The 144,179-nt window shown below is 53.9% G+C and overlaps 1 protein-coding gene across 1 annotated transcript; it reads right to left on the minus strand.

Moving 5' to 3' along the window:
- Positions 1-1,393: 1,393 nt before the first annotated feature.
- Positions 1,394-109,405, minus strand: rnf8 (ring finger protein 8, E3 ubiquitin protein ligase; the record flags this gene model as incomplete). The annotated part of the gene is made up of 6 exons (XM_068027205.1): positions 1,394-1,590; positions 21,273-21,477; positions 26,888-26,980; positions 77,263-77,352; positions 98,650-99,846; positions 109,277-109,405. Coding segments are annotated over 6 exons (1,887 nt in total), but the record flags the coding sequence as incomplete, so codon positions are not given.
- Between the last annotated feature and the right edge of the window lie 34,774 nt (positions 109,406-144,179).

Genomic DNA, 144,179 nt, shown 5'->3' on the forward strand with positions numbered 1-144,179 from the left:
ATCTTCCAAAATTCTATAGATTCTGGAACAGTTCCTGCAGATTGGAAAGTAGCAAATGTCATCCCACTATTTAAAAAGGGAGGGAGAGAGAAAACAGGGAATTACAGACCTGTTAGTCTTACATCAGTCATTGGGAAAATACTAGAATTTATTCTGAAGGATGTGATAAATGGACACTTGGATAATAATGATCTGATTGGGAATAGTCAACATGGATTTATGAATGGGAAATCATGTTTGGGGAAAGTTATTTTTTATTCATTCATGGGATATGGGTGTCATTGGCCAGGCCAACATTTATTACCCAACCCAAATTGCCCTTGAGAAGGGGCAGCACAGTGACACAGTGGTTAGCACCGCAGCCTCACAGCTCCAGCGACCCGGGTTCGATTCCGGGTACTGCCTGTGTGGAGTTTGCAAGTTCTCCCTGTGTCTGCGTGGGTTTTCTCCGGGTGCTCCGGTTTCCTCCCACATGCCAAAGACTTGCAGGTTGATAGGTAAATTGGCTATTATAAATTGTCACTAGTATAGATAGGTGGTAGGGAAATATAGGGACAGGTGGGGATGTGGTAGGAATATGGAATTAGTGTAGGATTAGTATAAATGGGTGGTTGATGGTCGGCACAGACTCGGTGGGCCAAAGGGCCTGTTTCAGTGCTGTATCTCTAAACTAAACTAAACTAAAGAGAGACAGTGGAATTAGTTTGGGAATTGATACAGGGCCGATGAGGAGAGAGAGAGACAGTGGGATTAGTTTGGGAATTGATACAGGGCCGATGAGGAGAGAGAGAGACAGTGGGATTAGTTTGGGAATTGATACAGGGCCGATGGGGAGAGAGACAGTGGGATTAGTTTGGGAATTGATACAGGGCTATGAGGAGTCAGTGGGATTAGTTTGGGAATTGATACAGGACTATGGGGAGAGAGTGAGACAGTGGGATTAGATACAGGGCTATAGGGAGTGTGTGTGGCAGTGGGATTAGCCAGATCCTGACAGTCAGCAATACATGAGGCAATACAAGAAACAGCTTTTATTGTCGAGACTTTAGTTAAGCCCAGTTGCTTTGTCTCCAGCCAGGGACCAGCACAATGTAATTCCTGAAATTAGGAAAGTACACTGCTATAATCTCCAAAACATGTTTAACTCTCACTGAACAGAATGTCACTACAGCGAACCCCCCAACCCTTTCATCCTGTCCCCCCTCTCCATGGAACCCCAGCACATTCCCCCCTCCCAAAACACAGGACCCCAGTTCATCCCCCTGCCCCGCAGAACCCCAGCTCATTGCCCCCTCCCCACAGAACCCCAGCTCATTGCCCCCTCCTCGCAGAACCCCAGCTCATTGCACCCTCCCCACAGAACCCCAGTACATCCCCCACCCCCCCATCCCCGTACACAGAGAGCATCAACACCATCTCAGATAATATAATAAATCGGGTTCTCCTCCATCTCGGCCTCTTCGCTCCGCTCCTCCATTTCAGAATTCTCAATGTCCAAACTGCCCACCGTGCTAATGGACTGGATAGATGCCAGATCATCACAGCTACTGCTTTCACTGTCAAACACAGACAGAGTCTCGGTCTTCATTGCTGGGGGGCACGAGAGAAGAGAGTTCTGATGAAAGGTCACAAACCTGAAACATTAACTCCATTTATCTCTCCACAAATGTTGCCGATCACAAGAGTATTTCCAACCGTTTTTTAATTCAGATTTTCAGCATTTAAAGTATTTGGCTTTGGTAAGACAGAGAGACGTCACAATGTGACTGAGAGAGAGAAAGAGAGAGCGAGAGAGAGAGGTCACACTATGACAGACAGAAAGAGACAAGTCACACTGTGACAGAGAGAGAGAGAGGTCACACGATGACAGACAGGGCGGCACAGTGGCGCAGTGGTTAGCACCGCAGCCTCACAGCTCCAGCGACCCGGGTTCGATTCCGGGTACTGCCTGTGTGGAGTTTGCAAGTTCTCCCTGTGTCTGCGTGGGTTTTCTCCGGGTGCTCCGGTTTCCTCCCACAAGCCAAAAGACTTGCAGGTTGGTAGGTAAATTGGCTATTACAAATTGACACTAGTATAGGTAGGTGGTAGGGAAATATAGGGACAGGTGAGGATGTTTGGTAGGAATATGGGATTAGTGTAGGATTAGTATAAATGGGTGGTTGATGGTCGGCACATACTCGGTGGGCCGAAGGGCCTGTTTCAGTGCTGTATCTCTAAACTAAACTAAACAAGAAAGAGACACGTCACACTGTGTGAGAGAGAGAGGGAGAGACATCACACTGTGATTCAGAGAAAGAGAGAAAGAGATGTCACACAGTGACAGAGCGAGACGTCACACTGTGACAGAGAGAGAGACGTCACACTGTGACAGAGAGAGAGACGTCACACTGTGACAGAGAGAGAGACGTCACACTGTGACAGAGAGAGAGACGTCACACAGTGACTGGGAGAGAAGTCACACAGTGACAGAGTGAGAGACGTCACACAGTGACAGAGAGAGACGTCACACTGTGACAGAGAGAGACGTCACACTGTGACAGAGTGAGAGACGTCACACAGTGACTGAGAGACAGACGTCACACAGTGACAGAGTGACGTCACACAGTGACTGAGAGAGAGACGTCACACAGTGACAGAGAGACAGACGTCACACAGTGACTGAGAGAGAGACGTCACACAGTGACAGAGACAGATGTCACACAGTGACAGAGTGAGAGACGTCACACAGTGACTGAGAGAGAGACGTCACACAGTGACAGAGAGACAGATGTCACACAGTGACAGAGAGAGAGACGTCACACAGTGACAGAGTGACGTCACACAGTGACTGAGAGAGAGATGTCACACAGTGACAGAGAGACAGACGTCACACAGTGACAGAGTGAGAGACGTCACACAGTGACTGAGAGAGAGACGTCACACAGTGACAGAGAGACAGACGTCACACAGTGACAGAGAGACAGACGTCACACAGTGACAGAGAGACAGACGTCACACAGTGACAGAGTGAGAGACGTCACACAGTGACTGAGAGAGAGACGTCACACAGTGACAGAGAGACAGATGTCACACAGTGACAGAGAGAGAGACGTCACACAGTGACAGAGAGAGAGACGTCACACAGTGACAGAGAGAGAGACGTCACACAGTGACAGAGACATCATACAGTGACTGAGAGAGACGTCACACAGTGACAGAGAGAGAGACGTCACACAGTGACAGAGAGACAGACGTCACACAGTGACAGAGAGAGAGACGTCACACAGTGACTGAGAGAGAGACGTCACACAGTGACTGAGAGAGAGACGTCACACAGTGACAGAGAGAGAGACGTCACACAGTGACAGAGTGAGAGACGTCACACAGTGACAGAGTGAGAGACGTCACACAGTGACTGAGAGAGAGACATCACACAGTGACAGAGTGACGTCACACAGTGACTGAGAGAGAGACGTCACACAGTGACTGAGAGAGAGACGTCACACAGTGACTGAGAGAGACGTCACACTGTGACAGAGAGAGACGTCACACAGTGACAGAGAGAGAGAGGTCACACAGTGACTGAGAGAGAGAGGTCACACAGTGACTGAGAGAGAGAGACGTCACACAGTGACTGAGAGAGAGAGAGACGTCACACTGTGACAGAGAGAGAGAGACGTCACACTGTGACAGAGAGAGAGAGAGACGTCACGCAGTGACTGAGAGAGAGAGAGACGTCACGCAGTGACTGAGAGAGAGAGAGACGTCACACTGTGACAGAGAGAGACGTCACACTGTGACAGAGAGAGATGTCACACAGTGACTGAGAGAGAGAGAGACGTCACACTGTGACAGAGAGAGAGAGACGTCACACTGTGACAGAGAGAGAGAGAGACGTCACGCAGTGACTGAGAGAGAGAGAGACGTCACACTGTGACAGAGAGAGATGTCACACTGTGACAGAGAGAGAGACTTCACACAGTGACAGAGAGGCGTCACACTGTGACTGAGAGACATCATACAGTGACTGAGAGAGAGAGAGACGTCACACAGTGACTGAGAGAGACGTCACACTGTGACAGAGAGAGAGACTTCACACAGTGACAGAGAGGCGTCACACAGTGACTGAGAGAGAGACGTCATACAGTGACTGAGAGAGAGAGAGACGTCATACAGTGACAGAGAGAGACGTCACACTGTGACAGAGAGAGAGACGTCACACAGTGACTGAGAGAGAGACGTCACAGTGACTGAGAGAGAGACGTCACAGTGACTGAGAGAGAGACGTCACAGTGACTGAGAGAGAGACGTCACAGTGACTGAGAGAGAGACGTCACAGTGACTGAGAGAGAGACGTCACACAGTGACTGAGAGAGAGACGTCACACAGTGACAGAGAGAGACGTCACACAGTGACTGAGAGAGAGACGTCACACAGTGACTGAGAGAGAGACGTCACACAGTGACTGAGAGAGAGACGTCACACAGTGACAGAGAGAGACGTCACACAGTGACTGAGAGAGAGACGTCACACAGTGACTGAGAGAGAGACGTCACACAGTGACTGAGAGAGAGACGTCACACAGTGACTGAGAGAGAGACGTCACACAGTGACTGAGAGAGAGACGTCACACAGTGACAGAGAGACAGACGTCACACAGAGAGAGACAAACGTCACACAGTGACGGAGAGACGTCAGTGTGACAGAGAGACAGACGTCACACAGTGACAGAGTGAGAGACGTCACACAGTGACTGAGAGAGAGACGTCACAGTGACTGAGAGAGAGACGTCACAGTGACTGAGAGAGAGACGTCACACAGTGACTGAGAGAGAGACGTCACACAGTGACAGAGAGAGAGACGTCACACAGTGACAGAGAGAGAGACGTCACACAGTGACTGAGAGAGACGTCACACAGTGACTGAGAGAGAGACGTCACACAGTGACAGAGAGAGAGACGTCACACAGTGACAGAGAGAGAGACGTCACACAGAGAGAGACAGACGTCACACAGAGAGAGACTGACGTCACACAGAGAGAGACTGACGTCACACAGAGAGAGACTGACGTCACACAGTGACAGAGTGACGTCACACAGTGACTGAGAGACAGACGTCACACAGTGACTGAGACGTCACACAGAGAGAGACAGACGTCACACAGAGAGAGACTGACGTCACAGTGACAGAGAGAGACGTCACACAGTGACTGAGAGAGAGACGTCACACAGTGACTGAGAGAGAGACGTCACACAGTGACTGAGAGAGACGTCACACAGTGACTGAGAGAGAGACGTCACACAGTGACAGAGAGAGACGTCACACAGTGACTGAGAGAGAGACGTCACACAGTGACTGAGAGACAGACGTCACACAGTGACAGAGTGACGTCACACAGTGACTGAGAGAGAGACGTCACACAGTGACTGAGAGACAGACGTCACACAGTGACAGAGTGACGTCACACAGTGACTGAGAGTGAGACGTCACACAGTGACTGAGAGAGAGACGTCACACAGTGACAGAGAGACAGACGTCACACAGTGACTGAGAGAGAGACGTCACACAGTGACTGAGAGAGAGACGTCACACAGTGACTGAGAGAGAGACGTCACACAGTGACTGAGAGAGAGACGTCACACAGTGACAGAGTGAGAGACGTCACACAGTGACAGAGTGACGTCACACAGCGACAGAGAGACAGACGTCACACAGCGACAGAGTGAGAGACGTCACACAGTGACTGAGAGAGAGACGTCACACAGTGACTGAGAGAGAGACGTCACACAGTGACTGAGAGAGAGACGTCACACAGTGACAGAGAGAGAGACGTCACACAGTGACAGAGACATCACACAGTGACTGAGAGAGAGACGTCACACAGTGACAGAGTGACGTCACACAGTGACTGAGAGAGAGACGTCACACAGTGACTGAGAGAGAGACGTCACACAGTGACAGAGTGACGTCACACAGTGACTGAGAGAGAGACGTCACACAGTGACAGAGAGACAGATGTCACACAGTGACAGAGTGAGAGACGTCACACAGTGACTGAGAGAGAGACGTCACACAGTGACTGAGAGACAGATGTCACACAGTGACAGAGTGAGAGACGTCACACAGTGACAGAGTGACGTCACACAGCGACAGAGAGACAGATGTCACACAGCGACAGAGTGAGAGACGTCACACAGTGACTGAGAGAGAGACGTCACACAGTGACTGAGAGAGAGACGTCACACAGTGACTGAGAGAGAGACGTCACACAGTGACTGAGAGAGAGACGTCACACAGTGACTGAGAGAGAGACGTCACACAGTGACAGAGACATCACACAGTGACTGAGAGAGAGACGTCACATAGTGACTGAGAGAGAGACGTCACACAGCGACAGAGAGACAGATGTCACACAGCGACAGAGTGAGAGACGTCACACAGTGACTGAGAGACAGACGTCACACAGTGACTGAGTGACGTCACACAGTGACAGAGAGAGAGACATCACACAGTGACTGAGAGAGAGACGTCACACAGTGACAGAGTGACGTCACACAGTGACAGAGAGAGACGTCACACAGTGACTGAGAGAGAGACGTCACACAGTGACAGAGTGACGTCACACAGTGACAGAGAGAGAGACATCACACAGTGACTGAGAGAGAGACGTCACACAGTGACAGAGTGACGTCACACAGTGACTGAGAGAGAGACGTCACACAGTGACTGAGAGAGAGACGTCACACAGTGACTGAGAGAGAGACGTCACACAGTGACAGAGAGACAGATGTCACACAGTGACAGAGTGAGAGACGTCACACAGTGACTGAGAGAGAGACGTCACACAGTGACTGAGAGAGAGACGTCACACAGTGACTGAGAGACAGATGTCACACAGTGACAGAGTGAGAGACGTCACACAGTGACAGAGTGACGTCACACAGCGACAGAGAGACAGATGTCACACAGTGACAGAGTGAGACGTCACACAGTGACTGAGAGAGAGACGTCACACAGTGACTGAGAGACAGATGTCACACAGTGACAGAGTGAGAGACGTCACACAGAGACTGAGAGAGAGACGTCACACAGTGACTGAGAGAGAGACGTCACACAGTGACTGAGAGAGAGACGTCACACAGTGACTGAGAGAGAGACGTCACACAGTGACTGAGAGAGAGACGTCACACAGTGACTGAGAGATGTCACACAGTGACAGAGAGACAGATGTCACACAGTGACAGAGAGAGAGACGTCACACAGTGACAGAGAGAGAGACGTCACAGTGACAGAGACATCATACAGTGACTGAGAGAGAGACGTCACACAGTGACAGAGAGAGACGTCACACAGTGAGAGAGAGAGAGACGTCACACAGTGACAGAGAGAGAGACGTCACACAGTGACAGAGTGACGTCACACAGTGACTGAGAGAGAGACGTCACACAGTGACTGAGAGAGAGACGTCACACAGTGACAGAGTGACGTCACACAGTGACTGAGAGAGAGACGTCACACAGTGACAGAGTGACGTCACACAGCGACAGAGAGACAGATGTCACACAGCGACAGAGTGAGAGACGTCACACAGTGACTGAGAGAGAGACGTCACACAGTGACTGAGAGACAGATGTCACACAGTGACAGAGTGAGAGACGTCACACAGTGACAGAGAGACAGATGTCACACAGTGACAGAGTGAGAGACGTCACACAGTGACTGAGAGAGAGACGTCACACAGTGACTGAGAGACAGATGTCACACAGGGACAGAGTGAGAGACGTCACACAGTGACAGAGTGACGTCACACAGCGACAGAGAGACAGATGTCACACAGCGACAGAGTGAGAGACGTCACACAGTGACTGAGAGAGAGACGTCACACAGTGACTGAGAGAGAGACGTCACACAGTGACTGAGAGAGAGACGTCACACAGTGACAGAGACATCACACAGTGACTGAGAGAGAGACGTCACACAGTGACAGAGAGAGAGACGTCACACAGTGACTGAGAGAGAGACGTCACATAGTGACTGAGAGAGAGACGTCACACAGCGACAGAGAGACAGATGTCACACAGCGACAGAGTGAGAGACGTCACACAGTGACTGAGAGACAGACGTCACACAGTGACTGAGAGACAGACGTCACACAGTGACTGAGTGACGTCACACAGTGACAGAGAGAGAGACATCACACAGTGACTGAGAGAGAGACGTCACACAGTGACAGAGTGACGTCACACAGTGACAGAGAGAGACGTCACACAGTGACTGAGAGAGAGACGTCACACAGTGACAGAGTGACGTCACACAGTGACAGAGAGAGAGACATCACACAGTGACTGAGAGAGAGACGTCACACAGTGACAGAGTGACGTCACACAGTGACTGAGAGAGAGACGTCACACAGTGACTGAGAGAGAGACGTCACACAGTGACAGAGAGAGACGTCACACAGTGACTGAGAGAGAGACGTCACACAGTGACTGAGAGAGAGACGTCACACAGTGACTGAGAGAGACGTCACACAGTGACTGAGAGAGAGACGTCACACAGTGACAGAGAGAGACGTCACACAGTGACTGAGAGAGAGACGTCACACAGTGACTGAGAGACAGACGTCACACAGTGACAGAGTGACGTCACACAGTGACTGAGAGAGAGACGTCACACAGTGACTGAGAGACAGACGTCACACAGTGACAGAGTGACGTCACACAGTGACTGAGAGTGAGACGTCACACAGTGACTGAGAGAGAGACGTCACACAGTGACAGAGAGACAGATGTCACACAGTGACAGAGTGAGAGACGTCACACAGTGACTGAGAGAGAGACGTCACACAGTGACTGAGAGAGAGACGTCACACAGTGACTGAGAGAGAGACGTCACACAGTGACTGAGAGACAGATGTCACACAGTGACAGAGTGAGAGACGTCACACAGTGACAGAGTGACGTCACACAGCGACAGAGAGACAGACGTCACACAGCGACAGAGTGAGAGACGTCATACAGTGACTGAGAGAGAGACGTCACACAGTGACAGAGAGAGAGACGTCACACAGTGACAGAGACATCACACAGTGACTGAGAGAGAGACGTCACACAGTGACAGAGTGACGTCACACAGTGACTGAGAGAGAGACGTCACACAGTGACTGAGAGAGAGACGTCACACAGTGACAGAGTGACGTCACACAGTGACTGAGAGAGAGACGTCACACAGTGACAGAGAGACAGATGTCACACAGTGACAGAGTGAGAGACGTCACACAGTGACTGAGAGAGAGACGTCACACAGTGACTGAGAGACAGATGTCACACAGTGACAGAGTGAGAGACGTCACACAGTGACAGAGTGACGTCACACAGCGACAGAGAGACAGATGTCACACAGCGACAGAGTGAGAGACGTCACACAGTGACTGAGAGAGAGACGTCACACAGTGACTGAGAGAGAGACGTCACACAGTGACTGAGAGAGAGACGTCACACAGTGACTGAGAGACAGATGTCACACAGTGACAGAGACATCACACAGTGACTGAGAGAGAGACGTCACACAGTGACAGAGACATCACACAGTGACTGAGAGAGAGACGTCACATAGTGACTGAGAGAGAGACGTCACACAGCGACAGAGAGACAGATGTCACACAGCGACAGAGTGAGAGACGTCACACAGTGACTGAGAGACAGACGTCACACAGTGACTGAGAGACAGACGTCACACAGTGACTGAGTGACGTCACACAGTGACAGAGAGAGAGACATCACACAGTGACTGAGAGAGAGACGTCACACAGTGACAGAGTGACGTCACACAGTGACAGAGAGAGACGTCACACAGTGACTGAGAGAGAGACGTCACACAGTGACAGAGTGACGTCACACAGTGACAGAGAGAGAGACATCACACAGTGACTGAGAGAGAGACGTCACACAGTGACAGAGTGACGTCACACAGTGACAGAGAGAGACGTCACACAGTGACTGAGAGAGAGACGTCACACAGTGACAGAGTGACGTCACACAGTGACTGAGAGAGAGACGTCACACAGCGACAGAGAGACAGATGTCACACAGCGACAGAGTGAGAGACGTCACACAGTGACTGAGAGACAGACGTCACACAGTGACTGAGAGACAGACGTCACACAGTGACTGAGTGACGTCACACAGTGACAGAGAGAGAGACATCACACAGTGACTGAGAGAGAGACGTCACACAGTGACAGAGTGACGTCACACAGTGACAGAGAGAGACATCACACAGTGACTGAGAGAGAGACGTCACACAGTGACAGAGTGACGTCACACAGTGACTGAGAGAGAGACGTCACACAGTGACTGAGAGAGAGACGTCACACAGTGACAGAGTGACGTCACACAGTGACAGAGAGAGACGTCACACAGTGACTGAGAGACAGACGTCACACAGTGACTGAGAGAGAGACGTCACACAGTGACAGAGAGACAGATGTCACACAGTGACAGAGTGACGTCACACAGTGACTGAGAGAGAGACGTCACACAGCGACAGAGAGACAGATGTCACACAGCGACAGAGTGAGAGACGTCACACAGTGACTGAGAGACAGACGTCACACAGTGACTGAGAGACAGACGTCACACAGTGACTGAGTGACGTCACACAGTGACAGAGAGAGAGACATCACACAGTGACTGAGAGAGAGACGTCACACAGTGACAGAGTGACGTCACACAGTGACAGAGAGAGACATCACACAGTGACTGAGAGAGAGACGTCACACAGTGACAGAGTGACGTCACACAGTGACTGAGAGAGAGACGTCACACAGTGACTGAGAGAGAGACGTCACACAGTGACAGAGTGACGTCACACAGTGACAGAGAGAGACGTCACACAGTGACTGAGAGACAGACGTCACACAGTGACTGAGAGAGAGACGTCACACAGTGACAGAGAGACAGATGTCACACAGTGACAGAGTGAGAGACGTCACACAGTGACTGAGAGAGAGACGTCACACAGTGACTGAGAGAGAGACGTCACACAGTGACTGAGAGAGAGACGTCACACAGTGACTGAGAGACAGAAGTCACACAGTGACAGAGTGAGAGACGTCACACAGTGACAGAGTGACGTCACACAGCGACAGAGAGACGTCACACAGTGACAGAGAGACAGATGTCACACAGTGACAGAGTGAGACGTCACACAGTGACTGAGAGAGAGACGTCACACAGTGACTGAGAGACAGATGTCACACAGTGACAGAGTGAGAGACGTCACACAGTGACTGAGAGAGAGACGTCACACAGTGACTGAGAGAGAGACGTCACACAGTGACTGAGAGAGAGACGTCACACAGTGACTGAGAGAGAGACGTCACACAGTGACTGAGAGAGAGACGTCACACAGTGACTGAGAGATGTCACACAGTGACAGAGAGAGAGACGTCACAGTGACAGAGACATCATACAGTGACTGAGAGAGAGACGTCACACAGTGACTGAGAGAGAGACGTCACACAGTGACAGAGAGAGAGACGTCACACAGTGACAGAGAGAGAGACGTCACACAGTGACAGAGTGACGTCACACAGTGACTGAGAGAGAGACGTCACACAGTGACTGAGAGAGAGACGTCACACAGTGACTGAGAGAGAGACGTCACACAGTGACTGAGAGAGAGACGTCACACAGTGACTGAGAGAGAGACGTCACACAGTGACAGAGAGACAGATGTCACACAGTGACAGAGACGTCACACAGTGACAGAGAGACAGATGTCACACAGTGACAGAGAGACAGATGTCACACAGTGACAGAGACAGATGTCACACAGTGACAGAGACGTCACACAGTGACAGAGACGTCACACAGTGACAGAGAGAGAGACGTCACACAGTGACAGAGAGAGAGACGTCACACAGTGACAGAGAGAGAGACGTCACACAGTGACAGAGAGAGAGACGTCACACAGTGACAGAGAGACGTCACACAGTGACAGAGACGTCACACAGTGACAGAGACGTCACACAGTGACAGAGAGACAGATGTCACACAGTGACAGAGACGTCACACAGTGACAGAGAGAGAGACGTCACACAGTGACAGAGACGTCACACAGTGACAGAGAGAGAGACATCACACAGTGACAGAGACGTCACACAGTGACTGAGAGACAGACGTCACACAGTGACAGAGACGTCACACAGTGACAGAGAGAGAGACGTCACACAGTGACAGAGAGAGAGACGTCACACAGTGACAGAGAGAGAGACGTCACACAGTGACAGAGAGAGAGACGTCACACAGTGACAGAGACGTCACACAGTGACTGAGAGACAGACGTCACACAGTGACAGAGTGAGAGACGTCACACAGTGACTGAGAGAGAGATGTCACACAGTGACAGAGAGACAGACGTCACACAGTGACAGAGAGACAGACGTCACACAGTGACAGAGTGAGAGACGTCACACAGTGACTGAGAGAGACGTCACACAGTGACAGAGAGACAGATGTCACACAGTGACAGAGAGAGAGACGTCACACAGTGACAGAGAGAGAGACGTCACACAGTGACAGAGACATCATACAGTGACTGAGAGAGAGACGTCACACAGTGACAGAAAGTGAGACGTCACACAGTGACAGAGAGACAGACGTCACACAGTGACAGAGAGAGAGACGTCACACAGTGACTGAGAGAGAGACGTCACACAGTGACAGAGAGAGAGACGTCACACAGTGACAGAGTGAGAGACGTCACACAGTGACAGAGTGAGAGACGTCACACAGTGACTGAGAGAGAGACGTCACACAGTGACAGAGTGACGTCACACAGTGACTGAGAGAGAGACGTCACACAGTGACTGAGAGAGAGACGTCACACAGTGACTGAGAGAGAGACGTCACACAGTGACTGAGAGAGACGTCACACTGTGACAGAGAGAGACGTCACACAGTGACAGAGAGAGAGAGGTCACACAGTGACTGAGAGAGAGAGGTCACACAGTGACTGAGAGAGAGAGACGTCACACAGTGACTGAGAGAGAGAGAGAGACGTCACACAGTGACTGAGAGAGAGAGAGACGTCACACTGTGACAGAGAGAGAGAGACGTCACACTGTGACAGAGAGAGAGAGACGTCACACTGTGACAGAGAGAGAGAGAGACGTCACGCAGTGACTGAGAGAGAGAGAGACGTCACGCAGTGACTGAGAGAGAGAGAGACGTCACACTGTGACAGAGAGAGACGTCACACTGTGACAGAGAGAGAGGTCACACAGTGACTGAGAGAGAGAGAGACGTCACACTGTGACAGAGAGAGAGAGACGTCACACTGTGACAGAGAGAGAGAGAGACGTCACGCAGTGACTGAGAGAGAGAGAGACGTCACACTGTGACAGAGAGAGATGTCACACTGTGACAGAGAGAGAGACGTCACACTGTGACAGAGAGAGAGACTTCACACAGTGACAGAGAGGCGTCACACTGTGACTGAGAGACATCATACAGTGACTGAGAGAGAGAGAGACGTCACACAGTGACTGAGAGAGACGTCACACTGTGACAGAGAGAGAGACTTCACACAGTGACAGAGAGACGTCACCCAGTGACTGAGAGAGAGACGTCACAGTGACTGAGAGAGAGACGTCACAGTGACTGAGAGAGAGACGTCACAGTGACTGAGAGAGAGACGTCACAGTGACTGAGAGAGAGACGTCACAGTGACTGAGAGAGAGACGTCACAGTGACTGAGAGAGAGACGTCACACAGTGACTGAGACAGACGTCACACAGTGACTGAGAGAGAGACGTCACACAGTGACTGAGAGAGAGACGTCACACAGTGACTGAGAGAGAGACGTCACACAGTGACAGAGAGAGACGTCACACAGTGACTGAGAGAGAGACGTCACACAGTGACTGAGAGAGAGACGTCACACAGTGACTGAGAGAGAGACGTCACACAGTGACTGAGAGAGAGACGTCACACAGTGACAGAGAGACAGACGTCACACAGAGAGAGACAAACGTCACACAGTGACGGAGAGACGTCAGTGTGACAGAGAGACAGACGTCACACAGTGACAGAGTGAGAGACGTCACACAGTGACTGAGAGAGAGACGTCAGTGTGACAGAGAGACAGATGTCACACAGTGACAGAGTGAGAGACGTCACACAGTGACTGAGAGAGAGACGTCACACAGTGACTGAGAGAGAGACGTCACACAGTGACAGAGAGACAGACGTCACACAGAGAGAGACAAACGTCACACAGTGACGGAGAGACGTCAGTGTGACAGAGAGACAGACGTCACACAGTGACAGAGTGAGAGACGTCACACAGTGACTGAGAGAGAGACGTCACAGTGACTGAGAGAGAGACGTCACAGTGACTGAGAGAGAGACGTCACACAGTGACTGAGAGAGAGACGTCACACAGTGACAGAGAGAGAGACGTCACACAGTGACAGAGAGAGAGACGTCACACAGTGACTGAGAGAGAGACGTCACACAGTGACTGAGAGAGAGACGTCACACAGTGACAGAGAGAGAGACGTCACACAGTGACAGAGAGAGAGACGTCACACAGAGAGAGACAGACGTCACACAGAGAGAGACTGACGTCACACAGAGAGAGACTGACGTCACACAGTGACAGAGTGACGTCACACAGTGACTGAGAGACAGACGTCACACAGTGACTGAGACGTCACACAGAGAGAGACAGACGTCACACAGAGAGAGACTGACGTCACAGTGACAGAGAGACAGACGTCACACAGTGACAGAGAGACGTCACACAGTGACTGAGAGAGAGACGTCACACAGTGACTGAGACCACACACAGAGAGAGACAGACGTCACACAGAGAGAGACTGACGTCACACAGTGACAGAGTGACGTCACACAGTGACTGAGAGACAGACGTCACACAGTGACTGAGACGTCACACAGAGAGAGACAGACGTCACACAGAGAGAGACTGACGTCACAGTGACAGAGAGACAGACGTCACACAGTGACAGAGAGACGTCACACAGTGACAGAGAGAGAGACATCACACAGTGACTGAGAGAGAGACGTCACACAGTGACAGAGTGACGTCACACAGTGACAGAGAGAGATGTCACACAGTGACTGAGAGAGAGACGTCACACAGTGACAGAGTGACGTCACACAGTGACAGAGAGAGAGACATCACACAGTGACTGAGAGAGAGACGTCACACAGTGACTGAGAGAGAGACGTCACACAGTGACAGAGTGACGTCACACAGTGACAGAGAGAGAGACGTCACACAGTGACTGAGAGAGAGACGTCACACAGTGACAGAGTGACGTCACACAGTGACTGAGAGAGAGACGTCACACAGTGACAGAGAGACAGATGTCACACAGTGACAGAGTGAGAGACGTCACTCAGTGACTGAGAGAGAGACGTCACACAGTGACTGAGAGACAGATGTCACACAGTGACAGAGTGAGAGACGTCACACAGTGACAGAGTGACGTCACACAGCGACAGAGAGACAGATGTCACACAGCGACAGAGTGAGAGACGTCACACAGTGACTGAGAGAGAGACGTCACACAGTGACTGAGAGAGAGACGTCACACAGTGACTGAGAGAGAGACGTCACAGTGACTGAGAGAGAGACGTCACACAGTGACTGAGAGAGAGACGTCACACAGTGACAGAGACATCACACAGTGACTGAGAGAGAGACGTCACATAGTGACTGAGAGAGAGACGTCACACAGCGACAGAGAGACAGATGTCACACAGCGACAGAGAGAGAGACGTCACACAGTGACTGAGAGACAGATGTCACACAGTGACAGAGTGAGAGACGTCACACAGTGACAGAGTGACGTCACACAGTGACAGAGAGAGAGACATCACACAGTGACTGAGAGAGAGACGTCACACAGTGACAGAGTGACGTCACACAGTGACTGAGAGAGAGACGTCACACAGCGACAGAGAGACAGATGTCACACAGCGACAGAGTGAGAGACGTCACACAGTGACTGAGAGACAGACGTCACACAGTGACTGAGTGACGTCACACAGTGACAGAGAGAGAGACGTCACACAGTGACAGAGTGACGTCACACAGTGACAGAGAGAGACGTCACACAGTGACTGAGAGAGAGACGTCACACAGTGACAGAGTGACGTCACACAGTGACAGAGAGAGAGACATCACACAGTGACAGAGAGAGAGACATCACACAGTGACTGAGAGAGAGACGTCACACAGTGACAGAGTGACGTCACACAGTGACTGAGAGAGAGACGTCACACAGTGACTGAGAGAGAGACGTCACACAGTGACTGAGAGAGAGACGTCACACAGTGACTGAGAGAGAGACGTCACACAGTGACAGAGTGACGTCACACAGTGACAGAGTGACGTCACACAGTGACTGAGAGAGAGACGTCACACAGTGACAGAGAGACAGATGTCACACAGTGACAGAGTGAGAGACGTCACACAGTGACTGAGAGAGAGACGTCACACAGTGACTGAGAGAGAGACGTCACACAGTGACTGAGAGACAGATGTCACACAGTGACAGAGTGAGAGACGTCACACAGTGACAGAGTGACGTCACACAGCGACAGAGAGACAGACGTCACACAGCGACAGAGAGACAGACGTCACACAGCGACAGAGTGAGAGACGTCACACAGTGACTGAGAGAGAGACGTCACACAGTGACTGAGAGAGAGACGTCACACAGTGACTGAGAGAGAGACGTCACACAGTGACTGAGAGAGAGACGTCACACAGTGACAGAGTGACGTCACACAGTGACAGAGAGAGACGTCACACAGTGACTGAGAGAGAGACGTCACACAGTGACAGAGTGACGTCACACAGTGACAGAGAGAGAGACATCACACAGTGACTGAGAGAGAGACGTCACACAGTGACAGAGTGACGTCACACAGTGACTGAGAGAGAGACGTCACACAGTGACTGAGAGAGAGACGTCACACAGTGACAGAGTGACGTCACACAGTGACTGAGAGAGAGACGTCACACAGTGACTGAGAGAGAGACGTCACACAGTGACTGAGAGAGAGACGTCACACAGTGACTGAGAGAGAGACGTCACACAGTGACTGAGAGACAGATGTCACACAGTGACAGAGTGAGAGACGTCACACAGTGACAGAGTGACGTCACACAGCGACAGAGAGACAGACGTCACACAGCGACAGAGTGAGAGACGTCACACAGTGACTGTGAGAGAGACGTCACACAGTGACTGAGAGAGAGACGTCACACAGTGACAGAGAGAGAGACGTCACACAGTGACAGAGTGACGTCACACAGTGACTGAGAGACAGATGTCACACAGCGACAGAGTGAGAGACGTCACACAGTGACTGAGAGAGAGACGTCACACTGTGACAGAGTGACGTCACACAGTGACTGAGAGAGAGACGTCACACAGTGACTGAGAGAGAGACGTCACACAGTGACAGAGACATCACACAGTGACTGAGAGAGAGACGTCACACAGTGACTGAGAGAGAGACGTCACACAGCGACAGAGAGACAGATGTCACACAGCGACAGAGTGAGAGACGTCACACAGTGACTGAGAGACAGACGTCACACAGTGACTGAGAGACGTCACACAGTGACAGAGAGACAGATGTCACACAGTGACAGAGTGAGACATCACACAGTGACTGAGAGAGAGACGTCACACAGTGACTGAGAGAGAGACGTCACACAGTGACTGAGAGATGTCACACAGTGACAGAGAGACAGATGTCACACAGTGACAGAGAGAGAGACGTCACAGTGACAGAGAGAGAGACGTCACACAGTGACTGAGAGAGAGACGTCACACAGTGACAGAGAGAGAGACGTCACACAGTGACAGAGAGAGAGACGTCACACTGTGACAGAGTGACGTCACACAGTGACTGAGAGAGAGACGTCACACAGTGACTGAGAGAGAGACGTCACACAGTGACTGAGAGAGAGACGTCACACAGTGACAGAGAGAGAGACGTCACACAGTGACAGAGAGAGAGACGTCACACTGTGACAGAGTGACGTCACACAGTGACTGAGAGAGAGACGTCACACAGTGACAGAGTGAGAGACGTCACACAGTGACAGAGAGAGAGACATCACACAGTGACTGAGAGAGAGACGTCACACAGTGACAGAGTGACGTCACACAGTGACTGAGAGAGAGACGTCACACAGTGACTGAGAGAGAGACGTCACACAGTGACTGAGAGAGAGACGTCACACAGTGACTGAGAGAGAGACGTCACACAGTGACAGAGTGACGTCACACAGTGACTGAGAGAGAGACGTCACACAGTGACAGAGAGACAGATGTCACACAGTGACAGAGTGAGAGACGTCACACAGTGACTGAGAGAGAGACGTCACACAGTGACTGAGAGAGAGACGTCACACAGTGACTGAGAGACAGATGTCACACAGTGACAGAGTGAGAGACGTCACACAGTGACAGAGTGACGTCACACAGCGACAGAGAGACAGACGACACAGCGACAGAGAGACAGACGTCACACAGCGACAGAGTGAGAGACGTCACACAGTGACTGAGAGAGAGACGTCACACAGTGACTGAGAGAGAGACGTCACACAGTGACTGAGAGAGAGACGTCACACAGTGACTGAGAGAGAGACGTCACACAGTGACAGAGTGACGTCACACAGTGACAGAGAGAGACGTCACACAGTGACTGAGAGAGAGACGTCACACAGTGACAGAGTGACGTCACACAGTGACAGAGAGAGAGACATCACACAGTGACTGAGAGAGAGACGTCACACAGTGACTGAGAGAGAGACGTCACACAGTGACAGAGTGACGTCACACAGTGACTGAGAGAGAGACGTCACACAGTGACTGAGAGAGAGACGTCACACAGTGACAGAGTGACGTCACACAGTGACTGAGAGAGAGACGTCACACAGTGACTGAGAGAGAGACGTCACACAGTGACTGAGAGAGAGACGTCACACAGTGACAGAGTGAGAGACGTCACACAGTGACAGAGTGACGTCACACAGCGACAGAGAGACAGACGTCACACAGCGACAGAGTGAGAGACGTCACACAGTGACAGAGAGAGAGACGTCACACAGTGACTGAGAGAGAGACGTCACACAGTGACAGAGAGAGAGACGTCACACAGTGACAGAGTGACGTCACACAGTGACTGAGAGACAGATGTCACACAGCGACAGAGTGAGAGACGTCACACAGTGACTGAGAGAGAGACGTCACACTGTGACAGAGTGACGTCACACAGTGACTGAGAGAGAGACGTCACACAGTGACTGAGAGAGAGACGTCACACAGTGACTGAGAGAGAGACGTCACACAGTGACAGAGACATCACACAGTGACTGAGAGAGAGACGTCACACAGTGACTGAGAGAGAGACGTCACACAGCGACAGAGAGACAGATGTCACACAGCGACAGAGTGAGAGACGTCACACAGTGACTGAGAGACAGACGTCACACAGTGACTGAGAGACGTCACACAGTGACAGAGAGACAGATGTCACACAGTGACAGAGTGAGACGTCACACAGTGACTGAGAGAGAGACGTCACACAGTGACTGAGAGAGAGACGTCACACAGTGACTGAGAGATGTCACACAGTGACAGAGAGACAGATGTCACACAGTGACAGAGAGAGAGACGTCACAGTGACAGAGAGAGAGACGTCACACAGTGACTGAGAGAGAGACGTCACACAGTGACAGAGAGAGAGACGTCACACAGTGACAGAGAGAGAGACGTCACACTGTGACAGAGTGACGTCACACAGTGACTGAGAGAGAGACGTCACACAGTGACAGAGTGAGAGACGTCACACAGTGACTGAGAGAGAGACGTCACACAGTGACTGAGAGAGAGACGTCACACAGTGACAGAGAGAGAGACGTCACACAGTGACAGAGACGTCACACAGTGACAGAGAGACAGATGTCACACAGTGACAGAGAGAGAGACGTCACACAGTGACAGAGAGAGAGACGTCACACAGTGACAGAGAGAGAGACGTCACACAGTGACAGAGAGAGAGACGTCACACAGTGACAGAGACGTCACACAGTGACAGAGACGTCACACAGTGACTGAGAGAGAGACGTCACACAGTGACAGAGACGTCACACAGTGACAGAGAGAGAGACGTCACACAGTGACAGAGAGAGAGACGTCACACAGTGACAGATAGAGAGACGTCACACAGTGACAGAGAGACAGATGTCACACAGTGACTGAGAGAGAGACGTCACACAGTGACTGAGAGAGAGACGTCACACAGTGACAGAGAGAGAGACGTCACACAGTGACTGAGAGAGAGACGTCACACAGTGACAGAGAGAGAGACGTCACACAGTGACAGAGACGTCACACAGTGACAGAGACGTCACACAGTGACAGAGAGAGAGACGTCACACAGTGACTGAGAGAGAGACGTCACACAGTGACTGAGAGAGAGACGTCACACAGTGACAGAGAGACAGATGTCACACAGTGACTGAGAGAGAGACGTCACACAGTGACAGAGAGAGAGACGTCACACAGTGACAGAGAGACAGATGTCACACAGTGACTGAGAGAGAGACGTCACACAGTGACTGAGAGAGAGACGTCACACAGTGACTGAGAGAGAGACGTCACACAGTGACAGAGAGACAGATGTCACACAGTGACTGAGAGAGAGACGTCACACAGTGACTGAGAGAGAGACGTCACACAGTGACAGAGAGACAGATGTCACACAGTGACTGAGAGAGAGACGTCACACAGTGACTGAGAGAGAGACGTCACACAGTGACAGAGAGAGAGACGTCACACAGTGACTGAGAGACAGATGTCACACAGTGACAGAGAGAGAGACGTCACACAGTGACAGAGACGTCACACAGTGACAGAGAGAGAGACGTCACACAGTGACTGAGAGAGAGACGTCACACAGTGACAGATAGAGAGACGTCACACAGTGACAGAGAGACAGATGTCACACAGTGACAGAGAGAGAGACGTCACACAGTGACAGAGAGAGAGACGTCACACAGTGACTGAGAGACAGATGTCACACAGTGACAGAGAGAGAGACGTCACACAGTGACAGAGAGAGAGACGTCACACAGTGACAGAGAGAGAGACGTCACACAGTGACAGAGAGACAGATGTCACACAGTGACAGAGACGTCACACAGTGACTGCAAAGTGAATATTCTTCTCTGCTCACCTTTCCGTTCCTTGATCAGCTGCATTCTGCGCATTCTCACGGTCTCACTCAGACTCTCCAGCATGCGTTCAATGCAGTTATCCAAAACCACAGAACGGGTCTGTGTCTGGATGGTCTGTCGACAGATCGGACATTCCTCTTTCCTCTTCCTCCATTCCAGAATACAGTGACAGCAAAAACTGTGCGAACAGTTCAGGGTGACTGCCTGGGGCGGGGGGAAAGAGAGAGAGATTCAGGGTGACTGTCTGGGGCGGGGGGAGAGAGAGAGATTCAGGGTGACTGCCTGGGGCGGGGGGAAAGAGAGAGAGATTCAGGGTGACTGCCTGGGGCGGGAGAGAGAGAGATTCAGGGTGACTGTCTGGGGCGGGGGGAGAGAGAGAGATTCAGGGTGACTGTCTGGGGCGGGGGGAGAGAGAGAGATTCAGGGTGACTGCCTGGGGCGGGGGGAAAGAGAGAGAGATTCAGGGTGACTGTCTGGGGCGGGGGGAGAGAGACAGATTCAGGGTGACTGTCTGGGGCAGGAGAGACAGAGATTCAGGGTGACTGTCTGGGGCAGGAGAGAGAGAGATTCAGGGTGACTGTCTGGGGCAGGAGAGAGAGAGATTCAGGGTGACTGTCTGGGGCAGGAGAGAGAGAGATTCAGGGTGACTGTCTGGGGCGGGAGAGAGAGAGATTCAGGGTGACTGCCTGGGGCGGGAGAGAGAGAGATTCAGGGTGACTGTCTGGGGCAGGAGAGAGAGAGATTCAGGGTGACTGTCTGGGGCAGGAGAGAGAGAGATTCAGGGTGACTGTCTGGGGCAGGAGAGAGAGAGATTCAGGGTGACTGTCTGGGGCAGGAGAGAGAGAGATTCAGGGTGACTGTCTGGGGCAGGAGAGAGAGAGATTCAAGGTGACTGTCTGGGGCAGGAGAGAGAGAGATTCAGGGTGACTGTCTGGGGCAGGAGAGAGAGAGATTCAGGGTGACTGTCTGGGGCAGGAGAGAGAGAGATTCAGGGTGACTGTCTGGGGCAGGAGAGAGAGAGATTCAGGGTGACTGTCTGGGGCGGGAGAGAGAGAGAGAGATTCAGGGTGACTGCCTGGGGCAGGAGAGAGAGAGAGAGATTCAGGGTGACTGCCTGGGGCGGGAGAGAGAGAGAGAGATTCAGGGTGACTGTCTGGGGCAGGAGAGAGAGAGATTCAGGGTGACTGTCTGGGGCAGGAGAGAGAGAGATTCAGGGTGACTGTCTGGGGCAGGAGAGAGAGAGATTCAGGGTGACTGCCTGGGGCAGGAGAGAGAGAGAGAGATTCAGGGTGACTGTCTGGGGCGGGAGAGAGAGAGAGAGATTCAGGGTGACTGCCTGGGGCAGGAGAGAGAGAGAGAGATTCAGGGTGACTGTCTGGGGCGGGAGAGAGAGAGAGAGATTCAGGGTGACTGCCTGGGGCAGGAGAGAGAGAGAGAGATTCAGGGTGACTGCCTGGGGCGGGAGAGAGAGAGATTCAGGGTGACTGCCTGGGGCAGGAGAGAGAGAGAGAGATTCAGGGTGACTGCCTGGGGCGGGAGAGAGAGAGAGAGATTCAGGGTGACTGTCTGGGGCGGGAGAGAGAGAGAGAGATTCAGGGTGACTGTCTGGGGCAGGAGAGAGAGAGAGAGATTCAGGGTGACTGTCTGGGGCGGGAGAGAGAGAGAGAGATTCAGGGTGACTGTCTGGGGCAGGAGAGAGAGAGAGAGATTCAGGGTGACTGTCTGGGGCAGGAGAGAGAGAGATTCAGGGTGACTGTCTGGGGCGGGAGAGAGAGAGAGAGATTCAGGGTGACTGTCTGGGGCAGGGGAGAGAGAGAGAGATTCAGGGTGACTGCCTGGGGCAGGAGAGAGAGAGATTCAGGGTGACTGCCTGGGGCACGAGAGAGAGAGAGAGAGATTCAGGGTGACTGGCTGGGGCAGGAGAGAGAGAGAGATTCAGGGTGACTGCCTGGGGCACGAGAGAGAGAGAGAGAGATTCAGGGTGACTGTCTGGGGCAGGAGAGAGAGAGATTCAGGGTGACTGCCTGGGGCGGGAGAGAGAGAGAGAGATTCAGGGTGACTGGCTGGGGCAGGAGAGAGAGAGATTCAGGGTGACTGTCTGGGGCAGGAGAGAGATTCAGGGTGACTGTCTGGGGCAGGAGAGAGAGAGATTCAGGGTGACTGCCTGGGGCGGGAGAGAGAGAGATTCAGGGTGACTGTCTGGGGCAGGAGAGAGAGAGATTCAGGGTGACTGGCTGGGGCGGGAGAGAGAGAGATTCAAGGTGACTGGCTGGGGCAGGAGAGAGAGAGATTCAGGGTGACTGTCTGGGGCAGGAGAGAGAGAAATTCAGGGTGACTGTCTGGGGCAGGAGAGAGAGAGATTCAGGGTGACTGTCTGGGGCAGGAGAGAGAGAGATTCAGGGTGACTGCCTGGGGCGGGAGAGAGAGAGAGAGATTCAAGGTGACTGGCTGGGGCAGGAGAGAGAGAGAGAGATTCAAGGTGACTGGCTGGGGCAGGAGAGAGTGAGATTCAGGGTGACTGCCTGGGGCGGGAGAGAGAGAGAGAGATTCAAGGTGACTGGCTGGGGCAGGAGAGAGAGAGATTCAGGGTGACTGTCTGGGGTGGGAGAGAGAGAGATTCAGGGTGACTGTCTGGGGCAGGAGAGAGAGAGATTCAGGGTGACTGCCTGGGGCGGGAGAGAGAGAGAGAGATTCAAGGTGACTGGCTGGGGCAGGAGAGAGAGAGATTCAGGGTGACTGTCTGGGGCAGGAGAGAGAGAGATTCAGGGTGACTGTCTGGGGCAGGAGAGAGATTCAGGGTGACTGTCTGGGGCAGGAGAGAGAGAGATTCAGGGTGACTGTCTGGGGCAGGAGAGAGAGAGATTCAGGGTGACTGCCTGGGGCGGGAGAGAGAGAGATTCAGGGTGACTGTCTGGGGCAGGAGAGAGAGAGATTCAGGGTGACTGTCTGGGGTGGGAGAGAGAGAGATTCAGGGTGACTGTCTGGGGCAGGAGAGAGAGAGATTCAGAGTGACTGTCTGGGGCAGGAGAGAGAGAGATTCAGGGTGACTGCCTGGGGCAGGAGAGAGAGATATTCAGGGAGACTGCCTGGGGCGGGAGAGGGAGAGAGATTCAGGGTGACTGCCTGGGGCAGGGGGAGAGAGAGAGATTCAGGGTGACTGCCTGGGGCAGGGGGAGAGAGAGAGATTCAGGGTGACTGCCTTGGGCAGGAGAGAGAGAGATTCAGGGTGACTGTCTGGGGAAGGAGAGAGAGAGATTCAGGGTGACTGTCTGGGGCAGGGGGAGAGAGAGATTCAGGGTGACTGTCTGGGGCAGGGGGAGAGAGAGATTCAGGGTGACTGTCTGGGGCAGGGGGAGAGAGAGATTCAGGGTGACTGTCTGGGGCAGGAGAGAGAGAGATTCAGGGTGACTGCCTGGGGCAGGAGAGAGAGATATTCAGGGAGACTGCCTGGGGCGGGAGAGGGAGAGAGATTCAGGGTGACTGCCTGGGGCAGGGGGAGAGAGAGAGATTCAGGGTGACTGTCTGGGGAAGGAGAGAGCTGGAGAGACGCAGGGTGACCGCCTGGGGCAGGAGAGAGAGAGATTCAGGGTGACTGCCTGGGGCGAGGGGAGAGAGAGAGAAATTCAGGGTGACTGCCTGGGGCGGGAGAGAGCGAGAGAGACTCAGGATGACTGCCTGGGGCGGGAGAGAGAGAGAGATTCAGGATGACTGCCTGGGGCGGGAGAGAGAGAGAGATTCAGGGTGACTGCCTGGGGCGAGGGGAGAGAGAGAGAGATTCAGGGTGACTGCCTGGGGCGAGGGGAGAGAGAGAGAGATTCAGGGTGACTGCCTGGGGCGAGGGGAGAGAGAGAGAGATTCAGGATGACTGCGTGGGGCGAGGGGAGAGAGAGAGAGATTCAGGATGACTGCCTGGGGCGGGAGAGAGAGAGAGAGATTCAGGGTGACTGCCTGGGGCAGGGGGAGAGAGAGATTCAGGGTGACTGCCTTGGGCAGGAGAGAGAGAGATTCAGGGTGACTGTCTGGGGAAGGAGAGAGCAGGAGAGACGCAGGGTGACTGTCTGGGGCAGGGGGAGAGAGAGAGATTCAGGGTGACTGCCTGGGGCAGGGGGAGAGAGAGAGATTCAGGGTGACTGTCTGGGGAAGGAGAGAGCTGGAGAGACGCAGGGTGACCGCCTGGGGCAGGAGAGAGAGAGATTCAGGGTGACTGCCTGGGGCGAGGGGAGAGAGAGAGAAATTCAGGGTGACTGCCTGGGGCGGGAGAGAGCGAGAGAGACTCAGGGTGACTGCCTGGGGCAGGGGGAGAGAGAGAGAGATTCATGGAGACTGCCTGGGGCGAGGGGAGAGAGAGATTCAGGATGACTGCCTGGGGCGGGAGAGAGAGAGAGATTCAGGGTGACTGCCTGGGGCGAGGGGAGAGAGAGAGAGATTCAGGATGACTGCGTGGGGCGAGGGGAGAGAGAGAGAGATTCAGGATGACTGCCTGGGGCGGGAGAGAGAGAGAGATTCATGGAGACTGCCTGGGGCGGGAGAGAGAGAGAGAGATTCAGGGTGACTGCCTGGGGCGAGGGGAGAGACAGAGATTCATGGAGACTGCCTGGGGCGGGAGAGAGAGAGAGATTCATGGTGACTGCCTGGGGTGAGGGGAGAGAGAGAGAAATTCAGGGTGACTGCCTGGGGCGGGAGAGAGAGAGAGAGATTCAGGGTGACTGCCTGTTTGGGGGGGGTGGGGGGAGAGAAAGAGATTCAGGGTGACTGCCTGGGGCGGGAGAGAGAGACAGAGATTCAGGGTGACTGCCTGGCGTGGGGGGGGGGGGGGGGGGAATCAGAGGAACTGTGGGCTTGGAGATGGGGGGGGGGGGTCACTTGGAGGGGGATGGGAGGGTGTGTGGGGTTTGGACTTTGGGAGGGTGATGGGATGGGGTGTGGGGTTTGGACTTTGGGAGGGTGATGGGATGGGATGGGGTGTGGGGTTTGGACTTTGGGAAGGGGATGGGATGGGGTGTGGGGTTTGGACTTTGGGAGGGGGATGGGATGGGGTGTGGGGTTTGGACTTTGGGAGGGTGATGGGATGGGGTGTGGGGTTTGGACTTTGGGAGGGTGATGGGATGGGGTGTGGGGTTTGGACTTTGGGAGGGTGATGGGATGGGGTGTGGGGTTTGGACTTTGGGAGGGTGATGGGATGGGGTGTGGGGTTTGGACTTTGGGAGGGTGATGGGATGGGGTGTGGGGTTTGGACTTTGGGAGGGTGATGGGATGGGGTGTGGGGTTTGGACTTTGGGAGGGTGATGGGATGGTGTGTGGGGTTTGGACTTTGGGAGGGGGATGGGATGGGGTGTGGGGTTTGGACTTTGGGAGGGTGATGGGATGGGGTGTGGGGTTTGGACTTTGGGAGGGTGATGGGATGGGGTGTGGGGTTTGGACTTTGGGAGGGGGATGGGATGGGGTGTGGGGTTTGGACTTTGGGAGGGGGATGGGATGGGGTGTGGGGTTTGGACTTTGGGAGGGTGATGGGATGGGGTGTGGGGTTTGGACTTTGGGAGGGGGATGGGATGGGGTGTGGGGTTTGGACTTTGGGAGGGGGATGGGATGGGGTGTGGGGTTCACTGTGCTTTACCTCAATGAAGTATTCGGAGCAGATGATACACTGAAGCTCATTCTCCAATACATCAGTTAGCTGTGCGGCTGCTTCATCTTTCATTACATTCATCTGCTGAGCAAAACAGAGAGACTTTCATCAGTATTACCAACAGTCAGTCAGTGACCAGTCCCTCCCGTCCAACGGTCAGTCACTGACAGGTCCCGCCCGTCCAACGCTCAGTTACTGACCGGTCCTGCCCGTCCAACACTCAGTTACTGAACGGTCCTGCCCGTCCAACGCTCAGTTACTGAACGGTCCTGCCCGTCCAACACTCAGTTACTGACCAGACCTGCGTGTCCAACGCTCAGTTACTGACCGGATCTGCCCGTCCAACACTCAGTTACTGACCGGACCTGCGTGTCCAACGCTCAGTTACTGACCGGATCTGCCCGTCCAACACTCAGTTACTGACCGGACCTGCGTGTCCAACGCTCAGTTACTGACCGGATCTGCCCGTCCAACGCTCAGTTACTGACCGGACCTGCGTGTCCAACGCTCAGTTACTGACCGGTCCTGCCCGTCCAACGCTCAGTTACTGACCGGACCTGCGTGTCCAACGCTCAGTTACTGACCGGTCCTGCCCGTCCAACGCTCAGTTACTGACCGGACCCGCCCGTCCAAAGCTCAGTTACTGACCGGTCCTGCCCGTCCAACGCTCAGTTACTGACCGGACCTGCGTGTCCAACGCTCAGTTACTGACCGGATCTGCCCGTCCAACGCTCAGTTACTGACCGGACCTGCGTGTCCAACGCTCAGTTACTGACCGGTCCTGCCCGTCCAACGCTCAGTTACTGACCGGACCCGCCCGTCCAAAGCTCAGTTACTGACCGGTCCTGCCCGTCCATCACTCAGTTACTGACCGGACCTGCGTGTCCAACGCTCAGTTACTGATCAGACCTGCATGTCCAACGCTCAGTTACTGACCAGACCTGTCCACCCAACACTCAGTTACTGACCGGACCTGCCCGTCCAACGCTCAGTTACTGATCAGACCTGCATGTCCAACGCTCAGTTACTGACCAGACTTGCCCACCCAACGCTCAGTTACTGATCAGACCTGCCCGTCCAACGCTCAGTTACTGACCGGACCCGCCCATGCAACGCTCAGTTACTGATCAGACCTGCCCGTCCAACGCTCAGTTACTGACCAGACCTGCGTGACCAACGCTCAGTTACTGACCAGACCTGCGTGTCCAACGCTCAGTTACTGACCGGACCTGCATGTCCAACGCTCAGTTACTGACCGGACCTGCATGTCCAACGCTCAGTTACTGACCAGACCTGCCCGTCCAACGCTCAGTTACTGATCAGACCTGCGTGTCCAACGCTCAGTTACTGACCGGACCTGCCCATCCAACGCTCAGTTACTGACCGGACCTGCGTGTCCAACGCTCAGTTACTGACCGGACCTGCCCACCCAACGCTCAGTTACTGATCAGACCTGCATGTCCAACGCTCAGTTACTGACCAGACCTGCCCGTCCAACGCTCAGTTACTGATCAGACCTGCGTGTCCAACGCTCAGTTACTGACCGGACCTGCCCACCCAACGCTCAGTTACTGACCAGACCTGCCCGTCCAACGCTCAGTTACTGATCAGACCTGCGTGTCCAACGCTCAGTTACTGACCGGACCTGCCCATCCAACGCTCAGTTACTGACCGGACCTGCCCATCCAACGCTCAGTTACTGATCGGATTCCCCGTCCAACGCTCAGTTACTGACCGGACCTGCCCACCCAACGCTCAGTTACTGACCGGACCTGCCCATCCAACGCTCAGTTACTGACCAGACCCGCCCACCCAACGCTCAGTTACTGACCAGACCTGCGTGTCCAACGCTCAGTTACTGACCGGACCCGCCCATCCAACGCTCAGTTACTGACCGGACCCGCCCATCCAACGCTCAGTTACTGATCAGACCCGCCCGTCCAACGCTCAGTTACTGACCGGACCTGCCCGTCCAACGCTCAGTTACTGATCGGACCTGCCCGTCCAACGCTCTGTTACTGACCGGACCTGCCCGTCCAACGCTCAGTTACTGACCGGACCTGCCCGTCCAACGCTAAGTTACTGACCAGACCTGCGTGTCCATCGCTCAGTTACTGACCGGTCCTGCCCGTCCAACGCTCAGTTACTGACCAGACCTGCGTGTCCATCGCTCAGTTACTGACCGGACCCGCCCGTCCAACGCTCAGTTACTGACCAGACCTGCGTGTCCATCGCTCAGTTACTGACCGGACCCGCCCGTCCAACGCTCAGTTACTGACCGGTCCTGCCCGTCCAACGCTCAGTTACTGACCAGACCTGCGTGTCCAACGCTCAGTTACTGATCAGACCTGCGTGTCCAACGCTCAGTTACTGACCGGTCCTGCCCGTCCAACGCTCAGTTACTGATCAGACCTGCGTGTCCAACGCTCAGTTACTGACCGGACCCGCCCGTCCAACGCTCAGTTACTGACCGGTCCTGCCCATCCAACGCTCAGTTACTGACCAGACCTGCGTGTCCAACGCTCAGTTACTGACCGGTCCTGCCCGTCCAACACTCAGTTACTGACCAGACCTGCGTGTCCAACGCTCAGTTACTGACCAGACCTGCGTGTCCAACGCTCAGTTACTGACCAGACCTGCGTGTCCAACGCTCAGTTACTGACCGGTCCTGCCCATCCAACGCTCAGTTACTGACCGGATCTGCCCGTCCAACACTCAGTTACTGACCGGACCTGCGTGTCCAACGCTCAGTTACTGACCGGTCCTGCCCGTCCAACGCTCAGTTACTGAGCGGACCCGCCCGTCCAACGCTCAGTTACTGATCAGACCCGCCCGTCCAACGCTCAGTTACTGATCAGACCTGCGTGTCCAACGCTCAGTTACTGAGCGGACCCGCCCGTCCAACGCTCAGTTACTGATCAGACCTGCGTGTCCAACACTCAGTTACTGACCAGACCTGCGTGTCCAACGCTCAGTTACTGACCGGACCTGCGTGTCCAACGCTCAGTTACTGACCGGTCCTGCGTGTCCAACGCTCAGTTACTGACCGGACCTGCCCGTCCAACGCTCAGTTACTGATCAGACCCGCCCGTCCAACGCTCAGTTACTGATCAGACCCGCCCGTCCAACGCTCAGTTACTGACCAGACCTGCGTGTCCAACACTCAGTTACTGACCAGACCTGCGTGTCCAACACTCAGTTACTGACCAGACCTGCGTGTCCAACGCTCAGTTACTGAGCGGACCCGCCCGTCCAACGCTCAGTTACTGATCAGACCTGCGTGTCCAACACTCAGTTACTGACCAGACCTGCGTGTCCAACACTCAGTTACTGACCAGACCCGCCCGTCCAATGCTCAGTTACTGACCAGACCTGCCCGTCCAACGCTCAGTTACTGAGCGGACCCGCCCGTCCAACGCTCAGTTACTGACCAGACCTGCGTGTCCAACGCTCAGTTACTGACCAGACCCGCCCGTCCAATGCTCAGTTACTGACCAGACCTGCCCGTCCAACGCTCAGTTACTGAGCGGACCTGCCCGTCCAATGCTCAGTTACTGACCAGACCTGCCCGTCCAACGCTCAGTTACTGACCAGACCCGCCCGTCCAATGCTCAGTTACTGACCAGACCTGCCCGTCCAACGCTCAGTTACTGACCTGACCCGCCCGTCCAACGCTCAGTTACTGACCAGACCCGCCCGTCCAATGCTCAGTTACTGACCAGACCTGCCCGTCCAACGCTCAGTTACTGAGCGGACCCGCCCGTCCAACGCTCAGTTACTGACCAGACCTGCGTGTCCAACGCTCAGTTACTGATCAGACCTGCGTGTCCAACACTCAGTTACTGACCGGACCCGCCCGTCCAACGCTCAGTTACTGACCGGACCTGCCCGTCCAACGCTCAGTTACAGACCAGACCTGCGTGTCCAACACTCAGTTACTGACCGGACCCGCCCGTCCAACGCTCAGTTACTGACCGGACCCGCCCGTCCAATGCTCAGTTACTGACCGGACCCGCCCGTCCAACGCTCAGTTACTGAGCGGAACCGCCCGTCCAACGCTCAGTTACTGAGCGGAACCGCCCGTCCAACGCTCAGTTACTGACCGGACCCGCCCGTCCAACGCTCAGTTACTGACCGGACCCGCCCGTCCAACGCTCAGTTACTGACCGGATCTGCCCGTCCAACACTCAGTTACTGACCGGTCCTGCCCGTCCAACGCTCAGTTACTGACCGGACCTGCGTGTCCAACGCTCAGTTACTGACCGGATCTGCCCGTCCAATGCTCAGTTACTGACCGGACCCGCCCGTCCAATGCTCAGTTACTGACCGGACCCGCCCGTCCAACGCTCAGTTACTGAGCGGAACCGCCCGTCCAACGCTCAGTTACTGAGCGGAACCGCCCGTCCAACGCTCAGTTACTGAGCGGACCTGCATGTCCAACGCTCAGTTACTGACCAGACCTGCCCGTCCAACGCTCAGTTACTGATCAGACCTGCGTGTCCAACGCTCAGTTACTGACCGGACCTGCCCACCCAACGCTCAGTTACTGACCAGACCTGCCCGTCCAACGCTCAGTTACTGATCAGACCTGCGTGTCCAACGCTCAGTTACTGACCGGACCTGCCCATCCAACGCTCAGTTACTGACCGGACCTGCCCATCCAACGCTCAGTTACTGATCGGATTCCCCGTCCAACGCTCAGTTACTGACCGGACCTGCCCACCCAACGCTCAGTTACTGACCGGACCTGCCCATCCAACGCTCAGTTACTGACCAGACCCGCCCACCCAACGCTCAGTTACTGACCAGACCTGCGTGTCCAACGCTCAGTTACTGACCGGACCCGCCCATCCAACGCTCAGTTACTGACCGGACCCGCCCATCCAACGCTCAGTTACTGATCAGACCCGCCCGTCCAACGCTCAGTTACTGACCGGACCTGCCCGTCCAACGCTCAGTTACTGATCGGACCTGCCCGTCCAACGCTCTGTTACTGACCGGACCTGCCCGTCCAACGCTCAGTTACTGACCGGACCTGCCCGTCCAACGCTAAGTTACTGACCAGACCTGCGTGTCCATCGCTCAGTTACTGACCGGTCCTGCCCGTCCAACGCTCAGTTACTGACCAGACCTGCGTGTCCATCGCTCAGTTACTGACCGGACCCGCCCGTCCAACGCTCAGTTACTGACCAGACCTGCGTGTCCATCGCTCAGTTACTGACCGGACCCGCCCGTCCAACGCTCAGTTACTGACCGGTCCTGCCCGTCCAACGCTCAGTTACTGACCAGACCTGCGTGTCCAACGCTCAGTTACTGATCAGACCTGCGTGTCCAACGCTCAGTTACTGACCGGTCCTGCCCGTCCAACGCTCAGTTACTGATCAGACCTGCGTGTCCAACGCTCAGTTACTGACCGGACCCGCCCGTCCAACGCTCAGTTACTGACCGGTCCTGCCCATCCAACGCTCAGTTACTGACCAGACCTGCGTGTCCAACGCTCAGTTACTGACCGGTCCTGCCCGTCCAACACTCAGTTACTGACCAGACCTGCGTGTCCAACGCTCAGTTACTGACCAGACCTGCGTGTCCAACGCTCAGTTACTGACCAGACCTGCGTGTCCAACGCTCAGTTACTGACCGGTCCTGCCCATCCAACGCTCAGTTACTGACCGGATCTGCCCGTCCAACACTCAGTTACTGACCGGACCTGCGTGTCCAACGCTCAGTTACTGACCGGTCCTGCCCGTCCAACGCTCAGTTACTGAGCGGACCCGCCCGTCCAACGCTCAGTTACTGATCAGACCCGCCCGTCCAACGCTCAGTTACTGATCAGACCTGCGTGTCCAACGCTCAGTTACTGAGCGGACCCGCCCGTCCAACGCTCAGTTACTGATCAGACCTGCGTGTCCAACACTCAGTTACTGACCAGACCTGCGTGTCCAACGCTCAGTTACTGACCGGACCTGCGTGTCCAACGCTCAGTTACTGACCGGTCCTGCGTGTCCAACGCTCAGTTACTGACCGGACCTGCCCGTCCAACGCTCAGTTACTGATCAGACCCGCCCGTCCAACGCTCAGTTACTGATCAGACCCGCCCGTCCAACGCTCAGTTACTGACCAGACCTGCGTGTCCAACACTCAGTTACTGACCAGACCTGCGTGTCCAACACTCAGTTACTGACCAGACCTGCGTGTCCAACGCTCAGTTACTGAGCGGACCCGCCCGTCCAACGCTCAGTTACTGATCAGACCTGCGTGTCCAACACTCAGTTACTGACCAGACCTGCGTGTCCAACACTCAGTTACTGACCAGACCCGCCCGTCCAATGCTCAGTTACTGACCAGACCTGCCCGTCCAACGCTCAGTTACTGAGCGGACCCGCCCGTCCAACGCTCAGTTACTGACCAGACCTGCGTGTCCAACGCTCAGTTACTGACCAGACCCGCCCGTCCAATGCTCAGTTACTGACCAGACCTGCCCGTCCAACGCTCAGTTACTGAGCGGACCTGCCCGTCCAATGCTCAGTTACTGACCAGACCTGCCCGTCCAACGCTCAGTTACTGACCAGACCCGCCCGTCCAATGCTCAGTTACTGACCAGACCTGCCCGTCCAACGCTCAGTTACTGACCTGACCCGCCCGTCCAACGCTCAGTTACTGACCAGACCCGCCCGTCCAATGCTCAGTTACTGACCAGACCTGCCCGTCCAACGCTCAGTTACTGAGCGGACCCGCCCGTCCAACGCTCAGTTACTGACCAGACCTGCGTGTCCAACGCTCAGTTACTGATCAGACCTGCGTGTCCAACACTCAGTTACTGACCGGACCCGCCCGTCCAACGCTCAGTTACTGACCGGACCTGCCCGTCCAACGCTCAGTTACAGACCAGACCTGCGTGTCCAACACTCAGTTACTGACCGGACCCGCCCGTCCAACGCTCAGTTACTGACCGGACCCGCCCGTCCAATGCTCAGTTACTGACCGGACCCGCCCGTCCAACGCTCAGTTACTGAGCGGAACCGCCCGTCCAACGCTCAGTTACTGAGCGGAACCGCCCGTCCAACGCTCAGTTACTGACCGGACCCGCCCGTCCAACGCTCAGTTACTGACCGGACCCGCCCGTCCAACGCTCAGTTACTGACCGGATCTGCCCGTCCAACACTCAGTTACTGACCGGTCCTGCCCGTCCAACGCTCAGTTACTGACCGGACCTGCGTGTCCAACGCTCAGTTACTGACCGGATCTGCCCGTCCAATGCTCAGTTACTGACCGGACCCGCCCGTCCAATGCTCAGTTACTGACCGGACCCGCCCGTCCAACGCTCAGTTACTGAGCGGAACCGCCCGTCCAACGCTCAGTTACTGAGCGGAACCGCCCGTCCAACGCTCAGTTACTGAGCGGAACCGCCCGTCCAACGCTCAGTTACTGACCGGATCAGCCCGTCCAATGCTCAGTTACTGACCGGACCCGCCCGTCCAACGCTCAGTTACTGACCGGATCTGCCCGTCCAACACTCAGTTACTGACCGGACCTGCGTGTCCAACGCTCAGTTACTGACCGGTCCTGCCCGTCCAACGCTCAGTTACTGACCGGACCTGCGTGTCCAACGCTCAGTTACTGACCGGACCTGCCCGTCCAACGCTCAGTTACTGACCAGACCTGCGTGTCCAACACTCAGTTACTGACCGGACCTGCCCGTCCAACGCTCAGTTACTGACCAGACCTGCGTGTCCAACGCTCAGTTACTGACCAGACCTGCCCGTCCAACGCTCAGTTACTGATCAGACCTGCCCGTCCAACGCTCAGTTACTGACCAGACCTACGTGTCCAACGCTCAGTTACTGACCAGACCTACGTGTCCAACACTCAGTTACTGACCGGACCTGCCCATCCAACGCTCAGTTACTGACCAGACCTGCGTGTCCAACGCTCAGTTACTGACCAGACCTGCGTGTCCAACGCTCAGTTACTGACCAGACCTGCGTGTCCAACGCTCAGTTACTGACCAGACCTGCCCGTCCAACGCTCAGTTACTGATCAGACCTGCGTGTCCAACGCTCAGTTACTGACCGGACCTGCCCATCCAACGCTCAGTTACTGACCGGACCTGCGTGTCCAACGCTCAGTTACTGACCGGACCTGCCCACCCAACGCTCAGTTACTGATCAGACCTGCATGTCCAACGCTCAGTTACTGACCAGACCTGCCCGTCCAACGCTCAGTTACTGATCAGACCTGCGTGTCCAACGCTCAGTTACTGACCGGACCTGCCCACCCAACGCTCAGTTACTGACCAGACCTGCCCGTCCAACGCTCAGTTACTGATCAGACCTGCGTGTCCAACGCTCAGTTACTGACCGGACCTGCCCATCCAACGCTCAGTTACTGACCGGACCTGCGTGTCCAACGCTCAGTTACTGACCGGACCTGCCCACCCAACGCTCAGTTACTGATCAGACCTGCATGTCCAACGCTCAGTTACTGACCAGACCTGCCCGTCCAACGCTCAGTTACTGATCAGACCTGCGTGTCCAACGCTCAGTTACTGACCGGACCTGCCCACCCAACGCTCAGTTACTGACCAGACCTGCCCGTCCAACGCTCAGTTACTGATCAGACCTGCGTGTCCAACGCTCAGTTACTGACCGGACCTGCCCATCCAACGCTCAGTTACTGACCGGACCTGCCCATCCAACGCTCAGTTACTGATCGGATTCCCCGTCCAACGCTCAGTTACTGACCGGACCTGCCCACCCAACGCTCAGTTACTGACCGGACCTGCCCATCCAACGCTCAGTTACTGACCAGACCCGCCCACCCAACGCTCAGTTACTGACCAGACCTGCGTGTCCAACGCTCAGTTACTGACCGGACCCGCCCATCCAACGCTCAGTTACTGACCGGACCCGCCCATCCAACGCTCAGTTACTGATCAGACCCGCCCGTCCAACGCTCAGTTACTGACCGGACCTGCCCGTCCAACGCTCAGTTACTGATCGGACCTGCCCGTCCAACGCTCTGTTACTGACCGGACCTGCCCGTCCAACGCTCAGTTACTGACCGGACCTGCCCGTCCAACGCTAAGTTACTGACCAGACCTGCGTGTCCATCGCTCAGTTACTGACCGGTCCTGCCCGTCCAACGCTCAGTTACTGACCAGACCTGCGTGTCCATCGCTCAGTTACTGACCGGACCCGCCCGTCCAACGCTCAGTTACTGACCAGACCTGCGTGTCCATCGCTCAGTTACTGACCGGACCCGCCCGTCCAACGCTCAGTTACTGACCGGTCCTGCCCGTCCAACGCTCAGTTACTGACCAGACCTGCGTGTCCAACGCTCAGTTACTGATCAGACCTGCGTGTCCAACGCTCAGTTACTGACCGGTCCTGCCCGTCCAACGCTCAGTTACTGATCAGACCTGCGTGTCCAACGCTCAGTTACTGACCGGACCCGCCCGTCCAACGCTCAGTTACTGACCGGTCCTGCCCATCCAACGCTCAGTTACTGACCAGACCTGCGTGTCCAACGCTCAGTTACTGACCGGTCCTGCCCGTCCAACACTCAGTTACTGACCAGACCTGCGTGTCCAACGCTCAGTTACTGACCAGACCTGCGTGTCCAACGCTCAGTTACTGACCAGACCTGCGTGTCCAACGCTCAGTTACTGACCGGTCCTGCCCATCCAACGCTCAGTTACTGACCGGATCTGCCCGTCCAACACTCAGTTACTGACCGGACCTGCGTGTCCAACGCTCAGTTACTGACCGGTCCTGCCCGTCCAACGCTCAGTTACTGAGCGGACCCGCCCGTCCAACGCTCAGTTACTGATCAGACCCGCCCGTCCAACGCTCAGTTACTGATCAGACCTGCGTGTCCAACGCTCAGTTACTGAGCGGACCCGCCCGTCCAACGCTCAGTTACTGATCAGACCTGCGTGTCCAACACTCAGTTACTGACCAGACCTGCGTGTCCAACGCTCAGTTACTGACCGGACCTGCGTGTCCAACGCTCAGTTACTGACCGGTCCTGCGTGTCCAACGCTCAGTTACTGACCGGACCTGCCCGTCCAACGCTCAGTTACTGATCAGACCCGCCCGTCCAACGCTCAGTTACTGATCAGACCCGCCCGTCCAACGCTCAGTTACTGACCAGACCTGCGTGTCCAACACTCAGTTACTGACCAGACCTGCGTGTCCAACACTCAGTTACTGACCAGACCTGCGTGTCCAACGCTCAGTTACTGAGCGGACCCGCCCGTCCAACGCTCAGTTACTGATCAGACCTGCGTGTCCAACACTCAGTTACTGACCAGACCTGCGTGTCCAACACTCAGTTACTGACCAGACCCGCCCGTCCAATGCTCAGTTACTGACCAGACCTGCCCGTCCAACGCTCAGTTACTGAGCGGACCCGCCCGTCCAACGCTCAGTTACTGACCAGACCTGCGTGTCCAACGCTCAGTTACTGACCAGACCCGCCCGTCCAATGCTCAGTTACTGACCAGACCTGCCCGTCCAACGCTCAGTTACTGAGCGGACCTGCCCGTCCAATGCTCAGTTACTGACCAGACCTGCCCGTCCAACGCTCAGTTACTGACCAGACCCGCCCGTCCAATGCTCAGTTACTGACCAGACCTGCCCGTCCAACGCTCAGTTACTGACCTGACCCGCCCGTCCAACGCTCAGTTACTGACCAGACCCGCCCGTCCAATGCTCAGTTACTGACCAGACCTGCCCGTCCAACGCTCAGTTACTGAGCGGACCCGCCCGTCCAACGCTCAGTTACTGACCAGACCTGCGTGTCCAACGCTCAGTTACTGATCAGACCTGCGTGTCCAACACTCAGTTACTGACCGGACCCGCCCGTCCAACGCTCAGTTACTGACCGGACCTGCCCGTCCAACGCTCAGTTACAGACCAGACCTGCGTGTCCAACACTCAGTTACTGACCGGACCCGCCCGTCCAACGCTCAGTTACTGACCGGACCCGCCCGTCCAATGCTCAGTTACTGACCGGACCCGCCCGTCCAACGCTCAGTTACTGAGCGGAACCGCCCGTCCAACGCTCAGTTACTGAGCGGAACCGCCCGTCCAACGCTCAGTTACTGACCGGACCCGCCCGTCCAACGCTCAGTTACTGACCGGACCCGCCCGTCCAACGCTCAGTTACTGACCGGATCTGCCCGTCCAACACTCAGTTACTGACCGGTCCTGCCCGTCCAACGCTCAGTTACTGACCGGACCTGCGTGTCCAACGCTCAGTTACTGACCGGATCTGCCCGTCCAATGCTCAGTTACTGACCGGACCCGCCCGTCCAATGCTCAGTTACTGACCGGACCCGCCCGTCCAACGCTCAGTTACTGAGCGGAACCGCCCGTCCAACGCTCAGTTACTGAGCGGAACCGCCCGTCCAACGCTCAGTTACTGAGCGGACCTGCATGTCCAACGCTCAGTTACTGACCAGACCTGCCCGTCCAACGCTCAGTTACTGATCAGACCTGCGTGTCCAACGCTCAGTTACTGACCGGACCTGCCCACCCAACGCTCAGTTACTGACCAGACCTGCCCGTCCAACGCTCAGTTACTGATCAGACCTGCGTGTCCAACGCTCAGTTACTGACCGGACCTGCCCATCCAACGCTCAGTTACTGACCGGACCTGCCCATCCAACGCTCAGTTACTGATCGGATTCCCCGTCCAACGCTCAGTTACTGACCGGACCTGCCCACCCAACGCTCAGTTACTGACCGGACCTGCCCATCCAACGCTCAGTTACTGACCAGACCCGCCCACCCAACGCTCAGTTACTGACCAGACCTGCGTGTCCAACGCTCAGTTACTGACCGGACCCGCCCATCCAACGCTCAGTTACTGACCGGACCCGCCCATCCAACGCTCAGTTACTGATCAGACCCGCCCGTCCAACGCTCAGTTACTGACCGGACCTGCCCGTCCAACGCTCAGTTACTGATCGGACCTGCCCGTCCAACGCTCTGTTACTGACCGGACCTGCCCGTCCAACGCTCAGTTACTGACCGGACCTGCCCGTCCAACGCTAAGTTACTGACCAGACCTGCGTGTCCATCGCTCAGTTACTGACCGGTCCTGCCCGTCCAACGCTCAGTTACTGACCAGACCTGCGTGTCCATCGCTCAGTTACTGACCGGACCCGCCCGTCCAACGCTCAGTTACTGACCAGACCTGCGTGTCCATCGCTCAGTTACTGACCGGACCCGCCCGTCCAACGCTCAGTTACTGACCGGTCCTGCCCGTCCAACGCTCAGTTACTGACCAGACCTGCGTGTCCAACGCTCAGTTACTGATCAGACCTGCGTGTCCAACGCTCAGTTACTGACCGGTCCTGCCCGTCCAACGCTCAGTTACTGATCAGACCTGCGTGTCCAACGCTCAGTTACTGACCGGACCCGCCCGTCCAACGCTCAGTTACTGACCGGTCCTGCCCATCCAACGCTCAGTTACTGACCAGACCTGCGTGTCCAACGCTCAGTTACTGACCGGTCCTGCCCGTCCAACACTCAGTTACTGACCAGACCTGCGTGTCCAACGCTCAGTTACTGACCAGACCTGCGTGTCCAACGCTCAGTTACTGACCAGACCTGCGTGTCCAACGCTCAGTTACTGACCGGTCCTGCCCATCCAACGCTCAGTTACTGACCGGATCTGCCCGTCCAACACTCAGTTACTGACCGGACCTGCGTGTCCAACGCTCAGTTACTGACCGGTCCTGCCCGTCCAACGCTCAGTTACTGAGCGGACCCGCCCGTCCAACGCTCAGTTACTGATCAGACCCGCCCGTCCAACGCTCAGTTACTGATCAGACCTGCGTGTCCAACGCTCAGTTACTGAGCGGACCCGCCCGTCCAACGCTCAGTTACTGATCAGACCTGCGTGTCCAACACTCAGTTACTGACCAGACCTGCGTGTCCAACGCTCAGTTACTGACCGGACCTGCGTGTCCAACGCTCAGTTACTGACCGGTCCTGCGTGTCCAACGCTCAGTTACTGACCGGACCTGCCCGTCCAACGCTCAGTTACTGATCAGACCCGCCCGTCCAACGCTCAGTTACTGATCAGACCCGCCCGTCCAACGCTCAGTTACTGACCAGACCTGCGTGTCCAACACTCAGTTACTGACCAGACCTGCGTGTCCAACACTCAGTTACTGACCAGACCTGCGTGTCCAACGCTCAGTTACTGAGCGGACCCGCCCGTCCAACGCTCAGTTACTGATCAGACCTGCGTGTCCAACACTCAGTTACTGACCAGACCTGCGTGTCCAACACTCAGTTACTGACCAGACCCGCCCGTCCAATGCTCAGTTACTGACCAGACCTGCCCGTCCAACGCTCAGTTACTGAGCGGACCCGCCCGTCCAACGCTCAGTTACTGACCAGACCTGCGTGTCCAACGCTCAGTTACTGACCAGACCCGCCCGTCCAATGCTCAGTTACTGACCAGACCTGCCCGTCCAACGCTCAGTTACTGAGCGGACCTGCCCGTCCAATGCTCAGTTACTGACCAGACCTGCCCGTCCAACGCTCAGTTACTGACCAGACCCGCCCGTCCAATGCTCAGTTACTGACCAGACCTGCCCGTCCAACGCTCAGTTACTGACCTGACCCGCCCGTCCAACGCTCAGTTACTGACCAGACCCGCCCGTCCAATGCTCAGTTACTGACCAGACCTGCCCGTCCAACGCTCAGTTACTGAGCGGACCCGCCCGTCCAACGCTCAGTTACTGACCAGACCTGCGTGTCCAACGCTCAGTTACTGATCAGACCTGCGTGTCCAACACTCAGTTACTGACCGGACCCGCCCGTCCAACGCTCAGTTACTGACCGGACCTGCCCGTCCAACGCTCAGTTACAGACCAGACCTGCGTGTCCAACACTCAGTTACTGACCGGACCCGCCCGTCCAACGCTCAGTTACTGACCGGACCCGCCCGTCCAATGCTCAGTTACTGACCGGACCCGCCCGTCCAACGCTCAGTTACTGAGCGGAACCGCCCGTCCAACGCTCAGTTACTGAGCGGAACCGCCCGTCCAACGCTCAGTTACTGACCGGACCCGCCCGTCCAACGCTCAGTTACTGACCGGACCCGCCCGTCCAACGCTCAGTTACTGACCGGATCTGCCCGTCCAACACTCAGTTACTGACCGGTCCTGCCCGTCCAACGCTCAGTTACTGACCGGACCTGCGTGTCCAACGCTCAGTTACTGACCGGATCTGCCCGTCCAATGCTCAGTTACTGACCGGACCCGCCCGTCCAATGCTCAGTTACTGACCGGACCCGCCCGTCCAACGCTCAGTTACTGAGCGGAACCGCCCGTCCAACGCTCAGTTACTGAGCGGAACCGCCCGTCCAACGCTCAGTTACTGAGCGGAACCGCCCGTCCAACGCTCAGTTACTGACCGGATCAGCCCGTCCAATGCTCAGTTACTGACCGGACCCGCCCGTCCAACGCTCAGTTACTGACCGGATCTGCCCGTCCAACACTCAGTTACTGACCGGACCTGCGTGTCCAACGCTCAGTTACTGACCGGTCCTGCCCGTCCAACGCTCAGTTACTGACCGGACCTGCGTGTCCAACGCTCAGTTACTGACCGGACCTGCCCGTCCAACGCTCAGTTACTGACCAGACCTGCGTGTCCAACACTCAGTTACTGACCGGACCTGCCCGTCCAACGCTCAGTTACTGACCAGACCTGCGTGTCCAACGCTCAGTTACTGACCAGACCTGCCCGTCCAACGCTCAGTTACTGATCAGACCTGCCCGTCCAACGCTCAGTTACTGACCAGACCTACGTGTCCAACGCTCAGTTACTGACCAGACCTACGTGTCCAACACTCAGTTACTGACCGGACCTGCCCATCCAACGCTCAGTTACTGACCAGACCTGCGTGTCCAACGCTCAGTTACTGACCAGACCTGCGTGTCCAACGCTCAGTTACTGACCAGACCTGCGTGTCCAACGCTCAGTTACTGATCAGACCTGCCCGTCCAACGCTCAGTTACTGACCAGACCTGCGTGTCCAACGCTCAGTTACTGACCAGACCTGCGTGTCCAACGCTCAGTTACTGACCAGACCTGCGTGTCCAACGCTCAGTTACTGATCAGACCTGCCCGTCCAACGCTCAGTTACTGACCAGACCCGCCCATCCAATTCTCAATTACTGACCAGACCTGCGTGTCCATCGCTCAGTTACTGACCAGACCTGCCCGTCCAACGCTCAGTTACTGACCAGACCTGCGTGTCCAACGCTCAGTTACTGATCAGACCTGCGTGTCCATCGCTCAGTTACTGACCAGACCCGCCCGTCCAACGCTCAGTTACTGACCAGACCTGCGTGTCCATCGCTCAGTTACTGACCAGACCTACGTGTCCATCGCTCAGTTACTGACCGGACCCGCCCGTCCAACGCTCAGTTACTGACCGGTCCTGCCCGTCCAACGCTCAGTTACTGACCAGACCTGCGTGTCCATCGCTCAGTTACTGACCGGACCCGCCCGTCCAACGCTCAGTTACTGACCGGTCCTGCCCGTCCAACGCTCAGTTACTGACCAGACCTGCGTGTCCAACGCTCAGTTACTGATCAGACCTGCGTGTCCATCGCTCTGTTACTGACCGGACCCGCCCGTCCAACGCTCAGTTACTGACCAGACCTGCGTGTCCATCGCTCAGTTAATGACCGGACCCGCCCCTCCAACGCTCAGTTACTGACCGGTCCTGCCCGTCGAACGCTCAGTTACTGACCGGACCTGCGTGTCCAACGCTCAGTTACTGACCGGTCCTGCCCGTCCAACGCTCAGTTACTGACCGGACCTGCGTGTCCAACGCTCAGTTACTGATCAGACCTGCATGTCCAACGCTCAGTTACTGACCGGACCTGCGTGTCCAACGCTCAGTTACTGATCAGACCTGCGTGTCCAACGCTCAGTTACTGACCAGACCTGTCCACCCAACACTCAGTTACTGACCGGACCTGCCCGTCCAACGCTCAGTTACTGATCAGACCTGCATGTCCAACGCTCAGTTACTGACCAGACTTGCCCACCCAACGCTCAGTTACTGATCAGACCTGCCCGTCCAACGCTCAGTTACTGATCAGACCTGCCCGTCCAACGCTCAGTTACTGACCAGACCTGCGTGTCCATCGCTCAGTTACTGACCGGACCCGCCCATGCAACGCTCAGTTACTGATCAGACCTGTGTGCCCAACGCTCAGTTACTGATCAGACCTGCCCGTCCAACGCTCAGTTACTGACCAGACCTGCGTGACCAACGCTCAGTTACTGACCAGACCCGCCCACCCAACGCTCAGTTACTGACCAGACCTGCGTGTCCAACGCTCAGTTACTGACCGGACCCGCCCATCCAACGCTCAGTTACTGACCGGACCTGCCCATCCAACGCTCAGTTACTGACCGGACCTGCCCATCCAACGCTCAGTTACTGACCGGACCTGCCCACCCAACGCTCAGTTACTGATCAGACCCGCCCATCCAACGCTCAGTTACTGACCGGACCTGCCCGTCCAACGCTCAGTTACTGATCGGACCTGCGTGTCCAACGCTAAGTTACTGATCAGACCTGCATGTCCAACGCTAAGTTACTGATCAGACCCGCCCATCTAACGCTCAGTTACTGATCAGACCTGCATGTCCAACGCTCAGTTACTGATCGGACCTGCCCATCTAACGCTCAGTTACTGATCAGACCTGCATGTCCAACGCTCAGTTACTGATCAGACCCGCCCATCTAACGCTCAGTTACTGATCAGACCTGCATGTCCAACGCTCAGTTACTGACCGGACCCGCCCATCCAACGCTCAGTTACTGACCGGACCTGCGTGTCCAACGCTCAGTTACTGACCGGACCCGCCCATCCAACGCTCAGTTACTGATCAGACCTGCATGTCCAACGCTCAGTTACTGATCAGACCCGCCCATCTAACGCTCAGTTACTGATCAGACCTGCATGTCCAACGCTCAGTTACTGACCGGACCTGCCCATCCAACGCTCAGTTACTGATCAGACCTGCATGTCCAACGCTCAGTTACTGATCAGACCCGCCCATCTAACGCTCAGTTACTGATCAGACCTGCATGTCCAACGCTCAGTTACTGACCGGACCTGCCCATCCAACGCTCAGTTACTGACCGGACCTGCGTGTCCAACGCTCAGTTACTGACCGGACCCGCCCATCCAACGCTCAGTTACTGACCGGACCTGCCCACCCAACGCTCAGTTACTGATCAGACCCGCCCATCCAACGCTCAGTTACTGACCGGACCTGCCCGTCCAACGCTCAGTTACTGATCGGACCTGCGTGTCCAACGCTAAGTTACTGATCAGACCTGCATGTCCAACGCTAAGTTACTGATCAGACCTGCATGTCCAACGCTCAGTTACTGATCAGACCCGCCCATCTAACGCTCAGTTACTGATCAGACCTGCATGTCCAACGCTCAGTTACTGATCAGACCCGCCCATCTAACGCTCAGTTACTGATCAGACCTGCGTGTCCAACGCTCAGTTACTGATCAGACCCGCCCATCCAACGCTCAGTTACTGATCAGACCCGCCCATCTAACGCTCAGTTACGGATCAGACCCGCCCATCTAACGCTCAGCTACTGACCGGACCTGCCCGTCCAACGCTCAGTTACTGATCGGACCTGCGTGTCCAACGCTAAGTTACTGATCAGACCTGCGTGTCCAACGCTCAGTTACTGACCGGACCTGCGTGTCCAACGCTCAGTTACTGACCGGACCTGCCCGTCCAACGCTCAGTTACTGATCAGACCTGCATGTCCAACGCTAAGTTACTGATCAGACCTGCATGTCCAACGCTCAGTTACTGATCAGACCCGCCCATCCAACGCTCAGTTACTGATCAGACCTGCCCATCTAACGCTCAGTTACTGATCAGACCTGCATGTCCAACGCTCAGTTACTGATCAGACCCGCCCATCCAACGCTCAGTTACTGATCAGACCCGCCCATCTAACGCTCAGTTACTGATCAGACCTGCGTGTCCAACGCTCAGTTACTGATCAGACCCGCCCATCTAACGCTCAGTTACTGATCAGACCTGCATGTCCAACGCTCAGTTACGGATCAGACCTGCGTGTCCAACGCTCAGTTACTGACCGGACCTGCCCATCCAACGCTCAGTTACTGATCAGACCTGCGTGTCCAACGCTCAGTTACTGACCGGACCTGCATGACCAACGCTAAGTTACTGATCAGACCTGCGTGTCCAACGCTCAGTTACTGATCAGACCTGCGTGTCCAACGCTCAGTTACTGACCGGACCTGCCCGTCCAACGCTAAGTTACTGATCAGACCTGCGTGTCCAACGCTCAGTTACTGATCAGACCTGCGTGTCCAACGCTCAGTTACTGATCAGACCTGCATGTCCAACGCTAAGTTACTGATCAGACCCGCCCATCTAACGCTCAGTTACTGATCAGACCTGCCCATCCAACGCTCAGTTACTGATCAGACCCGCCCATCTAACGCTCAGTTACTGATCAGACCCGCCCATCTAACGCTCAGTTACTGATCAGACCCGCCCATCTAACGCTAAGTTACTGATCAGACCTGCCCATCCAACGCTCAGTTACTGATCAGACCCGCCCATCTAACGCTCAGTTACTGATCAGACCCGCCCATCTAACGCTAAGTTACTGACCAGACCTGCCCGTCCAACGCTCAGTTACTGACCGGACCCGCCCATCCAACGCTAAGTTACTGATCAGACCTGCATGTCCAACGCTCAGTTACTGACCAGACCTGCGTGTCCAACGCTCAGTTACTGACCAGACCTGCGTGTCCAACGCTAAGTTACTGATCAGACCTGCGTGTCCAACGCTCAGTTACTGACCGGACCCGCCCATCCAACGCTCAGTTACTGACCGGACCTGCCCACCCAACGCTCAGTTACTGACCGGACCTGCGTGTCCAACGCACAGTTACTGACCGGACCCGCCCATCCAACGCTCAGTTACTGACCGGACCTGCCCACCCAACGCTCAGTTACTGACCGGACCTGCGTGTCCAACGCTCAGTTACTGACCAGACCTGCCCGTCCAACGCTCAGTTACTGACCAGACCTGCGTGACCAACGCTCAGTTACTGACCAGACCTGCGTGTCCAACGCTCAGTTACTGATCGGACCTGCGTGTCCAACGCTCAGTTACTGACCGGACCTGCGTGTCCAACGTTCAGTTACTGATCAGACCTGCGTGTCCAACGCTCAGTTACTGACCGGACCTGCCCATCCAACGCTCAGTTACTGACCGGACCTGCCCATCCAACGCTCAGTTACTGACCGGACCTGCCCACCCAACGCTCAGTTACTGATCAGACCCGCCCATCCAACGCTCAGTTACTGATCGGATTCCCCGTCCAACGCTCAGTTACTGACCGGACCTGCCTACCCAACGCTCAGTTACTGACCAGACCTGCGTGTCCAACGCTCAGTTACTGATCAGACCTGCCCATCCAACGCTCAGTTACTGACCGGACCTGCATGTCCAACGCTCAGTTACTGACCGGACCTGCCCATCCAACGCTCAGTTACTGACCGGACCTGCATGTCCAACGCTCAGTTACTGACCGGACCTGCATGTCCAACGCTCAGTTACTGACCGGACCTGCCCATCCAACGCTCAGTTACTGACCGGACCTGCATGTCCAACGCTCAGTTACTGACCAGACCTGCGTGTCCAACGCTCAGTTACTGATCAGACCTGCGTGTCCAACGTTCAGTTACTGATCAGACCTGCGTGTCCAACGCTCAGTTACTGACCGGACCTGCCCATCCAACGCTCAGTTACTGACCGGACCTGCCCATCCAACGCTCAGTTACTGACCGGACCTGCCCACCCAACGCTCAGTTACTGATCAGACCCGCCCGTCCAACGCTCAGTTACTGATCAGACCTGCGTGTCCAACGCTCAGTTACTGACCGGACCTGCCCATCCAACGCTCAGTTACTGACCGGACCCGCCCATCCAACGCTCAGTTACTGATCGGATTCCCCGTCCAACGCTCAGTTACTGACCGGACCTGCCTACCCAACGCTCAGTTACTGACCGGACCCGCCCATCCAACGCTCAGTTACTGATCGGATTCCCCGTCCAACGCTCAGTTACTGACCGGACCTGCCCGTCCAACGCTCAGTTACTGACCGGACCTGCCCATCCAACGCTCAGTTACTGACCGGACCTGCCCATCCAACGCTCAGTTACTGATCAGACCTGCGTGTCCAACGCTCATTTACTGATCAGACCTGCGTGTCCAACGCTAAGTTACTGATCAGACCTGCGTGTCCAACGCTCAGTTACTGACCAGACCTGCGTGTCCAACGCTCAGTTACTGACCAGACCTGCCCGTCCAACGCTCAGTTACTGACCAGACCTGCCCGTCCAACGCTCAGTTACTGATCAGACCTGCGTGTCCAACGCTAAGTTACTGACCAGACCTGCGTGTCCAATGCTCAGTTACTGACCGGACCTGCGTGTCCAACGCTCAGTTACTGATCAGACCTGCGTGTCCAACGCTCAGTTACTGATCAGACCTGCGTGTCCAACGCTAAGTTACTGACCAGACCTGCGTGTCCAATGCTCAGTTACTGACCGGACCTGCGTGTCCAACGCTCAGTTACTGATCAGACCTGCGTGTCCAACGCTCAGTTACTGATCAGACCTGCGTGTCCAACGCTAAGTTACTGATCAGACCTGCGTGTCCAACGCTCAGTTACTGATCAAACCTGCATGTCCAACGCTCAGTTACTGATCAGACCTGCGTGTCCAACGCTCAGTTACAAATCAGACCTGCGTGTCCAACGCTCAGTTACTGACCAGACCTGCCCGTCCAACGCTCAGTTACTGATCAGACCTGCGTGTCCAACGCTCAGTTACTGATCAGACCTGCGTGTCCAACGCTCAGTTACTGACCGGACCTGCCCATCCAACGCTCAGTTACTGACCGGACCCGCCCATCCAACGCTCAGTTACTGATCGGATTCCCCGTCCAACGCTCAGTTACTGACCGGACCTGCCTACCCAACGCTCAGTTACTGACCAGACCTGCGTGTCCAACGCTCAGTTACTGATCAGACCTGCCCATCCAACGCTCAGTTACTGACCGGACCTGCATGTCCAACGCTCAGTTACTGACCGGACCTGCCCATCCAACGCTCAGTTACTGACCGGACCTGCATGTCCAACGCTCAGTTACTGACCGGACCTGCATGTCCAACGCTCAGTTACTGACCGGACCTGCCCATCCAACGCTCAGTTACTGACCGGACCTGCATGTCCAACGCTCAGTTACTGACCAGACCTGCGTGTCCAACGCTCAGTTACTGATCAGACCTGCCCATCCAACGCTCAGTTACTGACCGGACCTGCATGTCCAACGCTCAGTTACTGACCGGACCTGCGTGTCCAACGTTCAGTTACTGATCAGACCTGCGTGTCCAACGCTCAGTTACTGACCGGACCTGCCCATCCAACGCTCAGTTACTGACCGGACCTGCCCATCCAACGCTCAGTTACTGACCGGACCTGCCCACCCAACGCTCAGTTACTGATCAGACCCGCCCGTCCAACGCTCAGTTACTGATCAGACCTGCATGTCCAACGCTCAGTTACTGACCGGACCTGCGTGTCCAACGTTCAGTTACTGATCAGACCTGCGTGTCCAACGCTCAGTTACTGACCGGACCTGCCCATCCAACGCTCAGTTACTGACCGGACCTGCCCATCCAACGCTCAGTTACTGACCGGACCTGCCCATCCAACGCTCAGTTACTGACCGGACCCGCCCATCCAACGCTCAGTTACTGATCGGATTCCCCGTCCAACGCTGAGTTACTGACCGGACCTGCCCATCCAACGCTCAGTTACTGACCGGACCTGCCCATCCAACGCTCAGTTACTGACCGGACCTGCCCATCCAACGCTCAGTTACTGACCGGACCTGCCCATCCAACGCTCAGTTACTGACCGGACCTGCCCATCCAACGCTCAGTTACTGACCGGACCTGCCCATCCAACGCTCAGTTACTGACCGGACCTGCCCATCCAACGCTCAGTTACTGACCGGACCTGCCCATCCAACGCTCAGTTACTGACCGGACCTGCCCATCCAACGCTCAGTTACTGACCGGACCTGCCCATCCAACGCTGAGTTACTGACCGGACCTGCCTACCCAACGCTCAGTTACTGACCGGACCCGCCCATCCAACGCTCAGTTACTGATCGGATTCCCCGTCCAACGCTCAGTTACTGACCGGACCTGCCCGTCCAACGCTCAGTTACTGACCGGACCTGCCCATCCAACGCTCAGTTACTGACCGGACCTGCCCATCCAACGCTCAGTTACTGATCAGACCTGCGTGTCCAACGCTCATTTACTGATCAGACCTGCGTGTCCAACGCTAAGTTACTGATCAGACCTGCGTGTCCAACGCTCAGTTACTGACCAGACCTGCGTGTCCAACGCTCAGTTACTGACCAGACCTGCCCGTCCAACGCTCAGTTACTGACCAGACCTGCCCGTCCAACGCTCAGTTACTGATCAGACCTGCGTGTCCAACGCTAAGTTACTGACCAGACCTGCGTGTCCAATGCTCAGTTACTGACCGGACCTGCGTGTCCAACGCTCAGTTACTGATCAGACCTGCGTGTCCAACGCTCAGTTACTGATCAGACCTGCGTGTCCAACGCTAAGTTACTGACCAGACCTGCGTGTCCAATGCTCAGTTACTGACCGGACCTGCGTGTCCAACGCTCAGTTACTGATCAGACCTGCGTGTCCAACGCTCAGTTACTGATCAGACCTGCGTGTCCAACGCTAAGTTACTGATCAGACCTGCGTGTCCAACGCTCAGTTACTGATCAAACCTGCATGTCCAACGCTCAGTTACTGATCAGACCTGCGTGTCCAACGCTCAGTTACAAATCAGACCTGCGTGTCCAACGCTCAGTTACTGACCAGACCTGCCCGTCCAATGCTCAGTTACTGACCGGACCCGCCCATCCAACGCTCAGTTACTGATCAGACCTGCATGTCCAACGCTCAGTTACTGATCAGACCTGCGTGTCCAACGCTTAGTTACTGACCGGACCTGCATGTCCAACGCTCAGTTACTGAGCAGAACTGCCCGTCCAACGCTCAGTTACTGACCAGACCTGCGTGTCCAACGCTCAGTTACTGACCGGACCTGCGTGTCCAACGCTCAGTTACTGACCAGACCTGCATGTCCAACGCTCAGTTACTGACCAGACCTGCGTGTCCAACGCTCAGTTACTGACCAGACCTGCATGTCCAACGCTCAGTTACTGAGCAGACCTGCATGTCCAACGCTCAGTTACTGAGCAGAACTGCCCGTCCAACGCTCAGTTATTGACCAGACCTGCATGTCCAACGCTCAGTTACTGAGCAGAACTGCCCGTCCAACGCTCAGTTACTGATCAGACCTGCAAGTCCAACACTCAGTTACTGACCGGACCTGCGTGTCCAACGCTCAGTTACTGACCAGACGTGCGTGTCCAACGCTCAGTTACTGACCAGACCTGCCCGTCCAACGCTCAGTTACTGACCAGACCTGCGTGTCCAACGCTCAGTTACTGACCAGACCTGCATGTCCAACGCTCAGTTACTGAGCAGAACTGCCCGTCCAACGCTCAGTTACTGACCAGAACTGCATGTCCAACGCTCAGTTACTGAGCAGAACTGCCCGTCCAACGCTCAGTTACTGACCAGACCTGCGTGTCCAACGCTCAGTTACTGACCAGACCTGCATGTCCAACGCTCAGTTACTGAGCAGAACTGCCCGTCCAACGCTCAGTTACTGACCAGACCTGCATGTCCAACGCTCAGTTACTGAGCAGAACTGCCCGTCCAACGCTCAGTTACTGATCGGACCTGCGTGTCCAACGCTCAGTTACTGATCAGACCTGCATGTCCAACGCTCAGTTACTGACCGGACCTGCGTGTCCAACGCTCAGTTACTGACCAGACCTGCGTGTCCAACGCTCAGTTACTGACCAGACCTGCCCGTCCAACGCTCAGTTACTGACCAGACCTGCGTGACCAACGCTCAGTTACTGACCAGACCTGCCCGTCCAACGCTCAGTTACTGATCAGACCTGCCCACCCAACGCTCAGTTACTGATCAGACCCGCCCGTCCAACGCTCAGTTACTGATCAGACCTGCGTGTCCAACGCTTAGTTACTGACCGGACCTGCATGTCCAACGCTCAGTTACTGAGCAGAACTGCCCGTCCAACGCTCAGTTACTGACCAGACCTGCGTGTCCAACGCTCAGTTACTGACCGGACCTGCGTGTCCAACGCTCAGTTACTGACCAGACCTGCATGTCCAACGCTCAGTTACTGACCAGACCTGCGTGTCCAACGCTCAGTTACTGACCAGACCTGCATGTCCAACGCTCAGTTACTGAGCAGACCTGCATGTCCAACGCTCAGTTACTGAGCAGAACTGCCCGTCCAACGCTCAGTTATTGACCAGACCTGCATGTCCAACGCTCAGTTACTGAGCAGAACTGCCCGTCCAACGCTCAGTTACTGATCAGACCTGCAAGTCCAACGCTCAGTTACTGACCGGACCTGCGTGTCCAACGCTCAGTTACTGACCAGACGTGCGTGTCCAACGCTCAGTTACTGACCAGACCTGCCCGTCCAACGCTCAGTTACTGACCAGACGTGCGTGTCCAACGCTCAGTTACTGACCAGACCTGCCCGTCCAACGCTCAGTTACTGACCAGACCTGCATGTCCAACGCTCAGTTACTGAGCAGAACTGCCCGTCCAACGCTCAGTTACTGAGCAGAACTGCCCGTCCAACGCTCAGTTACTGACCAGAACTGCATGTCCAACGCTCAGTTACTGAGCAGAACTGCCCGTCCAACGCTCAGTTACTGACCAGACCTGCGTGTCCAACGCTCAGTTACTGACCAGACCTGCATGTCCAACGCTCAGTTACTGAGCAGAACTGCCCGTCCAACGCTCAGTTACTGACCAGACCTGCATGTCCAACGCTCAGTTACTGAGCAGAACTGCCCGTCCAACGCTCAGTTACTGATCGGACCTGCGTGTCCAACGCTCAGTTACTGATCAGACCTGCATGTCCAACGCTCAGTTACTGACCGGACCTGCGTGTCCAACGCTCAGTTACTGACCAGACCTGCGTGTCCAACGCTCAGTTACTGACCAGACCTGCCCGTCCAACGCTCAGTTACTGACCAGACCTGCGTGACCAACGCTCAGTTACTGACCAGACCTGCCCGTCCAACGCTCAGTTACTGATCAGACCTGCATGTCCAACGCTCAGTTACTGACCGGACCTGCCCACCCAACGCTCAGTTACTGATCAGACCCGCCCGTCCAACGCTCAGTTACTGATCAGACCTGCGTGTCCAACGCTCAGTTACTGACCGGACCTGCCCACCCAACGCTCAGTTACTGATCAGACCCGCCCGTCCAACGCTCAGTTACTGATCAGACCTGCGTGTCCAACGCTCAGTTACTGATCAGACCCGCCCGTCCAACGCTCAGTTACTGATCAGACCTGCGTGTCCAACGCTCAGTTACTGACCGGACCTGCCCACCCAACGCTCAGTTACTGATCAGACCCGCCCGTCCAACGCTCAGTTACTGATCAGACCTGCCCATCCAACGCTCAGTTACTGACCGGACCTGCCCATCCAACGCTCAGTTACTGATCGGATTCCCCGTCCAACGCTCAGTTACTGATCAGACCCGCCCGTCCAACGCTCAGTTACTGATCAGACCTGCGTGTCCAACGCTCAGTTACTGACCGGACCTGCCCATCCAACGCTCAGTTACTGATCGGATTCCCCGTCCAACGCTCAGTTACTGATCAGACCCGCCCACCCAACGCTCAGTTACTGATCAGACCCGCCCATCCAACGCTCAGTTACTGACCAGACCTGCGTGTCCAACGCTCAGTTACTGACCGGACCCGCCCATCCAACGCTCAGTTACTGATCAGACCTGCGTGTCCAACGCTAAGTTACTGATCAGACCTGCGTGTCCAACGCTCAGTTACTGATCAAACCTGCATGTCCAACGCTCAGTTACTGATCAGACCTGCGTGTCCAACGCTCAGTTACAAATCAGACCTGCGTGTCCAACGCTCAGTTACTGACCAGACCTGCCCGTCCAATGCTCAGTTACTGACCGGACCCGCCCATCCAACGCTCAGTTACTGATCAGACCTGCATGTCCAACGCTCAGTTACTGATCAGACCTGCGTGTCCAACGCTTAGTTACTGACCGGACCTGCATGTCCAACGCTCAGTTACTGAGCAGAACTGCCCGTCCAACGCTCAGTTACTGACCAGACCTGCGTGTCCAACGCTCAGTTACTGACCGGACCTGCGTGTCCAACGCTCAGTTACTGACCAGACCTGCGTGTCCAACGCTCAGTTACTGACCGGACCTGCGTGTCCAACGCTCAGTTACTGACCAGACCTGCATGTCCAACGCTCAGTTACTGACCAGACCTGCGTGTCCAACGCTCAGTTACTGACCAGACCTGCATGTCCAACGCTCAGTTACTGAGCAGACCTGCATGTCCAACGCTCAGTTACTGAGCAGACCTGCATGTCCAACGCTCAGTTACTGAGCAGACCTGCATGTCCAACGCTCAGTTACTGAGCAGAACTGCCCGTCCAACGCTCAGTTACTGACCAGACCTGCATGTCCAACGCTCAGTTACTGAGCAGACCTGCATGTCCAACGCTCAGTTACTGAGCAGAACTGCCCGTCCAACGCTCAGTTACTGACCAGACCTGCGTGTCCAACGCTCAGTTACTGACCAGACCTGCATGTCCAACGCTCAGTTACTGACCAGACCTGCATGTCCAACGCTCAGTTACTGACCAGACCTGCATGTCCAACGCTCAGTTACTGAGCAGAACTGCCCGTCCAACACTCAGTTACTGACCAGACCTGCATGTCCAACGCTCAGTTACTGAGCAGACCTGCATGTCCAACGCTCAGTTACTGAGCAGAACTGCCCGTCCAACGCTCAGTTACTGACCAGACCTGCGTGTCCAACGCTCAGTTACTGACCAGACCTGCATGTCCAACGCTCAGTTACTGACCAGACCTGCGTGTCCAACGCTCAGTTACTGACCAGACCTGCGTGTCCAACGCTCAGTTACTGACCAGACCTGCATGTCCAACGCTCAGTTACTGATCAGACCTGCATGTCCAACGCTCAGTTACTGACCGGACCTGCGTGTCCAACGCTCAGTTACTGACCAGACCTGCGTGTCCAACGCTCAGTTACTGACCAGACCTGCCCGTCCAACGCTCAGTTACTGACCAGACCTGCGTGTCCAACGCTCAGTTACTGACCAGACCTGCATGTCCAACGCTCAGTTACTGAGCAGAACTGCCCGTCCAACGCTCAGTTACTGACCAGAACTGCATGTCCAACGCTCAGTTACTGAGCAGAACTGCCCGTCCAACGCTCAGTTACTGACCAGACCTGCGTGTCCAACGCTCAGTTACTGACCAGACCTGCATGTCCAACGCTCAGTTACTGAGCAGAACTGCCCGTCCAACGCTCAGTTACTGACCAGACCTGCATGTCCAACGCTCAGTTACTGAGCAGAACTGCCCGTCCAACGCTCAGTTACTGATCGGACCTGCGTGTCCAACGCTCAGTTACTGATCAGACCTGCATGTCCAACGCTCAGTTACTGACCGGACCTGCGTGTCCAACGCTCAGTTACTGACCAGACCTGCGTGTCCAACGCTCAGTTACTGACCAGACCTGCCCGTCCAACGCTCAGTTACTGACCAGACCTGCGTGACCAACGCTCAGTTACTGACCAGACCTGCCCGTCCAACGCTCAGTTACTGATCAGACCTGCGTGTCCAACGCTCAGTTACTGACCGGACCTGCCCACCCAACGCTCAGTTACTGATCAGACCCGCCCGTCCAACGCTCAGTTACTGATCAGACCTGCGTGTCCAACGCTCAGTTACTGACCGGACCTGCCCACCCAACGCTCAGTTACTGATCAGACCCGCCCGTCCAACGCTCAGTTACTGATCAGACCTGCGTGTCCAACGCTCAGTTACTGATCAGACCTGCGTGTCCAACGCTCAGTTACTGACCGGACCTGCCCATCCAACGCTCAGTTACTGACCGGACCTGCCCATCCAACGCTCAGTTACTGATCAAACCTGCATGTCCAACGCTCAGTTACTGATCAGACCCGCCCACCCAACGCTCAGTTACTGATCAGACCCGCCCATCCAACGCTCAGTTACTGACCAGACCTGCGTGTCCAACGCTCAGTTACTGACCGGACCCGCCCATCCAACGCTCAGTTACTGACCGGACCCGCCCATCCAACGCTCAGTTACTGACCGGACCTGCCCGTCCAACGCTCAGTTACTGATCGGACCTGCGTGTCCAACGCTAAGTTACTGATCAGACCTGCGTGTCCAACGCTCAGTTACTGACCGGACCTGCATGTCCAACGCTCAGTTCCTGATCAGACCCGCCCATCCAACGCTAAGTTACTGATCAGACCTGAGTGTCCAACGCTCAGTTACTGATCAGACCTGAGTGTCCAACGCTCAGTTACTGACCAGACCCGCTCATCCAACGCTCAGTTACTGACCAGACCTGCGTGTCCAACGCTCAGTTACTGATCAGACCTGCGTGTCCAACGCTCAGTTAATGATCAGACCTGAGTGTCCAACGCTCAGTTACTGATCAGACCTGCATGTCCAACGCGAAGTTACTGATCAGACCTGCGTGTCCAACGCTCAGTTACTGATCAGACCTGAGTGTCCAACGCTCAGTTACTGATCAGACCTGCGTGTCCAACGCTAAGTTACTGATCAGACCTGAGTGTCCAACGCTCAGTTACTGACCAGACCTGCGTGTCCAACGCTCAGTTACTGATCAGACCTGCATGTCCAACGCTCAGTTACTGACCGGACCCGCCCATCCAACGCTCAGTTACTGATCAGACCCGCCCATCCAACGCTCAGTTCCTGACCAGACCTGCGTGTCCAACGCTCAGTTCCTGACCAGACCTGCGTGTCCAACGCTCAGTTACTGATCAGACTTGCGTGTCCAACGCTCAGTTACTGATCAGACCTGCGTGTCCAACGCTCAGATACTGATCAGACCTGCGTGTCCAACGCTCAGTTACTGATCAGACCTGCGTGTCCAACGCTCAGTTACTGATCAGACCTGCGTGTCCTACGCTCAGTTACTGACCAGACCTGTGTGTCCAATGCTCAGTTCTTGACCAGACCTGCGTGTCCAACGCTCAGTTACTGACCAGACCTGCGTGTCCAACGCTAAGTTACTGATCAGACCTGCGTGTCCAACGCTCAGATACTGATCAGACCTGCGTGTCCAACGCTCAGTTACTGATCAGACCTGCGTGTCCAACGCTCAGTTACTGATCAGACCTGCGTGTCCAACGCTCAGATACTGATCAGACCTGCGTGTCCAACGCTCAGTTACTGATCAGACCTGCGTGTCCAACGCTCAGTTACTGACCAGACCTGCGTGTCCAACGCTCAGTTCTTGACCAGACCTGCGTGTCCAACGCTCAGTTACTGACCAGACCTGCGTGTCCAACGCTAAGTTACTGATCAGACCTGCGTGTCCAACGCTCAGTTCCTGACCAGACCTGCGTGTCCAACGCTCAGTTCCTGACCAGACCTGCGTGTCCAACGCTCAGTTCCTGACCAGACCTGCGTGTCCAACGCTCAGTTCCTGACCAGACCTGCGTGTCCAACGCTCAGTTCCTGACAAGACCTGCGTGTCCAACGCTCAGTTCCTGAGCAGAACTGCCCGTCCAACGCTCAGTTACTGACCAGAACTGCATGTCCAACGCTCAGTTACTGAGCAGAACTGCCCGTCCAACGCTCAGTTACTGACCAGACCTGCGTGTCCAACGCTCAGTTACTGACCAGACCTGCATGTCCAACGCTCAGTTACTGAGCAGAACTGCCCGTCCAACGCTCAGTTACTGACCAGACCTGCATGTCCAACGCTCAGTTACTGAGCAGAACTGCCCGTCCAACGCTCAGTTACTGATCGGACCTGCGTGTCCAACGCTCAGTTACTGATCAGACCTGCATGTCCAACGCTCAGTTACTGACCGGACCTGCGTGTCCAACGCTCAGTTACTGACCAGACCTGCGTGTCCAACGCTCAGTTACTGACCAGACCTGCCCGTCCAACGCTCAGTTACTGACCAGACCTGCGTGACCAACGCTCAGTTACTGACCAGACCTGCCCGTCCAACGCTCAGTTACTGATCAGACCTGCGTGTCCAACGCTCAGTTACTGACCGGACCTGCCCACCCAACGCTCAGTTACTGATCAGACCCGCCCGTCCAACGCTCAGTTACTGATCAGACCTGCGTGTCCAACGCTCAGTTACTGACCGGACCTGCCCACCCAACGCTCAGTTACTGATCAGACCCGCCCGTCCAACGCTCAGTTACTGATCAGACCTGCGTGTCCAACGCTCAGTTACTGATCAGACCTGCGTGTCCAACGCTCAGTTACTGACCGGACCTGCCCATCCAACGCTCAGTTACTGACCGGACCTGCCCATCCAACGCTCAGTTACTGATCAAACCTGCATGTCCAACGCTCAGTTACTGATCAGACCCGCCCACCCAACGCTCAGTTACTGATCAGACCCGCCCATCCAACGCTCAGTTACTGACCAGACCTGCGTGTCCAACGCTCAGTTACTGACCGGACCCGCCCATCCAACGCTCAGTTACTGACCGGACCCGCCCATCCAACGCTCAGTTACTGACCGGACCTGCCCGTCCAACGCTCAGTTACTGATCGGACCTGCGTGTCCAACGCTAAGTTACTGATCAGACCTGCGTGTCCAACGCTCAGTTACTGACCGGACCTGCATGTCCAACGCTCAGTTCCTGATCAGACCCGCCCATCCAACGCTAAGTTACTGATCAGACCTGAGTGTCCAACGCTCAGTTACTGACCAGACCTGCGTGTCCAATGCTAAGTTACTGATCAGACCTGAGTGTCCAACGCTCAGTTACTGATCAGACCTGAGTGTCCAACGCTCAGTTACTGACCAGACCCGCTCATCCAACGCTCAGTTACTGACCAGACCTGCGTGTCCAACGCTCAGTTACTGATCAGACCTGCGTGTCCAACGCTCAGTTAATGATCAGACCTGAGTGTCCAACGCTCAGTTACTGATCAGACCTGCATGTCCAACGCGAAGTTACTGATCAGACCTGCGTGTCCAACGCTCAGTTACTGATCAGACCTGAGTGTCCAACGCTCAGTTACTGATCAGACCTGCGTGTCCAACGCTAAGTTACTGATCAGACCTGAGTGTCCAACGCTCAGTTACTGACCAGACCTGCGTGTCCAACGCTCAGTTACTGATCAGACCTGCATGTCCAACGCTCAGTTACTGACCGGACCCGCCCATCCAACGCTCAGTTACTGATCAGACCCGCCCATCCAACGCTCAGTTCCTGACCAGACCTGCGTGTCCAACGCTCAGTTCCTGACCAGACCTGCGTGTCCAACGCTCAGTTCCTGACCAGACCTGCGTGTCCAACGCTCAGTTACTGATCAGACTTGCGTGTCCAACGCTCAGTTACTGATCAGACCTGCGTGTCCAACGCTCAGATACTGATCAGACCTGCGTGTCCAACGCTCAGTTACTGATCAGACCTGCGTGTCCAACGCTCAGTTACTGATCAGACCTGCGTGTCCTACGCTCAGTTACTGACCAGACCTGTGTGTCCAATGCTCAGTTCTTGACCAGACCTGCGTGTCCAACGCTCAGTTACTGACCAGACCTGCGTGTCCAACGCTAAGTTACTGATCAGACCTGCGTGTCCAACGCTCAGATACTGATCAGACCTGCGTGTCCAACGCTCAGTTACTGATCAGACCTGCGTGTCCAACGCTCAGTTACTGATCAGACCTGCGTGTCCAACGCTCAGATACTGATCAGACCTGCGTGTCCAACGCTCAGTTACTGATCAGACCTGCGTGTCCAACGCTCAGTTACTGACCAGACCTGCGTGTCCAACGCTCAGTTCTTGACCAGACCTGCGTGTCCAACGCTCAGTTACTGACCAGACCTGCGTGTCCAACGCTAAGTTACTGATCAGACCTGCGTGTCCAACGCTCAGTTCCTGACCAGACCTGCGTGTCCAACGCTCAGTTCCTGACCAGACCTGCGTGTCCAACGCTCAGTTCCTGACCAGACCTGCGTGTCCAACGCTCAGTTCCTGACCAGACCTGCGTGTCCAACGCTCAGTTCCTGACAAGACCTGCGTGTCCAACGCTCAGTTCCTGACAAGACCAGCGTGTCCAACGCTCAGTTCCTGACCAGACCTGCCCGTCCAACGCTCAGTTACTGATCAGACCTGCGTGTCCAACGCTCAGTTACTGATCAGACCTGCGTGTCCAACGCTCAGATACTGATCAGACCTGCGTGTCCAACGCTCAGTTACTGATCAGACCTGCGTGTCCAACGCTCAGTTACTGATCAGACCTGCGTGTCCAACGCTCAGTTACTGATCAGACCTGCGTGTCCAACGCTCAGTTACTGATCAGACCTGCGTGTCCAACGCTCAGTTACTGATCAGACCTGCATGTCCAACGCTCAGTTACTGATCAGACCTGAGTGTCCAACGCTCAGTTACTGACCAGACCTGAGTGTCCAACGCTCAGTTACTGATCAGACCTGAGTGTCCAACGCTCAGTTACTGACCAGACCTGAGTGTCCAACGCTCAGTTACTGACCAGACCTGCGTGTCCAACGCGAAGTTACTGATCAGACCTGCGTGTCCAACGCTCAGTTACTGATCAGACCTGAGTGTCCAACGCTCAGTTACTGACCAGACCTGCGTGTCCAACGCTATGTTACTGATCAGACCTGAGTGTCCAACGCTCAGTTACTGATCAGACCTGCGTGTCCAACGCTCAGTTACTGACCAGACCTGCGTGTCCAACGCGAAGTTACTGATCAGACCTGCGTGTCCAACGCTCAGTTACTGATCAGACCTGAGTGTCCAACGCTCAGTTACTGACCAGACCTGCGTGTCCAACGCTAAGTTACTGATCAGACCTGAGTGTCCAACGCTCAGTTACTGACCAGACCTGCATGTCCAACGCTCAGTTACTGACCGGACCCGCCCATCCAACGCTCAGTTACTGATCAGACCCGCCCATCCAACGCTCAGTTGCTGATCAGACCTGCATGTCCAACGCTCAGTTCCTGACCAGACCTGCGTGTCCAACGCTCAGTTACTGACCAGACCTGCGTGTCCAACGCTCAGTTACTGACCAGACCTGCCCGTCCAACGCTCAGTTACTGACCAGACCTGCGTGTCCAACGCTCAGTTACTGATCAGACCTGCGTGTCCAACGCTCAGTTCCTGACCAGACCTGCGTGTCCAACGCTCAGTTTCTGACCAGACCTGCGTGTCCAACGCTCAGTTACTGATCAGACCTGCGTGTCCAACGCTCAGTTCCTGACCAGACCTGCGTGTCCAACGCTCAGTTCCTGACCAGACCTGCGTGTCCAACGCTCAGTTCCTGACCAGACCTGCGTGTCCAACGCTCAGTTCCTGACCAGACCTGCGTGTCCAACGCTCAGTTCCTGACCAGACCTGCGTGTCCAACGCTCAGTTCCTGACCAGACCTGCCCGTCCAACGCTCAGTTCCTGATCAGACCTGCGTGTCCAACGCTCAGTTCCTGACCAGACCTGCGTGTCCAACGCTCAGTTCCTGACCAGACCTGCGTGTCCAACGCTCAGTTCCTGACCAGACCTGCCCGTCCAACGCTCAGTTACTGACCAGACCTGCATGTCCAACGCTCAGTTACTGACCGGACCCGCCCATCCAACGCTCAGTTACTGATCAGACCCGCCCATCCAACGCTCAGTTCCTGACCAGACCTGCGTGTCCAACGCTCAGTTCCTGACCAGACCTGCATGTCCAACGCTCAGTTCCTGACCAGACCTGCGTGTCCAACGCTCAGTTACTGACCAGACCTGCGTGTCCAACGCTCAGTTACTGACCAGACCTGCGTGTCCAACGCTCAGTTACTGATCAGACCTGCGTGTCCAACGCTCAGTTCCTGACCAGACCTGCGTGTCCAACGCTCAGTTCCTGACCAGACCTGCGTGTCCAACGCTCAGTTCCTGACCAGACCTGCGTGTCCAACGCTCAGTTCCTGACCAGACCTGCCCGTCCAACGCTCAGTTACTGATCAGACCTGCGTGTCCAACGCTCAGTTCCTGACCAGACCTGCGTGTCCAACGCTCAGTTCCTGACCAGACCTGCGTGTCCAACGCTCAGTTCCTGACCAGACCTGCCCGTCCAACGCTCAGTTCCTGACCAGACCTGCGTGTCCAACGCTCAGTTCCTGACCAGACCTGCCCGTCCAACGCTCAGTTACTGATCAGACCTGCGTGTCCAACGCTCAGATTCTGATCAGACCTGCGTGTCCAACGCTCAGTTACTGATCAGACCTGCGTGTCCAACGCTCAGTTACTGATCAGACCTGCGTGTCCAACGCTCAGTTACTGACCAGACCTGCGTGTCCAACGCTCAGTTCCTGACCAGACCTGCGTGTCCAACGCTCAGTTACTGACCAGACCTGCGTGTCCAACGCTAAGTTACTGATCAGATGCGTGTCCAACGCTCAGTTCCTGACCAGACCTGCGTGTCCAACGCTCAGTTCCTGACCAGACCTGCGTGTCCAACGCTCAGTTCCTGACCAGACCTGCGTGTCCAACGCTCAGTTCCTGACCAGACCTGCGTGTCCAACGCTCAGTTACTGACCAGATCTGCGTGTCCAACGCTCAGTTCCTGACCAGACCTGCGTGTCCAACGCTCAGTTCCTGACCAGACCTGCGTGTCCAACGCTCAGTTACTGACCAGACCTGCGTGTCCAACGCTCAGTTCCTGACCAGACCTGCGTGTCCAACGCTAAGTTACTGATCAGACCTGCGTGTCCAACGCTCAGTTCCTGACAAGACCAGCGTGTCCAACGCTCAGTTCCTGACCAGACCTGCCCGTCCAACGCTCAGTTACTGATCAGACCTGCGTGTCCAACGCTCAGTTACTGATCAGACCTGCGTGTCCAACGCTCAGATACTGATCAGACCTGCGTGTCCAACGCTCAGTTACTGATCAGACCTGCGTGTCCAACGCTCAGTTACTGATCAGACCTGCGTGTCCAACGCTCAGTTACTGAAAAGACCTGCCCATCCAACGCTCAGTTACTGATCAGACCTGCATGTCCAACGCTCAGTTACTGATCAGACCTGCGTGTCCAACGCTCAGTTACTGACCGGACCCGCCCATCCAACGCTCAGTTACTGATCAGACCTGCGTGTCCAACGCTCAGTTACTGACCAGACCTGCCCGTCCAATGCTCAGTTACTGACCGGACCCGCCCATCCAACGCTCAGTTACTGATCAGACCTGCATGTCCAACGCTCAGTTACTGATCAGACCTGCCCGTCCAACGCTCAGTTCCTGACCAGACCTGCGTGTCCAACGCTTAGTTACTGACCGGACCTGCATGTCCAACGCTCAGTTACTGAGCAGAACTGCCCGTCCAACGCTCAGTTACTGACCAGACCTGCGTGTCCAACGCTCAGTTACTGACCGGACCTGCGTGTCCAACGCTCAGTTACTGACCAGACCTGCGTGTCCAACGCTCAGTTACTGACCAGACCTGCCCGTCCAACGCTCAGTTACTGACCAGAGCTGCGTGACCAACGCTCAGTTACTGACCAGACCTGCCCTTCCAACGCTCAGTTACTGATCAGACCTGCGTGTCCAACGCTCAGTTACTGACCGGACCTGCCCATCCAACGCTCAGTTACTGACCGGACCTGCCCACCCAACGTTCAGTTACTGATCAGACCCGACCGTCCAACGCTCAGTTACTGATCAGACCTGCGTGTCCAACGCTCAGTTACTGACCGGACCTGCCCATCCAACGCTCAGTTACTGACCGGACCTGCCCATCCAACGCTCAGTTACTGATCGGATTCCCCGTCCAACGCTCAGTTACTGACCGGACCTGCCCACCCAACGCTCAGTTACTGACCGGACCTGCCCATCCAACGCTCAGTTACTGATCGGATTCCCCGTCCAACGCTCAGTTACTGACCGGACCCGCCCATCCAACGCTCAGTTACTGACCGGACCTGCCCACCCAACGCTCAGTTACTGACCGGACCTGCCCATCCAACGCTCAGTTACTGACCAGACCCGCCCACCCAACGCTCAGTTACTGACCAGACCTGCGTGTCCAACGCTCAGTTACTGACCGGACCCGCCCATCCAACGCTCAGTTACTGACCGGACCTGCCCATCCAACGCTCAGTTACTGACCGGACCTGCCCACCCAACGCTCAGTTACTGATCAGACCCGCCCACCCAACGCTCAGTTACTGACCGGACCTGCCCATCCAACGCTCAGTTACTGACCAGACCCGCCCACCCAACGCTCAGTTACTGACCAGACCTGCGTGTCCAACGCTCAGTTACTGACCGGACCCGCCCATCCAACGCTCAGTTACTGACCGGACCTGCCCATCCAACGCTCAGTTACTGACCGGACCTGCCCATCCAACGCTCAGTTACTGACCGGACCTGCCCACCCAACGCTCAGTTACTGATCAGACCCGCCCGTCCAACGCTCAGTTACTGACCGGACCTGCCCGTCCAACGCTCAGTTACTGATCGGACCTGCGTGTCCAACGCTCAGTTACTGACCGGACCTGCATGTCCAACGCTAAGTTACTGATCAGACCTGCGTGTCCAACGCTCAGTTACTGATCAGACCTGCGTGTCCAACGCTCAGTTACTGATCAGACCTGCGTGTCCAACGCTCAGTTACTGACCAGAACTGCCCGTCCAACGCTCAGTTACTGAGCAGACCTGCCCGTCCAACGCTCAGTTCCTGACCAATCCAACGCATCTAACTGTCAGTTACTGACCATGCCCGCACATCCAATGGTCAGTTATTGACCAATCCCGCACATCTAATGGTCAGTTACAGAACCATCCTGCACATTTAACGGTCAGTTATTGACCAATGCCACACATCCAACGGTCAGTTACCAACCATTTCCGTTGCTCTATCAGTCAGTTCCTGACCAATCCCACACATCCAATGGTCATTTACTGACCAATCCCCATGTCTAATTCCAACCTAATCCACCTAGCATTGCATACTTGGACCCTCATACCACCATTAACCACCCTTTACAATGTAGATGTGATGCTGACCTTCCCTTTCCAACATGAGAACAGCAAGTTCAGACACAGTCCATATCTCCTTAACCAGACTGCAAGAGATAATCAACAAATGATAGACTAATGGGTAATTTGGGGAGCTACCAGAACCAGTTATTCGGGACAGAGTGACTGAGCTGGTCAGAGAGTGTCATTCCGCATTTGTAAAGGGAAGTCATGTCCAATGAATTTAGTTGAATAGATGAGGGAGTGTTTCTGTATATTCTTCCAGAAGGAATTCGAAGAGGTTCCACAGACGAAACTGTTAAAGATGAGTTTGCATGGAATTGGGATTATAGAAACATAGAAAATAGGAGCAGGAGTAGGCCATTTGGCCCTTCGAGCCTGCTCCGCCATTCATTCTGATCATGGCTGATCATCCAACTCAGTAACCTGTCCCCGCTTTCGCCCCATACCCTTTGATCCCTTTAGACCCAAGAGCTATATCTAACTCCTTCTTGAAAACATACAATCTTTTGGTCTCAACTGCTTTCTGTGGTAGTGAATTCCACAGGCTCACCACTCTCTGGGTGAAGAAATTTCTCGTCATCTCAGTCCTGAAAGGTTTACCCCGTATCCTTAGACTATGACCCCTGGTTCTGGACTCCCCCACCATCAGGAACATCCTTCCTGCATCTACCCTGTCAAGTCCTGTTATAATTTTATAGAATTCTATGAGATCCCCCCATCACTCTTCTGAACTCCAGCGAATATAATCCTAACCGGCTCAATCTCTCCTCATCCGTCAGTCCCGCCATCCCAGGAATCAGTCTGGTAAACCTTTGCTGCACTCCCTCTATAGCAAGAACATCCTTCCTCAGATAAGAAGGCCAATACTGCAAACAATATTCCAGGTGTGGCCTCACCAAGGCCCTGTATAATTGCAGCAAGACATCCCTGCTCCTGTACTCGAATCCTCTCGCTATGAAGGCCAACATACCATTTGCCTTTTTTACCGCCTGTTGCACCTGCATGCTTACCTTCAGCGACTGGTGTACGAGAACACCCAGGTCTTGCTGCACATTCCCCTCTCTCAGTTTTTCGCCGTTCAGATAATAATCTGCCTTCCTGTTTTTGCTATTGAAGTGGATAACCTCACATTTATCCACATTATACTGCATCTGCCATGCATTAGCCCACTCACTCAACTTGTCCAAATCACCCTGAAGCCTCTCTGCATCCTCCTCACAACTCATCCTCCCACCCAGTTTTGTGTCATCTGCAAATTTGGAGATATTACATTTAGTTCCCTCATCTAAATCATTAATATATATTGTGAATAGCTGGGGTCCTAGCACCGATCCCTGTGGTACCCCACTAGTCACTGCCTGCCATTCAGAAAAAGACCCATTTATCCGTACTCTGTTTCCTGTCTGCCAACCAATTTTCTATCCATCGCAAAACACTACTCCCAATCCCATGCGCTTGAATTTTACAAGCTAATCTCTTATGTGGGACTTTGTTGAAAGCCTTCTGAAAGTCCAAATAAACCACATCCACTGGCTCCCCCTCATCAACTCTACTAGTTACATCCTCGAAGAATTCTAGTAGATTTGTCAAGCATGATTTCCCTTTCGTAAATCCATGCTGACTCTGCCCGATTCTACCACTGTTCTCCAAGTGTTCTGCTATAAAATCTTTGATAATGGACTCTAGAATTTTCCCCACTACCGACGTCAGGCTGACTGGTCTATAATTCCCTGCTTTCTCTCTACCTCCCTTTTTAAAGAGTGGGGTTACATTAGCTACCCTCCAATCTGTAGGAACTGTTCCAGGGATTGGGAACGGGCAGATTGAAGCAGACAGAGAGTAGGGATAATGGGCGTGTATTCCAATTGACTGGATGGGAGTAGTGGTACCCGTCGGGAATCTGTCCTGGGACCTCAGCTTTTCACTCTATTTATAAATGACTTAGATGAAGGAATGGAGAGCCCTATATACAAGGTTGCTGATGACACCAAGTTAAGGGGTGCTGTAAATAGTGTGAAGTATCAAAGGGACATTGAGAGATGAAGTGAGTGGGTGAAACTGAGAGAGATGGTGTTCAATGTGAGGAAGCGGGTCCTGAAACGTTAACTCTGCTTCTCTCTCCACAGATGCTGCCAGACCTGCTGAGTATTTCCAGCATTTCTTGTTTTTATGTCAATCTAGTAAACCTCCTCTGAACCGCCTCCAACGCATTTACATCCTTCCTTAAATAAGGAGACCAAAACTGCACACACTATTTGAGATGTGGTCTCACCAATGCCCTGTATAACTGAAGCATAACAACCTTACTTTTATTTTCAATTCCTCTTGTATTAAAGGATAGCATTCCATTAGCCTTCTTCATTACTTGCTTTACCTGCATACTAACCTTTTGTGACTCCTGCACTAGAACACCTAGATCCCTCCACACCTCGGAATTCTCCAGTTGTTCTCCGTTTAAGTGATACTCTGCTTTTTTATTCTTCCTGTCAAAGTGAACAACTTCACATTTTCCCACATTATACTCCATCTCTCAATCTATCTATATCGATCTGTAACCTCCTTATGTCCTCTTCACAACATACTTTCCTATCTATCTTTGTGTCATCTGCAAATTTAGCTACCATGTCATTGCTCCCCTCATCTAAGTCATTGATATAAATTGTAAAATGTTGAGGTCCCAGCACAGACCCCTGCGGTACTCCACCCGTCACATCCTGCCAATCAGAAAAGGACCCATTTCTGCATACTCTCTGTTTTCTGCCAGCCAGTCAATCTTTTATCCATGTTAATATGTTACCCCCTACACCATGAGCTCCTACTTTGCACAATAACCTTTTATGTGACACCTTGTCAAATGCCTTCTGGAAATCCAAGTACAGTATATCAATGAGCTCCCCTTTATCCACAGTGCATGTCACTCCTTCAAAGAACTCCAATAAATTGGTTAAACATGATTTCCCTTTCACAAAACCATGCTGACTATTCCCGATTACCTTGAGTTTTTCTAAGTGCCCAGCTATAACCTCCTTAATGATCAATTCTAACACCTTCCCCATGACAGACATCAAGCTAACTGCCCTATAGTTACCTGTTTTCTGTCTCCCCCACTTCTTGAATAGAAGGGTTATATTTGCTATTTTCCAGTCTGATGGAACCTTTTCCAGAATCTAGAGAATTTTGTTAAATTAACACCAATGCATCCACTACCTCTTTTAAGACCCAGGGATGAAGCCCATCAGGACCTGGGGACTTGTCAGCCCACAGCTCTATCAGTTTGCTCAGTACCGCTTCCCTGGTGATTGTAATTTCACCAAGTTACTCTCTTCAAAAGGCAAATGGATCTTGACTCCATCTGGAGTAACTGTGTTCAGTTCTGGGCTCCGCATCTCAGGAAAAGTGTACTGGCCTTGGAGGGGTAATGGGGGTGGGTACAGTGCAGATTCACCAGAATGATCCCAGGGCTAAAAGGGCTTTTCTTTTTTATTCATTCATGGGATGTGGGCGTCACTGGTCAGGCCAGCATTTATTGCCCATCCCTAATTGCCCTTGAGAAGGTGGTGGTGAGCTGCCTTCTTGAACCACTGCAGTCCATGTGGGGTAGGTACACCCACAGTGCTGTTAGGAAGGAAGTTCCAGGATTTTGACCCAGCGACAGTGAAGGAACGGCGATATCGTTCCAAGTCAGGATGGTGTGTGACTTGGAGGGGAACTTGCAGGTGGCGGTGTTCCCGTGTATTTGCTGCCCTTGTCCTTCTAGTTGGTAGAGGTTGTGGGTTTGGAAGGTGCTGTCTAAGGAGCCTTGGTGCATTGCTGCAGTGCATCTTGTAGAAGGTACACACTGCTGCCACTGTGCGTCGGTGGTGGAGGGAGTGAATGTTTGTAGATGGGGTGTCAATAAAGCGGGCTGCTTTGTCCTGGATGGTGTTGAGCTTCTTGAGTGTTGTTGGAGCTGCACCCATCCAGGCAATTGGAGAGTATTCCATCACACTCCTGACTTGTGCCTTGTAGATTGTTGACAGGCTTTGGGGAGTCAGGAGGTGAGTTACTCGCCTCAGGATTCCTAGCCTCTGACCTGCTCTTGTAGCCACAGTATTTATATGGCTATTTCAGTTCAGTTTCTGGTCAATGGTAACCCCCAGGATGTTGATAGTGGGGGATTCAGCGATGGTAATGCCATTGAACATCAAGGGCAGATGGTTAGATTCTCTCTTGTTGGAGATGGTCATTTCCTGGCACTTGTGTGGCACGAAGCTTATGTCCGACACAGAGAACTCAATACTACAGAAAGCCGAGAGGAGTATAGAAAGTGGAGGGGTGAAATCAAAAAGGAAATTAGGAAAGCAAAGAGAGGGCATGAAAGAATATTGGCAAGCAAAATCAAGGTGAACCCAAAGATGTTTTATCAATACATTAAGAGTAAGAGGATAACTAAGGAGAGAGTAGGGCCCATAAAAGACCAAAAAGGTAACCTATGTGTAGGAGTGGAAGATATTGGTATGGTTCTTAATGAATACTTTGCGTCTGTCTTCACAAAAGAGGGGTACGATGCAGATATTGTATTTAAGGAAGAGGAGTGTGAAGTATTGGATGTGATAAACATAGGGAGAGAGGAAGTATTAATGGGTTTAGCATCCTTCAAAGTTGATCAATCACCAGGGCCAGATGAAATGTACCCGTCTGTTAAAAGAAGCAAGAGAGGAAATAGCAGAAGGTCTGACCATCATTTTCCAGTCCTCACTGGATACAGGTGTGGTTCGAGAGGATTGGAGAATTGCTAACGTTGTATCTCTGTTCAAAAAGGGAGCTCAGGATAGACTGAATAATTACAGGCCAGTCAGTCTAACCTCAGTAGTGGGCAAATTATTGGAATCTATTCTGAGAGACAGAATAAACCGTTACTTAGAAAGGCACAGGTTAATCAAGGATAGTCAGCATGGATTTGTTAAGGGAAGATCTTGTTTGACCAACTTGATCAAATTTTTTGAAGTAACAAGGAAGATAGATGAGGGTAGTGTAGTTGATGTGGTCTACATGGATTTTAGCAAAGCTTTTGACAAGGTCCCACATGGCAGACTGGTTAAAAAAATAAAATCCCATAGGATCCAGGGAAATGCAGCAAGGTGGATACAAAATTGGTTCAGTGGCAGGAAACAAAGGGTAATTGTTGACATAGGATGCAATTCCACTTGAGAAGGTACAGAGGAGATTTACGAGGATGTTGCCAGGACTGGAAAAATGCAGCTATGATGAAAGATTGGATAGGCTGGAGTTGTTCTCCTTGGAACAGAGAAAGCTGAGGGGAGATTTGATTGAAATGTACAAATTTTTGAGAGGGGCCTGGATAAGGTGAAGGGTCTATTCACCTTAGCAGAGAGGTCAGTGACGAGGGGGCATAGATTTAAAGTGATTGAGAGAAAGATTAGAGGGGAGATGAGGAAAAACCTTTTCATCCAGAGGGTGGTGATGGTCTGGAACTCACTGCCTGAAAGGGTCGTTGAGGCGACACCCTCAATTCATTCAAAAGAAGTCTGGATATGAACCTCAAGTGCCGTAATCTGCAGGGCTACGGACCAAATACTGGAAGGTGGGATGAGAATGGGTGGATCGCTTTTCGGTTGGACAGATATGATGGGCCAAGTGGCCTCTTTCTGTGCCTTAAACTTTCTATGAATGTTAACTTTGTTTACTGCATCAAGACATAGATAGGTTAGCAAAATGGGCAGAGAGAAAGCAGATGGAAGATTATACAGAGAAGTGCAAGATGATACATTTTGGCAGAAGGAATAAGGAGAGGCAATATATGCTTCGCAGCACAGTTGTAAAGAGTGTGCAGGAACAGAAGGACCTGGGGGTACATGTGCATCGATCTTTGAAGGTGGCAGGACATATTGAGAGAGTGGCTAGTAAAACATATGGGATCTTGGGCTTCATAAACAGGCATTGAGTACAAAAGCAGGGAAGTAATGCTGAAACTTTATAAAGCTCTGGTTAGATCCCTGGTTAGAGTATTGTGTCCAGTTATGGTCACCACACTTCAGGAAGGAGGTGAGGGTCCTTGAGAGGGTGCAAAGGATATTTACCAGAATGGTTCCAGGGATGGGGAATTTTAGTTACAAGGTTAGGTTGGAAAATCTAGCTTTGCTTTGAGGGAGGGGGCGGAGCGAAGAGGGAGGGGGCGGAGCGAAGAGGGAGGGAGAATCCCCAGTTCGAGAGGTAAAACAGAAAGCAGGTGGGGTGAGCATTACGGTAAGCTTTTATTTATTCTAAATTAATTAACCATAAGGTAAAACTTGATTGATTCATTAGTTTAAAAACTAAAACGGATTATATAATTTATCATATAATTAAAATCAGGGACCATATTACTCATCAGATGTAGATGAAATTAAAATTTGACAATAAGGGATCGTAAAAGTGAAGTCTGAATTGTTCCACAAATTAAAATCTAATGTTTATGGATAAAAACATTTTAGGTACCCTCTGTATAAAATAAAGTGAGATCAGTATAAGAAAAACATTGGTGAGTAGCCGGAGAGAATTTGTTATGTCCTAAGTTTAATAGTCTAATAAATAGAGGCAGGGCAGGGCAGTTTGGACCCATGGAGTGCACATCTTGCTCCATGAGGGAACTCCAGGACACTTCTTGTGTCCTGGACAACCACAGGAGGTGTCGTCAGCTGCAGCAGCCTGAGCTCTGGGTCTTGGAGCTTGAGCAGCTTCCGGTATCACAGCGGTGCACATTCACAGGCTGAGAGTTTCGTGGACAGCACATTTCTAGATGTGATCACCCCACAGCTTAAGAATATGCAGACAGAGAGGGAATGGGTAGAAACCAGGCAGATCGTGCAGGAGACCTGAGAGCGTCTCACTCTCCAACCGGCATTTAGTTCTGAATACAATGTGAAGTGATGGCTCCTCTGGTGTGTGCAGCCAGAATCTAGACTATGGCATCACAGATGGCTCAGCTGCACGAAGGGGCAGGAGGAAGACTGGAAAAGCAACAGTGATAGGGGATTCTATAGTTAGGGGAAGACAGGCGTTTCTATGGCTGCAGACGTGAATCCAGGATGGTGTGCTGCCTCCCTCATGCCACGGTTAATTATGTCACTGAGCAGCTGCAGAGCAGCCTGAGGTGAGAGGGTGAACAGCCAGCAGTCGTGGTCCACATTGGAAACGACAACATATGTAGAAAGAGGGATGTGGTCCTGCAGACAGAGTTTAGAGAGAACATAGAACATAGAACAGTGCAGCACAGTGCAGGCCCTTCGGCCCACGATGTTGTGCCGAACCTTTAACTTTCTCTAAGATAAAACTACCTACATACCCTTCATTCTACTATCATCCATATACCTATCCAAGAGTCGCTTAAATGTCCCTAATCTATCTGCTTCTACTACCACCGCTGGCAGTGCATTCCACACACCCACCACTCTCTGTGTAAAGAACCTACCTCTGACATCTCCCCGAAACCTTCCTCCAATCACCTTAAAATTATGCCCCCTGGTGATAGTCCTTTCCGCCCTGGGAAAAAGTCTCTGGCTATCCACTCTATCTATGCCTCTCATCATCTTGTACCCCTCTATCAAGTCACCTCTCATCCTTCTTCGTTCCAATGAGAAAAGCCCTAGCACCCTCAACCTTTCTTCGCAAGACATGCCCTCCAGTCCAGGCAGCATCCTGGTAAATCTCCTCTGCACCCTCTCTAAATCTTCCAAATCCTTCCTATAATGAGGCGACCAGAACTGAACACAATATTCCAAGTGTGGTCTACCCAGGGCCTTATAGAGCTGCAGCATAACCTCGCGGCTCTTAAACTCAATCCCCCTGTTAATGAAAGCCAACACACCATACACCTTCTTAACAACCCTATCAACTTGGGTGGCAACTTTGAGTGATCTATGGACATGGACCCCAAGATCCCTCTGTTCCTCCACACTACCAAGAATCCTGTCTTTAAGCCTGTATTCCGCATTCAAATTCGACCTTCCAAAATGAGCTAGGAAAGAAACGAGCAAGCAGGACTTCAAAGGTCATAATCTCCGGATTACTCCCAGTACCACGTGCAAGTGAGTATAGAAATCGGAAGATAGAGCAGATGAACGCGTGGCTGGAGAGATGGTGCAGGAGGGAGTGCTTTAGATTCCTGGATCACTGGGTCCGTTTCTGGGGGAGATGGGACTGGCAGACGGGTTGCACCTGAACAGAGCTGGGGCAAATTACCTTGCAGGAAATTTGCTAGTGCTATAGGGGAGGGTCTAAACTAACTTGGGAGGGGTGCAGGAACCAGGAGGTAAATTTAGAGAGAAAAACCAAGGTGTGCAGAGAATTGGGAGAGACAGATAACACGAGAGTAGGAACTAGTCAGACATTAGGTGGGAATGTAATCAGGTCTAAATTAGGTATCTTGTGCATGTACATGAATGCGCAGAGTGTGATGCATGAGCAATAACAGAGACCTCTGCTCAAAGAAGGGCAGGACTAGATATTAAATATTTCAAAAGGTATACAGGAAAGATAGTGAAGGAAAGAAAGGTGGAGGGGTGGCAGTAGAAATTGAGATTATGATGAAACATAATGCACAGAAGTGTGAAGTGATTGATTTTGGTTGGAAGAATGCAAAGAGACAAGATAAAATAAAGAGTGCAATTCTAAAGTGGATGCAGGAGCAGAGACCTGAGTGCATATGTGCATAAAGGCAGTACAGGTTGAGAGAGCGGTTAATGAAGCATCCAAGGCTTCATGAATAGGGGTATTGAATACAAAGCAAGGAAGTTATGTTGAACTTGTATCGAACTAGAGTTTTGTGTCCCATTCTGGGCACCACACTTTAGGAAAGGTGTGAAGACATTGGAAAGAGTGCAGAAAATATTCAGGAGAATGGCTGCGGGGTGAGGAACATCAGTTACGTCGATAGATAAGAGAAGTTAGGACTGTTTTCCTTGGAGAAGAGAAGGCTGAGAGGTGATTTGATAGAGGTATTCAAAATCATGGGGGGTCTGGACAGAGTAGATAGAGAGAAACTGTTCCCATTGATGAAAGGATGGAGAGCCAGAGGGCACAGATTTAAGGTAACTGACAAAAGAAGCAATGGTGACATGAGGAAAAACTTCTTCATGCAGCGAGTGGCTAGGATCTGGAGTGCACTACCTGAGCGTGTGATGAAGGGAGATTCAATCGAGGCATTCCAAAAGGGAACTGGACAATTATCTGAAAAGGAAGGATGTGCAGGGTTATGGGGAGAAAGCTGCCGGTAAACTGTTCTTTCGGAGAGCCAGGGCAGAATGACCTTCTTCAGTGCTGTAACAATTCTGTAACAATTATCGTGCTGCAGAGAGAGTGAGGATATCCTCGACGGGTCAAGGACAGAATGCATTTGGCTCGAGCTAATAAACAAATATCGACTGGGATGGTAATAGTGTAAAAGGTAGAGAGGGACGAGAGTTTCTGGAGAAAGTTCAGGCACATTTTCCACATCAATGTCCAACAAGGAAGGAGGATCAGGATCTGGTTCTGGGTAATGAGGTGGGTCAAGTAAATCCAGTGACACATTTAGTGGCTAGTAATCATAGTATAAGTTTTAGGTTGGCTCTGGAAAAGGACAAGAAGAAATCCAGGGTTAAGATAATTAATTTGGGGAGGGCCAACTTCAACGGAGTGAGAAAGATCTGGCCCAAGTAAATTGAAATCAAAGATTGGCAGGCAAAACTGTAAGGGAACCATGGGTTGTTCTTAACGAGGAGAGAGCTCAGGTACATTCCCACAAGGGGGAAAGGTAGGACAAACAAATCCAGAGCACCCTGGATGATGAAAGAGATGCAGAAGAAGATTGCAAATGACAGATGTCAGGTGGATAATACAATTGAGAACCAGGCTGAATATAGAAGGTTCAGAGGGGAATTGAAAAAAACAAAGAGAAGCAAAGAGAGAGAATGAGAAGAGACTGGTAGCAAACATAAAAGGGAATCCAAAAGTCTTCTATCAGCATATAAATAGGCAGGGGGCATGGCTGAGGTATTAAATGAGTTCTTTGCATCTGTCTTTACCAAGGAAGAAGATGCTGCCCAAGTCATGGTGAAAGAGGAGTTGGATTGGATGAAAAATTGATCAAGAGGAGATATTGGATCGGCTGGCTGTACTTAAAATCGATAAGTCACCAGGACTGGATCAGATGTATCCGAGGATACTGAGGGAAGTAAGGGTGGAAATTGCAGAGACACTGACCATAATCTTCCAATCCTCCTTAGTTACAGGAGTGGTACCAGAGGACTGGAGAATGACAAATATTACACCCTTGTTCAATAAAGGATGTCAGGATAAACCCAGCAACTACAGGCCACTCAGTTTCAACTCGGTGGTGGGAAAGCTTTGAGAAATGATAATACAGGATAAAATTAACAGTCACTTGGACAAATATGGATTAATTAAGGAAAGCCAGCACGGATTTGTTCAGGGAAAATCATGTTCAACTGCTGTCCTCACATCCCAAGAATTAATTTTAAAAAGTGTAGCAAGTTCAAGGGGTTAATGGCCTCCTCCTGTTCCTGTGTTAACAGGATTGAGGGGTTGAATGGCCTCCTCCTGTTCCTGTGTGACAGGCTCGAGGGGCTGAATGGCCTCCTCCTGTTCCTGTGTGACAGGCTCGAGGGGCTGAATGGCCTCCTCCTGTTCCTTTGTGACAGGCTCGAGGGGCTGAATGGCCTCCTCCTGTTCCTGTGTGACAGGCTCGAGGGGCTGAATGGCCTCCTCCTGTTCCTGTGTGACAGGCTCGAGGGGCTGAATGGCCTCCTCCTGTTCCTGTGTTAACAGGATCGAGGGGCTGAATGGCCTCCTCCTGTTCCTGTGTGACAGGCTCGAGGGGCTGAATGGCCTCCTCCTGTTCCTGTGTGACAGGCTCGAGGGGCTGAATGGCCTCCTCCTGTTCCTGTATAACAGGAACTTAAGCAAGGAGTCAGAGGGCTAAAAGGGGTCATGAAAAGTCATTGGCAAACAGGATTAAGGAAAATCCCAAGGCTTTTTATACGTATATAAAGAGCAAGAGGGTAACTAGGGAAAGGGTTAGCCCACTCAAGGACAGAGAAGGGAATCTTTGTGTGGAGCCAGAGGAAATGGGCGAGGTACTAAATGAGTACTTTGCATCAGTATTCACCAAAGAGAAGGACTTGGTGGATGATGAGCCGAGGGAAGGGAGTGTAGATAGTCTCAGTCATCTCATTATCAAAAAGGAGGAGGTGTTGGGTGTCTTGCAAAGCGTTAAGGTAGATAAGTCCCCAGGGCCTGATGGGATCTACCCCAGAATACTGAGGGAGGCAAGGGAAGAAATTGCTGGGCTCTTGACAGAAATCTTTGCATCCTCATTGCCTACAGTGAGGTCCCAGAGGACTGGAGAATAGCCAATGTTGTTCCTTTGTTTAAGAAGGGTGGTAAGGATAATCCAGGAAATTATAGGCCGGTGAGCCTTACGTCAGTGGTAGGGAAACTATTAGAGAGGATTCTTCGGGACAGGATTTACTCCCATTTGGAAACAAACAAACTTATTAGCGAGAGACAGCATGGTTTTGTGAAGGGGAGGTCGTGTCTCACTAATTTGATTGAGTTTTTTGAGGAAGTGACAAAGGTGATTGATGAAGGAAGGGCAGTGGATGTTATCTATATGGACTTCAGTAAAGCCTTTGACAAGGTCCTGCATGGCAGACTGGTACAAAAGGTGAAGTCACACGGGATCAGAGGTGAGCTGGCAAGATGGATACAGAACTGGCTCAGTCATAGAAGACAGAGGGTAGCAGTGGAAGGATGCTTTTCTGAATGGAGGGATGTGACTAGTGGTGTTCCGCAGGGATCAGTGCTGGGACCTTTGCTCTTTGTATTATATGTAAATGATTTGGAGGAAAATGTAGCTGGTCTGATTAGTAAGTTTGCGGACGACACAAAGGTTGGTGGAGTTGCGGACAGTGATGAGGATTGTCAGAGGATACAGCAGGATATAGATTGGTTGGAGACTTGGGCAGAGAAATGGCAGATGGAGTTTAATCCAGACAAATGTGAGGTAATGCATTTTGGAAGGTCTAATACAGGTGGGAAGTATACAGTAAATGGCAGAACCCTTAGGCGAATTGAAAGGCAGAGAGATCTGGGCGTACAGGTCACTGAAAGTGGCAACGCAGGTGGATAAGGTAGTCAAGAAGGCATACAGCATACTTGCCTTCATCGGTCGGGGCATAGAGTATATAAATTGGCAAGTCATGTTGTAGCTGTACAGAACTTTAGTTAGGCTACACTTAGAATATTGCGTGCAATTCTGGTCGCCACACTACCAGAAAGACGTGGAGGCTTTGGAGAGGGTACAGAGGAGGTTTACCAGGATATTGCCTGGTCTGGAGGGCATTAGCTATGAGGAGAGGTTGGATAAACTCGGATTGTTTTCACTGGAACGACGGAGGTGGAGGGGCGACATGATGGAGGTTTACAAAGTTATGAGCGGCATGGACAGAGTGGATAGTCAGAAGCTTTTTCCCAGGGTGGAAGAGTCAGTTACTAGGGGACATAGGTTTAAGGTGAGAGGGGCAAAGTTTAGAGGGGATGTGCGAGGAAAGTTCTTTACACAGAGGGTGGTGAGTGCCTGGAACTTGTTGCCGGGGGAGGTGGTGGAAGCAGGTACGATTGCGACGTTTAAGAGGCATCTTGACAAATACATGAATAGGATGGGAATAGAGGGATACGGTCCCCGGAAGTGCAGAAGGTTTTAGTTTAGGCAGGCATCAAGATCGGCGCAGGCCTGGAGGGCCGAATGGCCTGTTCCTGTGCTGTACTGTTCTTTGATCGAGGGGGGCTGAATGGCCTCCTCCTGTTCCTATCTTTTTTGAACAAACGTATCGATCCAATATTAGCCCAAAACCATAGCCCCTCCCAACCCCAATGCCAACCCAACTATTTCACCCATCAGCCATTCGGCAGCTCCCTTTCCAGCTCTCCCCCGAACTACATACCTTGGTCTCTTCCAGTTCCCTGTCTTTGGCTCGAATTACGTCCTGCAACTCCTTCCTCTGTCGGCTCAGAGCAGCCTCCAGCTCTTGGTGCTGTCACATAGAAACTATCACTCAGAAACTGACAGACAGACAAACAGAGAGAGACAGAGTGAAAGGGGCGGGTGGAGAGAGACAGACAGACAGAAAAAGAGACAGACAGAGAGGGAGAGACAGACAGAGAGGGAGAGACAGACAGAGAGGGAGAGACAGAGAGAGAGAGAAACAGACAGAGGGGCGGGGGGAGAGAGAGAGAGAGAGACACACACAGAGAATCCTAGAAAGTTTAAGGCCCATCGTGTCTGTGCCGACTGAAAAATAATCCACACATTTTATTCCCATCTTCCAGCATTTGGTCCATAGCCCTGCAGATTACAGCGCTTAGGCACTTTTGAATGAGTTGAGAGTTTCCACCTCAACTACCCTTTCAGGCAGTGAGTTCCAGGCCATCACCACCCTCTGGGTGAAAAGGTTTTTCCTCATCTCCCTCTAATCTTTCTATCAATCACTTTAAATCTATGCCCCCTCGTCACTGACCTCTCTGCTAAGGTGAATTGACCCTTCACCTCCACTCTATCCAGGCCCCTCACAATTTTGTACATTTCAATCAGATCTCCCCTCAGCCTTCTCTGTTCCAAGGAGAACAATCCCAGCCTATCCAATCTTTCCTCATAGCTGCATTTTAGCCAGTCCAAATCCATGCTGACTATCCTTGATTAACCTGTGCCTTTCTAAGTAACGGTTTATCTTGTCTCTCAGAATAGATTCCAATAATTTGCCCACTACTGAGGTTAGACTGACTGGCCTGTAATTATTCGGTCTATCCTGAGCTCCCTTTTTGAACAGAGGTACAACGTTAGCAATTCTCCAATCCTCCGGCATCACACCTGTATCCAGTGAGGACTGGAAAATGATGGTCAGACCCTCTGCTATTTCCTCTCTTGTTTCTTTTAACAGCCTGGGGTACATTTCATCCAGCCCTGGTGATTTATCAACTTTCAAGGATGCTAAACCCATTAATACTTCCTCTCTCCCTATGTTTATCACATCCAATACTTCACATTCTTCCTCCTTAAATACAATATCTGCATCGTCCCCCTCTTTTGTGAAGACAGACGCAAAGTATTCATTAAGAACCATACCAATATCTTCCACTCCTACACATAGGTTACCTTTTTGGTCTTTTATGGGCCCTACTCTCTCCTTAGTTATCCTCTTACTCTTAAAGTATTGATTAAACATCTTTGGGTTCACCTTGATTTTGCTTGACAATATTCTTTCATGCCCTCTCTTTGCTTTCCTAATTTCTTTTTTGATTTCACCCCTCCACTTTCTATACTCCTCTCGGCTTTCTGTAGTATTGAGTTCTCTGTGTCGGACATAACATTCGCGCCACACAAGTGCCAGGCAATGACCATCTCCAACAAGAGAGAATCTAACCATCTCCCCTTGACATTCAATGGCATTACCATTGCTGAATCCCCCACTATCAACATCCTGGGGGTTACCATTGACCAGAAACTGAACTGGAGTAGCCATATAAATACCGTGGCTGCAAGAGCAGGTCAGAGGCTAGGAATCCTGCGGCGAGTAACTCACCTCCTGACTCCCCAAAGCCTGTCCACCATCTACAAGGCACAAGTCAGGAGTGTGATGGAATACTCTCCACTTGCCTGGATGGGTGCAGCTCCAACAACACTCAAGAAGCTCGACACCATCCAGGACAAAGCAGCCCGCTTGATTGGCACCCCATCTACAAACATTCACTCCCTCCACCACCGACGCACAGTGGCAGCAGTGTGTACCATCTACAAGATGCACTGCAGCAATGCACCAAGGCTCCTCAGACAGCACCTTCCAAACCCGTGACCTCTACCGACTAGAAGGACAAGGGCAGCAAATACATGGGAACACAACCACCTGCAAGTTCCCCTCCAAGTCACACACTATCCTGACTTGGAACTATATCGCCATTCCTTCACTGTCGCTGGGTCAAAATCCTGGAACTTCCTTCCTAACAGCACTGTGGGTGTACCTACCCCACATGGACTGCAGTGGTTCAATTAGGGATGGGCAATAAATGCTGGCCTGGCCAGTGACGCCCACATCTCATGAATGAAAAAAAAGAAAAACCCTTTTAGCCCTGGGATCATTCTGGTGAATCTGCACTGTATCCACCCCCATTACCCCTCCAAGGCCAGTACACTTTTCCTGAGATGCGGAGCCCAGAACTGAACACAGTTACTCCAGATGGAGTCATGATCCATTTGCCTTTTGAAGAGCGGAACTTGGTGAAATTACAATCACCAGGGATTTCACCTCTCCACTTTCTACACTGCTCTCGGCTTTCTGTAGTATTGAGTTCTCGGTGTCGGACATAAGCTTTCCTTTTCTGCCTTATCTTACCGTGTAAGCTCCTTGACATCCATGAGGCTCTAGATTTGGTCGTCTCACCCTTTTGCTTTGTGGGAACATGTTTACTCTGAACCCATTGAATCTCCCCTTTGAATGCCTCCCACTGTTCTGACTGATTTACCTTCAAGTCGCTGTTTCCAGTCCACTTTCACTAATTCACTCCTCAGTTTAGTAAAATTGGCCTTGCCCCAATTGAGAACTCTAACTCCTGTTCTATCGCTGTCATTTTCCATAATTATGTTAAAACTGACTGAATTATGATCACTATCACCAAAATGCTCTCCCACTGACACTCCTTCCACCTGCCCATCTTCATTTCCTAAAACTAAGTCTAAAACTGCACCCTCTCTTGTCGGACTTGCTACATACTGGGCAAAAAAGAGAAAGAGAGGCAGAGACAGAGAAAGAGAAAGAGAGAGAGACAGAGAAAGAGAGAGAGACAGAGAAAGAGAGAGAGACAGAGAGAGAGAGACAAAGAAAGAGAGAGAGACAAAGAAAGAGAGAGAGACAAAGAAAGAGAGAGAGACAAAGAAAGAGAGAGAGGGTCAAATGTTCCCAGCGCCGGGATAATGGAAGTGTAGGAATGTGGGAGCGGGTGTGAGAGTGGGTGCGGGAGTGGGGGTGGGATTTGGAGTTGCTGTGGGTGCGGGTGCAGGACTGGCCGCGGGAGCGGGAGCGAGAGCGAGTGAGCGCGGGAGTGAGCGCGAGTGGCTCACCAGGAGAAGGCAGCAGTAGCCAGGTTCATGGCACCGTGGCTGGCTCTGCTTTTCGGAAGGGCGGGAAAAAGAGTGGAAGGGCTATAGTCATAGGGGATTCGATTGTAAGGGGAGTAGATAGGCGGTTCTGTGGTCGAAAACGAGACTCCCGAATGGTATGTTGCCTCCCAGGTGCACGGGTCAGGGATGTCTCAGATCGGCTGCAGAACATTCTGAAGGGGGAGGGTGAACAGCCAGTTGTCATTGTGCGCATAGGCACCAATGATATAGGTAAAAAACGGGATGAGGTCCTCCAAGCAGAATTTAGGGAGTTAGGAGCCAAGTTAAAAAGTAGGACCTCAAAGGTAGTAATCTCAGGATTGCTACCAGTGCCACGTGATAGTCAGAGTAGAAATGAAAGAATAGTCAGGATGAATGCGTGGCTTGAGAGATGGTGCAGGAGGGAGAGGTTCAGATTTTTGGGACATTGGGACCGGTTCTGGGGGAGGTGGGACTATTACAAATTGGATGGTCTACACCTGGGCCGGACTGGAACCAATGTCCTTGGGGGTGCTTTTGCTAACGCTGTTGGGGAGGGTTTAAACTAATGTGGCAGGGGGATGGGAACCAAATGAGGAGGTCAGTGGACAGTAAGGAGTTAGTAACTAAAGCCTGTAAGGAACTAGATTATGAAGTTAGAGTGACTAAGGGGAAGAGTAGGCAGGGAGCAGATGATGAAAGCAAAGGGACTGGTGGTCTGAGGTGTATTTGTTTTAATGCAAGAAGTGTAGTAGGTAAGGCAGATGAACTTAGGGCTTGGATTAGTACCTGGGAGTATGATGTTATTGCTATTACTGAGACTTGGTTGAGGGAAGGGCACGATTGGCAACTAAATATCCCAGGATATCAATGCTTCAGGCGGGATAGAGAGGGAGGTAAAAGGGGTGGAGGAGTTGCATTACTGGTCAAAGAGGATATCACAGCTGTGCTGAAGGAGGGCACTATGGAGGACTCGAGCAGTGAGGCAATATGGGCAGAACTCAGAAATAGGAAGGGTGCGGTAACAATGTTGGGGCTGTACTACAGGCCTCCCAACAGCGAGCGTGAGATAGAGGTACAAATATGTAAACAGATTATGGAAAGATGTAGGAGCAACAGGGTGGTGGTGATAGGAGATTTTAATTTTCCCAACATTGACTGGGATTCACTTAGTGTTAGAGGTCTAGATGGAGCAGAATTTGTAAGGAGCATCCAGGAGGGTTTTCTAGAGCAGTATGTAAATAGTCCAACTCGGGAAGGGGCCATACTGGACCTGGTGTTGGCCAGGTGGTTGAAGTTTCAGTAGGGGACTACTTTGGGAATAGTGATCACAATTCCGTAAGTTTTAGAATACTCATGGACAAAGACGAGAGTGGTCCTAAAGGAAGAGTGCTAAATTGGGGGAAGGCCAACTATACCAAAATTCGGCAGGAGCTGGGGAATGTAGATTGGGAGCAGCTGTTTGAAGGTAAATCCACATTTGATATGTGGGAGGCTTTTAAAGAGAGGTTGATTAGCGTGCAGGAGAGACATGTTCCTGTGAAAATGAGGGATAGAAATGGCAAGATTAGGGAACCATGGATGACAGGTGAAATTGTGAAACTAGCTAAGAGGAAAAAGGAAGCATACATAAGGTCTGGGCGGCTGAAGAAAGTCGAAGCTTTGGAAGAATATCGGGAATGTAGGACCAATCTGAAACGAAGAATTAAGAGGCTAAAAGGGGTCATGAAATATCTTTAGCAAACAGGGCTAAGGAAAATCCCAAAGCCTTTTATTCATATATAAGGAGCAAGAGGGTAACGAGAGAAAGGATTGGCCCACTCAAGGACAAAGGAGGAAAATTATGCGTGGAGTCAGAGAAAATGGGTGAGATTCTAAACGAGTACTTTGCATCGGTATTCACCGAGGAGAGGGACATGACGGATGTTGAGGTTAGGAACAGATGTTTGATTACTCTAGGTCAAGTCGGCATAAGGAGGGAGGAAGTGTTGGGTATTCTAAAAGGCATTAAGGTGGACAAGTCCCCAGGTCCGGATGGGATCTATCCCAGGTTACTGAGGGAAGCGAGAGGGGAAATAGCTGGGGCCTTAACAGATATCTTTGCAGCATCCTTAAACAAGGGTGAGGTCCCAGAGGACTGGAGAATTGCTAATGTTGTCCCCTTGTTTAAGAAGGGTAGCAGGGATAATCCAGGTAATTATAGACCGGTGAGCCTGACGTCAGTGGTAGGGAAGCTGCTGGAGAAGATACTGAGGGATAGGATCTGTTCCCATTTGGAAGAAAATGGGTTATCAGTGATAGGCAACATGGTTTTGTGCAGGGAAGGTCATGTCTTACCAACTTAATAGAATTCTTTGAGGAAGCGACAAAGTTGATTGATGAGGGAAGGGCTGTAGATGTCATATACATGGACTTCAGTAAGGCGTTTGATAAGGTTCCCCATGGTAGGTTGATGGAGAAAGTGAAGTTGCATGGGGTCCAGGGTGTACTAGCTAGATGGATAAAGAACTGGCTGGGCAACAGGAGATAGAGAGTAGTAGTGGAAGGGAGTTTCTCAAAATGGAGACGTGTGACCAGTGGTGTTCCACAGGAATCCGTGCTGGGACCACTGTTGTTTGTGATATACATTAATGATTTGGAGGAAAGTATAGGTGGTCTGATTAGCAAGTTTGCAGACAACACTAAGATTGGTGGAGTAGCAGATAGTGAAGGGGACTGTCAGAGAATACAGCAGAATATAGATAGATTGGAGAGTTGGGCAGAGAAATGGCAGATGGAGTTCAATCCAGGCAAATGCGAGGTGATGCATTTTGGAAGATCCAATTCAAGAGTGAACTATACAATAAATGGAAAAGTCCTGGGGAAAATTGATGTACAGAGAGATTTGGGTGTTCAGGTCCATTGTTCCCAGAAGGTGGCAACGCAGGTAAATAGAGTGGTCAAGAAGGCATACGGCATGCTTTCCTTCATCGGACGGGGTATTGAGTACAAGAGTTGGCAGGTCATGTTACAGTTGTATAGGACTTTGGTTCGGCCACATTTGGAATACTGCGTGCAGTTCTGGTCGCCACATTACCAAAAGGATGTGGATGCTTTGGAGAGGGTGCAGAGGAGGTTCACCAGGATGTTGCCTGGTATGGAGGGCGCTAGCTATGAAGAGAGGTTGAGTAGATTAGGATTATTTTCATTAGAAAGACGGAGGTTGAGGGGGGACCTGATTGAGGTGTACAAAATCATGAGAGGTATAGACAGGGTGGATAGCAAGAAGCTTTTTTCCAGAGTGGGGGATTCAATTACTAGGGGTCATGAGTTCAAAGTGAAAGGGGAAAAGTTTAGGGGGGATACGCGTGGAAAGTTCTTTACGCAGAGGGTAGTGGTTGCCTGGAACGCGTTGCCAGCGGAGGTGGTAGGCGCGGGCACGATAGCGTCTTTTAAGATGTATCTAGACAGATACATGAATGGGCAGGAAGCAAAGAGATACAGACCCTTAGAAAATAGGCGACATGTTTAGATAGAGGATCTGGATCGGCGCAGGCTTGGAGGGCCGAAGGGCCTGTTCCTGTGCTGTAATTTTCTTGGTTCTTTGTTCTTTGAGTGAGCGTGGGAGTGGGCGCGAGTGAGAGCGGGAGTGGGGGCGATTGAGGGTGTGGGAGTGAATGAGTGTGGGGGCGATTGAGGGTGTGGGAGTGAGTGCAGGAGTGGGTGTGCGAATGGCTGTCCCCACTCTTCCCCCCCCCCACCGCCACTACCCCGACCCGCACCAGAAACCCCCTCACCACTACCACTCCGCCCATCCCCACAACCACCCACTCCCCCTACCCCCCCAACCCATCTCCTCACCCCGGTGGTCAGTCCCGCCCGATGTCCCCCCCTACCCCCACCCTGCAGGCCATCACTCCCCCTATTCCCCCAGGGCCACGTCCCACTCGATCCCCCTATTCCCCCAGGGCCACGTCCCACTCGATCCCCCTATTCCCCCAGGGCCACGTCCCACTCGAACCCCCTATTCCCCCAGGGTCACGTCCCACTCAATTCTCCTGCTCCCCCCAGGTCTGGTCCCACTCGATCTCACTGCTCCCTCCAGGTCGTGTCCCACTCGATTCTCCTGCTCCCCCCAGGTCGTGTCCCACTCGATCTCCCTGCTACCCCCAGGTCGTGTCCCACTCGATCTCCCTGCTCCCCCCCAGGTCGTGTCCCACTCGATTCTCCTGCACCCCCCAGGTCCTGTCCCACTCGATTCTCCTGCTCCCCCCAGGTCCTGTCCCACTCGATTCTCCTGCTCCCCCCAGGTCCTGTCCCACTCGATCTCCCTGCTCCCCCCAGGTCAACTCCCACTCGATTCTCCTGCTCCCCCCAGGTCGAGTCCCACTCGATTCTCCTGCTCCCCCCAGGTCGTGTCCCACTCGATCTCCCTGCTCCCCCCCAGGTCGTGTCCCACTCGATCTCCCTGCTCCCCCCAGGTCCTGTCCCACTCGATCTCCCTGCTCCCCCCCAGGTCGTGTCCCACTCGATCTCCCTGCTCCCCCCAGGTCGTGTCCCACTCGATCTCCCTGCTCCCCCCAGGTCGTGTCCCACTCGATCTCCCTGCTCCCCCCAGGTCCTGTCCCACTCGATCTCCCTGCTCCCCCCCAGGTCGTGTCCCACTCGATCTCCCTGCTCCCCCCAGGTCGTGTCCCACTCGATCTCCCTGCTCCCCCCAGGTCCTGTCCCACTCGATTCTCCTGCTCCCCCCAGGTCGTGTCCCACTCGATCTCCCTGCTACCCCCAGGTCGTGTCCCACTTGATCTCCCTGCTCCCCCCAGGTCGTGTCCCACTCGATCTCCCTGCTCCCCCTAGGTCCTGTCCCACTCGATTCTCCTGCTCCACCCAGGTCGTTTCCCACTCGATTCTCCTGCTCCCCCCAGGTCCTGTCCCACTCAATCTCTCTGCTCCCCCCAGGTCCTGTCCCACTTGATCTCCCTGCTCCCAACCCATCTCCTCACCCCGGTGGTCAGTCCCGCCCGATGTCCCCCCCTACCCCCACCCTGCAGGCCATCACTCCCCCTATTCCCCCAGGGCCACGTCCCACTCGATCCCCCTATTCCCCCAGGGCCACGTCCCACTCGATCCCCCTATTCCCCCAGGGCCACGTCCCACTCGAACCCCCTATTCCCCCAGGGTCACGTCCCACTCAATTCTCCTGCTCCCCCCAGGTCTGGTCCCACTCGATCTCACTGCTCCCTCCAGGTCGTGTCCCACTCGATTCTCCTGCTCCCCCCAGGTCGTGTCCCACTCGATCTCCCTGCTCCCCCCCAGGTCGTGTCCCACTCGATTCTCCTGCACCCCCCAGGTCCTGTCCCACTCGATTCTCCTGCTCCCCCCAGGTCCTGTCCCACTCGATTCTCCTGCTCCCCCCAGGTCGTGTCCCACTCGATCTCCCTGCTCCCCCAGGTCGTGTCCCACTCGATCTCCCTGCTCCCCCCAGGTCAACTCCCACTCGATTCTCCTGCTCCCCCCCGGTCGAGTCCCACTCGATTCTCCTGCTCCCCCCAGGTCGTGTCCCACTCGATCTCCCTGCTCCCCCCCAGGTCGTGTCCCACTCGATCTCCCTGCTCCCCCCAGGTCCTGTCCCACTCGATCTCCCTGCTCCCCCCCAGGTCGTGTCCCACTCGATCTCCCTGCTCCCCCCAGGTCGTGTCCCACTCGATCTCCCTGCTACCCCCAGGTCGTGTCCCACTCGATCTCCCTGCTCCCCCCAGGTCGTGTCCCACTCGATCTCCCTGCTCCCCCTAGGTCCTGTCCCACTCGATTCTCCTGCTCCACCCAGGTCGTTTCCCACTCGATTCTCCTGCTCCCCCCAGGTCCTGTCCCACTCGATCTCCCTGCTGCCCCCAGGTCCTGTCCCACTCGATTCTCCTGCTCCCCCCAGGTCCTGTCCCACTCGATCTCTCTGCACCCTCCAGGTTGTGTCCCACTCGATTCTCCTGCTCCCCCAGGTCGTGTCACACTCGATTCTCCTGCTCCCCCCAGGTCGTGTCCCAATTGATCTCCCAGCTCCCCCCAGGTTGTGTCCCACTCGATATCCCTGCTCCCCCCAGGTCGTGTCCCACTCGATTCTCCTGCACCCTCCAGGTCGTGTCCCACTCGATTCTCCTGCTCCCCCAGGTCGTGTCCCACTCGATTCTCCTGCTCCCCCCAGGTCGTGTCCCAATTGATCTCCCGGCTCCCCCCAGGTCGTGTCCCACTCGATATCCCTGCTCCGCCCAGGTCGTGTCCCACTCGATCTCCCTGCTCCCCCCAGGTCCTGTCCCACTCGATCTCTCTGCTCCCCCCAGGTGCTGTCCCACTTGATCTCCCTGCTCCCCCCAGGTCGTGTCCCACTCGATTCTCCTGCTCCCTCCAGGTCACGTCCCACTCGATCTCCCTGCTCTCCCCAGGTCCCTTACCACTCGATTCTCCTGCTCCCCCCAGGTCGTGTCCCACTCAATCTCCCTGCTCCCGGCAGGTCGTGTCCCACTCGATTCTCCTGCTCCCCCCAGGTCCTGTCCCACTCGATTCTCCTGCTCCACCCAGGTCGTTTCCCACTCGATTCTCCTGCTCCCCCCAGGTCCTGTCCCACTCGATCTCTCTGCTCCCCCCAGGTCCTGTCCCACTTGATCTCCCTGCTCCCCCCAGGTCGTGTCCCACTCGATTCTCCTGCTCCCCCCAGGTCGTGTCCCACTCGATTCTCCTGCACCCCCCAGGTCCCTTCCCACTCGATTCTCCTGCTCGCCCAGGTCGCGTCCCACTCGATCTCACAGCTCCCCCCAGGTCATGTCCCACTCGATTCTCCTGCTCCCCCTAGGTCATGTCCCACTCGATTCTCCTGCTCCCCCCAGGTCGTGTCCCACTCGATCTCCCTGTTCCCCCCAGGTCCTGTCCCACTCGATTCCCCTGCTCCCCCCAGGTCGTGTCCCACTCGATTCTCCTGCTCCCCCCAGGTCGTGTCCCACTCGATCTCCCAGCTCCCCCCAGGTCGTGTCCCACTCGATCTCCCTGCTCCCCCCAGGTCGTGTCCCTGACGATTCTCCTGCTCCCCCCAGGTCGTGTCCCACTCGATTCTCCTGCACCCCCCAGGTCGTGTCCCACTCGATTCTCATGCTCCCCCCAGGTCCCTTACCACTCGATTCTCCTGCACCCCCCAGGTCGTGTCCCACTCGATTCTCCTGCTGCCCCCAGGTCCTGTCCCACTCAATCTCCCAGATCCCCCCAGGTCGTGTCCCACTCGATTCTCCTGCACCCTCCAGGTCGTGTCCCACTCGATTCTCCTGCTCTCCCAGGTCGTGTCCCACTCGATTCTCCTGCTCCCCCCAGGTCGTGTCCCACTCGATTTTCCTGCTCCCCCCAGGTCGTGTCCCAATTGATCTCCCAGCTCCCCCCAGGTCGTGTCCCACTCGATCTCCCAGCTCCCCCCAGGTCGTGTCCCACTCGATCTCCCTGCTCCCCCCAGGTCGTGTCGCTGACGATTCTCCTGCTCCCCCCAGGTCGTGTCCCACTCGATCTCCCTGCTCCCCCCAGGTCGTGCCCCACTCGATCTCCCTGCTCCCCCCAGGTCGTGTCCCACTCGATCTCCCTGCTCCCCCCAGGTCGTGTCCCACTCGAACTCCCTGCTCCCCCCAGGTCGTGTCTCACTCGATCTCCCTGCTCCCCCCAGGTCCTGTCCCACTCGATCTCCCTGCTCCCCCCAGGTCGTGTCCCACTCGATCTCCCTGCTCCCCCCAGGTCGTGTCCCTGACGATTCTCCTGCTCCCCCCAGGTCGCGTCCCACTCGATCTCCCTGCTCCCCCCAGGTCGTGCCCCACTCGATCTCCCTGCTCCCCCCAGGTCGTGTCCCACTCGATCTCCCTGCTCCCCCCAGGTCATGTCTCACTCGATCTCCCTGGTCCCCCCAGGTCGTGTCCCACTTGATCCCCCTGCTCCCCCCAGGTCGTGTCCCACTCGATTCTCCTGCTCCCCCCAGGTCCTGTCCCACTCGATCTCCCTGTTCCCCCCAGGTCCTGTCCCACTCGATTCTCCTGCTCCCCCCAGGTCGTGTCCCACTCGATTCTCCTGCTCCCCCCAGGTCGTGTCCCATTCGATTCTCCTGCTCTCCCCAGGTCGTGTCCCACTCGATCTCCCTGCTCCCCCCAGGTTGTGTCCCACTCGATATCCCTGCTCCGCCCAGGTCGTTTCCCACTCGATCTCCCTGCTCCCCCCAGGTCCTGTCCCACTCGATCTCCCTGCTCCCCGCAGGTCGTGTCCCACCCTATTCTCCTGCTCTCCCCAGGTCGTTTCCCACTCGATTCTCCTGCTCCACCCAGGTCGTTTCCCACTCGATTCTCCTGCTCCCCCCAGGTCCTGTCCCACTCGATCTCTCTGCTCCCCCCAGGTCCTGTCCCACTTGATCTCCCTGCTCCCCCCAGGTCCTGTCCCACTCGATTCTCCTGCTCCCTCCAGGTCACGTCCCACTCGATCTCTCTGCTCCCCCCAGGTCCTGTCCCACTTGATCTCCCTGCTCCCCCCAGGTCGTGTCCCACTCGATTCTCCTGCTCCCCCCAGGTCGTGTCCCTGACGATTCTCCTGCTCCCCCCAGGTCCTGTCCCACTCGATTCTCATGCTCCCCCCAGGTCCCTTACCACTCGATTCTCCTGCTCCCCCCAGGTCCTGTCCCACTCGATCTCCCTGTTCCCCCCAGGTCCTGTCCCACTCGATTCCCCTGCTCCCCCCAGGTCGTGTCCCACTCGATTCTCCTGCTCCCCCCAGGTCGTGTCCTACTCGATCTCCCAGCTCCCCCCAGATCGTGTCCCACTCGATCTCCCTGCTCCCCCCAGGTCGTGTCCCACTCGATCTCCCTGCTCCCCCCAGGTCGTGTCCCACTCGATCTCCCTGCTCCCCCCAGGTCGTGTCCCACTCGATTCTCCTGCTCCCCCCAGGTCGTGTCCCACTCGATTCTCCTGCTCCCCCAGGTCGTGTCCCACTCGATCTCACAGCTCCCCCCAGGTCGTGTCCCACTCGATCTCACAGCTCCCCCCAGGTCGTGTCCCACTCGATTCCCCTGCTCCCCCCAGGTCGTGTCCCACTCGATTCCCCTGCTCCCCCCAGGTCGTGTCCCACTCGATTCTCCTGCTCCCCCCAGGTCCTGTCCCACTCGATCTCCCTGCTCCCCCCAGGTCGTGTCCCACTCGATTCTCCTGCTCCCTCCAGGTCACGTCCCACTCGATCTCCCTGCTCCCTCCAGGTCACGTCCCAATCGATCTCCCTGCTCCCCCCAGGTCGTGTCCAACTCAATCTCCCTGCTCCCCGCAGGTCGTGTCCCACTCGATTCTCCTGCTCCCCCCAGGTCGTGTCCCACTCAATCTCCCTGCTCCCCGCAGGTCGTGTCCCACTCGATTCTCCTGCTCCCCCCAGCTCGTGTCCCACTCGATTCTCCTGCTCCCCCCAGGTAGTTTCCCACTCGATTCTCCTGCTCCCTCCAGGTCACGTCCCACTCGATTCTCCTGCTCCCCCCAGGTCGTGTCCCACTCGATTCTCCTGCTCCCCGCAGGTCGTGTCCCACTCGATTCTCATGCTCCCCCCAGGTCCCTTACCACTCGATTCTCCTGCTCGCCCAGGTCGTGTCCCACTCGATCTCACAGCTCCCCCCAGGTCATGTCCCACTCGATTCTCCTGCTCCCCCCAGGTCGTGTCCCACTCGATTCCCCTGCTCCCCCCAGGTCGTGTCCCACTCGATTCTCCTGCTCCCCCCAGGTCGTGTCCCACTCGATCTCCCAGCTCCCCCCAGGTCCTGTCCCACTCGATCTCCCTGCTCCCCCCAGGTCGTGTCCCACTCGATCTCCCTGCTCCCCCCAGGTCGTGTCCCTGACGATTCTCCTGCTCCCCCCAGGTCGTGTCCCACTCGATCTCCCTGCTCCCCCCAGGTCGTGTCCCACTCGATTCTCCTGCTCCCCCCAGGTCGTGTCCCACTCGATTCTCCTGCTCCCCCCAGGTCGTGTCCCACTCGATTCTCCTGCTCCCCCCAGGTCGTGTCCCACTCGATCTCCCTGCTCCCCCCAGGTCGTGCCCCACTCGATCTCCCTGCTCCCCCCAGGTCGTGTCCCACTCGATCTCCCTGCTCCCCCCAGGTCGTGTCCCACTCGAACTCCCTGCTCCCCCCAGGTCGTGTCTCACTCGATCTCCCTGCTCCCCCCAGGTCCTGTCCCACTCGATCTCCCTGCTCCCCCCAGGTCGTGTCCCACTCGATCTCCCTGCTCCCCCCAGGTCGTGTCCCTGACGATTCTCCTGCTCCCCCCAGGTCGCGTCCCACTCGATCTCCCTGCTCCCCCCAGGTCGTGCCCCACTCGATCTCCCTGCTCCCCCCAGGTCGTGTCCCACTCGATCTCCCTGCTCCCCCCAGGTCATGTCTCACTCGATCTCCCTGGTCCCCCCAGGTCGTGTCCCACTTGATCCCCCTGCTCCCCCCAGGTCGTGTCCCACTCGATTCTCCTGCTCCCCCCAGGTCCTGTCCCACTCGATCTCCCTGTTCCCCCCAGGTCCTGTCCCACTCGATTCTCCTGCTCCCCCCAGGTCGTGTCCCACTCGATTCTCCTGCTCCCCCCAGGTCGTGTCCCATTCGATTCTCCTGCTCTCCCCAGGTCGTGTCCCACTCGATCTCCCTGCTCCCCCCAGGTTGTGTCCCACTCGATATCCCTGCTCCGCCCAGGTCGTTTCCCACTCGATCTCCCTGCTCCCCCCAGGTCCTGTCCCACTCGATCTCCCTGCTCCCCGCAGGTCGTGTCCCACCCTATTCTCCTGCTCTCCCCAGGTCGTTTCCCACTCGATTCTCCTGCTCCACCCAGGTCGTTTCCCACTCGATTCTCCTGCTCCCCCCAGGTCCTGTCCCACTCGATCTCTCTGCTCCCCCCAGGTCCTGTCCCACTTGATCTCCCTGCTCCCCCCAGGTCCTGTCCCACTCGATTCTCCTGCTCCCTCCAGGTCACGTCCCACTCGATCTCTCTGCTCCCCCCAGGTCCTGTCCCACTTGATCTCCCTGCTCCCCCCAGGTCGTGTCCCACTCGATTCTCCTGCTCCCCCCAGGTCGTGTCCCTGACGATTCTCCTGCTCCCCCCAGGTCCTGTCCCACTCGATTCTCATGCTCCCCCCAGGTCCCTTACCACTCGATTCTCCTGCTCCCCCCAGGTCCTGTCCCACTCGATCTCCCTGTTCCCCCCAGGTCCTGTCCCACTCGATTCCCCTGCTCCCCCCAGGTCGTGTCCCACTCGATTCTCCTGCTCCCCCCAGGTCGTGTCCTACTCGATCTCCCAGCTCCCCCCAGATCGTGTCCCACTCGATCTCCCTGCTCCCCCCAGGTCGTGTCCCACTCGATCTCCCTGCTCCCCCCAGGTCGTGTCCCACTCGATCTCCCTGCTCCCCCCAGGTCGTGTCCCACTCGATTCTCCTGCTCCCCCCAGGTCGTGTCCCACTCGATTCTCCTGCTCCCCCAGGTCGTGTCCCACTCGATCTCACAGCTCCCCCCAGGTCGTGTCCCACTCGATCTCACAGCTCCCCCCAGGTCGTGTCCCACTCGATTCCCCTGCTCCCCCCAGGTCGTGTCCCACTCGATTCCCCTGCTCCCCCCAGGTCGTGTCCCACTCGATTCTCCTGCTCCCCCCAGGTCCTGTCCCACTCGATCTCCCTGCTCCCCCCAGGTCGTGTCCCACTCGATTCTCCTGCTCCCTCCAGGTCACGTCCCACTCGATCTCCCTGCTCCCTCCAGGTCACGTCCCAATCGATCTCCCTGCTCCCCCCAGGTCGTGTCCAACTCAATCTCCCTGCTCCCCGCAGGTCGTGTCCCACTCGATTCTCCTGCTCCCCCCAGGTCGTGTCCCACTCAATCTCCCTGCTCCCCGCAGGTCGTGTCCCACTCGATTCTCCTGCTCCCCCCAGCTCGTGTCCCACTCGATTCTCCTGCTCCCCCCAGGTAGTTTCCCACTCGATTCTCCTGCTCCCTCCAGGTCACGTCCCACTCGATTCTCCTGCTCCCCCCAGGTCGTGTCCCACTCGATTCTCCTGCTCCCCGCAGGTCGTGTCCCACTCGATTCTCATGCTCCCCCCAGGTCCCTTACCACTCGATTCTCCTGCTCGCCCAGGTCGTGTCCCACTCGATCTCACAGCTCCCCCAGGTCATGTCCCACTCGATTCTCCTGCTCCCCCCAGGTCGTGTCCCACTCGATTCCCCTGCTCCCCCCAGGTCGTGTCCCACTCGATTCTCCTGCTCCCCCCAGGTCGTGTCCCACTCGATCTCCCAGCTCCCCCCAGGTCCTGTCCCACTCGATCTCCCTGCTCCCCCCAGGTCGTGTCCCACTCGATCTCCCTGCTCCCCCCAGGTCGTGTCCCTGACGATTCTCCTGCTCCCCCCAGGTCGTGTCCCACTCGATCTCCCTGCTCCCCCCAGGTCGTGTCCCACTCGATTCTCCTGCTCCCCCCAGGTCGTGTCCCACTCGATTCTCCTGCTCCCCCCAGGTCGTGTCCCACTCGATTCTCCTGCTCCCCCAGGTCGTGTCCCACTCGATCTCCCAGATCCCCCCAGGTCGTGTCCCACTCGATTCTCCTGCTCCCCCCAGGTCGTGTCCCACTCGATTCTCCTGCTCCCCCCAGGTCGTGTCCCACTCGATCTCCCTGTTCCCCCAGGTCCTGTCCCACCCGATCTCCCTGCTCCCCCCAGGTCGTGTCCCACCCGATTCTCCTGCTCCCCCCAGGTCGTGTCCCACTCGATTCTCCTGCTCCCCCCAGGTCCTGTCCCACTCGATTCTCCTGCTCCCCCCAGGTCCTGTCCCACTCGATTCTCCTGCTCCCCCCAGGTCCTGTCCCACTCGATCTCCCTGCTCCCCCCAGGTCGTGTCCCACTCGATCTCCCTGCTCCCCCCAGGTCGTGTCACTGACGATTCTCCTGCTCCCCCCAGGTCGTGTCCCACTCGAACTCCCTGCTCCCCCCAGGTCGTGTCCCACTCGATTCTCCTGCTCCCCCCAGGTCGTGTCCCACTCGATTCTCCTGCTCCCCCCAGGTCGTGTCCCACTCGATTCTCCTGCTCCCCCAGGTCGTGTCCCACTTGATCTCACAGCTCCCCCCAGGTCGTGTCCCACTCGATTCTCCTGCTCCCCCCAGGTCGTGTCCCACTCGATCTCCCTGCTCCCCCCAGGTCCTGTCTCACCCGATCTCCCTGCTCCCCCCAGGTCGTGTCCCACCCGATTCTCCTGCTCCCCCCAGTTCGTGTCCCACTCGATTCTCCTGCTCCCCCCAGGTCCTGTCCCACTCGATTCTCCTGCTCCCCCCAGGTCCTGTCACACTCGATTCTCCTGCTCCCCCCAGGTCCTGTCCTACTCGATCTCTCTGCTCCCCCCAGGTCCTGTCCCACTTGATCTCCCTGCTCCCCCCAGGTCGTGTCCCACTCGATTCTCCTGCTCCCTCCAGGTCGTGTCCCACCCGATTCTCCTGCTCCCCCCAGGTCGTGTCCCACTCGATTCTCCTGCACCCCCCAGGTCCCTTACCACTCGATTCTCCTGCTCGCCCAGGTCGTGTCCCACTCGATCTCACAGCTCCCCCCAGGTCATGTCCCACTCGATTCTCCTGCTCCCCCCAGGTCATGTCCCACTCGATTCTCCTGCTCCCCCCAGGTCGTGTCCCACTCGATCTCCCTGTTCCCCCCAGGTCCTGTTCCACTCGATTCCCCTGCTCCCCCCAGGTCGTGTCCCACTCGATTCTCCTGCTCCCCCCAGGTCGTGTCCCACTCGATCTCCCAGCTCCCCCCAGGTCGTGTCCCACTCGATCTCCCTGCTCCCCCCAAGTCGTGTCCCACTCGATCTCCCTGCTCCCCCCAGGTCGTGTCCCTGACGATTCTCCTGCTCCCCCCAGGTCGTTTCCCACTCGATTCTCCTGCACCCCCCAGGTCGTGTCCCACTCGATTCTCATGCTCCCCCCAGGTCCCTTACCACTCGATTCTCCTGCACCCCCCAGGTCGTGTCCCACTCGATTCTCCTGCTCCCCCCAGGTCCTGTCCCACTCAATCTCCCAGATCCCCCCAGGTCGTGTCCCACTCGATTCTCCTGCACCCTCCAGGTCGTGTCCCACTCGATTCTCCTGCTCCCCCAGGTCGTGTCCCACTCGATTCTCCTGCTCCCCCCAGGTCGTGTCCCACTCGATTCTCCTGCTCCCCCCAGGTCGTGTCCCAATTGATCTCCCAGCTCCCCCCAGGTCGTGTCCCACTCGATCTCCCAGCTCCCCCCAGGTCGTGTCCCACTCGATCTCCCTGCTCACCCCAGGTCATGTCCCACTCGATCTCCCTGCTCCCCCCAGGTCGTGTCCCACTCGATTCTCCTGCTCCCCCCAGGTCGTGTCCCACTCGATCTCCCTGCTCACCCCAGGTCATGTCCCACTCGATCTCCCTGCTCCCCCCCAGGTCGTGTCCCACTCGATTCTCCTGCTCCCCCCAGGTCGTGTCCCAATTGATCTCCCAGCTCCCCCCAGGTCGTGTCCCACTCGATCTCCCAGCTCCCCCCAGGTCGTGTCCCACTCGATCTCCCTGCTCACCCCAGGTCATGTCCCACTCGATCTCCCTGCTCCCCCCAGGTCGTGTCCCTGACGATTCTCCTGCTCCCCCCAGGTCGTGTCCCACTCGATCTCCCTGCTCCCCCCAGGTCGTGCCCCACTCGATCTCCCTGCTCCCCCCAGGTCGTGTCCCACTCGATCTCCCTGCTCCCCCCAGGTCGTGTCCCACTCGATCTCCCTGCTCCCCCCAGGTCGTGTCTCACTCGATCTCCCTGGTCCCCCCAGGTCTTATCCCACTTGATCCCCCTGCTCCCCCCAGGTCGTGTCTCACTCGATCTCCCTGGTCCCCCCAGGTCGTATCCCACTTGATCCCCCTGCTCCCCCCAGGTCCTGTCCCACTCGATTCTCCTGCTCCCCCCAGGTCGTGTCCCACTCGATCTCCCTGTTCCCCCCAGGTCGTGTCCCACTCGATCTCCCTGCTCCCCCCAGGTCCTGTCCCACTCGATCTCCCTGGTCCCCCCAGGTCGTATCCCACTTGATCCCCCTGCTCCCCCCAGGTCGTGTCCCACTCGATCTCTCTGCTCCCCCCAGGTCGTGTCCCACTCGATCTCCCTGTTCCCCCCAGGTCGTGTCCCACTCGATCTCCCTGCTCCCCCCAGGTCGTGTCCCACTCGATCTCCCTGCTCCCCCCAGGTCGTGTCCCTGACGATTCTCCTGCTCCCCCCAGGTCGTGTCCCACTCGATTCTCCTGCTCTCCCCAGGTCGTGTCCCACTCGATTCTCCTGCTCCCCCCAGGTCGTGTCCCACTCGATTCTCCTCCTCCCCCCAGGTCGTGTCCCACTCGATCTCCCTGCTCCCCCCAGGTCGTGCCCCACTCGATCTCCCTGCTCCCCCCAGGTCGTGTCCCACTCGATCTCCCTGCTCCCCCCAGGTCGTGTCTCACTCGATCTCCCTGGTCCCCCCAGGTCGTATCCCACTTGATCCCCCTGCTCCCCCCAGGTCCTGTCCCACTCGATTCTCCTGCTCCCCCCAGGTCGTGTCCCACTCGATCTCCCTGCTCCCCCCAGGTCGTGTCCCACTCGATCTCCCTGTTCCCCCCAGGTCGTGTCCCACTCGATCTCCCTGCTCCCCCCAGGTCGTGCCCCACTCGATCTCCCTGCTACCCCCAGGTCGTTTCCCACTCGATTCTCCTGCTCCACCCAGGTCGTTTCCCACTCGATTCTCCTGCTCCCCCCAGGTCCTGTCCCACTCGATCTCTCTGCTCCTCCCAGGTCGTGTCCCACTTGATCTCCCTGCACCCCCCAGGTCGTTTCCCACTCGATTCTCCTGCTCCCCCCAGGTCGTGTCCCACTCGATCTCCCTGCTCCCCCCAGGTCGTGTCCCACTCGATTCTCCTGCTCCCCCCAGGTCGTGTCCCACTCGATTCTCCTGCACCCCCCAGGTCGTTTCCCACTCGATCTCCCTGCTCCCCCCAGGTCGTGTCCCACTCGATTCTCCTGCTCCCCCCAGGTCGTGTCCCACTCGATCTCCCTGCTCCCCCCAGGTCGTGTCCCACTCGATTCTCCTGCTCTACCCAGGTCGTTTCCCACTCGATTCTCCTGCTCCACCCAGGTCGTTTCCCACTCGATTCTCCTGCTCCCCCCAGGTCCTGTCCCACTCGATCTCTCTGCTCCTCCCAGGTCCTGTCCCACTCGATTCTCCTGCTCCCCCCAGGTCGTGTCCCACTCGATTCTCCTGCACCCCCCAGGTCGTGTCCCACTCGATTCTCATGCTCCCCCCAGGTCCCTTACCACTCGATTCTCCTGCTCCCCCCAGGTCGTGTCCCACTCGATTCTCCTGCACCCCCCAGGTCGTGTCCCACTCGATTCTCATGCTCCCTCCAGGTCTCGTCCCACTCGATCGCCCTGCTCCCCCAGGTCGTGTCCCACTCGATTCTCCTGCTCCCCCCAGGTCGTGTCCCACTCGATTCTCATGCTCCCCCCTGGTCCCTTACCACTCGATTCTCCTGCTCGCCCAGGTCGTGTCCCACTCGATCTCACAGCTCCCCCCAGGTCATGTCCCACTCGATTCTCCTGCTCCCCCCAGGTCGTGTCCCACTCGATTCCCCTGCTCCCCCCAGGTCGTGTCCCACTCGATTCTCCTGCTCCCCCCAGGTCGTGTCCCACTCGATCTCCCAGCTCCCCCCAGGTCGTGTCCCACTCGATTCCCCTGCTCCCCCCAGGTCGTGTCCCACTCGATTCCCCTGCTCCCCCCAGGTCGTGTCCCACTCGATTCTCCTGCTCCCCCCAGGTCGTGTCCCACTCGATCTCCCAGCTCCCCCCAGGTCGTGTCCCACTCGATTCTCCTGCTCCCCCCAGGTCGTGTCCTACTCGATTCTCCTGCTCCCCCCAGGTCGTGTCCCACTCGATTCTCCTGCTCCCCCCAGGTCCTGTCCCACTCGATCTCCCTGCTCCCCCAAGGTCGTGTCCCACTCGATCTCCCTGCTCCCCCCAGGTCGTGTCCCTGACGATTCTCCTGCTCCCCCCAGGTCGTGTCCCACTCGATTCTCCTGCTCCCCCCAGGTCGTGTCCCACTCGATTCTCCTGCTCCCCCCAGGTCGTGTCCCACTCGATTCTCCTGCTCCCCCAGGTCGTGTCCCACTCGATCTCACAGCTCCCCCCAGGTCGTGTCCCACTCGATTCTCCTGCTCCCCCCAGGTCCTGTCCCACTCGATCTCCCAGATCCCCCCAGGTCGTGTCCCACTCGATTCTCCTGCTCCCCCCAGGTCGTGTCCCACTCGATTCTCCTGCTCCCCCCAGGTCGTGTCCCACTCGATCTCCCTGCTCCCCCCAGGTCCTGTCCCACCCGATCTCCCTGCTCCCCCCAGGTTGTGTCCCACTCGATTCTCCTGCTCCCCCCAGGTCGTGTCCCACCCGATTCTCCTGCTCCCCCCAGGTCGTGTCCCACTCGATTCTCCTGCTCCCCCCAGGTCCTGTCCCACTTGATTCTCCTGCTCCCCCCATGTCCTGTCCCACTCGATTCTCCTGCTCCCCCCAGGTCATGTCCCACTCGATTCTCCTGCTCCCCCCAGGTCGTGTCCCACTCGATTCTCCTGCTCCCCCCAGGTCATGTCCCACTCGATTCTCCTGCTCCCCCCATGTCGTGTCCCACTCGATCTCCCTGCTCTTCCCAGTTCCTGTCCCACTCGATTCTCCTGCTCCCCCCAGGTCATGTCCCACTCAATTCTCCTGCTCCCCCCAGGTCCTGTCCCATTCGATTCTCCTGCTCCCCCCAGGTCGTGTCCCACTCGATTCTCCTGCTACCCCCAGGTCCTGTCCCAATCGATTCTCCTGCTCCCCCCAGGTCGTGTCCCACTCGATTCTCCTGCTCCCCCCAGGTCGTGTCCCACTCGATTCTCCTGCTCCCCCCAGGTCGTGTCCCACTTGATTCTCCTGCTCCCCCCAGGTCGTGTCCCACTTGATTCTCCTGCTCCCCCAGGTCGTGTCCCACTCGATTCTCCTGCTCCCCCAGGTCGTGTCCCACTCGATTCTCCTGCTCCCCCCAGGTCGTGTCCCTGACGATTCTCCTGCTCCCCCCAGGTCCTGTCCCACTCGATTCTCCTGCTCCCCCCAGTTCCTGTCCCACTCGATTCTTCTGCTCCCCCCCAGGTCGTGTCCCACTCGATTCTTCTGCTCCCAGACCTACCTCAAGCTGTTGTTGCTCCTTGTGGAAGGATCTCATTAACAGCTCCGCTTGCTGCTGCTGCCATTGTACATAACTACCCAGCCGTCCGTCTAGCTGCTGCTGCGTCTGCTCATCTGGCTGCCGCTCCCGTTGTCTCTCCAGTCCCTGTAACCTGCTGCTCAGTTCCTGAATCTGACAGCTCCTCTCATGGAACACTCTCAGCTCCTGGGTGCTCTGTCTCTGTCCCGGTGATACTGTCCTCAGTTTCCCAGAGATGGACGTGTGTGGAAGGGCCTTTCTCTCCCAGCTAGTGCCCGGCTCCAGAAGCTCGGCCGTGCTGGACTCCAGACGCTGGGCCGTGCTGCACTCCAGACGCTGGGCCGTGCTGCACTCCAGACGCTGGGCCGTGCTGCACTCCAGACGCTGGGCCGTGCTGCACTCCAGACGCTGGGCCGTGCTGCACTCCAGACGCTGGGCCGTGCTGCACTCCAGACGCTCGGCTGTGCTGCACTCCAGACGCTCGGCCGTGCTGCACTCCAGACGCTCGGCCGTGCTGCACTCCAGACGCTCGGCCGTGCTGCACTCCAGACGCTCGGCCGTGCTGCACTCCAGACGCTCGGCCGTGCTGCACTCCAGACGCTCGGCCGTGCTGCACTCCAGACGCTCGGCCGTGCTGCACTCCAGACGCTCGGCCGTGCTGCACTCCAGACGCTGGGCCGTGCTGGACTCCAGACGCTGGGCCGTGCTGGACTCCAGACGCTCGGCCGTGCTGGACTCCAGACGCTCGGCCGTGCTGGACCCCAGACGCTGGGCCGTGCTGCTCTGCCCCTGCCGACTGCTGCCCGAGCTCGACTCCAGACGCTGGGCCGTGCTGCTCTGCCCCTCCCAGCTGCTGCCCGAAGCCAGTGGATGTGACTCTGAGACTCGCTGGATTTTAGTTTGACATATCGAGGGCCCCTCCACAGGTCCAGGCTCAGCCTCCTCACGGCTGTGCTTGCGTTTCATCCTCCCACTCTCCATGTTCCTGACACTTCTTCCCAATCCTGGATCTTGCACTGAGGGCGGCAGTCCTTTCTTGTGTCGTGCTAATCGGTACTCGTACTCTGCCTGCTCCTGGTCACGCAGTGGCACACCCAGCTGGATCACATCACCTTCCTTCAGTGGGTAAGGTTGGTGAGGCTCAATCCGCTCCCTGTTCACCCACACTCCATTCAGACTCTGCATCCAGAAACACAAAAGGTCACAGAGAAGTCAACACCCAGGCCACGGGCGGCACCAGCTCCTGCGCAGCAGCACCTACACACGTCCCCGCGCTCAGCACCCACCCTGAGCAGCACCTACACCCGTCCCCACGTTCAGCACCCTCCCTGAGCAGCACCGACACACGTCCCCGCGCTCAGCACCCACCCTGAGCAGCACCTACACCCGTCCCCACGTTCAGCACCCTCCCTGAGCAGCACCGACACACGTCCCCGCGCTCAGCACCCTCCCTGAGCAGCACCGACACCCGTCCCCACGCTCAGCACCCACACACGTCCCCGCGCTCAGGACCCTCCCTGAGCAGCACCTACACACGTCCCCGCGCTCAGGACCCACCCCGAGCAGCACCGACACCCGTCCCCACGCTCAGCACCCACACACGTCCCCGTGCTCAGCACCCTCCCTGAGCAGCACCTACACACGTCCCCACGCTCAGCACCCTCCCTGAGCAGCACCGACACCCGTCCCCACGCTCAGCACCCACACACGTCCCCGTGCTCAGCACCCTCCCTGAGCAGCACCTAAACCCGTCCCCGCGCTCAGCACCCTCCCTGAGCAGCACCGACACACGTCCCCGCGCTCAGCACCCACCCCGAGCAGCACCTACACCCGTCCCCACGTTCAGCACCCTCCCTGAGTAGCACCGACACACGTCCCCGCGCTCAGCACCCACCCCGAGCAGCACCTACACCCGTCCCCGTGCGGAGCACCCACCCCGAGCAGCACCTACACCCGTCCCCGTGCGGAGCACCCACCCCGAGCAGCACCTACACACGACCCCACGCTCAGCACCCTCCCCGAGCAGCACCTACACGCGTCCCCACTTTCAGCACCCACCCCGAGCAGCACCGACACACGTTCACACGCTCAGCACCCACCCAGAGCAAGACCTGCACACGTCCCCACACTCAGCACCTTCCCCGAGCAGCACCTACACCCGTCCCCGTGCGGAGCACCCACCCCGAGCAGCACCTACACACGTCCCCACACTCAGCACCCTCCCCGAGCAGCACCTACACCCGTCCCCGTGCGGAGCACCCACCCCGAGCAGCACCTACACACGTCCCCACACTCAGCACCCACCCCGAGCAGCACCTTCACACGTCCCCGTGCTCAGCACCCACCCAGAGCAAGACCTGCACACATCCCCACACTCAGCACCCACCCCGAGCAGCACCTACACATGTCCCCGTGCGCAGCACCCACCCCGAGCAGCACCTACACACGTCCCCACACTCAGCACCCACCCCGAGCAGCACCAACACCCGTCCCCGTGCGGAGCACCCACCCAGAGCAAGACCTGCACACGTCCCCACACTCAGCACCCACCCCGAGCAGCACCTGCACACGTCCCCACACTCAGCACCCAACCCGAGCAGCACCTACACCCGTCCCCGTGCGGAGCACCCACCCCGAGCAGCACCTACACACGTCCCCACGCTCAGCACCCTCCCCGAGCAGCACCAACACACGTCCCCACGCTCAGCACCCACCCAATGCAAGACCTACACACGTCCCCACGCTCAGCACCCACCCCGAGCAGCACCAACACACGTCCCCGTGCTCAGCACCCACCCAATGCAAGACCTGCACACGTCCCCACACTCAGCACCCACCCCGAGCAGCACCTGCACACGTCCCCACACTCAGCACCCAACCCGAGCAGCACCTACACCCGTCCCCGTGCGGAGCACCCACCCCGAGCAGCACCTACACACGTCCCCACGCTCAGCACCCTCCCCGAGCAGCACCAACACACGTCCCCACGCTCAGCACCCACCCAATGCAAGACCTACACACGTCCCCACGCTCAGCACCCACCCAATGCAAGACCTGCACACGTCCCCACACTCAGCACCCTCCCCGAGCAGCACCTACACCCGTCCCCGTGCGGAGCACCCACCCCGAGCAGCACCTACACGCGTCCCCACACTCAGCACCCACCCCGAGCAGCACCAACACACGTCCCCGTGCTCAGCACCCACCCAATGCAAGACCTGCACACGTCCCCACACTCAGCACCCTCCCCGAGCAGCACCTACACCCGTCCCCGTGCGGAGCACCCACCCCAAGCAGCACCAACACACGTCCCCGTGCTCAGCACCCACCCAATGCAAGACCTGCACACGTCCCCACACTCAGCACCCTCCCCGAGCAGCACCTACACCCGTCCCCGTGCGGAGCACCCACCCCAAGCAGCACCAACACACGTCCCCGTGCTCAGCACCCACCCAATGCAAGACCTGCACACGTCCCCACACTCAGCACCCTCCCCGAGCAGCACCGACACACGTCCCCACGCTCAGCACCCTCCCCGAGCAGCACCTACACCCGTCCCCGTGCGGAGCACCCACCCCGAGCAGCACCAACACACGTCCCCGTGCTCAGCACCCACCCAATGCAAGACCTGCACACGTCCCCACGCTCAGCACCCTCCCCGAGCAGCACCGACACACGTCCCCACGCTCAGCACCCTCCCCGAGCAGCACCTACACACGTCCCCACGCTCAGCACCCTCCCCGAGCAGCACCGACACACGTCCCCACGCTCAGCACCCTCCCCGAGCAGCACCGACACACATCCCCACACTCAGCACCCGGCCTGGCGCAGCACCCACTCCCACACCGCACCCGGCCTGGCGCAGCACACTCTGCCACACCGCACCCGGCCTGGCGCAGCACCCACTCCCACTCAGCACCCGGCCTGGCGCAGCACCCACTCCCACTCAGCACCCGGCCTGGCGCAGCACCCACTCCCACTCAGCACCCGGCCTGGCGCAGCACCCACTCCCACTCAGCACCCGGCCTGGCGCAGCACCCACTCCCACACCGCACCTCACCTGGCGCAGCACCCACTCCCACTCAGCACCCGGCCTGGCGCAGCACCCACTCCCACTCAGCACCCAGCCTGGCGCGGCACCCACTCCCACACCGCACCCGGCCTGGCGCATCACCCTCTCCCACTCAGCACCCGGCCTGGCGCAGCACCCACTCCCACACCACACCCGGCCTGGCGCAGCACCCACTCCCACTCAGCACCCGGCCTGGCGCATCACCCTCTCCCACTCAGCACCCGGCCTGGCGCATCACCCTCTCCCACTCAGCACCCGGCCTGGCGCAGCACCCACACCCACACCGCACCCGGCCTGGCGCAGCACCCACTCCCACACCACACCCGGCCTGGCGCAGCACCCACTCCCACTCAGCACCCGGCCTGGTGCAGCACCCACTCCCACTCAGCACCCGGCCTGGTGCAGCACCCACTCCCACACCGCACCCGGCCTGGCGCAGCACCCACTCCCACACCGCACCCGGCCTGGTGCAGCACCCACTCCCACTCAGCACCCGGCCTGGTGCAGCACCCACTCCCACTCAGCACCCGGCCTGGTGCAGCACCCACTCCCACTCAGCACCCGGCCTGGTGCAGCACCCACTCCCACACCGCACCTGGCCTGGTGCAGCACCCACTCATGTGACATGTTCCTGTGAAAATGAGGGATAGAAATGGCAAGATTAGGGAACCATGGATGACAGGTGAAATAGTGAGACTAGCTAAGAGGAAAAAGGAAGCATACATAAGGTCTAGGAGGCGGAAGAAAGACGAAGCTTTGAAAGAATATCGGGAATGTAGGACCAATCTGAAACGAGGAATTAAGAGGCTAAAAGGGGTCATGAAATATCTTTAGCAAACAGGGTTAAAGAAAATCCCAAAGCTTTTTATTCATATATAAGGAGAGAGAGGGTAACTAGAGAAAGGATTGGCCCACTCAAGGACAAAGGAGGAAAGTTATGCGTGGAGTCAGAGAAAATGGGTGAGATTCTAAATGAGTACTTTGCATCGGTATTCACCGAGGAGAGGGACATGACGGATGTTGAGGTTAGGAACAGATGTTTGATTACTCTTGGTCAAGTCGGCATAAGGAGGGAGGAAGTGTTGGGTATTCTAAAAGGCATTAAGGTGGACAAGGTAATGAACCCGGCCAGCTGTTAGATTTAGATGTAGGTGAGCACTTTGGTGATAGTGATCACAATTCGGTTAGGTTTACCTTAGCGATGGGCAGGGACAGGTATATACAGCAGGGCAAGAATTATAGCTGGGGGAAAGGAAATTATGATGCGATTAGGCAAGATTTAGGATGCGTAGGATGGGGAAGGAAACTGCAGGGGATGGGAACAATCGAAATGTGGAGCTTATTCAAAGAGCAGCTACTGCGTGTCCTTGATAAGTATGTAACTGTGAGGCAGGGAGGAAGTTGTCGAGCGAGGGAGCCGTGGTTTACTAAAGAAGTTGAAGTGCTTGTCAAGAGGAAGAAGGCGGCTTATGTTAGGATGAGACGTGAAGGCTCAGTGAGGGCGCTTGAGAGTTACAAGCTAGCCAGGAAGGATCTAAAGGGAGGGCTAAGAAGTGCAAGGAGAGGACACGAGAAGTCATTGGCGGATAGGATCAGGGAAAACCCTAAGGCTTTCTATAGGTATATCAGGAATAAAAGAATGATAAGAGTTAGATTAGGGCCAATCAAGGATAGTAGTGGGAAGTTGTGTGTGGAATCAGAGGAGATAGGGGAAGCGTTAAATGAATATTTTGCGTCAGTATTTACAGTAGAGAAAGAAAATGTTGTCGAGGAGAATACTGAGATTCAGGCTACTAGGCTAGATGGGATTGAGGTTCACAAGGAGGAGGTGTTAGCAATTTTGGAAAGTGTGAAAATAGATAAGTCCCCTGGGCCAGATGGGATTTATCCTAGGATTCTCTGGGAAGCTAGGGAGGAGATTGCAGAGCCTTTGTCCTTGATCTTTATGTCATCATTGTCGACAGGAATAGTGCCGGAAGACTGGAGGATAGCAAATGTTGTCCCCTTGTTCAAGAAGGGGAGTAGAGACAGCCCTGGTAATTATAGACCTGAGAGCCTTACTTCGGTTGTGGGTAAAATGTTGGAAAAGGTTATAAGAGACAGGATTTATAATCATCTTGAAAAGAATAAGTTCATTAGCGATAGTCAGCACGGTTTTGTGACGGGTAGGTCGTGCCTCACAAACCTTATTGAGTTTTTCGAGAAGGTGACCAAACAGGTGGATGAGGGTAAAGCCGTGGATGTGGTGTATATGGATTTCAGTAAGGCGTTTGATAAGGTTCCCCATGGTAGGCTATTGCAAAAAATACGGAAGTATGGGGTTGAAGGTGATTTAGAGCTTTGGATCAGAAATTGGCTAGCTGAAAGAAGACAGAGGGTGGTGGTTGATGGCAAATGTTCATCCTGGAGTTTAGTTACTAGTGGTGTACCGCAAGGATCTGTTTTGGGGCCACTGCTGTTTGTCATTTTTATAAATGACCTGGAAGAGGGTGTAGAAGGGTGGGTTAGTAAATTTGCGGATGACACTAAAGTCGGTGGAGTTGTGGATAGTGCCGAAGGATGTTGTAGGTTACAGAGGGACATAGATAGGCTGCAGAGCTGGGCTGAGAGACGGCAAATGGAGTTTAATGCGGAAAAGCGCGAGGTGATTCACTTTGGAAGGAGTAACAGGAATGCAGAGTACTGGGCAAATGGGAAGATTCTTGGTAGTGTAGATGAACAGAGAGATCTTGGTGTCCAGGTGCATAAATCCCTGAAGGTTGCTACCCAGGTTAATAGGGCTGTTAAGAAGGCATATGGTGTGTTAGCTTTTATTAGTAGGGGGATCGAGTTTCGGAGCCACGAGGTCATGCTGCAGCTGTACAAAACTCTGGTGAGACCGCACCTGGAGTATTGCGTGCAGTTCTGGTCACCGCATTATAGGAAGGATGTGGAAGCTTTGGAAATGGTGCAGAGGAGATTTACTAGGATGTTGCCTGGTATGGAGGGAAGGTCTTACGAGGAAAGGCTGAGGGACTTGAGGTTGTTTACATTGGAGAGAAGGAGGAGGAGAGGTGACTTAATAGAGACATATAAGATAATCAGAGGGTTAGATAGGGTGGATAGTGAGAGCCTTTTTCCTCGGATGGTGATGGCAAACACGAGGGGACATAGCTTTAAGTTGAGGGGTGATAGATATAGGACAGATGTCAGAGGTAGTTTCTTTACTCAGAGAGTAGTAGGGGCGTGGAACGCCCTGCCTGCAACAGTAGTAGAATCGCCAACTTTAAGGGCATTTAAGTGGTCATTGGATAGACATATGGATGAAAATGGAATAGTGTAGGTCAGATGGTTTCACAGGTCGGCGCAACATCGAGGGCCGAAGGGCCTGTACTGCGCTGCAATGTTCTATGTAATGTTCTAATTCTAAAAAAAAAGTCCCCAGGTCCGGATGGGATCTATCCCAGGTTACTGAGGGAAGCGAGAGAGGAAATAGCAGGGGCCTTAACAGATATCTTTGCAGCATCCTTAAACACGGGTGAGGTCCCGGAGGACTGGAGAATTGCTAATGTTGTCCCCTTGTTTAAGAAGGGTAGCAGGGATAATCCAGGTAATTATAGACCGGTGAGCCTGACGTCAGTGGTAGGGAAGCTGCTGGAGAAGATACTGAGGGATAGGATCTATTCCCATCTGGAAGAAAATGGGCTTATCAATGATAGGCAACATGGTTTTGTGCAGGGAAGGTCATGTCTTACCAACTTAATAGAATTCTTTGAGGAAGTGACAAAGTTGATTGATGAGGGAAGGGCTGTAGATGTCATATACATGGACTTCAGTAAGGCGTTTGATAAGGTTCCCCATGGTAGGCTTATGGAGAAAGTGAAGTCGCATGGGGTCCAGGGTGTACTAGCTAGATGGATAAAGAACTGGCTGGGCAACAGGAGATAGAGAGTAGTAGTGGAAGGGAGTTTCTCAAAATGGAGACGTGTAACCAGTGGTGTTCCACAGGGATCCATGCTGGGACCACTGTTGTTTGTGATATACATTAATGATTTGGAGGAAAGTATAGGTGGTCTGATTAGCAAGTTTGCAGACGACACTAAGATTGGTGGAGTAGCAGATAGTGAAGGGGACTGTCAGAGAATACAGCAGAATATAGATAGATTGGAGAGTTGGGCAGAGAAATGGCAGATGGAGTTCAATCAGGGTAAATGCGAGGTGATGCATTTTGGAAGATCCAATTCAAGAGTGAACTATACAGTAAATGGAAAAGTCCTAGGGAAAATTGATGTACAGAGAGATTTGGGTGTTCAGGTCCATTGTTCCCTGAAGGTGGCAACGCAGGTAAATAGAGTGGTCAAGAAGGCATACGGCATGCTTTCCTTCATCGGACGGGGTATTGAGTACAAGAGTTGGCAGGTCATGTTACAGTTGTATAGGACTTGGGTTCGGCCACATTTGGAATACTGCGTGCAGTTCTGGTCGCCACATTACCAAAAGGATGTGGATGCTTTGGAGAGGGTGCAGAGGAGGTTCACCAGGATGTTGCCTGGTATGGAGGGCGCTAGCTATGAAGAGAGGTTGAGTAGATTAGAATTATTTTCATTAGAAAGGCGGAGGTTGAGGGGGGACCTGATTGAGGTGTACAAAATCATGAGGTATAGACAGGGTGGATAGCAAGAAGCTTTTTCCCAGAGTGGGGAATTCAATTACAAGGGGACACGAGTTCAAAGTGAAAGGGGAAAAGTTTAGGGGGGATATGCGTGGAAAGTTCTTTACGCAGAGGGTGGTGGGTGCCTGGAACACGTTGCCAGTGGAGGTGGTAGATGCGGGCACGATAGCGTCTTTTAAGATGTATCTAGACAGATACATGAATGGGCAGGAAGCAAAGAGATACAGACCCTTAGAAAATAGGCGACAGGTTTAGATAGAGGATCTGGATCGGCGCAGGCTTGGAGGGCCGAAGGGCCTGTTCCTGTGCTGTAATTTTCTTTGTTCTTTGTTCACTCCCACACCCCACCCGGCCTGGCGCAGCACCCACTCCCACTCAGCACCCGGCCTGGCGCAGCACCCACTCCCACTCAGCACCCAGCCTGGCGCAGCACCCACTCCCACACCGCACCCGGCCTGGTGCAGCACCCACTCCCACTCAGCACCCGGCCTGGTGCAGCACCCACTCCCACTCAGCACCCGGCCTGGCGCAGCACCCACTCCCACTCAGCACCCGGCCTGGCGCAGCACCCACTCCCACACCGCACCCGGCCTGGCGCAGCACCCACTCCCGGCCTGGTGCAGCACCCACTCCCACACCGCACCCGGCCTGGCGCAGCACCCACTCCCACACCGCACCCGGCCTGGCGCAGCACCCACTCCCACACCGCACCCGGCCTGGCGCAGCACCCACACCCACACCGCACCCTGCCTGGCGCAGCACCCACTCCCACTCAGCACCCGGCCTGGCGCAGCACCCACTCCCACTCAGCACCCGGCCTGGCGCAGCACCCACTCCCACTCAGCACCCGGCCTGGCGCAGCACCCACTCCCACTCAGCACCCGGCCTGGCGCAGCACCCACTCCCACTCAGCACCCGGCCTGGCGCAGCACCCACTCCCACTCAGCACCCGGCCTGGCGCAGCACCCACTCCCACTCAGCACCCGGCCTGGCGCAGCACCCACTCCCACTCAGCACCCGGCCTGGCGCAGCACCCACTCCCACTCAGCACCCGGCCTGGCGCAGCACCTACTCCCACACCGCACCCGGCCTGGCGCAGCACCCACTCCCACTCAGCACCCGGCCTGGCGCAGCACCCACTCCTACTCAGCACCCGGCCTGGCGCAGCACCCACTCCCACTCAGCACCCGGCCTGGCGCAGCACCCACTCCCACTCAGCACCCGGCCTGGCGCAGCACCCACTCCCACTCAGCACCCGGCCTGGCGCAGCACCCACTCCCACTCAGCACCCGGCCTGGCGCAGCACCCACTCCCACACCGCTCCCGGCCTGGCGCAGCACCCACTCCCACACCGCTCCCGGCCTGGCGCAGCACCCACTCCCACACCGCTCCCGGCCTGGCGCAGCACCCACTCCCACTCAGCACCCGGCCTGGCGCAGCACCCACTCCCACTCAGCACCCGGCCTGGCGCAGCACCCACTCCTACTCAGCACCCGGCCTGGCGCAGCACCCACTCCCACTCAGCACCCGGCCTGGCGCAGCACCCACTCCCACTCAGCACCCGGCCTGGCGCAGCACCCACTCCCACTCAGCACCCGGCCTGGCGCAGCACCCACTCCCACTCAGCACCCGGCCTGGCGCAGCACCCACTCCCACACCGCTCCCGGCCTGGCGCAGCACCCACTCCCACACCGCTCCCGGCCTGGCGCAGCACCCACTCCCACACCGCTCCCGGCCTGGCGCAGCACCCACTCCCACTCAGCACCCGGCCTGGCGCAGCACCCACTCCCACTCAGCACCCGGCCTGGTGCAGCACCCACTCCCACACCCGGTCCTGTGCTGAACACCCGGTCCTGAGCGGCTGAAGGGCCTAACCGTGTGGATACCTTGTTGTCAATAACAGTACACTGTCCATTCGAGGTCAGGCGAAACGCACAGTGATTGCGGGAGATCATCAGAGGACAATTCCTGGCCAGGAGTCTGTGAGTGACCCCAAATCCTCGGCCCACCGTCACCTGTAAACACACAAATCACCAGCTGAATAACTGACACTGGAGACAGGAACAATCAAAGACAAATGTTCAGCACCATAATACCCTCTCCGAATCCAACTGGAACTCCGGGCAGACTTCAACTCTTCACACATCCAGTCAACAGGGAGGACAATCGGCCCATCATGACATGCTGACTCTCTGATAAATACGTTCCTATTTTCCCACTCCCCTGCTCTTTCCCTCATGGCCCTATAAATATATCCGTCTCAACTCGGAATCCAATTCCCTTTTGAAAGTTACTATTGAATCTGCTTCCACTGCCCTTTCAGGCAGTGCATTCCAGATCGTAACAACTCACTCTCACTGTGTACACAGACTTATTCCTCATGTCACCTCTGGTTCCTTCGCACAAGTGTCAGCTGTGGCTCAGTGGGGAGCACACTCAACCCCGAAATCACATTACGGGCTCAAGTCCACCTCAGAGACTGAGCACAAAGGTCAAGGTTGACAATCCTTGGTTGTGGCTGTTGGAGGTCAATCATCTGAGCTCCAGGACATCACTGCAGGAGTTCCTCAGGGTAGTGTCCTCGGCCCAACCATCTTCAGCTGCTTCATCAATGACCTTCCTTCAATCATAAGGTCAGAAGTGGGGATGTTCGCTGATGATTGCACAATGTTCAGCACCATTCACAACTCCTCAGATACTGAAGCAGTCCGTGTGGAAATGCAGCAAGACCTGGATAATATCCAGGCTTGAGCTGATAAGTGGCAAGTAACATTCGCGCCACACAAGTGCCAGGCAATGACCATCTCTAACAAGAGAGAATCTAACCATCTCCCCATGACACTCAACGGCATTACCATCACTGAATCCCCCACTATCAACATAATAATAAAAACAAAATACTGCAGATGCTGGAAATCTGAAATAAAAACAAGAAATGCTGGAAATACTCAGCAGGTCTGGCAGCATCTCAGTCATAGAGAGATACAGCACTGAAACAGGCTCTTCGGCCCATCAAGTCTGTGCCGACCAACAACCACCCATTTATACTAATCCTACATTAATCCCATATTCCTACCACATCCCCACCATTCTCCTACCACCTACCTGTACTAGGGGCAATTTACAATGGCCAATTTACCTATCAACCTGCAAGTCTTTGACTGTGGGAGGAAACCAGAGCACCGGGCAGAAACCCACGCAGACACAGGGAGAACTTGCAAACTCCACACAGGCAGTACCCAGAATAGAACCCGGGTCGCTGGACCTGTGAGGCTGCGATGCTAACCACTGCGTCTCCCTGTGGAGAAAGAAGCAGAGTTAACGTTTCAGGTCAGTGACCCTTCTTCAGAACTGGCAAATATTAGGAATGTCAAAGGTTTTAAGCAAGTAGAGCAGGGGTGGGGCAAAAGATAACCAAGGAGAAGGTGTAAATAGGACAAGGTCACAGGGAATAACTGACCAGGTTATGGAGCAAAAGCAAACAATATGTTAATGGTGTGTTGAAAGACAAAGCATTTGTACAGAGAGGGTGTTAACGGACTGAAAACTGAACAGCCACAAGTACAAACATGAAAAAAAGTGGGTAGGCAAAATGAACAAACGAAATAAAATAAACACACAAAAAAAGAAAAAATAACTAAAAATGAAAGTAAAATGGGGGGCCCGTCATGCTCTGAAATTATTGAACTCAATGTTCAGTCTGGTAGGCTGTAGTGTGCCTAATCAGTAAATGAGATGCTGTTCCTCGAGCTTGCGTTGATGTTCACTGGAACACTGCAGTAATCCCTGGACAGAGATGTGAGCATGAGAGCAGGGGGAGTGTTGAAATGGCAAGCAACCGGAAGCTCGGGGTCCTGCTTTCAGAGTGAGCGGAGGTGTTCCGCAAAGCGGTCACCCAGTCTGCGCTTGGTCTCCCCAATGTAGAGGAGACCACACTGTGAGCAGCGAATACAGTATACTACATTGAAAGAAGTACAAGTAAATTGCTGCTTCACCTGAAAGGAGTGTTTGGGGCCTGGGATAGTGAGGAGAGGGGAGGTAAATGGGCAGGTATTACACCTCCTGCGATTGCAGAGGAAGGTGCCCTGGGAAGGGGATGAGGTGGTGGGGGTAATGGAGGAGTGGACCAGGGTGTCGCGGAGGGAACGATCCCTTCGGAATGCTGACAGGGGAAGGGAGGGGAAGATGTGACTGGTAGTGGCATCACGCTGGAGGTGGTGGAAATGGCGGAGGATGATCCTTTGGATATGGAGGCTGATGGGATGAAAAGTGAGGACAAGGGGAACCCTGTCACGGTTCTGGGAGGGAGGGGAAGGGGTGAGGGTAGAGGTGCGGGGAATGGGTCGGACACGGTTGAGGGCCCTGTCAACCACAGTGGGGGGAAATCCTCGGTTGGGGAAAAAGGAGGTCATATCAGAAGCACCGTCATGGAAGAGACGGAGAAACTGGGAGAATGGAATGGAGTCCTTACAGGAGGTAGGGTGTGAAGAAGTGTAGTCGAGGTAGCTGTGGGAGTCAGTGGGCTTATAATGGATATTGGTAGACAACCTATCCCTAGAGATGGAGACAGAGAAGTCGAGGAAGGGAAGGGAAGTGTCAGAGATGGACCATGTAAAGGTGAGAGAAGGGTGGAAATTGGAAGCAAAGTTGATAAAGTTTTCCAGTTCGGGGAGGGAGCAGGAAACGGCACCGAAACAGTCATCAATGTACCGGAAAAAGAGTTGGGAGAGGGGGCCCGAGTAGGACTGGAACAAAGAATGTTCGACATATCCCACATTTTTTTTGTGTTTATTTTATTTTGTTTGTTCATTTTGCCGAGCACTGTTATTTTTCATGTTTGTACTTGTGGCTGTTCAGTTTTCAGTCCGTTAACACCCTCTCTGTACAAATGCTTTGTCTTTCAAAACACCATGAACATATTGTTTGCCTTTGCTCCATGACCTTCTGGTTGGTTACTCTCTGTGACCTTGTCCGATCTACACCTTCTCCTTTGTTATCTCTTGCCTCCACCCCCGCTTTACTTACTTAAAACCTTTCACATTTTTAATATTTGCCAGTTCTGAAGAAGGGTCAAAGACCTAAAACGTTAACTCTGCTTCTCTCTCCACAGATAGTGCCAGATCTGCTGAGTATTTCCAGCATTTCTTGTTTTACCCCACTATCAACATCCTAGGGGTTACCATTGACCAGAAACTGAACTGAAGTAGCCATATAAATATCATGGCTACAAGAGCAGGTCAGAATCTAGGAATCCTGCAGTGAGTAAATCACCTCCTGACTCCCCAAAGCCAGTCCACCATCTACAAGGCACAAGTCAGGAGTGTGATGGAATACTCTCCACTTGCCTGGATGGGTGCAGCTCCAACAACACTCAAGAAGCTCGACACCATCCAGGACAAAGCAGCCCGCTGGATTGACACCCCATCTACAAACATTCACTCCCTCCACCACCGACGCACAGTGGCAGCAGTGTGTACCATCTACAAGATGCACTGCAGCAATGCACCAAGGCTCCTTAGACAGCATCTTCCAAACCCGCGACCTCTACCGACTAGAAGGACAAGGGCAGCAAATACATGGGAACACCACCACCTGCAAGTTCCCCTCCAAGTCACACACCATCCTGACTTGGAACGATATCGCCGTTCTTTCACTGTCGCTGGGTCAAAATCCTGGAACTTTCTTCCTAACAGCACTGTGGGTATACCTACCCCACATGGACTGCAGTGGTTCAAGAAGGCAGCTCACCACCACATTCTCAAGGGCAATTAGGGATGGGCAATAATTTCTGGCCTGGCCAGTGACACCCACATCCAACTGTGGTACAGTACTGCTGAGGACAGACCTGTCACTGTTTAACAATGTGGTACAGTACTGGTGGAAGCAGGTCTGTCACTGTTTAACATTGGGGTACAGTACTGGTGGGTACAGGTCTGTAACTGTATAACACTGGGGTACAGAACTGGTGGGGACAGGTCTGTCACTGTATAACAGTGGGATACAGTACTGGTGGGGACAGGTCTGTCACTGTATAACACAGGGGTACAGTACAGGTGGGGTACAGGTCTGTCACTGTATAACACTGGGGTACAGTACTGGTGGGGACAGGTCTGTCACTGTATAACACTGGGGTACAGTACTGGTGAGTACAGGTCTGTCACTGTATAACACTGGGGTACAGTACTGGTGGGTACAGGTCTGTCACTGTATAACACTGGGGTACAGTACTGGTGGGTACAGGTCTGTCACTGTATAACACTGGGGTACAGTACTGGTGAGTACAGGTCTGTCACTGTATAATACTGGGGTACAGTACTGGTGAGTACAGGTCTGTCACTGTATAATACTGGGGTACAGTACTGGTGGGTACAGGTGTGTCACTGTATAACACTGGGGTACAGTACTGGTGAAAACAGGTCTGTCACTGTATAACACTAGGGTACAGTACTGGTGGGTACAGGTCTGTCACTGTATAACACTAGGGTACAGTACTGGTGAGTACAGGTCTGTCACTGTATAACACTGGGGTACAGTACTGAAGGGTACAGGTCTGTCACTGTATAACACTGGGGTACAGTACTGGTGAGGACAGGTTTGTCACTGTATAACACTGGGGTACAGTACTGGTGGGTACAGGTCTGTCACTGTATAACACTGGGGTACAGTACTGGTGAGTACAGGTCTGTCACTGTATAACACTGGGGTACAGTACTGGTGAGTACAGGTCTGTCACTGTATAACACTGGGGTACAGTACTGGTGGGGACAGGTTTGTCACTGTATAACACTGGGGTACAGTACTGGTGGGTACAGGTCTGTCACTGTATAACACTGGGGTACAGTACTGGTGAGTACAGGTCTGTCACTGTATAACACTGGGGTACAGTACTGGTGGGTACAGGTCTGTCACTGTATAACACTGGGGTACAGTACTAGTGGGTACAGGTCTGTCACTGTATAACACTGGGGTACAGTACTGGTGAGTACAGGTCTGTCACTGTAAAACACTGGGGTACAGTACTGGTGGGTACAGGTCTGTCACTGTATAACACTGGGGTACAGTACTGGTGGGTACAGGTCTGTCACTGTATAACACTGGGGTACAGTACTGGTGGGTACAGGTCTGTCACTGTATAACACTGGGGTACAGTACTGGTGAGTACAGGTCTGTCACTGTATAACACTGGGGTACAGTACTGGTGGGGACAGGTCTGTCACTGTATAACATTGGGGTGCAGTACTGGTGGGGTACAGGACTGTCACTGTATAACACTGGGGTACAGTACTGGTGGGGACAGGACTGTCACTGTATAACACTGGTGTACAGTACTGGTGAGTACAGGTCTGTCACTGTATAACACTGGGGTACAGTACTGGTGAGTACAGGTCTGTCACTGTATAACACTGGGGTACAGTACTGGTGGGGACAGGACTGTCACTGTATAACACTGGGGTACAGTACTGGTGAGTACAGGTCTGTCACAGTATAACACTGGGGTACAGTACTGGGGGGTACAGGTCTGTAACTGTATAACACTGGGGTACAGTACTGGTGTGGTACAGGTCTGTCACTGTATAACACTGGGGTACAGTACTGGTGGGGACAGGTCTGTCACTGTATAACACTGGGGTACAGTACTGGTGGGGTACAGGTCTGTCACTGTATAACACTGGGGTACAGTACTGGTGGGGACAGGTCTGTCACTGTATAACACTGGGGTACAGTACTGGTGGGTACAGGTCTGTCACTGTATAACACTGGGGTACAGTAATGGTGGGTACAGGTCTGTCACTGTATAACACTGGGGTACAGTACTGGTGGGTACAGGTCTGTCACTGTATAACACTGGGGTACAGTACTGGTGGGTACAGGTCTGTCACTGTATAACACTGGGGTACAGTACTGGTGGGGACAGGTCTGTCACTGTATAACACAGGGGTACAGTGCTGGTGGGGTACAGGTCTGTCACTGTATAACACTGGGGTACATTACTGGTGGGGACAGGTCTGTCACTGTATAACACTGGGGTACAGTACTGGTGAGTACAGGTCTGTCACTGTATAACACTGGGGTACAGCACTGGTGAGTACAGGTCTGTCACTGTATAACACTGGGGTACAGTACTGGTGAGTACAGGTCTGTCACTGTATAACACTGGGGTACAGTACTGGTGAGTACAGGTCTGTCACTGTATAGCACTGGGGTACAGTGCTGGTGGGTACAGGTCTGTCACTGTATAACACTGGGGTAAAGTACTGGTGAGTACAGGTCTGTCACTGTATAGCACTGGGGTACAGTACTGGTGGGTGCAGGTCTGTCACGGTATAACACTGGGGCACAGTACTGGTGAGTACAGGTCTGTCACTGTATAACACTGGGGTACAGTACTGGTGCGTACAGGTCTGTCACTGTATAACACTGGGGTACAGTACTGGTGGGTACAGGTCTGTCACTGTATAACACTGGGGTACAGTACTGGTGGGTACAGGACTGTCACTGTATAACACTGGGATACAGTACTGGTGTGGACAGGACTGTCACTGTATAACACTGGGGTACAGTACTGGTGGGGACAGGTCTGTCACTGTATAACACTGGGGTACAGTACTGGTGGGTACAGGTCTGTCACTGTATAACACTGGGGTACAGTACTGGTGGGTACAGGTCTGTAACTGTATAACACTGGGGTACAGAACTGGTGGGGACAGGTCTGTCACTGTATAACAGTGGGATACAGTACTGGTGGGGACAGGTCTGTCACTGTATAACACAGGGGTACAGTACAGGTGGGGTACAGATCTGTCACTGTATAACACTGGGGTACAGTACTGCTGGGGACAGGTCTGTCACTGTATAACACTGGGGTACAGTACTGGTGAGTACAGGTCTGTCACTGTATAACACTGGGGTACAGTACTGGTGAGTACAGGTCTGTCACTGTATAATACTGGGGTACAGTAATGGTGGGGACAGGTCTGTCACTGTATAACACTGGGGTACAGTACTGGTGAGTACAGGTCTGTCACTGTATAACACTAGGGTACAGTACTGGTGGGTACAGGTCTGTCACTGTATAACACTAGGGTACAGTACTGGTGAGTACAGGTCTGTCACTGTATAACACTGGGGTACAGTACTAAAGGGTACAGGTCTGTCACTGTATAACACTGGGGTACAGTACTGGTGAGTACAGGTCTGTCACTGTATAACACTGGGGGACAGTACTGGTGGGTACAGGTCTGTCACTGTATAACACTGGGGTACAGTACTGGTGAGTACAGGTCTGTCACTGTATAACACTGGGGTACAGTACTGGTGAGTACAGGTCTGTCACTGTATAGCACTGGGGTACAGTGCTGGTGGGTACAGGTCTGTCACTGTATAACACTGGGGTACAGTACTGGTGGGTACAGGTCTGTCACTGTATCACACTGGGGTACAGTACTGGTGAGTACAGGTCTTTCACTGTATAGCACTGGGGTACAGTACTGGTGGGTACATGTCTGTCACTGTATAACACTGGGGTACAGTACTGGTGAGTACAGGTCTGTCACTGTATAACACTGGGGTACAGTACTGGTGAGTACAGGTCTGTCACTGTATAACAGTGGGGTACAGTACTGGTGGGTACAGGTGTGTCACTGTATAACACTGGGGTACAGTACTGGTGAGTACAGGTCTGTCACTGTATAACACTGGGGTACAGTACTGGTGGGTACAGGTCTGTCACTGTATAACACTGGGGTACAGTACTGGTGGGTACAGGTCTGTCACTGTATAACACTGGGGTACAGTACTGGTGGGGACAGGTCTGTCACTGTATAACACTGGGGTACAGTACTGGTGGGTACAGGTCTGTCACTGTATAACACTGGGGTACAGTACTGGTGGGTACAGGTCTGTCACTGTATAACACTGGGGTACAGTACTGGTGAGTACAGGTCTGTCACTGTATAACACTGGGGTACAGTACTGGTGGGTACAGGTCTGTCACTGTATAACACTAGGGTACAGTACTGGTGAGTACAGGTCTGTCACTGTATATCACTAGGGTACAGTACTGGTGGGTACAGGTCTGTCACTGTATAACACTGGGGTACAGTACTGGTGGGTACAGGTCTGTCACTGTACAACACTGGGGTACAGTACTGGTGGGTACAGGTCTGTCACTGTATAACACTGGGGTACAGTACTGCTGGGTACAGGTCTGTCACTGTATAACACTGGGGTACAGTACTGGTGGGGACAGGTCTGTCACTGTATAACACTGGGGTACAGTACTGGTGGGTACAGGTCTGTCACTGTATAACACTGGGGTACAGTACTAGTGGGTACAGGTCTGTCACTGTAAAACACTGGGGTACAGTACTGGTGGGTACAGGTCTGTCACTGTATAACACTGGGGTACAGTACTGGTGGGTACAGGTCTGTCACTGTATAACACTGGGGTACAGTACTAGTGGGTACAGGTCTGTCACTGTAAAACACTGGGGTACAGTACTGGTGGGTACAGGTCTGTCACTGTATAACACTGGGGTACAGTACTGGTGGGGACAGGTCTGTCACTGTATAACACTGGGGTACAGTACTGGTGGGTACAGGTCTGTCACTGTATAACACTGGGGTACAGTACTGGTGGGTACAGGTCTGTCACTGTATAACACTGGGGTACAGTACTGGTGAGTACAGGTCTGTCACTGTATAACACTGGGGTACAGTACTGGTGGGGACAGGTCTGTCACTGTATAACATTGGGGTGCAGTACTGGTGGGGTACAGGACTGTCACTGTATAACACTGGGGTACAGTACTGGTGGGGACAGGACTGTCACTGTATAACACTGGTGTACAGTACTGGTGAGTACAGGTCTGTCACTGTATAACACTGGGGTACAGTACTGGTGAGTACAGGTCTGTCACTGTATAACACTGGGGTACAGTACTGGTGGGGACAGAACTGTCACTGTATAACACTGGGGTACAGTACTGGTGAGTACAGGTCTGTCACAGTATAACACTGGGGTACAGTACTGGGGGGTACAGGTCTGTAACTGTATAACACTGGGGTACAGTACTGGTGGGGTACAGGTCTGTCACTGTATAACACTGGGGTACAGTACTGGTGGGTACAGGTCTGTCACTGTATAACACTGGAGTACAGTACTGGTGGGGTACAGGTCTGTCACTGTATAACACTGGGGTACAGTACTGGTGGGGACAGGTCTGTCACTGTATAACACTGGGGTACAGTACTGGTGGGTACAGGTCTGTCACTGTATAACACTGGGGTACAGTACTGGTGGGTACAGGTCTGTCACTGTATAACACTGGGGTACAGTACTGGTGGGGACAGGTCTGTCACTGTATAACACAGGGGTACAGTGCTGGTGGGGTACAGGTCTGTCACTGTATAATACTGGGGTACAGTAATGGTGGGTACAGGTCTGTCACTGTATAACACTGGGGTACAGTACTGGTGGGTACAGGTCTGTCACTGTATAACACTGGGGTACAGTACTGGTGGGTACAGGTCTGTCACTGTATAACACTGGGGTACAGTACTGGGGGGGACAGGTCTGTCACTGTATAACACAGGGGTACAGTGCTGGTGGGGTACAGGTCTGTCACTGTATAATACTGGGGTACATTACTGGTGGGGACAGGTCTGTCACTGTATAACACTGGGGTACAGTACTGGTGAGTACAGGTCTGTCACTGTATAACACTGGGGTACAGCACTGGTGAGTACAGGTCTGTCACTGTATAACACTGGGGTACAGTACTGGTGAGTACAGGTCGGTCACTGTATAACACTGGGGTACAGTACTGGTGAGTACAGGTCTGTCACTGTATAGCACTGGGGTACAGTGCTGGTGGGTACAGGTCTGTCACTGTATAACACTGGGGTAAAGTACTGGTGAGTACAGGTCTGTCACTGTATAGCACTGGGGTACAGTACTGGTGGGTACAGGTCTGTCACGGTATAACACTGGGGCACAGTACTGGTGAGTACAGGTCTGTCACTGTATAACACTGGGGTACAGTACTGGTGCGTACAGGTCTGACACTGTATAACACTGGGGTACAGTACTGGTGGGTACAGGTCTGTCACTGTATAACACTGGGGTACAGTACTGGTGTGGACAGGACTGTCACTGTATAACACTGGGGTACAGTACTGGTGGGGACAGGTCTGTCACTGTATAACACTGGGGTACAGTACTGGTGGGTGCAGGTCTGTCACTGTATAACACTGGGGTACAGTACTGGTGGGTACAGGTCTGTCACTGTAAAACACTGGGGAACAGTACTGGTGGGTACAGGTCTGTCACTGTATAACACTGGGGTACAGTACTGGTGGGTACAGGACTGTCACTGTATAACACTGGGATACAGTACTGGTGTGGACAGGACTGTCACTGTATAACACTGGTGTACAGTACTGGTGAGTACAGGTCTGTCACTGTATAACACTGGGGTACAGTACTGGTGAGTACAGGTCTGTCACTGTATAACACTGGGGTACAGTACTGGTGGGGACAGGACTGTCACTGTATAACACTGGGGTACAGTACTGGTGAGTACAGGTCTGTCACAGTATAACACTGGGGTACAGTACTGGGGGGTACAGGTCTGTAACTGTATAACACTGGGGTACAGTACTGGTGGGGTACAGGTCTGTCACTGTATAACACTGGGGTACAGTACTGGTGGGGACAGGTCTGTCACTGTATAACACTGGGGTACAGTACTGGTGGGGTACAGGTCTGTCACTGTATAACACTGGGGTACAGTACTGGTGGGGACAGGTCTGTCACTGTATAACACTGGGGTACAGTACTGGTGGGTACAGGTCTGTCACTGTATAACACTGGGGTACAGTACAGGTGAGTACAGGTCTGTCACTGTATAACACTGGGGTACAGTGCTGGTGGGTACAGGTCTGTCACTGTATAACACTGGGGTACAGTACTGGTGGGTACAGGTCTGTCACTGTATAACACTGGGGTACAGTACTGGTGGGTAGAGGTCTGTCACTGTATAACACTGGGGTACAGTACTGGTGGGTACAGGTCTGTCACTGTATAACACTGGGGTACAGTACTGGTGGGTACAGGTCTGTCACTGTATAACACTGGGGTACAGTACTGGTGAGTACAGGTCTGTCACAGTATAACACTGGGGTACAGTACTGGGGGGTACAGGTGTGTAACTGTATAACACTGGGGTACAGTACTGGTGGGGTACAGGTCTGTCACTGTATAACACTGGGGTGCAGTACTGGTGGGGACAGGTCTGTCACTGTATAACACTGGGGTACAGTAATGGTGGGTACAGGTCTGTCACTGTATAACACTGGGGTACAGTACTGGTGGGGACAGGTCTGTCACTGTATAACACTGGGGTACAGTACTGGTGAGTACAGGTCTGTCACTGTATAACACTGGGGTACAGTACTGGTGGGTGCAGGTCTGTCACTGTATCACACTGGGGTACAGTACTGGTGGGTACAGGTCTGTCACTGTAAAACACTGGGGAACAGTACTGGTGGGTACAGGTCTGTCACTGTATAACACTGGGGTACAGTACTGGTGGGTACAGGACTGTCACTGTATAACACTGGGATACAGTACTGGTGTGGACAGGACTGTCACTGTATAACACTGGTGTACAGTACTGGTGAGTACAGGTCTGTCACTGTATAACACTGGGGCACAGTACTGGTGAGTACAGGTCTGTCACTGTATAACACTGGGGTACAGTACTGGTGGGGACAGGACTGTCACTGTATAACACTGGGGTACAGTACTGGTGAGTACAGGTCTGTCACAGTATAACACTGGGGTACAGTACTGGGGGGTACAGGTCTGTAACTGTATAACACTGGGGTACAGTACTGGTGGGGTACAGGTCTGTCACTGTATAACACTGGGGTACAGTACTGGTGGGGACAGGTCTGTCACTGTATAACACTGGGGTACAGTACTGGTGGGGTACAGGTCTGTCACTGTATAACACTGGGGTACAGTACTGGTGGGGACAGGTCTGTCACTGTATAACACTGGGGTACAGTACTGGTGGGTACAGGTCTGTCACTGTATAACACTGGGGTACAGTACAGGTGAGTACAGGTCTGTCACTGTATAACACTGGGGTACAGTGCTGGTGGGTACAGGTCTGTCACTGTATAACACTGGGGTACAGTACTGGTGGGTACAGGTCTGTCACTGTATAACACTGGGGTACAGTACTGGTGGGTAGAGGTCTGTCACTGTATAACACTGGGGTACAGTACTGGTGGGTACAGGTCTGTCACTGTATAACACTGGGGTACAGTACTGGTGGGTACAGGTCTGTCACTGTATAACACTGGGGTACAGTACTGGTGAGTACAGGTCTGTCACAGTATAACACTGGGGTACAGTACTGGGGGGTACAGGTGTGTAACTGTATAACACTGGGGTACAGTACTGGTGGGGTACAGGTCTGTCACTGTATAACACTGGGGTACAGTACTGGTGGGGACAGGTCTGTCACTGTATAACACTGGGGTACAGTAATGGTGGGTACAGGTCTGTCACTGTATAACACTGGGGTACAGTACTGGTGGGGACAGGTCTGTCACTGTATAACACTGGGGTACAGTACTGGTGAGTACAGGTCTGTCACTGTATAACACTGGGGTACAGTACTGGTGGGTGCAGGTCTGTCACTGTATAACACTGGGGTACAGTACTGGTGGGTACAGGTCTGTCACTGTAAAACACTGGGGAACAGTACTGGTGGGTACAGGTCTGTCACTGTATAACACTGGGGTACAGTACTGGTGGGTACAGGACTGTCACTGTATAACACTGGGATACAGTACTGGTGTGGACAGGACTGTCACTGTATAACACTGGTGTACAGTACTGGTGAGTACAGGTCTGTCACTGTATAACACTGGGGTACAGTACTGGTGAGTACAGGTCTGTCACTGTATAACACTGGGGTACAGTACTGGTGGGGACAGGACTGTCACTGTATAACACTGCGGTACAGTACTGGTGAGTACAGGTCTGTCACAGTATAACACTGGGGTACAGTACTGGGGGGTACAGGTCTGTAACTGTATAACACTGGGGTACAGTACTGGTGGGGTACAGGTCTGTCACTGTATAACACTGGGGTACAGTACTGGTGGGGACAGGTCTGTCACTGTATAACACTGGGGTACAGTACTGGTGGGGTACAGGTCTGTCACTGTATAACACTGGGGTACAGTACTGGTGGGGACAGGTCTGTCACTGTATAACACTGGGGTACAGTACTGGTGGGTACAGGTCTGTCACTGTATAACACTGGGGTACAGTAATGGTGGGTACAGGTCTGTCACTGTATAACACTGGGGTACAGTACTGGTGGGTACAGGTCTGTCACTGTATAACACTGGGGTACAGTACTGGTGGGTACAGGTCTGTCACTGTATAACACTGGGGTACAGTACTGGTGGGGACAGGTCTGTCACTGTATAACACAGGGGTACAGTGCTGGTGGGGTACAGGTCTGTCACTGTATAACACTGGGGTACATTACTGGTGGGGACAGGTCTGTCACTGTATAACACTGGGGTACAGTACTGGTGAGTACAGGTCTGTCACTATATAACACTGGGGGACAGCACTGGTGAGTACAGGTCTGTCACTGTATAACACTGGGGTACAGTACTGGTGAGTACAGGTCTGTCACTGTATAACACTGGGGTACAGTACTGGTGAGTACAGGTCTGTCACTGTATAACACTGGGGTACAGTACTGGTGAGTACAGGTCTGTCACTGTATAGCACTGGGGTACAGTGCTGGTGGGTACAGGTCTGTCACTGTATAACACTGGGGTAAAGTACTGGTGAGTACAGGTCTGTCACTGTATAACACTGGGATACAGTACTGGTGTGGACAGGACTGTCACTGTCTAACACTGGGGTACAGTACTGGTGGGGACAGGTCTGTCACTGCATAACACTGGGGTACAGTACTGGTGGGTACAGGTCTGTCACTGTATAACACTGGGGTACAGTACTGGTGGGTACAGGTCTGTCACTGTATAACACTGGGGTACAGTACAGGTGAGTACAGGTCTGTCACTGTATAACACTGGGGTACAGAACAGGTGAGTACAGGTCTGTCACTGTATAACACTGGGGTACAGTGCTGGTGGGTACAGGTCTGTCACTGTATAACACTGGGGTACAGTACTGGTGGGTACAGGTCTGTCACTGTATAACACTGGGGTACAGTACTGGTGGGTACAGGTCTGTCACTGTATAACACTGGGGTACAGTCCTGGCGGGTACAGGTCTGTCACTGTATAACACTGGGGTACAGTACTGGTGGGTACAGGTCTGTCACTGTATAACACTGGGGTACAGTACTGGTGGGTACAGGTCTGTCACTGTATAACACTGGGGTACAGTACAGGTGAGTACAGGTCTGTCACTGTATAACACTGGGGTACAGTACAGGTGAGTACAGGTCTGTCACTGTATAACACTGGGGTACAGTGCTGGTGGGTACAGGTCTGTCACTGTATAACACTGGGGTACAGTACTGGTGGGTACAGGTCTGTCACTGTATAACACTGGGGTACAGTACTGGTGGGTACAGGTCTGTCACTGTATAACACTGGGGTACAGTACTGGTGGGTACAGGTCTGTCACTGTATAACACTGGGGTACAGTACTGGTGGGTACAGGTCTGTCACTGTATAACACTGGGGTACAGTACTGGTGGGGACAGGTCTGTCACTGTATAACACTGGGGTACAGTACTGGTGGGTACAGGTCTGTCACTGTTTAACACTGGGGTACAGTACTGGTGGGTACAGGTCTGTCACTGTATAACACTGGGGTACAGTACAGGTGAGTACAGGTCTGTCACTGTATAACACTGGGGTACAGTACAGGTGAGTACAGGTCTGTCACTGTATAACACTGGGGTACAGTGCTGGTGGGTACAGGTCTGTCACTGTATAACACTGGGGTACAGTACTGGTGGGTACAGGTCTGTCACTGTATAACACTGGGGTACAGTACTGGTGGGTAGAGGTCTGTCACTGTATAACACTGGGGTACAGTACTGGTGGGTACAGGTCTGTCACTGTATAACACTGGGGTACAGTACTGGTGGGTACAGGTCTGTCACTGTATAACACTGGGGTACAGTACTGGTGGGTACAGGTCTGTCACAGGATAACACTGGGGTACAGTACTGGGGGGTACAGGTGTGTAACTGTATAACACTGGGGTACAGTACTGGTGGGGTACAGGTCTGTCACTGTATAACACTGGGGTACAGTACTGGTGGGGGCAGGTCTGTCACTGTATAACACTGGGGTACAGTAATGGTGGGTACAGGTCTGTCACTGTATAACACTGGGGTACAGTACTGGTGGGGACAGGTCTGTCACTGTATAACACTGGGGTACAGTACTGGTGGGTACAGGTCTGTCACTGTATAACACTGGGGTACAGTACTGGTGGGGACAGGTCTGTCACTGTATAACACAGGGGTACAGTGCTGGTGGGGTACAGGTCTGTCACTGTATAACACTGGGGTACATTACTGGTGGGGACAGGTCTGTCACTGTATAACACTGGGGTACAGTACTGGTGAGTACAGGTCTGTCACTGTATAACACTGGGGTACAGTACTGGTGAGTACAGGTCGGTCACTGTATAACACTGGGGTACAGTACTGGTGAGTACAGGTCTGTCACTGTATAACACTGGGGTACAGTACTGGTGAGTACAGGTCTGTCACTGTATAGCACTGGGGTACAGTGCTGGTGGGTACAGGTCTGTCACTGTATAACACTGGGGTAAAGTACTGGTGAGTACAGGTCTGTCACTGTATAACACTGGGATACAGTACTGGTGTGGACAGGACTGTCACTGTATAACACTGGGGTACAGTACTGGTGGGGACAGGTCTGTCACTGTATAACACTGGGGTACAGTACTGGTGGGTACAGGTCTGTCACTGTATAACACTGGGGTACAGTACTGGTGGGTACAGGTCTGTCACTGTATAACACTGGGGTACAGTACAGGTGAGTACAGGTCTGTCACTGTATAACACTGGGGTACAGTACAGGTGAGTACAGGTCTGTCACTGTATAACACTGGGGTACAGTGCTGGTGGGTACAGGTCTGTCACTGTATAACACTGGGGTACAGTACTGGTGGGTACAGGTCTGTCACTGTATAACACTGGGGTACAGTACTGGTGGGTACAGGTCTGTCACTGTATAACACTGGGGTAGAGTCCTGGTGGGTACAGGTCTGTCACTGTATAACACTGGGGTACAGTACTGGTGGGTACAGGTCTGTCACTGTATAACACTGGGGTACAGTACTGGTGGGTACAGGTCTGTCACTGTATAACACTGGGGTACAGTACAGGTGAGTACAGGTCTGTCACTGTATAACACTGGGGTACAGTACAGGTGAGTACAGGTCTGTCACTGTATAACACTGGGGTACAGTGCTGGTGGGTACAAGTCTGTCACTGTATAACACTGGGGTACAGTACTGGTGGGTACAGGTCTGTCACTGTATAACACTGGGGTACAGTAATGGTGGGTACAGGTCTGTCACTGTATAACACTGGGGTACAGTACTGGTGGGTACAGGTCTGTCACTGTATAACACTGGGGTACAGTACTGGTGGGTACAGGTCTGTCACTGTATAACACTGGGGTACAGTACTGGTGGGTACAGGTCTGTCACTGTATAACACTGGGGTACAGTCCTGGCGGGTACAGGTCTGTCACTGTATAACACTGGGGTACAGTACTGGTGGGTACAGGTCTGTCACTGTATAACACTGGGGTACAGTACTGGTGGGTACAGGTCTGTCACTGTATAACACTGGGGTACAGTACAGGTGAGTACAGGTCTGTCACTGTATAACACTGGGGTACAGTACAGGTGAGTACAGGTCTGTCACTGTATAACACTGGGGTACAGTGCTGGTGGGTACAGGTCTGTCACTGTATAACACTGGGGTACAGTACTGGTGGGTACAGGTCTGTCACTGTATAACACTGGGGTACAGTACTGGTGGGTACAGGTCTGTCACTGTATAACACTGGGGTACAGTACTGGTGGGTACAGGTCTGTCACTGTATAACACTGGGGTACAGTACTGGTGGGTACAGGTCTGTCACTGTATAACACTGGGGTACAGTACTGGTGGGGACAGGTCTGTCACTGTATAACACTGGGGTACAGTACTGGTGGGTACAGGTCTGTCACTGTTTAACACTGGGGTACAGTACTGGTGGGTACAGGTCTGTCACTGTATAACACTGGGGTACAGTACAGGTGAGTACAGGTCTGTCACTGTATAACACTGGGGTACAGTACAGGTGAGTACAGGTCTGTCACTGTATAACACTGGGGTACAGTGCTGGTGGGTACAGGTCTGTCACTGTATAACACTGGGGTACAGTACTGGTGGGTACAGGTCTGTCACTGTATAACACTGGGGTACAGTACTGGTGGGTAGAGGTCTGTCACTGTATAACACTGGGGTACAGTACTGGTGGGTACAGGTCTGTCACTGTATAACACTGGGGTACAGTACTGGTGGGTACAGGTCTGTCACTGTATAACACTGGGGTACAGTACTGGTGGGTACAGGTCTGTCACAGGATAACACTGGGGTACAGTACTGGGGGGTACAGGTGTGTAACTGTATAACACTGGGGTACAGTACTGGTGGGGTACAGGTCTGTCACTGTATAACACTGGGGTACAGTACTGGTGGGGGCAGGTCTGTCACTGTATAACACTGGGGTACAGTAATGGTGGGTACAGGTCTGTCACTGTATAACACTGGGGTACAGTACTGGTGGGGACAGGTCTGTCACTGTATAACACTGGGGTACAGTACTGGTGGGTACAGGTCTGTCACTGTATAACACTGGGGTACAGTACTGGTGGGGACAGGTCTGTCACTGTATAACACAGGGGTACAGTGCTGGTGGGGTACAGGTCTGTCACTGTATAACACTGGGGTACATTACTGGTGGGGACAGGTCTGTCACTGTATAACACTGGGGTACAGTACTGGTGAGTACAGGTCTGTCACTGTATAACACTGGGGTACAGTACTGGTGAGTACAGGTCGGTCACTGTATAACACTGGGGTACAGTACTGGTGAGTACAGGTCTGTCACTGTATAACACTGGGGTACAGTACTGGTGAGTACAGGTCTGTCACTGTATAGCACTGGGGTACAGTGCTGGTGGGTACAGGTCTGTCACTGTATAACACTGGGGTAAAGTACTGGTGAGTACAGGTCTGTCACTGTATAACACTGGGATACAGTACTGGTGTGGACAGGACTGTCACTGTATAACACTGGGGTACAGTACTGGTGGGGACAGGTCTGTCACTGTATAACACTGGGGTACAGTACTGGTGGGTACAGGTCTGTCACTGTATAACACTGGGGTACAGTACTGGTGGGTACAGGTCTGTCACTGTATAACACTGGGGTACAGTACAGGTGAGTACAGGTCTGTCACTGTATAACACTGGGGTACAGTACAGGTGAGTACAGGTCTGTCACTGTATAACACTGGGGTACAGTGCTGGTGGGTACAGGTCTGTCACTGTATAACACTGGGGTACAGTACTGGTGGGTACAGGTCTGTCACTGTATAACACTGGGGTACAGTACTGGTGGGTACAGGTCTGTCACTGTATAACACTGGGGTAGAGTCCTGGTGGGTACAGGTCTGTCACTGTATAACACTGGGGTACAGTACTGGTGGGTACAGGTCTGTCACTGTATAACACTGGGGTACAGTACTGGTGGGTACAGGTCTGTCACTGTATAACACTGGGGTACAGTACAGGTGAGTACAGGTCTGTCACTGTATAACACTGGGGTACAGTACAGGTGAGTACAGGTCTGTCACTGTATAACACTGGGGTACAGTGCTGGTGGGTACAAGTCTGTCACTGTATAACACTGGGGTACAGTACTGGTGGGTACAGGTCTGTCACTGTATAACACTGGGGTACAGTAATGGTGGGTACAGGTCTGTCACTGTATAACACTGGGGTACAGTACTGGTGGGTACAGGTCTGTCACTGTATAACACTGGGGTACAGTACTGGTGGGTACAGGTCTGTCACTGTATAACACTGGGGTAAAGTACTGGTGAGTACAGGTCTGTCACTGTATAACACTGGGATACAGTACTGGTGTGGACAGGACTGTCACTGTCTAACACTGGGGTACAGTACAGGTGAGTACAGGTCTGTCACTGTATAACACTGGGGTACAGTACAGGTGAGTACAGGTCTGTCACTGTATAACACTGGGGTACAGTGCTGGTGGGTACAGGTCTGTCACTGTATAACACTGGGGTACAGTACTGGTGGGTACAGGTCTGTCACTGTATAACACTGGGGTACAGTACTGGTGGGTAGAGGTCTGTCACTGTATAACACTGGGGTACAGTACTGGTGGGTACAGGTCTGTCACTGTATAACACTGGGATACAGTACTGGTGGGTACAGGTCTGTCACTGTATTACACTGGGGTACAGTACTGGTGAGTACAGGTCTGTCACAGTATAACACTGGGGTACAGTACTGGGGGGTACAGGTGTGTAACTGTATAACACTGGGGTACAGTACTGGTGGGGTACAGGTCTGTCACTGTATAACACTGGGGTACAGTACTGGTGGGGACAGGTCTGTCACTGTATAACACTGGGGTACAGTAATGGTGGGTACAGGTCTGTCACTGTATAACACTGGGGTACAGTACTGGTGGGGACAGGTCTGTCACTGTATAACACTGGGGTACAGTACTGGTGAGTACAGGTCTGTCACTGTATAACACTGGGGTACAGTACTGGTGGGTGCAGGTCTGTCACTGTATAACACTGGGGTACAGTACTGGTGGGTACAGGTCTGTCACTGTAAAACACTGGGGAACAGTACTGGTGGGTACAGGTCTGTCACTGTATAACACTGGGGTACAGTACTGGTGGGTACAGGACTGTCACTGTATAACACTGGGATACAGTACTGGTGTGGACAGGACTGTCACTGTATAACACTGGTGTACAGTACTGGTGAGTACAGGTCTGTCACTGTATAACACTGGGGTACAGTACTGGTGAGTACAGGTTGGTCACTGTATAACACTGGGGTACAGTACTGGTGGGGACAGGACTGTCACTGTATAACACTGGGGTACAGTACTGGTGAGTACAGGTCTGTCACAGTATAACACTGGGGTACAGTACTGGGGGGTACAGGTCTGTAACTGTATAACACTGGGGTACAGTACTGGTGGGGTACAGGTCTGTCACTGTATAACACTGGGGTACAGTACTGGTGGGGACAGGTCTGTCACTGTATAACACTGGGGTACAGTACTGGTGGGGTACAGGTCTGTCACTGTATAACACTGGGGTACAGTACTGGTGGGGACAGGTCTGTCACTGTATAACACTGGGGTACAGTACTGGTGGGTACAGGTCTGTCACTGTATAACACTGGGGTACAGTACTGGTGGGTACAGGTCTGTCACTGTATAACACTGGGGTACAGTACTGGTGGGGACAGGTCTGTCACTGTATAACACAGGGGTACAGTGCTGGTGGGGTACAGGTCTGTCACTGTATAACACTGGGGTACATTACTGGTGGGGACAGGTCTATCACTGTATAACACTGGGGTACAGTACTGGTGAGTACAGGTCTGTCACTATATAACACTGGGGTACAGCACTGGTGAGTACAGGTCTGTCACTGTATAACACTGGGGTACAGTACTGGTGAGTACAGGTCTGTCACTGTATAACACTGGGGTACAGTACTGGTGAGTACAGGTCTGTCACTGTATAACACTGGGGTACAGTACTGGTGAGTACAGGTCTGTCACTGTATAGCACTGGGGTACAGTGCTGGTGGGTACAGGTCTGTCACTGTATAACACTGGGGTAAAGTACTGGTGAGTACAGGTCTGTCACTGTATAACACTGGGATACAGTACTGATGTGGACAGGACTGTCACTGTCTAACACTGGGGTACAGTACTGGTGGGGACAGGTCTGTCACTGTATAACACTGGGGTACAGTACTGGTGGGTACAGGTCTGTCACTGTATAACACTGGGGTACAGTACTGGTGGGTACAGGTCTGTCACTGTATAACACTGGGGTACAGTACAGGTGAGTACAGGTCTGTCACTGTATAACACTGGGGTACAGTACAGGTGAGTACAGGTCTGTCACTGTATAACACTGGGGTACAGTGCTGGTGGGTACAGGTCTGTCACTGTATAACACTGGGGTACAGTACTGGTGGGTACAGGTCTGTCACTGTATAACACTGGGGTACAGTACTGGTGGGTACAGGTCTGTCACTGTATAACACTGGGGTACAGTCCTGGTGGGTACAGGTCTGTCACTGTATAACACTGGGGTACAGTACTGGTGGGTACAGGTCTGTCACTGTATAACACTGGGGTACAGTACTGGTGGGTACAGGTCTGTCACTGTATAACACTGGGGTACAGTACTGGTGGGTACAGGTCTGTCACTGTATAACACTGGGGTACAGTACAGGTGAGTACAGGTCTGTCACTGTATAACACTGGGGTACAGTACAGGTGAGTACAGGTCTGTCACTGTATAACACTGGGGTACAGTGCTGGTGGGTACAGGTCTGTCACTGTATAACACTGGGGTACAGTACTGGTGGGTACAGGTCTGTCACTGTATAACACTGGGGTACAGTACTGGTGGGTACAGGTCTGTCACTGTATAACACTGGGGTACAGTACTGGTGGGTACAGGTCTGTCACTGTATAACACTGGGGTACAGTACTGGTGGGTACAGGTCTGTCACTGTATAACACTGGGGTACAGTACTGGTGGGGACAGGTCTGTCACTGTATAACACTGGGGTACAGTACTGGTGGGTACAGGTCTGTCACTGTTTAACACTGGGGTACAGTACTGGTGGGTACAGGTCTGTCACTGTATAACACTGGGGTACAGTACAGGTGAGTACAGGTCTGTCACTGTATAACACTGGGGTGCAGTACAGGTGAGTACAGGTCTGTCACTGTATAACACTGGGGTACAGTGCTGGTGGGTACAGGTCTGTCACTGTATAACACTGGGGTACAGTACTGGTGGGTACAGGTCTGTCACTGTATAACACTGGGGTACAGTACTGGTGGGTAGAGGTCTGTCACTGTATAACACTGGGGTACAGTACTGGTGGGTACAGGTCTGTCACTGTATAACACTGGGGTACAGTACTGGTGGGTACAGGTCTGTCACTGTATAACACTGGGGTACAGTACTGGTGGGTACAGGTCTGTCACAGTATAACACTGGGGTACAGTACTGGGGGGTACAGGTGTGTAACTGTATAACACTGGGGTACAGTACTGGTGGGGTACAGGTCTGTCACTGTATAACACTGGGGTACAGTACTGGTGGGGACAGGTCTGTCACTGTATAACACTGGGGTACAGTAATGGTGGGGACAGGTCTGTCACTGTATAACACTGGGGTACAGTACTGGTGGGGACAGGTCTGTCACTGTATAACACTGGGGTACAGTACTGGTGGGTACAGGTCTGTCACTGTATAACACTGGGGTACAGTACTGGTGGGGACAGGTCTGTCACTGTATAACACAGGGGTACAGTGCTGGTGGGGTACAGGTCTGTCACTGTATAACACTGGGGTACATTACTGGTGGGGACAGGTCTGTCACTGTATAACACTGGGGTACAGTACTGGTGAGTACAGGTCTGTCACTGTATAACACTGGGGTACAGCACTGGTGAGTACAGGTCTGTCACTGTATAACACTGGGGTACAGTACTGGTGAGTACAGGTCTGTCACTGTATAACACTGGGGTACAGTACTGGTGAGTACAGGTCTGTCACTGTATAGCACTGGGGTACAGTGCTGGTGGGTACAGGTCTGTCACTGTATAACACTGGGGTAAAGTACTGGTGAGTACAGGTCTGTCACTGTATAACACTGGGATACAGTACTGGTGTGGACAGGACTGTCACTGTATAACACTGGGGTACAGTACTGGTGGGTACAGGTCTGTCACTGTATAACACTGGGGTACAGTACTGGTGGGTACAGGTCTGTCACTGTATAACACTGGGGTACAGTACTGGTGGGTACAGGTCTGTCACTGTATAACACTGGGGTACAGTACAGGTGAGTACAGGTCTGTCACTGTATAACACTGGGGTACAGTACAGGTGAGTACAGGTCTGTCACTGTATAACACTGGGGTACAGTGCTGGTGGGTACAGGTCTGTCACTGTATAACACTGGGGTACAGTACTGGTGGGTACAGGTCTGTCACTGTATAACACTGGGGTACAGTACTGGTGGGTACAGGTCTGTCACTGTATAACACTGGGGTACAGTCCTGGTGGGTACAGGTCTGTCACTGTATAACACTGGGGTACAGTACTGGTGGGTACAGGTCTGTCACTGTATAACACTGGGGTACAGTACTGGTGGGTACAGGTCTGTCACTGTATAACACTGGGGTACAGTACTGGTGGGTACAGGTCTGTCACTGTATAACACTGGGGTACAGTACAGGTGAGTACAGGTCTGTCACTGTATAACACTGGGGTACAGTACAGGTGAGTACAGGTCTGTCACTGTATAACACTGGGGTACAGTGCTGGTGGGTACAGGTCTGTCACTGTATAACACTGGGGTACAGTACTGGTGGGTACAGGTCTGTCACTGTATAACACTGGGGTACAGTACTGGTGGGTACAGGTCTGTCACTGTATAACACTGGGGTACAGTACTGGTGGGTACAGGTCTGTCACTGTATAACACTGGGGTACAGTACTGGTGGGTACAGGTCTGTCACTGTATAACACTGGGGTACAGTACTGGTGGGGACAGGTCTGTCACTGTATAACACTGGGGTACAGTACTGGTGGGTACAGGTCTGTCACTGTTTAACACTGGGGTACAGTACTGGTGGGTACAGGTCTGTCACTGTATAACACTGGGGTACAGTACAGGTGAGTACAGGTCTGTCACTGTATAACACTGGGGTGCAGTACAGGTGAGTACAGGTCTGTCACTGTATAACACTGGGGTACAGTGCTGGTGGGTACAGGTCTGTCACTGTATAACACTGGGGTACAGTACTGGTGGGTACAGGTCTGTCACTGTATAACACTGGGGTACAGTACTGGTGGGTAGAGGTCTGTCACTGTATAACACTGGGGTACAGTACTGGTGGGTACAGGTCTGTCACTGTATAACACTGGGGTACAGTACTGGTGGGTACAGGTCTGTCACTGTATAACACTGGGGTACAGTACTGGTGGGTACAGGTCTGTCACAGTATAACACTGGGGTACAGTACTGGGGGGTACAGGTGTGTAACTGTATAACACTGGGGTACAGTACTGGTGGGGTACAGGTCTGTCACTGTATAACACTGGGGTACAGTACTGGTGGGGACAGGTCTGTCACTGTATAACACTGGGGTACAGTAATGGTGGGGACAGGTCTGTCACTGTATAACACTGGGGTACAGTACTGGTGGGGACAGGTCTGTCACTGTATAACACTGGGGTACAGTACTGGTGGGTACAGGTCTGTCACTGTATAACACTGGGGTACAGTACTGGTGGGGACAGGTCTGTCACTGTATAACACAGGGGTACAGTGCTGGTGGGGTACAGGTCTGTCACTGTATAACACTGGGGTACATTACTGGTGGGGACAGGTCTGTCACTGTATAACACTGGGGTACAGTACTGGTGAGTACAGGTCTGTCACTGTATAACACTGGGGTACAGCACTGGTGAGTACAGGTCTGTCACTGTATAACACTGGGGTACAGTACTGGTGAGTACAGGTCTGTCACTGTATAACACTGGGGTACAGTACTGGTGAGTACAGGTCTGTCACTGTATAGCACTGGGGTACAGTGCTGGTGGGTACAGGTCTGTCACTGTATAACACTGGGGTAAAGTACTGGTGAGTACAGGTCTGTCACTGTATAACACTGGGATACAGTACTGGTGTGGACAGGACTGTCACTGTATAACACTGGGGTACAGTACTGGTGGGTACAGGTCTGTCACTGTATAACACTGGGGTACAGTACTGGTGGGTACAGGTCTGTCACTGTATAACACTGGGGTACAGTACAGGTGAGTACAGGTCTGTCACTGTATAACACTGGGGTACAGTACAGGTGAGTACAGGTCTGTCACTGTATAACACTGGGGTACAGTGCTGGTGGGTACAGGTCTGTCACTGTATAACACTGGGGTACAGTACTGGTGGGTACAGGTCTGTCACTGTATAACACTGGGGTACAGTACTGGTGGGTACAGGTCTGTCACTGTCTAACACTGGGGTACAGTCCTGGTGGGTACAGGTCTGTCACTGTATAACACTGGGGTACAGTACTGGTGGGTACAGGTCTGTCACTGTATAACACTGGGGTACAGTACTGGTGGGTACAGGTCTGTCACTGTATAACACTGGGGTACAGTACAGGTGAGTACAGGTCTGTCACTGTATAACACTGGGGTACAGCACTGGTGAGTACAGGTCTGTCACTGTATAACACTGGGGTACAGTACTGGTGAGTACAGGTCTGTCACTGTATAACACTGGGGTACAGTACTGGTGAGTACAGGTCTGTCACTGTATAGCACTGGGGTACAGTGCTGGTGGGTACAGGTCTGTCACTGTATAACACTGGGGTAAAGTACTGGTGAGTACAGGTCTGTCACTGTATAACACTGGGATACAGTACTGGTGTGGACAGGACTGTCACTGTATAACACTGGGGTACAGTACTGGTGGGGACAGGTCTGTCACTGTATAACACTGGGGTACAGTACTGGTGGGTACAGGTCTGTCACTGTATAACACTGGGGTACAGTACTGGTGGGTACAGGTCTGTCACTGTATAACACTGGGGTACAGTACAGGTGAGTACAGGTCTGTCACTGTATAACACTGGGGTACAGTACAGGTGAGTACAGGTCTGTCACTGTATAACACTGGGGTACAGTGCTGGTGGGTACAGGTCTGTCACTGTATAACACTGGGGTACAGTACTGGTGGGTACAGGTCTGTCACTGTATAACACTGGGGTACAGTACTGGTGGGTACAGGTCTGTCACTGTATAACACTGGGGTACAGTCCTGGTGGGTACAGGTCTGTCACTGTATAACACTGGGGTACAGTACTGGTGTACTGGTGGGTACAGGTCTGTCACTGTATAACACTGGGGTACAGTACTGGTGGGTACAGGTCTGTCACTGTATAACACTGGGGTACAGTACAGGTGAGTACAGGTCTGTCACTGTATAACACTGGGGTACAGTACAGGTGAGTACAGGTCTGTCACTGTATAACACTGGGGTACAGTGCTGGTGGGTACAGGTCTGTCACTGTATAACACTGGGGTACAGTACTGGTGGGTACAGGTCTGTCACTGTATAACACTGGGGTACAGTACTGGTGGGTACAGGTCTGTCACTGTATAACACTGGGGTACAGTACAGGTGAGTACAGGTCTGTCACTGTATAACACTGGGGTACAGTACAGGTGAGTACAGGTCTGTCACTGTATAACACTGGGGTACAGTGCTGGTGGGTACAGGTCTGTCACTGTATAACACTGGGGTACAGTACTGGTGGGTACAGGTCTGTCACTGTATAACACTGGGGTACAGTACTGGTGGGTACAGGTCTGTCACTGTCTAACACTGGGGTACAGTCCTGGTGGGTACAGGTCTGTCACTGTATAACACTGGGGTACAGTACTGGTGGGTACAGGTCTGTCACTGTATAACACTGGGGTACAGTACTGGTGGGTACAGGTCTGTCACTGTATAACACTGGGGTACAGTACAGGTGAGTACAGGTCTGTCACTGTATAACACTGGGGTACAGCACTGGTGAGTACAGGTCTGTCACTGTATAACACTGGGGTACAGTACTGGTGAGTACAGGTCTGTCACTGTATAACACTGGGGTACAGTACTGGTGAGTCCAGGTCTGTCACTGTATAGCACTGGGGTACAGTGCTGGTGGGTACAGGTCTGTCACTGTATAACACTGGGGTAAAGTACTGGTGAGTACAGGTCTGTCACTGTATAACACTGGGATACAGTACTGGTGTGGACAGGACTGTCACTGTATAACACTGGGGTACAGTACTGGTGGGGACAGGTCTGTCACTGTATAACACTGGGGTACAGTACTGGTGGGTACAGGTCTGTCACTGTATAACACTGGGGTACAGTACTGGTGGGTACAGGTCTGTCACTGTATAACACTGGGGTACAGTACAGGTCTGTCACTGTATAACACTGGGGTACAGTACAGGTGAGTACAGGTCTGTCACTGTATAACACTGGGGTACAGTGCTGGTGGGTACAGGTCTGTCACTGTATAACACTGGGGTACAGTACTGGTGGGTACAGGTCTGTCACTGTATAACACTGGGGTACAGTACTGGTGGGTACAGGTCTGTCACTGTATAACACTGGGGTACAGTCCTGGTGGGTACAGGTCTGTCACTGTATAACACTGGGGTACAGTACTGGTGTACTGGTGGGTACAGGTCTGTCACTGTATAACACTGGGGTACAGTACTGGTGGGTACAGGTCTGTCACTGTATAACACTGGGGTACAGTACAGGTGAGTACAGGTCTGTCACTGTATAACACTGGGGTACAGTACAGGTGAGTACAGGTCTGTCACTGTATAACACTGGGGTACAGTGCTGGTGAGTACAGGTCTGTCACTGTATAACACTGGGGTACAGTACTGGTGAGTACAGGTCTGTCACTGTATAACACTGGGGTACAGTACTGGTGAGTACAGGTCTGTCACTGTATAGCACTGGGGTACAGTGCTGGTGGGTACAGGTCTGTCACTGTATAACACTGGGGTAAAGTACTGGTGAGTTCAGGTCTGTCACTGTATAACACTGGGATACAGTACTGGTGTGGACAGGACTGTCACTGTCTAACACTGGGGTACAGTACTGGTGGGGACAGGTCTGTCACTGTATAACACTGGGGTACAGTACTGGTGGGTACAGGTCTGTCACTGTATAACACTGGGGTACAGTACTGGTGGGTACAGGTCTGTCACTGTATAACACTGGGGTACAGTACAGGTGAGTACAGGTCTGTCACTGTATAACACTGGGGTACAGTACAGGTGAGTACAGGTCTGTCACTGTATAACACTGGCGTACAGTGCTGGTGGGTACAGGTCTGTCACTGTATAACACTGGGATACAGTACTGGTGGGTACAGGTCTGTCACTGTATAACACTGGGGTACAGTACTGGTGGGTAGAGGTCTGTCACTGTATAACACTGGGGTACAGTCCTGGTGGGTACAGGTCTGTCACTGTATAACACTGGGGTACAGTACTGGTGGGTACAGGTCTGTCACTGTATAACACTGGGGTACAGTACTGGTGGGTACAGGTCTGTCACTGTATAACACTGGGGTACAGTACAGGTGAGTACAGGTCTGTCACTGTATAACACTGGGGTACAGTACAGGTGAGTACAGGTCTGTCACTGTACAACACTGGGGTACAGTGCTGGTGGGTACAGGTCTGTCACAGTATAACACTGGGGTACAGTACTGGTGGGTACAGGTCTGTCACTGTATAACACTGGGGTACAGTACTGGTGGGTACAGGTCTGTCACTGTATAACACTGGGGTACAGTACTGGTGGGTACAGGTCTGTCACTGTATAACACTGGGGTACAGTACTGGTGGGTACAGGTCTGTCACTGTATAACACTGGGGTACAGTACTGGTGGGGACAGGTCTGTCACTGTATAACACTGGGGTACAGTACTGGTGGGTACAGGTCTGTCACTGTTTAACACTGGGGTACAGTACTGGTGGGTACAGGTCTGTCACTGTATAACACTGGGGTACAGTACGGTGAGTACAGGTCTGTCGCTGTATAACACTGGGGTACAGTACAGGTGAGTACAGGTCTGTCACTGTATAACACTGGGGTACAGTGCTGGTGGGTACAGGTCTGTTACTGTATAACACTGGGGTACAGTACTGGTGGGTACAGGTCTGTCACTGTATAACACTGGGGTACAGTACTGGTGGGTACAGGTCTGTCACTGTATAACACTGGGGTACAGTACTGGTGGGTACAGGTCTGTCACTGTATAACACTGGGGTACAGTACTGGTGGGTACAGGTCTGTCACAGTATAACACTGGGGTACAGTACTGGGGGGTACAGGTGTGTAACTGTATAACACTGGGGTACAGTACTGGTGGGGTACAGGTCTGTCACTGTATAACACTGGGGTACAGTACTGGTGGGGACAGGTCTGTCACTGTATAACACTGGGGTACAGTAATGGTGGGTACAGGTCTGTCACTGTATAACACTGGGGTACAGTACTGGTGGGGACAGGTCTGTCACTGTATAACACTGGGGTACAGTACTGGTGGGTACAGGTCTGTCACTGTATAACACTGGGGTACAGTACTGGTGGGGACAGGTCTGTCACTGTATAACACAGGGGTACAGTGCTGGTGGGGTACAGGTCTGTCACTGTATAACACTGGGGTACATTACTGGTGGGGACAGGTCTGTCACTGTATAACACTGGGGTACAGTACTGGTGAGTACAGGTCTGTCACTGTATAACACTGGGGTACAGCACTGGTGAGTACAGGTCTGTCACTGTATAACACTGGGGTACAGTACTGGTGAGTACAGGTCTGTCACTGTATAACACTGGGGTACAGTACTGGTGAGTACAGGTCTGTCACTGTATAGCACTGGGGTACAGTGCTGGTGGGTACAGGTCTGTCACTGTATAACACTGGGGTAAAGTACTGGTGAGTACAGGTCTGTCACTGTATAACACTGGGATACAGTACTGGTGTGGACAGGACTGTCACTGTATAACACTGGGGTACAGTACTGGTGGGGACAGGTCTGTCACTGTATAACACTGGGGTACAGTACTGGTGGGTACAGGTCTGTCACTGTATAACACTGGGGTACAGTACTGGTGGGTACAGGTCTGTCACTGTATAACACTGGGGTACAGTACAGGTGAGTACAGGTCTGTCACTGTATAACACTGGGGTACAGTACAGGTGAGTACAGGTCTGTCACTGTATAACACTGGGGTACAGTGCTGGTGGGTACAGGTCTGTCACTGTATAACACTGGGGTACAGTACTGGTGGGTACAGGTCTGTCACTGTATAACACTGGGGTACAGTACTGGTGGGTACAGGTCTGTCACTGTATAACACTGGGGTACAGTCCTGGTGGGTACAGGTCTGTCACTGTATAACACTGGGGTACAGTACTGGTGGGTACAGGTCTGTCACTGTATAACACTGGGGTACAGTACTGGTGGGTACAGGTCTGTCACTGTATAACACTGGGGTACAGTACAGGTGAGTACAGGTCTGTCACTGTATAACACTGGGGTACAGTACTGGTGGGTACAGGTCTGTCACTGTATAACACTGGGGTACAGTACTGGTGGGTACAGGTCTGTCACTGTATAACACTGGGATACAGTACTGGTGTGGACTGGACTGTCACTGTCTAACACTGGGGTACAGTACTGGTGGGGACAGGTCTGTCACTGTATAACACTGGGGTACAGTACTGGTGGGGACAGGTCTGTCACTGTATAACACTGGGGTACAGTACTGGTGGGTACAGGTCTGTCACTGTATAACACTGGGGTACAGTACAGGTGAGTACAGGTCTGTCACTGTATAACACTGGGGTACAGTACAGGTGAGTACAGGTCTGTCACTGTATAACACTGGGGTACAGTGCTGGTGGGTACAGGTCTGTCACTGTATAACACTGGGGTACAGTACTGGTGGGTACAGGTCTGTCACTGTATAACACTGGGGTACAGTACTGGTGGGTACAGGTCTGTCACTGTATAACACTGGGGTACAGTCCTGGTGGGTACAGGTCTGTCACTGTATAACACTGGGGTACAGTACTGGTGGGGTACAGGTCTGTCACTGTATAACACTGGGGTACATTACTGGTGGGGACAGGTCTGTCACTGTATAACACTGGGGTACAGTACTGGTGAGTACAGGTCTGTCACTGTATAACACTGGGGTACAGCACTGGTGAGTACAGGTCTGTCACTGTATAACACTGGGGTACAGTACTGGTGAGTACAGGTCTGTCACTGTATAACACTGGGGTACAGTACTGGTGAGTACAGGTCTGTCACTGTATAGCACTGGGGTACAGTGCTGGTGGGTACAGGTCTGTCACTGTATAACACTGGGGTACAGTACTGGTGGGTACAGGTCTGTCACTGTATAACACTGGGGTACAGTACTGGTGGGTACAGGTCTGTCACTGTATAACACTGGGGTACAGTCCTGGTGGGTACAGGTCTGTCACTGTATAACACTGGGGTACAGTACTGGTGGGTACAGGTCTGTCACTGTATAACACTGGGGTACAGTACTGGTGGGTACAGGTCTGTCACTGTATAACACTGGGGTACAGTACAGGTGAGTACAGGCCTGTCACTGTATAACACTGGGGTACAGTACAGGTGAGTACAGGTCTGTCACTGTATAACACTGGGGTACAGTGCTGGTGGGTACAAGTCTGTCACTGTATAACACTGGGGTACAGTACTGGTGGGTACAGGTCTGTCACTGTATAACACTGGGGTACAGTAATGGTGGGTACAGGTCTGTCACTGTATAACACTGGGGTACAGTACTGGTGGGTACAGGTCTGTCACTGTATAACACTGGGGTAAAGTACTGGTGAGTACAGGTCTGTCACTGTATAACACTGGGATACAGTACTGGTGTGGACTGGACTGTCACTGTCTAACACTGGGGTACAGTACTGGTGGGGACAGGTCTGTCACTGTATAACACTGGGGTACAGTACTGGTGGGGACAGGTCTGTCACTGTATAACACTGGGGTACAGTACTGGTGGGTACAGGTCTGTCACTGTATAACACTGGGGTACAGTACAGGTGAGTACAGGTCTGTCACTGTATAACACTGGGGTACAGTACAGGTGAGTACAGGTCTGTCACTGTATAACACTGGGGTACAGTGCTGGTGGGTACAGGTCTGTCACTGTATAACACTGGGGTACAGTACTGGTGGGTACAGGTCTGTCACTGTATAACACTGGGGTACAGTACTGGTGGGTACAGGTCTGTCACTGTATAACACTGGGGTACAGTCCTGGTGGGTACAGGTCTGTCACTGTATAACACTGGGGTACAGTACTGGTGGGTACAGGTCTGTCACTGTATCACACTGGGGTACAGTACTGGTGGGTACAGGTCTGTCACTGTATAACACTGGGGTACAGTACAGGTGAGTACAGGTCTGTCACTGTATAACACTGGGGTACAGTACAGGTGAGTACAGGTCTGTCACTGTATAACACTGGGGTACAGTGCTGGTGGGTACAGGTCTGTCACTGTATAACACTGGGGTACAGTACTGGTGGGTACAGGTCTGTCACTGTATAACACTGGGGTACAGTACTGGTGGGTACAGGTCTGTCACTGTATAACACTGGGGTACAGTACTGGTGGGTACAGGTCTGTCACTGTATAACACTGGGGTACAGTACTGGTGGGTACAGGTCTGTCACTGTATAACACTGGGGTACAGTACTGGTGGGGACAGGTCTGTCACTGTATAACACTGGGGTACAGTACTGGTGGGTACAGGTCTGTCACTGTATAACACTGGGGTACAGTACTGGTGGGTACAGGTCTGTCACTGTATAACACTGGGGTACAGTACAGGTGAGTACAGGTCTGTCACTGTATAACACTGGGGTACAGTACAGGTGAGTACAGGTCTGTCACTGTATAACACTGGGGTACAGTGCTGGTGGGTACAGGTCTGTCACTGTATAACACTGGGGTACAGTACTGGTGGGTACAGGTCTGTCACTGTATAACACTGGGGTACAGTACTGGTGGGTAGAGGTCTGTCACTGTATAACACTGGGGTACAGTACTGGTGGGTACAGGTCTGTCACTGTATAACACTGGGGTACAGTACTGGTGGGTACAGGTCTGTCACTGTATAACACTGGGGTACAGTAATGGTGAGTACAGGTCTGTCACAGTATAACACTGGGGTACAGTACTGGGGGGTACAGGTGTGTAACTGTATAACACTGGGGTACAGTACTGGTGGGGTATAGGTCTGTCACTGTATAACACTGGGGTACAGTACTGGTGGGGACAGGTCTGTCACTGTATAACACTGGGGTACAGTAATGGTGGGTACAGGTCTGTCACTGTATAACACTGGGGTACAGTACTGGTGGGGACAGGTCTGTCACTGTATAACACTGGGGTACAGTACTGGTGGGTACAGGTCTGTCACTGTATAACACTGGGGTACAGTACTGGTGGGGACAGGTCGGTCACTGTATAACACAGGGGTACAGTGCTGGTGGGGTACAGGTCTGTCACTGTATAACACTGGGGTACATTACTGGTGGGGACAGGTCTGTCACTGTATAACACTGGGGTACAGTACTGGTGAGTACAGGTCTGTCACTGTATAACACTGGGGTACAGCACTGGTGAGTACAGGTCTGTCACTGTAGAACACTGGGGTACAGTACTGGTGAGTACAGGTCTGTCACTGTATAACACTGGGGTACAGTACTGGTGAGTACAGGTCTGTCACTGTATAGCACTGGGGTACAGTGCTGGTGGGTACAGGTCTGTCACTGTATAACACTGGGGTAAAGTACTGGTGAGTACAGGTCTGTCACTGTATAACACTGGGATACAGTACTGGTGTGGACAGGACTGTCACTGAATAACACTGGGGTACAGTACTGGTGGGGACAGGTCTGTCACTGTATAACACTGGGGTACAGTACTGGTGGGTACAGGTCTGTCACTGTATAACACTGGGGTATAGTACTGGTGGGTACAGGTCTGTCACTGTATAACACTGGGGTACAGTACAGGTGAGTACAGGTCTGTCACTGTATAACACTGGGGTACAGTGCTGGTGGGTACAGGTCTGTCACTGTATAACACTGGGGTACAGTACTGGTGGGTACAGGTCTGTCACTGTATAACACTGGGGTACAGTACTGGTGGGTACAGGTCTGTCACTGTATAACACTGGGGTACAGTCCTGGTGGGTACAGGTCTGTCACTGTATAACACTGGGGTACAGTACTGGTGGGTACAGGTCTGTCACTGTATAACACTGGGGTACAGTACTGGTGGGTACAGGTCTGTCACTGTATAACACTGGGGTACAGTACAGGTGAGTACAGGTCTGTCACTGTATAACACTGGGGTACAGTACAGGTGAGTACAGGTCTGTCACTGTATAACACTGGGGTACAGTGCTGGTGGGTACAAGTCTGTCACTGTATAACACTGGGGTACAGTACTGGTGAGTACAGGTCTGTCACTGTATAACACTGGGGTACAGTGCTGGTGGGTACAGGTCTGTCACAGTATAACACTGGGGTACAGTACTGGTGGGTACAGGTCTGTCACTGTATAACACTGGGGTACAGTACTGGTGGGTACAGGTCTGTCACTGTATAACACTGGGGTACAGTACTGGTGGGTACAGGTCTGTCACTGTATAACACTGGGGTACAGTACTGGTGGGTACAGGTCTGTCACTGTATAA

Source organism: Heterodontus francisci, unplaced genomic scaffold (assembly GCF_036365525.1).
Source record: "Heterodontus francisci isolate sHetFra1 unplaced genomic scaffold, sHetFra1.hap1 HAP1_SCAFFOLD_926, whole genome shotgun sequence".
NCBI lineage: Eukaryota > Metazoa > Chordata > Chondrichthyes > Heterodontiformes > Heterodontidae > Heterodontus > Heterodontus francisci.